This window comes from Mytilus trossulus, chromosome 13 (genome assembly GCF_036588685.1).
Source record: "Mytilus trossulus isolate FHL-02 chromosome 13, PNRI_Mtr1.1.1.hap1, whole genome shotgun sequence".
In the NCBI taxonomy this organism is placed as follows: domain Eukaryota; kingdom Metazoa; phylum Mollusca; class Bivalvia; order Mytilida; family Mytilidae; genus Mytilus; species Mytilus trossulus.
In genome coordinates, this window is record NC_086385.1 from 52,213,255 (window position 1) to 52,357,433 (window position 144,179).

Consider the following 144,179-nt stretch of genomic DNA (forward strand, 5'->3'; position numbering starts at 1 on the left):
ATAAAAATAACACTTTATAAATTTGTTGTGTTTAAGATTCTTCAGATATACAAAATCCCAAAAATTTTAAAATAAAGGATGAATGCATGGAACACTATAGATAAACAAGTATTACCTTTTTTTAAAAAGCATAGTAAATCTAGCCAAGGTTAAGTTTGTTTTAAGGATCTACCTTATAGGTTCGAAATAATATCTGAATAATATACATCAAACATTCAACGTTCATTATCACTGAACTAGTATATATTTGTTTAGGGGCCAGCTGAAGGACGCCTCCTGGTGTGGGAATTTTTGCTACATTGAAGACCTGTTGGTGACCTTCTGCTATTGTTTTTTTCTTTGGTCGAGTTGTTGTCTCTTTGACACATTCCCCATTTCCATTCTCAATTTTAAACAGACAACTGAAAAAAAGTGTGTTATAAATCATGTCAGTACTGAGGCACTTACTTCTGTGTAGATAATATTCTCAGAGACTAGAGCAGAGATGTATCCAACCAGTGCTTGAATACATACAAAAGTAATATATCAATTTGGTGGGTTTTAAGCTTTTTCAGGATTTACCATGTTTTTGAACACTCAAAATCTTACAGTTTGAAAACTAATGATTATGATTTAAAATTGATTTATAAAAAAATAACATTGATACTTAAAGAAAGAAAATAATTCCAAAACTGATCTTTTACTTATTTAACATTTTAATAAAAATGTCTTAAACCAAAAATGTAGTTCAAAATATATTTTCTCTAATTTCAATGTGTCTTGGTTAGTTTGAGTTACTCCCCTTTAATTGTGTATTTGATTATTTAGATTTTTCTGTTCTTTTGTAAGTTTAAGCTTGTAGTTACAATGAAGTAATTATTTACATAGACCACAATGGTATCCAATTTGAATTCAGTGCTTTAACTATAATAAATTTGTTGATAAAACTTAAATTCAGAACACCTTGGATGTAAATGAAACTGTGAAATACATATGGTTTTGCGGTTATTTGATATTTAAGCACAAGGGCTGTATAACCAGTCAGGTCCATAAAAACTTCCATTTGTTGTTGATATATAAGATTGGCATTTGTGAAGGGCATTATATGGATTCTGAATTTTCTAAATAGTATAAATAAAGAACACCTCTTGCATGATTTAATAAATTTGCACAGTAAGTTTTGCTCATCACAAAGAGTTTCCTTAAACTTTCTTCTACCTTAACCATGTTAACAGCTGACATACATTTTACACTTCTTCAACTGTTTTCTCCTTTATAAATTAAATTGTTGGCCATAAAAAAGGCCACCCTAAGAAAATTCTTTGTATGATGTTGCCTATCCAAGTCTTGTAGTGTTCGGTTTACAGGCTCCTGATATAATTTTATTTTTGGCCAAAAACATGAGTTACATGTCGAAGACAAGAAAACAAACTTTGTCATCAATTTTTTTTATATCAATGTCAGAAAAATATTTTCGGCATGAAGCAGTTGGAGGGTTCATTTAATCCTTTACGGGTAGACTTTACATACATAAATTAAGTGGTACAAGAAAAGCAAAATGAGGATGTTACATTTGATATATGCCTTTTTGTGATTCTTCGTTACATTTGTTGTTTTTATAGTGATATTAAGATGATAACACAATATTGACTGCTGTACCCCTATTTTTGACATTTTTACTCTTTGAGTATGTTTGTTTTGTTCATACATCGTTGACAATGTTATGGAATTTGATGTGACTGTCATACAAGTGAGAGGTTTAGCTAGCTATAAAACCAGGTTCAATCCACCATTTTCTACATTAGAAAATGCCTGTACCAAGTCAGGAATATGACAGTTGTTATCCATTCGTTTGATGTGTTTGGACTTTTGATTTTGCCTTTTGCCTTTTGGATTTGGATTTTCCTTTTTAAATTTTCCTCAGAGTTCAGTATTTTTGTGTTTTTACCTTTTAATTCCTTATCCAGTTTCTAGACTTCATACAAAAATGTATGTATTATCCTGGCTTAATAACGAAGTCAATAGATCAGAAATTTAAACTTTAATTAAATAATTTTATCTTTTCTTGTATATAAACAAATTCATCTTTAAGGGGTTATGTTTTAAATAATTATTCTATAGATTTGGTAAAGATTTACACTATATGTCGGGGTTATTAGGGCATGCACAACTGATAGTTGTAATTTCCAATTCATGAAAACGTATTAACTTGTTGAAATGAGACTTTAAATACTTCAATGATACTAAATGCTGTTTGTCTTTTTTTTTCTTTTTTTGTAAGTAAATATAATTTTCAATTCAAGGGACGGGTATGTACTATTCATACATGTCATTGTCAAATTAATTGTCTAGTCAGAAGTCACATATTTATATATTTGCATAACCAGAATTGATTTCAATTGACTTTTGCTTTAACCTGTATCAGCATAACCATGACAAGATGTACTGTGGATTCAATATTATCCATGGGATATCAATTTTAGTTGATTTCTTGCTTAAAGTTTACTTCAAATATAAATGTTCAACAAAGATTTGTATTAGTGTGGTATATATAAAAAAGAAGATGTGGTATGATTGCCAATGAGACAACTATCCACAAAAGACCAAAATGACACAAACATTAACAACTATAGGTCACCGTACTGCCTTCAACAATGAGCAAAGCCCATTCCACATAGTCAGCTATAAAAGGCCCTGATAAGACAATGTAAAACAATTCAAACGAGAAAACTGACAGCCTTATTTAAAAAAATGAACAAAAAACAAATACCGGTATGTACATGATGTTACACATAAACAAACGACAACCACTGAATTACAGGCTCCTGAGTTATGCATACTTTTGCTAAATCCCCAAATCAAATATCAATGAAATCACAATTTTCTCTCAATTTTCTCTCAATCCTTGAAAAATTGGTAACCACGAATATAAATGAATCTACAGTATGCCGTTAAACATTTTCTAAGTCAATAAACTATTATACTGTTCGGCAACAATCTGTTAGTATATTTTGTCCCTCAGACATCTTATTGCCATGATTGTAACACACTAATAAATATTGATATTGATAGAAATTTGGACCAAAGATTATTAATGCTATTAACATTTTAAATTTTGATTGTAGAAAACTGTCAGCTGTAGATTGGAAAACATTTCATGAGGGTCTGGACATGCTGGATGGGAGATTACAGACAAGAAAAATGAACAGAGAAATATAAGACAAAAATAGGAAAGAGAAAAATGGCCCAGAAATACTTGTAAAGTATACAAAACACCTTTCATCAAAACGTCAATTTGAAATAACTGGTATATAAATGTGTTTTAATATGATAATACTAAATTTAAATGGGATTTAAAAGTATCCATATACAAAAATCTTCCCCTCTGAAAATACTTGACTAATAAGAACAAAAGTAGCCACAACCACTCTTTATTATAGACCTACTCCCAATGATCCAGCCTGTCAACCAATGACTGATAATAAACAATTAAGAATGGAATGCTTCTTTTTGTAACTTCTTTGGGGTGTAAAGGCATTGACCAAGGTACTTTTTGTATGAAGTGCGGAAGCACGTTATTGTAGGACCTTGTGTCATCTTCATTGTGTAATGAATTAACCCCAATAATGTCAGTCGTTGAATTCTGCTGATCTCTGTCTAATCTCTGATTGCTACATTGAGGCCGCTAGAGGGCGCAGAATTATTCTAGTTAGTAATGTATGTTTTTTTCAGAATGACATGTAATTGGTGTTTGCCATTCAAAATAACCCTATCACAGTAAAACATACATCTAATGTTATCATATACATAGGTATAAAATGCTAGTAATTGTCTTATATCTTGAAAACTATTTTTGTTTAAAAGAAAAAATCCATGAAAAACACTTTCACTAATTCATGAAAAAAAACATGCTTTGAATCTACAGTATATGACCCTTTATATGACAATGTATTTTAATATACAGCTGAAGGAAGCCTCTGAGTGCAGAAGTTTCTCGCTGCATTGAAGACCTATTGGTGGCCTTCAGCTGTTGTCAGCTATGGTTCAGTTGTTGTCTCTTTGACACATTCCCCATTTTCATTCTCAATTTTATTAAAAGTGAAAATCCATGAAAAGCATTTTTCACCAATTCATGAAAAAAAAAAAATGTCATAGGTACAGTATATGATCCTTACGATCTACCTAACAGATAGAGGTTAGGTTGACTATTGTAACCTCTTATATAACCAGATTCATAATCCACCAACAATGGCCATTCATACATGTAATCTAACAAAAACACACATTTTAACCCTTATCAAAACTCTTCTCAACTAATTCAGTCAATTGTTGTAAGGTCCAGGGTTACGTTAAATAAGGTATGAATTTTAAACTTCAAAACACTCTTTATAAGACTTTATGTAAATAAAAGCTTAATTCTGTTGAAAGCACTACTTCAAAAATATTTCAAGCTCTAATGATTTATAAGAAAGCATAATATTTAGAATAAATTTACATTTTATTATGTTGTAAAATTTTAATTCAGCATGGTATAGTTAAAATAGTTCATAAATGTTTGATTAAATTTCTTAACATTGAAATTGTCAATTTCAGGAATGGAATTTATATATGGTAATGATGACAGAGGAACACTGATAATGAATCAATTGATATATAAAACAGGTACTTGGTAAAAGTTCTGAGAAAGTAAAAGAAAACCCCCCTCCCCACTAAAAAAACCCCAAAAAAAACAACATTGGATGTTTAAATACTTCTATGCATTTAACTATGAGATAGTTTTCATCCTTTTATTATCTTATCTGGCCCAGAGGGTCCACTGTGCTTTTATAATCATATGACATCTTCAATATAAACTTTTTCAAAGATTTTCTTCTCGAAAATGAGTTCACTATAGTTAACGATCCTCATAGTATCTAGTATAAAATTTGTGTTTTTTATTTGTCAAATCAACAAAAATGTTTCATGGTTAAAAAAAAACAATATGGTAAATTGTGTTAACTTAAATGCTCAGAATGTGGAATACTATTTAGTCGTTTTGCGTTTTGACTACCTGTTTACACCCAAAATTTTCAAACAACTAGTGCAGAAGTTATTGCCCTTTAATGACCATTTTTGGCTTCATTCCAACTTTTGTTTTTTAACTTAAAAGCTATAAAATATAGGTAGAATCTTCAAAGCAAAATTGATCAGCAATACAAGATCTTCAAAAAATGCCAAATGACCTAAACCATTTGATGACCTCTGAAGGAATTATTGCCTGTAAAGTATGATTTTTGACTAGTTTATGTTTAATTGCCACTTTAATCTCAAGAAGTCAGAAGATTTAGATAGTGGGTCTCATTGTGGTCTAAGCGTGACACGGGATTGCAGATTTTTTATAGGCGTGACACGTGAAAGTCAAATTATTGTGTCGTGAAAATGGGAAATTAGTGTGACAATATGATAGGCGAAAAATATATATATAAATATATATAAAATATATTTATATTTATATTGATGATTATATATTCTTAAAATGTTTATTAAATTGAACAAAATAAATACAGGGGAATATCTATTAAGAAAATCATGACCTTGTAAAAGGTTGTTCAATTGACCGCTACTGCATATGAAATATTTACATGCAGATCATGAGGTGACATGTAACAATTAGTTAAACACTGGACATACGTGTATTGCATACCATGTGGAGACATGTAGCAATAACAATTAGTTAAAACACTGGACATGCGTGTATTCTTTGATCATTAATTTCCAGGTTGGCCAAAACATGTCAATTAGAGTCAACTTAATAGATATTCATCCCTGTATCTTTTAATTTAAGACTATGATGGTCAAATTAATAGAAACCTTGACACTGTTTATATTCTGTATATATACTTGTGTATTTTACTGTATAGAGGAGACCGTCCGTTATGGACACTGGTCCAGACGGGCTTGAATAAACTACTATTCCAAATAACCATGTGTTGTGTTACATGTGGTTATTTTTGGTTAACCGTGACCAAAGGATAATAAGGTAAAGTGACTTTTTATTTGATACTCTTTACTTAATTTCTCAGAGTGGCTAGACAAGAATTTAATGCAAGGTCTGTTTTTAAAATTTTAAAAACCACTAGTTCAAAGTTTCACTCAAAAGGTATTTAAAAAAGGCATGAATTCGATTGAAAGCTTTGATGGTTCAAAATCAGACAAATTAGGAATAGGTGTATCAGATGTGAGCACATTTGTTAATGATCAAGATGCTGATTATCTCATTAAAAAAAATGTTTATTAGATTATGTTTTTTTTAAGCGAAAATGTAGATATTTTTCTTATAAATCAATGGTGAAGGTTTTATTTTTTATTGATATTTTTTTATGTAATCATTTTCATAAGGGTGAAGGTACTTATGATAGGTATTTGATTGTTTTATGGTCAATATAAAAGACTGGCAACTTTGTAGGTATTTGATAGTATAAGTCAATAAATAAGTTTTGCGTACATATTGTAATGATATAATGAGAAGTTTCTATATGCTGTTTTTTAAAAAGACAGAATAGATATTTAAATAAGAAAAAACAACACTTGATTATTAATATTTAAAAATTAAAACAACAATAGGTAAAAATATTTTAAAGATGTAGGTTATATTTTAAAGATGTTGGTTATATTTTAAAGATGTTGGTTATATTTTAAAGTATTTAAATGCACGAATAATGATGATATCAAAACATTTAATATATCTTGATTTTGAATATAATCATTTAATTTTTGATTCATATTTTGATCTGTTTTCTGAAGAGACAATCTGTAATTCTAAAATATGCGCGCCTATATACATTGGTATAAGAAAGTTTCAAAAGAACACTTTTGGCGACGGATTTAAGGGTATTTCTGCGATGTTATAATCATATGGTTGTTCTAATATGGTTGACGCAGTTTGGTAAGTGCGTAAGCACATTTGTTTAGAGAAACAAAATATTCTATGGTATTTAGAATCCAAACCTTTATTTTCGCACAGTTATTGTGGTATTTTTAAAGAATGACGGACCTATCTTCAGAAAATAGCGCCTAAATGATTAAAATTGATATAAGTGGTAGGTCCACTCTTAGGGAAATGTAGGTTTCTATAAATTTTAAAAGTATTGACAGTTTTTAGCGATAGATGAGACAAAGGATTATTTATAGAGTACATAAATCTATACTAAGGGTTAGAAATGAAAATGTGTTCATAAGAAAACAATTTAGGATTTAAAATATGGAAATAAGTATCATATGATTAATCGTTATAAACAATAACGCGATACGTCTTCCGCAAATATTTTAATGTGATGCTGATTGAATTAAAAGAAAATTAGCAAACCAAGAACAAATGAGAAAACATAAAGGAACATAGGTCATCTATAAATTCCAGTTTAAGGGATATGACAAATGATAATAGTTCTGATAGACATAATTTAGAAAGTAGTCAAAATATATATGTTGATGAAATTATAACACCAAAGAAATCTCAAACATTTCTAGTTATCTTAATAGAATGAACAACTAACACGTCGGAGAAGTAGGCTTCGTGATGATTGTTTTTAAATAAAAATATATGTGTATATAAAATAATTTTGTTTTGATTAATCATTCTAATTCTCGATTCAGATTGCTCGCTGAAAAATTGTTGATTGTTTAGAAATCCTTTAAATATCAGTAATCTCTGAATCACAGTTTTGTTTATGAAAAAGGAAGGAAAGTGTAGGTTGCATGTCAAACCTCAATTAAACAATTGTTCTATCCTAAGACTAGAGAAAAGTTTATCTTATTAGCTTATTGTTTAAGTATTTGAGTTTAATTTTTTTTTGGTTCTTATTTCATATAGATAAAAAGCAGTTAGAACTTGAGAACGACTTTGAACTATCAAATTTAGTAAATGAATTAATTTATTTTTGTTGCTGTATTTATAGGTATTTGTTAATAAAATATTCTTAAGTGTAATAATAGGTGTTTAGCCAAGAGAATTTAGTAATAGAGAGATTCAAATAGTCACACGATACCTTAGTGGCGATCAAATGGTGTCAACTGATGTTGAGGGCGATGGTACTGCCTACAGAGATGTTGAAATAGCTTCAGCACCATTACTAGAACCAGCCACTAAGAACCATTATCCAGTATTGGATATTGGCTTTGATCATTGGACACAACGCAGACGTTTAGATGTACATAAAACTATACGATCACATAATTATATTGGTAGAGGGAATTGTTCTACAGCATCACAGGTAGATTTGCCTGTAATGTTTCAGCCGGTGATAACTGAGCAACCTAGTCAGGGACTCTGAATTAACAGAGTAGGTAAGCTAGGTCAGTTAGGAGTAAATCAACAACGGATGGTGGATCACATGAAGGACGGATGGTGGATCACATGAAGTACGGATGGTGGATCACATGAAGGACGGATGGTGGATCACATGAAGTACGGATGATGAATCACATGAAGGACGGATGGTGGATCACATGAAGTACCGATGGTGGATCACAAGAAGTACGGATGGTGGATCACATGAAGGACGGATGGTGGATCACATGAAGTACGGATGGTGGATCACATGGAGAACGGATGGTGGATCACATGAAGTACGGATGGTGGATCACATGAAGGTCGGATGGTGGATCACATGAAGTACGGATGGTGGATCACATGAAATTGGAATGATTGCAGAACTTCTAAATGACGGGAATTGGTGTCGCAGATAAACAAATGGATTGTTGGAGTTGACAACGACGATCAGAGGAGCAGTTCACTGGAGTCGGGGTTATGAAGACGGTCCGCAGTTGATGGTTGCGCCTTTTTCTAGGAATAAGAAGTTCCAATAGTTGATGTGACGAACTTAGTTATTCACACAAGAATTGTATGAACTATACATTGCTGAACATTCAGATGTTGTTGAACTTTTGAAATGATTTTATTTATGAATATTTTTGTTTTTTTTAGGGAAATTTGCAAGCATTCATATTGTCACCGATTTTAACTAAAATATAAATTATATTTCTTAAGAAAGGGAGGAATGTGACAATATGATAGGCGAAAAATATATATATAAATATATATAAAATATATTTATATTTATATTGATGATTATATATTCTTAAAATGTTTATTAAATTGAACAAAATAAATACAGGGGAATATCTATTAAGAAAATCATGACCTTGTAAAAGGTTGTTAAATTGACCGCTACTGCATATGAAATATTTACATGCAGATCATGAGGTGACATGTAACAATTAGTTAAACACTGGACATACGTGTATTGCATACCATGTGGAGACATGTAGCAATAACAATTAGTTAAAACACTGGACATGCGTGTATTCTTTGATCATTAATTTCCAGGTTGGCCAAAACATGTCAATTAGAGTCAACTTAATAGATATTCATCCCTGTATCTTTTAATTTAAGACTATGATGGTCAAATTAATAGAAACCTTGACACTGTTTATATTCTGTATATATACTTGTGTATTTTACTGTATAGAGGAGACCGTCCGTTATGGACACTGGTCCAGACGGGCTTGAATAAACTACTATTCCAAATAACCATGTGTTGTGTTACATGTGGTCTTGCAGGACCCAGGAAATGCCAAAAAAAATGAGAATTGCTTACATACATAGTGTAAGCGGGATACGGGTATCTGACAAAACAGTAAGCGTGATCCGGGATCGGAACGCCCCAATGAGACCCCCTAGATAAAAAAGCAAAGATGATGATCAGTATGTACAGAATAAACAACAAAAGCCAGTACATGTATAACCAAAACCATTTTATGAGTTTGTAGAAGTTGTTGATTCTAAAACAATTTCCTGACTAACATTTATAGCTTGGCAAATTATCTTGAAAAATACAATCTTGATAATGGAGATAGAAACAGTAGGAAATATACAAGAGCTACCAAAGTGTGTTCATAAGCCTTCCCTTGGATTGATCACAAAATTAACAGCTAATTCATGTCCTCTGGTTATTTACAAGTTATGTAATCCTATTTTTATTTACTCTACGCACAAACCAATACTGTTTTTGCAATGAAAAGTGCATAATTTTCCTTCCGCAATCTAAATAAATGAACCAAATTATACCAGAAGCTATTTGATTTAGAGTTTTATTTTATTCTAACATGATCATGAATATTTTTGTAATCATTTAAGTGCAGTGATACAGACATCACTGTAATTTACCATAGTGGTTACATGTGAGCTTTTCTTGGTTTACTACTTTTAGTGATTCTGCACCATGGCATATTTTAACCTGAAACAGGTAAGGCAAATTGAATATCACCTGTTAAGAGGACTGTCCTATGATTTATAATTAATTGTCATAAGTAACTAATATGAAAAAAAAGATTTGGTATGATAACCAATGAGACAACTCTCCGAAAGAGTCCAAATGACACAGAAATGAACAGCTATAGATCAAAATACAGTCTTCAACAATGAGCAAAGCCCATACCGCATAGTCAGCTATAAATGGCCCATTATCCATGGCTTCTTTTATCTATCTTATATAGGTAGATGTATTTATTTAATCTACAGTGGCTAGCCGCTAAAAGCAAAGAGAAGGGTTGAGACGTGATTTCCCCCTCCCCTCTTCATTAACTGTTGTGCTGACCCCTTTGTGTAACGTTAACTTTAATTTTAAAAGTTAAATTTCATTATTGAATCTATCAAAAACTACTCATTGGAATTGTAGGTATATTTATATATTGTATTGTCATTCAAAACTCTAGTATTTTGTTTTAATGAACACAGCTTGTAGGAAGAACTCAAGAAGTTTTTCAATGGATGAGATTACATAAAATATATTGATTATCATTATTATAAACAGTTAATTATTATTATAGATTTTTATCATTGTTTATTAAATTTCAGTTAAAACCCTGAGGTAATTTTAATTTAATCTCATAACATGAGATATATTTGATATACATCTATAAATTAATATATATTGTTATAGATTGCAAACTGTTTATACCCTACAGGTATAGCCCCTTTAAATTGTATCCTTACACAGTGGTGTTGTCGTTGGCTTTCCATAGTTTTTCACACTAGATTGACCATAACAATTTTAAAGGTAAAACAAAATCATTCACCTGTGACATAAGATTAACTAATCTGATTCTTTTAATTTGTTTGTGCTTTCTCTACCAGAACAGGTGAAAATCTGGTTGATTAAATGAAGAGGGGTCAGGGGAATTGGACATGACTTTTTGGAGTTTTATAAAAAGTGAAATGTGTTAGCATTGATATAAACTAGAATGGATATATAAAGTTTTACAGAAGATTGAAACTAAAGGTAAGTTTTAAAGGTTTTATAAGATATTTGCCTAAATTTCAAAAAAATATTTTATTTATCATTTAAAAACTTTATAAAAATTATTGAAGAAATTTTGCATACAAGTAACGCTATCATTAGATTATTAGTCTTATAAGCAAGGAGACAGCTTTGCTCATGTAGCAACATTTTTGGTCCGATATAAGTACAAATGTACTATTTAACAAAACTATTTTGGAAAATAGAAAATGGAATAAGCAGCAATTATATATAAACAGATTTTGAAAATTTGGTCTCTTTCTTTGCAAACAGCAATTCTTCCTAACCACGCCTGAACTATTTCCCGCTGGACATTAAGCTATAACCTCTTGTCTGACAATGTGTATCTATTTATACATTGTTTCCTTCTGCAACTGATTTTTTTTAAATTTGTTTACAAATTTTCTAAATTTTTTTTGTAAATATCCTAGAAGAAAATTCATGTTAAGAAACTGACTTTAAGAAATTTCCACTAGAATGGACTCGCTGTTCAGCTAGTACATAATAAGCATTCAAAAAATGCTGCTGCATTACTAAAAAAAAGTCTGCATTTGTGTTAGCCTTATTATGGCTAATGGGCTGAATCTACATAGTATAGGAATAATAATGTATGAATGCAAAAACTCGAAAAATAGACATAGCTATGAAAATATGATCTATTTATGATTTATAGGATACCCTTTGTCATCATGGTCCTTGCAGTAATTTTTGTATCTAATTATAGCTTGCTCTATATTTGTCATCAAACTATATACATGAGGGAGTTACTATAAAAATTTGTCATGAAGTTTGTAATCTTGTATTCTGTTTAATACAAAATAACAGGCTTATTACTAAATAAAGGTCATTATGGTAAATTTTCACATGTTTGAAGTTGACATGAATATAAAGCTTACCAATGTAAACTTTTATATTCAATCAGTGCATGAGTCTTGACAGTTTCACATCTTGAATATGTATGAAATACTTGTCACTGGATGTTAAGGAAACAACGATCAATCCTAACTTATGGCAATTTAAAAAATGATAAATAATGTTACAGCTTTGAATACACAATTTAAAAAAAAAATCTAGTTTCTTGCAATTATCATGAAAATGCTTGAAATATTTGCCACTTGATATTAGGCACATAACACAAAATAACTGTTATCTTGATACTTGCCTGTTTTTATTGTTGTTTAGAGGGATGTATTTACATGATATGCTAGATATTGAATTTATTACTGTTTTATTAAAACAGTTTGCTTCCAGCAACTTCATCTAGGATAACCCTAAATTTATCTGAGCAATATTTGTTCTAATAAAATTAAGCATCTCTTTATAACATTCTGATTCAAATAGAACTGATCAGTTGCAAGAAGATAAAAAGAAGCCTGTTAATATTTGGGGGAAAAGGATAACAAAAAATGATTTGTAAGGAACATATATTTATATTAGATATATATATACGTACAAGGAATTTCTTTTAATATTGTTATTTATATAGCAAGCTGCATACAACTAAAAACCAATTGTAGAAGAAAGAAACATTTTGCATAACTTAGTAAAGTGTAATTTTAAACAGCACACTAAATGAGATAATCACATTTTTTTCTGGACTAGAAAACACCAAAAAGTGTGAATCCTTAGATTATTCAGTTAGTATCATAAGATTTTAACTGTAGCTATGGAAAAATACTTCCCTTTACATAATATGGACTGGCATATATACTGTTTATCCATTTTGTTTTGTTGGATACCAATTTTTTATGGGTTTCACAGGTTCATGTGACCCACAAATTAGAATGTTTAAGGAAATGTAAATTTGTATTATACCCCTTGCAACAACCTTGCGGAGTTTATAATGTTTTTGGCCTGTCAGTTGGTCAGTCCTGTTCTTTTCATCACAACTCCTCTGAGTTTAAACCACACAATAGAATTTCATGAAACTTTGTATATAATAAGGACACATTTATATAGATGTGCATATTGACAGGAAATTACAATTAATATTATTTTTATGAGTTATGCCGCTTTGAACTTAGAATGTTGTCCTAAATATACTACTGCAACAGTTTGTCATTGCAACTCCTCTGAAACCACACAACAGAATTTCATGAAACTTTGTAGTTAATGAGGAAATATCATGTAAATGTGCTGCGCATATACACAAGAACAATTTTATCAGTTGACTTTAGTAGAGTTATGAGTCTTTGAACATAGGAATCTGGTGAGATTTTGTTTGTCCAGTGACAATTCGTGGGCTTGGGGTATACAAATAAATTGACTTGTCCAAAATTGTGACAACTCATATTAGAATGGTTCAGTGACTACTTGAAAAAAAGATTTTTTGTAATGTTAAATTCTCATTTTTATAAGAAATAGAATAACTATATTTTGTATGTGTGAACCTTACAAGTCTAATGTCGGTCAGACAGTTTTCACTTGACGTCGACCTCATGTGTACATGTCTAACTGGCAGGTGTCATCTGACCTTGACCTCATTTTCATGGTCCAGTGGTAATAGTTAAGTTTTTGTTTTTTGGTATGTTTCTCTTATACTGTAGCAATAGGTCAACTGTATTGTTGTATGGAAGAATTGTAAGCTGAACATGTCTGCCTGGCATGGTTCATCTGACCGTGACCTCATTTCCATGGTTCCTTGGTGAATGTTTAGTTTTCTTGGTTAATGTTAAGTTTATGTGACAGTTGTAATAAAGCTTTATATTTAGGACTATCAACATAATATCAATGATTAGTAAAGAAGGCGAGACATTTCAGTATGTGTACTAGTACTCTTGTTGATGTTTGGGCCCCTTTATCAAATTGGTCCTCATTGAGTTCTAAAGGGTCCAAAATTTAACTTAATTTGATTTCATCAAAAATTGAAATTATTCATTGTTATTGGGGTTATTTTATTTGATAAGTTGAATCTAACCATGTATTTAGATTTTTGATATTGGACCATAATAGGTAAATGTGCAATTTAATTTTTCAAAGTTTTTACACCACATTCATTTTGTGTCAGAAACCTATTTTTTGTCGACTATTTAATCACAATTCAATTCAGAGCTGTATCAAGCTTGAATGTTGTGTCCATACTTGCCCAAATGTTCAGGGTTTGATCTCTTGGGTCGTGTGAAGCTGCGCCCTGCGTAGCTTCTAGTTCCCAGTTATTTTACACATGTCCTGGCCTCTTTACATTTATTGTGACAGTACCAATGAGTAAAGGATGGATGTCACATGTGAAGCAGTAGAGCTTTAATGACTGTTCTTCTTAGTTAATGAGTTTTCTTTTTATCCATTGTGTTGCCTGTTTATTTGGAATTTGTGCTTTTTTATTGCCAACTTGGTATACCTTAGTCTATGTATTGGAATTCTCAATGTAAATTTTGACCACTGACACTCAGGATTTAATCTCCATATAGGTATTTAGTAGGACCCTTACTAGAAGTATTTATACAAACTGTTTACAGAGGTTCATTCAGAATAGGTCTTTCAATTACCCCATCTACAATAAACTGGCTGTTTTTGTTTATTTTAAAGTTTTATTATTATAACAAAATGACATTCTTTTGTTAAAGATGATAAATAGTTTTATTTTATATTTATGTTGGTAAGTGAACAATGGTGTTTAGAAATACACCAAGTTTGAATTACATGGATTACATGTATTTAGAATTAAATGTGGACATTTTTACAGTTGAAATAACTATTCTGATATAAAGTTTTGTAATGTACATGTAATATATTTATGTACTAAGTCTTGTTATGCTCAACAAAGGCTAAGAAGACAAGGCCAATAAACAGTCCAGTTTTTGGCCTTTAAAGATCTGAATGAATAGTTTTCTCATGGAAAATCATATAACCATATCTCTTTACTTATGTTCTTTTTGGCTATACTCATACAAACATAAAAATTGTCTTAATTATATATCAATATACTAAATAAATAAATGATTGGGAATATGTTAAAGTAATAAAAAGTCAAGAGAATTTCAGAACGCAATTTGGTTCCGAACAATATCTATCACGCTTTGTGCATGCAGACTCCACGCGGCCTTCACGTGATTTTACTATTTTTAGAATAATTGCATAGTAACCAAATGCACTTGATTCAACCTTTACTAATTATGCAACATTTTCGAATACTTCACTAGAAAATATTTCAATAGATTCTAAAATTTATATTGTAAATATACACACTGCAGTTATTAATAGATAAATAAAAAAATAACTTGTACCCTTTAATACATCCAATCACAGCGTTCTTAAGTTGACTTCCTTCGCCCTGTCTTGGGTACACAAAAGGCCAACCTAATGCTGGGAAAATGTAATACTTCCGTTTTCCCTATACATCGAGCATCAAGAAATTGAACATTATGTCCAGAACTATACGAATGAAAATTATAATAGATCCAAATTTTATTCAGATTGTACTATAAAGAAACCGAAGTTTTTTTTCCAATTTATTTACATAAACTTATTAAATCAGCTGAAGCATTACTATTATATGTAGACATTCATTGCATAAAACAATGGAAATAACATTGTATATTGATATAAACGATCAAACTTGTAATACATAAATAAAACAAAAAGCAATTTGGGATGAGGAATTGTACTGATCAGTTTAATAGAAATAAATTGTGACAACTCTGGTCATGTAAATCGTGGTCTCTGGATCTCCGAATAATGGTAGGAAATCTATAAATATAAAATTGTTAAATCAGAAAAAGAGATAACTGCAATTACATATCATGAATGCAAAATATACGTGTCCATCCATCAGTAATTAGCTCACCTGGCCCGAAGGGCCAAGTGAGCTTTTCTCATCACTTGGCGTCCGGCGTCCGGCGTCGTCCGTCGTCGTCCGGCGTCGTCCGTCGTCGTCCGTCGTCGTCCGTCGTCGTCCGTCGTCGTTAACTTTTACAAAAATCTTCTCCTCTGAAACTACTGGGCCAAATCAAACCAAACTTGGCCACAATCATCATTGGGGTATCTAGTTTAAAAAATGTGTGGCGTGACCCGGTCAACCAACCAAGATGGCCGCCACGGCTAAAAATAGAACATAGGGGTAAAATGCAGTTTTTGGCTTATAACTCAAAAACCAAAGCATTTAGAGCAAATCTGACATGGGGTAAAAATGTTTATCAGGTCAAGATCTATCTGCCCTGAAATTTTCAGATGAATCGGTCAATCGGTTGTTGGGTTGCTGCCCCTGAATTGGTAATTTTGAAGAAATTTTGCTGTTTTTGGTTATTATCTTGAATATTATTATAGTTAGAGATAAACTGTAAACAGCAATAATGTTCAGCAAAGTAAGATCTACAAATAAGTCAACATGACCAAAATGGTCAGTTGACCCGTTTAGGAGTTATTGCCCTTTATAGTCAATTTTTAACCATTTTTCGTTAATTAAAGTAATCTTTTACAAAAATCTTCTCCTCTGAAACTACTTGGCCAAATTAATCCAAACTTGGCCACAATCATCTTTGGGGTATCTAGTTTAAAAAATGTGTGGCGTGACCTGGTCAACCAAACAAGATGGCCGCCACGGCTAAAAATAGAACAAAGGGGTAAAATGCAGTTTTTGGCTTATAACTCAAAAACCAAAGCATTTTGAGGAAATCTGACATTGGATAAAAATGTTTATCAGGTCAAGATCTATCTGCTCTAAAATTTTCAGATGAATCGGTCCATCGGTTGTTGGGTTGCTGCCCCTGAATTGGTAATTTTGAGGAAATTTTGCTGTTTTTGGTTATTATCTTGAATATTATTATAGATAGAGATAAACTGTAAACAGCAATAATGTTCAGCAAAGTAAGATCTACAAATAAGTCAACATGACCAAAATGGTCAGTTGACCCGTTTAGGAGTTATTGCCCTTTATAGTCAATTTTTAACCATTTTTTATAAATCTAAGTAATCTTTTACAAAAATCTTCTCCTCTGAAACTACTTGGCCAAATTAATCCAAACTTGGCCACAATCATCTTTGGGGTATCTAGTTTAAAAAATGTGTGGCGTGACCTGGTCAACCAACCAAGATGGCCGCCACCGCTAAAAATAGAACATAGGGGTAAAATGCAGTTTTTGGCTTATAACTCAAAAACCAAAGCATTTTGAGGAAATCTGACAGGGATAAAAATGTTTATCAGGTCAAGAACTATCTGCCCTAAAATTTTCAGATGAATCGGTCAATCGGTTGTTGGGTTGCTGCCCCTGAATTGGTAATTTTGAGGAAATTTTGCTGTTTTTGGTTATTATCTTGAATATTATTATAGATAGAGATAAATTGTAAACAGCAATAATGTTCAGCAAAGTAAGATCTACAAATAAGTCAACATGACCAAAATGGTCAGTTGACCCCTTTAGGAGTTATTGCCCTTTATAGTCAATCTTGAACCATTTTTTATAAATCTAAGTAATCTTTTACAAAATCTCCACTGAAACTACTAGTTCACAATCATCTTTGGGGTATCTAGTTTGAAAAATGTGTCCGATGACCTGGCCATTCAACCAAGATGGCCGCCACGGCTAAAAATAGAACATAGGGGTAAAATGCAGTTTTTTGCTTATAACTATGAAACCAAAGTATCTAGAGCAAATCTGACAAGAAGTTAAATTGTTAATCAAGTCAATATCTATCTGCCCTGAATTTTTCAGATGAATTGGACAACTGGTTGTTGGGTTGCTGCCCTCCAATTGGTAATTTTTAAAGAAATTTTGCCATTTTTGGTTATCTTGAATACTATTATAGATAGCAATAAACTGTAAACAGCAATAATGTTCAGCAAAGTAAGATCTACAAATAAGTCGACATGACCTAAATGGTCAATTGACCCCTTAAGGAGTTATTGCCCTTTATAGTCAATTTTTAACAATTTTCATTAATTTGGTAAATTTATGTAAATGTTTACCAAATATAGTTCTCTGTTACTAATGGGCAAAGTTACATCACCATCACCAAAATACAATTTTGTCATGAATCCATTTGTGTCCTTTGTTTAATATGCACATAGACCAAGGTGAGCGACACAGGCTCTTTAGAGCCTCTAGTTTTTTCTTGACAGAGAAAAGGCGCGAAATATAGATACATGTATATATATGTGTGAAAACCAAATAACTGATTTAAGCGTATGCAAATATTTATACGCCTAATTAAGAAATGAATTTTTATACAGCTTGTAGAAAATTCTTTATATTTGAAAAAATGTTTTTTGCCTGCCCTTTGACATGTTTGATAGATATGTTTTGCAGTCTGTGTGTCTGCTCATTGATTTTGCCCTGTTATAGGTTTAAACTTGAAACTTAAATAGTATTTATTATGATGTTAACATTTTTGTGATATATATATGCCAAATTATAGTGTATCTAAGATGTTGACAACTAAAAAGACAATCACCAAAAAAACACTTACACATTTTTGTCGAGCCTTCGACTTTAGTCAAAAAAGCGAGACTAAGCGATCCTACATTCCGTCGTCCTCGGCGGCGGAGTCAACAAATATTCACTCTGTGGTTAAAGTTTTTGAAATTTTAATAACTTTCTTTAAACTATACTGGATTTCTACCAAACTTTGACAAAAGCTTGTTTATGATCATAAGATAGTATCCAGAAGTTAATTTTGTAAAAATAAAATTCCATTTTTTCCGTATTTTACTATAAATGGACTTAGTTTTTTCTGGGGAGAAACAAAACATTCACTCTGTGGTTAATGTTTTTAGAATAACTTTCTCCAACTATCCTGGGTTTGTACATGTACCAAACTTGGACAGAAGCTTGTTTATGATCATAAGATAGTATCCAGAAGTAAATTTTGTAAATAAATAAATCCATTTTTTCCACATTTTACTTATAAATGGACTTAGTTTTTTTCTGCGGGGAAACATTACATGCACTCTATAGTTAAAGTTTTTTGAGAATTTTAATAACTTTCTCCAACTATCCTGGGTTTGTACCAAACTTGGACAGAAGCTTGTTTATGATCATAAGATAGTATCCAGAAGTAAATTTTGTAAATAAATAAATCCATTTTTTCCATATTTTACTTTTAAATGGACTTAGTTTTTCTAGGGGGAACCATTACATTCACTCTGTGGTTAAAGTTTTTAAAATTTTAATAACTTTCTTAAACTATCCTGGGTTTGTACCAAATTTGGACAGAAGCTTATTTATGATCATAAGATTGTATCCAGAAGTAAAGTTTGTAAAAAGATTACTCTGTTTTTTCTGTAATTTACTTTTAAATGGACTTAGATTTTCTAACAGTCATAAAATAGTAACAAGAGGAATATTTTTATTGATTTTTTTCCTCATTGTTGTTGAGCCTGCGATTTACAGCAAAAATAGGCGAGACACTGGGTTCCGCAGAACCCTTACAAATTTTTTATGGTTTTTATGCAAAATGTTCTGAAATTCTAAACTAGGTGTTGTAGTTGTATTTCCAAATTTTTAATTGTCTTAAAATTTTCTGAAATATTATTTTTTTTACAAAATTGCAGAGTACAAAAATTTGTTTTTTTCTTGGCTGGAAGCAGGCATTCCTCTAAGCCAATGAAGTGTGACCGTGAATACAAACGATTATCCTACTTATCCCTTGGTAGATTGAAATCAAAATATTTAATGTTTAGAAAGGTATTTTAAAAACAGTTTTCCACTATTTAAACTTTTCAACTTGACCTGCTTGATTAATTTGTGGCAATACACATTAAATAATTGGAGGTATTAATTGTCAATTTTTACTGAACATCTTAGAAAATGACCCAAAATAATAATCCATACAAACAGAAATATTCCTTTTAATAGAAAATTTTAATGTCATTGGATTACATTTCTTGTGAGCACTTAAGCCTTTATTGGTATATTGTTAGTAATTTATAAGAAAAAAATCAAGAACAGGATTAAGATTTTTTTATAAATGCCAATATACCAGCTGTCATTTGCAATTGTTTCTGTGAACAGAATAACAAAGGATATGGGGTATCTATCCATGTCACAAAATCAGTACATTCTCAAGAAAATAAACCCAACACAAAATAGCAAAGGAACATACAGTGTTTCTTTTGATTCTCTACATCTCTAAGTCACAGTGAGGCCTTTAACACAGAGCAAAAAAACTCTCATCTCATTACAAGTCTGAGACATAACCTAAAGCACCAGCATAATGGAACAATTTGGATAATTCCTACTTTTTGTGTCTCATCTTCTATAGTTGAGAGGCATTATGTTTCCAGCTTATGGGGCCTCATGTTTACCACCAAGTACAGCCTTCCATTCATCTATTTAAGTCCCTTCGTCCAACTGTTTTAAGTTAAAGTAGTGGTTTAGGATAGTTTGTGGCCAAGTCATACAGTACGTTTTTATAATACGATGAATTGAAGTTTGGCCTTTGGTTTTATAAGGCTTGTCTGTGAAGATTCCTGTAGAAGTTTTAAATTAATAATCAAATACACGGTATCAACTTTGGCGTTTGTACTAACTTTAAATTGAAAAATTAAAATTAAACGTCTTGATCTCGTAAAATATGTCTGAAACTGATGATTGTTCTATTTTGTCTTGTTGTCTCCGAAAATAATGTAAGGTGTTTCAATTAATTTAGTTAAAAGATTGACAAAGACATGCATGACGTAGATTGCACATTCAGATGCATAATACTATATACGATCAAAAATGAAATAAATGAAGTAAATCGTAAAATTTAATTGTATTACTGATTAAAAATTACTGTTAAAAAAACATGAAACTTATTATGTTTCCTTAAGATCTTGCCCCGAGATGAGATACAAGTTCTAATTAATTTTATATTTTTGGATTAACAAACCAATCAATATACTGGACAATTGATCAGTCAAATTAATTACCACGACGACAATTATTAAAGAAAACACAACTATTTAATGATTCCAATACATTTATATCAAATCTATTAAATTGAAAAAAGTCCGGTTAACCGGTTAGCGTTTTTGGTATTCGGTATTCGGTCGTTCTAACGGTTAACCGGTTAACCGGTTAACCGTTAACAACACTACTATAAACAGATTAATCAAAATTCTCTCAACTCGATTGTTTTTCTCTCTATTGCGGTACGGCTAAAGTGAGAAAATTAATCTTGTTGAGATGATCAACGATAATCTATGAGTATGAATATCACAACTACGAAATTTTCGAGGGTTATACTGGCATGACTGGATTTCATCCTTGTTTCAAACTGTCTGTTCCATGATTTTTCTAGTGCTTTTCCCAGAAAATACATATCTTCTCAGCCTCCTGAAACACTGCATTGTTACTCTGTGATACATTATCAAATTCTCTTCTCAAAATATTGCTGTGTAACAAATACTTCGTGGGCTTTGCTCATTGTTGAATGCTGTTTGAGGTTGTTAATTTCTGTGTCATTTTGGTCTCTTGTGGAGATTTGTCTCATTGGCAATCATACCACATCTTCTTTTTTATATTCAAACTCTGACACAGAATAATTGTATTTGAAATTTTTGTCATATCTTTCTAGGGAACTACAACTCTTATGTTTGGAATCAAGCTTCATGTGAGCATTATGTTCTACTGCGTGCTACTCTAAATTTGCCCACCAACTTCCTGTTTATCAAATTGTTATATCAGGAATGACATTTGAGAGAGCAATATTTTTTGCAGATAACAAATTAAGTTTTTGCACTTCAGCACTGCCTGGTATTGGTCAGAATATTGGATTTGGAATTTTATCTTACAAAACTTGCAGAATTTCTCCCGTTTCGACAGTTTATCAAATATTGACAGTGTTAAGCTAATGCATGATGACACTGCTCATAGAAGCATATTTAGTGTTAATCAATGGATAAGCTTAGAAACAAATCCTGGTGGATATTTGTCTTTCTGTCTGAAGATATTCCTATTAGATCACAGACAACTATGGTAATTTTGGTTTCTTGTGTACATTTTGGAAATTGGTCTGGCATTCATTGTCGCTGAACTAGTATATATTTGTTTAGGGGCCAGCTGAAGGACGCCTCCGGGTGCTGGAATTTCTCGCTACATTGAAGACCTGTTGGTGACCTTCTGCTGTTGTTTTTTCTATGATCGGGTTGTTGTCTCTTTGACACATTCCCCATTTCCATTCTCAATTTTAATACATTAAAACAGTGTAATGTCCATCAGCCCCCATAAGTTAACTTTGATATATTTTCTTATATTAGTCACCGACCTTTGAGATTGGAAAAAAAACCAGCAAAATCAAACAAATAGAAGTTTTTAACAACCTTTACTGGCTATACAGCCCTTGCATGGTTGGTAAAAAAACACAAAATTAAATTTTTCAGAGAATTTTTTTTTTTTAACTTTCCTCTCAAAATACATAAACAAAATTAAAACAATTGTTAAAAAATTCTTAAAATCTTGGCTTGGAAGGGTTTAATGCAAAATGATGTAACAACGAAAATAAATAGGTTTACAATAATTGGATATTGACAGTATGTCAGCAACATCTCAATAACTCGTAATTTTTTAATAAATCAAACACAATAATAAGAAGAAAATATGTACTAAGTATCCTGTGGGGATGAAAAATGAGAAATTGATTAGATTTGGACCAAATTGGACCCAGCTTTGATGAAATTAATATGATTTTTACATTGACGTGTAATAGTGTTTATATCCATGTGTCAAATTTGCCTCAAGTCAAATAATGTCAAGATAAATCCAATTTGATACTGTTTTAAAATTAAATTGCTATGAAATGTTAACTTGCCCTTAGAAAATATTGGTTACGCAAATTTAATTATGGATAAGGTCAATATTAGTTTATGTATAGAACATATGGGATATCTGTGACCTTGTTTTGCTTATATTGTAACCAATTCCCCTTTTAATAGGTAAGAATTTATATTTGCATTTAAAATGAAGATAAATTTAAGATTTTTTTTAAAGTTTGCATATAATACAAGTATACAAACATAGATTTCACCACTGAAACATGATATTTTTGTTTACCCCTGTGACAGTCATATTTTTAAACACAGCACTTTCCAGATATTTAGAATTTCACAATTGCCTTGAAAATGTTTTAAATTAAAAAGACTATCCACAAAAGACCAAAATGACAAACATTAATAACTATTGGTCACTGTATCGCCTTCAACAATGAGCAAAGCTGATACACATGTATTGGTTGTAAAATAGATTTTCTATATGCAGGGGACTCAAGGTCTTGAAATAAGTCATGACTATTCAACATGTTACCAAAAATTTGATTTGGTAGCAGCATATTTAACAAGATTTTTTATATCACATGTCTAACAGGAATTATCACAAAACTGTAATAATCTTATTGTGTAAGTCAGGCAGATTGTCTTCCAATAAGCATATTCATAGAAACTGTCTGAGTGAATGTCTGATACACTTATCAGTGAATTAATTTGATATGTGTGGCATAATATACAGCTTATATGTTCATCTTTGGACATCATGTTGGTGTTTTATTGGAAGAAATGCTTGATTTACTGCTAATATGTTCAAATTTGGACATCTTATTGGTGTTTTATTTTAAAGAAAATGATATTTTGGCATGCAAGCCGTATTAATGCCATCGCAATGGTAATTTCAGACAATATCTCAATTACTGTGAGTCAATACTTAAAGCAAGAACAATTAAATTTCGTATGAAAAAAAGGCTTGGAACATCTGAAGACAGGAATCCAACATTACATTGAAACTGAGAAAAGTTTTTTATTTATTATTTAAGTTGTTTTATTGGCATAAAATCCCAGAAAATACATACATGTGGCTGTCAATTTCAAAGTGCTGGTACCATGAATTAATATTTCAAGTTTTTTCACTTCAGGCCAAATAAAATAGTATGTGTGGTTCCAGTTATATCTAAAAAAATAAAAGAGGTTAAGGTAGTAGGTACATGTAGGATTTTTTTTTATTATGTTACTTTACATTGAGTCTAAAAGAACAACATTCTGATCCAATAGTCATTGACAGGGCTTAATGAAAAATGACCAAAATAATGTAAAGGGTAGGCTATTATAACAAATAAAAAGTAGGGTAGGTAGGGTTACTAGAACCACACATATATTTTTATTTGGCCTCCACATTTATGAGTCATATCATAATACTATTTTTAGTCCTCATAAAATTTGTAAGCGATGGGGTTTACCTGATTTCTGATAAAAGCACTTAGTTAGTGCCCAAAACCAAGATGTGTTACAGTCAAATATCAATAAAGGTTTCTTCATCTAATGTTCTCTCTATATACAAATAATAAGATGTTTTATGAGTGCCAGTGAGACAGCATTCCATCCAAGTCACAATTAATAAAAGTAAACCATTATAGGTCAAAGTGTGGTCTTCCAACAGGAAGCATTAGCTCACACTGAACACAAGCTTTTTATGTCCTTAAAAATGGCAAGCATAAAAACATTTAAACAGGAAAACCAAGGTTCTAATCTATATAAAAAAATGACAAATGATAAACACTTATGAACAACATCAACTAACAATAACCACTGAACAACAGGTTCCTGACTAAGGAAAGATAAAAACAAATGCAGTGGGTTAATACTCTTTAACACTCTCCTGCCTTCACCCTATCCTAAAACACCATTACATGTCTTTTAGATTCCATTTATACTGAATGAATGACATGGAAAACCCCTTGAATATTTTGTTAGAGTTGAGACTGGTGTAAAGTTATTATCATTAGGGGAAATTTGGCACATTTCCTGATCCTGGTTTTTCTATTTAACTTGAGTATTTTTCATCAAAAAAGGTAGCAATAAATGTTGAAAAATCAAACAAAGATAAAGATTGAAAACGATCATGACGATAGAAATCCCCCCTTTTTTTCCCTATTTAAATTGTTTCAATAGGCAGTAATCTTTTCAGGAACTATCTCTGATTTAGGGTTTAAAGTTTAAGAAATAAAATATACTGTAAATCTTTAAAACAGATGTGTTTATACAGCAGTGTAAGAGAAATCTGTAGGGACAATAATTCACAATTGTTGAGTATTTATAATTGATTGATTGTTGGTCGTTTTAGTTAGCCCACTACCACAAATCTTGTATACAACTATTGAAACAAACTACATTATGTTACATAGGGATTATAATGACGGAAGACTATTATCTTTGAAGTGGAATTAAAAAAAGGTGAAAAATTGTTGCCTCACTGAATCATCACATGAAAGAAGATATGAAGTGCAATAAGTTTAACTAGGAGTTGCTGCCCTTTCTTATGCAATGTTGATATAAAAGTACATAATGTTTCAAAGTCATAAAGTTGTCATAGTTTCAAATCAAGAAAATAGATACGATTTTCTTTCAATGAGATTAGATGTTGAAAAAAGAGTTATTGCCCTTTGTAATAAACAAATTTTCTTTCAATGAGATTAGATGTTGAAAAAAGAGTTATTGCCCTTTGTAATAAACAAATTTTCTTTCAATGAGATTAGATGTTGAATAAAGAGTTATTGCCCTTTGTTACGAATGTTGATTCAAAAGTACAAAGCATTGTGTTTGAAAGTCATTGGTCATAGTTTCAGTTCAAGAAAAAAATGTTTCTATTCAATGTTGAAGAAAGAGTTATTGCCCTTTGTTGAGGAATTTACTGTTTCTGTTCAATGTTGAAGAAAGAGTTATTGCCCTTTGTTGAGGAATTTACTGTTTCTGTTCAATGTTGAAGAAAGAGTTTTTGCCCTTTGTTGAGGAATTAACAGTTCCTATTCAATGTTAAAAAAAAGAGTTATTGCCCTTTGTTGAGGAATTTACTGTTCTTATTCAATGTTGAAGAAAGAGTTATTGCCCTTTGTTAAGGAATTTCACACCTTTCCCTTGACAAATGACCCAACATTACATGGTCATTTATCAATATATCAGCTGACAAAGAAAAGTAAAGAAATACCAGGTTAATCTTGTTATTGAACTTTTATTATATGATTTATTGATTTAATGTTTCTTCAATTCTTAAGATGATGTACAAGAAATGATGATATAAACCTCCTTCGAAAGGTAACATAAAAGACTGCAACAGATTGGACTGCTATAACAACGAAAGTTATTACTCAGTGTTAAAGATGGAGAAATTTTTACTAGGATTTTAGCTGCTTGAGGTAAATGAATTTTATGACAGTTTACGATGTTTATTGTTGGTATTATGACAGTTGTAAATATATGTTATTTGTAACAGTTGTGGCGGGATTCTGTGCGAGGGTGTTTGCATCTGTTGCAGTTCATTGTCAGATATATATAAGATAACAACCCAATATAGTTGTTCAATTATACACTGCAACTTGATGTTTAGTAAAATATTGATTATATTTTTGAAACATAAACTTTGAATATATGAATACTATATGTGAATTGTTAAAAATAACATTGTCATTTTGGGTCCTTTTATAGCTGACTATGCGGCTATAGTTGTTTATTTCTGTGCAATTTTGTCTCTTGTGGAGAGTTGTCTCATAAACAACCATACCCCATCTTCTTGTTTATATCTGTATTTTAATATTTTAACTTCTTTCATGCTTCTTTTGAATCTTTTTTTGAAGGTTTTAAGATTTGTCATTTGTATACAAATATTGTCAGTTTGCTGCTTGTCTGTTAGTCCTACTAATATTTCTGCTTCTGTATATAAAGGTCACCCGTTATGAAAAACAGAAAACTGATAAGAGGGGGGTGACATAAAAAAATGCATAAAACACAATTAAAACAGCCAGACAAGATGAGGTTGACCTGACGTGACATGTTTTGACTTAATAGAGATGACCTTTACAGTAGTTTGACAGTACTGATGACATATATTACCTCATACAATTAGATTCCCCATTTCCAGAAGGTATTGAGATCCTTTTAGTGCTATCTTTTGTTTAGATATTTCACATTGTTAAGATAGCAATCAGCAATAGACTAGATTTGTTTTTAAGATGAATGGATGAATTTCCTTATGTGTTACTTTGGGTAGAGACACATAATACAAGATAATAACAACTTCATAGCCTTGTAATGGACATATAATTGATTAAAATATGATAATGGATTTCAAATTTTATTTTATAGACCTGTTTAATTGATTGATTGTTGGTATTTTAATGCCACTTTTAAGCATTGCATTAAGACTATTTCGTGGTGGCCAGTTTTTATTGGTAAAGGAAGCCGGTGTGCCCGGAGAAACCATGACCTTCGATAGGAAAACTGACAATCCTAGTAAATTAAGATGGGAGTCGAGTGCACCTTCACGAGTGGCCGGTTTCGATCTCACAACCTCAGTTTTGACTGGCTAGTGACAACAGTAGAAACTACTTTGACCAATGAGGCCCCTATCCCTGTAACTGTATGAGAAAGTGGGACTTAAAAGATGTGTTCAGTGTGTCTGTAACTTCCACATTATCTGTATTAGGTTATATACTTGTACATCTCATATTTAACTTTTGACTAAAAAGACCCCTTTTTATCTAAATAAACAGAAAAAAATGATCAGCAAATCAAGAAATATTTTGAACAGGAGTGAAATTCAGGCCTTTGTTAGCCTCTTCTTTGCATATTAATTTTATCAACTTATTTTGCTTTTACTACTAAATAGAGTTTAATGGCGACTACCCTTGCATGTATTGCGCCAGATTACCTTATATAAAAACATTTCAAGTAAATGTTTTAGAATTATCATTATTTAGGTATAAGCCTATAATATATATTCATATTATAGAAATTTGTAAGTTTTTTTTCCTTTTTTTTCTTAAATTTAATCTTATTTTGCTTCTTCCAACCCTATTTCCTTATGTGTTCTAAATTTGGTAATGATTTGTAACAGTCTTTATATTTTTGACACCTTATTCTCTGTCCAGCCAATTAACTTGATATAATCAATACTTATTAATACTTATGATATAATCCAATTAAGATTTAATTGTTAATTGTCCTCATAAGTAACTTAAAGTGTCAATTAATATACCCACCTGTCAATTAGAATAATAGGTGGAGGGTCATTACTAATACATGTACCTTTTTATAAAGGTAACAATGACTTTAATGAATACTGAATACCAAATCTTTTTTACAAACAGCATTTTTCAGTGGATTAACTAACACTTGTGTGGATTTGTAAGTGGATAAGATTTTGAAGGTAAATGATGGTCAGATTTGCAAATTAATAAATTTTACAATAATTTTAAGTAGATAAAAAAAAATGTTTCCACCTTTTTATGATATTTATATTTTCTCATATGGTAAACTTTATTGTAATTATTGTGATTTAAGTTTTTGTTCAAGCGTCAAATCAAGGGAATTCATGTCTGAGGGACACAAAATCCATCTTGGGATTTTGATTTTGTCAAAGTGACACAATAAACTTAACATTGACATTAACTCCTGGTTTATATCCCTTCTTGTCATAAGCCTACTCATGGTATGCCATGCTTTCTTAAATATTATATTTTTTATAACTCTTAAGACTGTTTTAAATTTCATGTGGAAAAAAAAGCAAAAAAATGTTTAGGTAATCTATTATACAGACATGCTATGCTACAAAATCGATGAAATTGATGATTTGCTTAAATTCCATAGAATAAAATTTCATAGCAATCAACATATATAGAATAACTATACTTAAATGTCTCGAAATATATAATTAATTTGTACAAGGCTGACATAAACAGGTAGTATACAAGACTCTAACAAAGCATTTCTATCATGTTTCAGGCTTATACAAATCAAATTGATATATATTGTGAAATTTTATAAATAACAGTTTCCTTGCATTGAGTAAAAATTGATATTTTCTTGTTTTTATGCCCCACCTACAATAGTAATTTAGAGGGGCATTATGTTTTCTGGTCTGTGCGTTCGTTAGTCCGTCCTTATGCCCCACATACAATAGTAGAGGGGCATTTTCTTTTCTGGTCTGTGCGTCCGTTCGCTTCAGGTTAAAGTTTTTGGTCAAGGTAGTTTTTGAAGAAGTTGAAGTCCAATCAACTTGAAACTTAGTACAAATGTTCCCAATGATATGATCTTTCTAATTTTAATGCCAAATTATAGTTTTGACCCCAATTTCAGGGTCCACTGAACATATAAAATGATAGTGGGAAGTTCAGGTTAAAGTTTTTGGTTAAGGTAGTTTTTGATGAAGTTAAAGTTACATCACCTTGAAACTTAGTACACATGTTCCCTATGATATGATCTTTCTAATTATAATTCCAAATTAAAGTTTTGACCCCAATTTCACGGCCCAATGAACATAGAAAATGATAGTGCGAGTGGGGCATCCGTGTACTATGGACACATTCTTGTTAGATTAAGAATCATTAGAAGTCAAATTCATGTTTACTGAGTTGTCTCAAATTCTCACATTTGATTTATAACATACTCAAATGTATATACATATGTATATCTAAATAACAAAAAGTCTTAACATGAACAATTAACAATACATGGATTTGATAATATATATCAGTATTTCATGTATGCTTCTGTCTAGATGGCAACTTATTAAAACTATCTAACAGACCTCAGAAGACTGCCACAGTCATATAAGCTGATATGAACACAAATACAAATATACTAAATAGAAAGCAGCCACATGCAATTGGATCTTCATTGGTCTGTTTGATTTCATATTGTAGATTGTAAAAAAATGTTACAAGAATTATCTTGGTAATGAGTTTATCATGGTTTTTACCTGTATAAGAATGATTTTTTTGTGGATCAAAAAGGTCAGCCAAATTGTTCATTCTTGTTTCACTTTCAATGTTGACTTTATTTTCCTTTTTATAACTGAATACTATTAGTGACATAGTGTGTTAGTGACCTAATACGGTATATATGGGGTCACCATCTTATGGTGTTTATATATCTCAACTTGTACGATTCGCTCGTGTATGTAACAACGTATTAGATTTTAGCGAGAGAAATTTATGTGTTACTGAAAAATTATTACACCAGGGTTTTCGATATCACAAACTGGTCAAACCATTTACTAAATTTTATCACTGGTATAAGGAAATAATTCGTACATATCACTCAACATGCAGACATCTTATACGTTCAGGTATTTCACATCCAATTTTTTATTGTCGAGCCTGCAACTTTTGTTGCAGAAACCTTGACATAGGGATAGTGATCCGGCGGCGGCGGTGTTAGCTCACTTCTTAAAAGCTTTATATTTTAGTAGGTAGAAGACCTGGATGCTTCATACTGTGTATATAGATGCCTCATGTTAGGAACTTTCCGTGAGTCACATGTCCAATGTCCTTGACCTCATTTTCATGGTTCAGTGACTACTTGAAAAAAAAGTTAAGATTTTTTGTAATGTTAAATTCTCTCTTATTATATGTAATTGGATAACTATTTGGTATGTGCGTACCTTGCAAGGTCCTTATGCCTGTCAGACAGTTTTCACTTGACCTCGACCTCATTTCATGGATCAGTGAACAAGGTTAAGTTTTCGTGGTCAAGTCCATATTTCAGATACTATAAGCAATAGGTCTAGTATATTCGGTGTATGGAAGGACTGTAAGGTGTACATGTCCAACTGGCAGGTGTCATCTGACCTTGACCTCATTTTCATGGTTCAGTGGTTATAGTTAAGTTTTTGTGTTTTGTTATGTTTTTCTTATACTATATGCAATAGGTCTACTATAATTGGTGTATGGAATGATTGTAAGGTGTACATGTCTAGCTGACAGGTGTCATCTGACCTTGACCTCATTTTTATGGTTCAGTGGTCAAAGTTAAGTTTTTTAGTTTTGGTCTATTTTTCTAATACTTTATGCATAAGGTCAACTATATTTGGTGTATGGAAATATTTTATGATCTATATGTAGGTTACGCAGGTTTTAATTGACCTTGACCTCATTTTCACGGTCCATTGCTAAGTTTTAAGTGTTTGTGTTTTGGTCTGTTTTTCTTTATTTATAAGCAATAAGTCAACTATATTTGTTGTATTGAAGAATTGTTAGCTGTACATGTCTGCCTGGCATGGTTCTTCTGACCTTGACCTCATTTTCATGGTTCATTGATCAATATTTCATTTTCTTGGTTAATGTTGAGTTTATGTGGCTTTATATTTAGGTCTATAAAGATAGTATCAAGGATTAGTAAAGAAGGCGAGACATTTCAGTGTGTGCACTCTTGTGGAAATATTCTTTATAAAGCACAAAAATGTCAGTATTCTCCTCAGAAACTAACAAAAACCTTTAAATAGACTTATTAGAAGGGAATATAGTTACGATACTGTTGTCAGGTCATTAAAGATTGCATATTTTGGCTTTAATATTGATTCACTTATAGGGTCTTTGCATCGGAACTAAACACATTTTTTCTAAAAAACAGTTATATATATTTTATGATAGTATGATACTAAACCCCTAACGTGAGGGATTGTGCCTGATATTCATATGATGAAGACATAATCTTTCAATCAGTTTAATTGAGGTCTGAAGCTGGCATGTCAGTTAGCTGCTAGTAGTCTGTTGTTATTTATGTATTATTGTCATTTTATTTATTTTCTTTTGTTACATCTTTTGACATCAGACTCGGACTTCTCTTGAACTGAATTGTAATGTGCTTATTGTTATTCTTTTACTTTTCTACATTGGCTAGAGGTATAGGGGGAGGGTTGAGATCTCATAAACATGTTTAACCCCGCCACAATTTTGCGCCTGTCCCAAGTCAGGAGCCTCTGGCCTTAATTTGTTAGTCTTGTATGATTTTAAATTTTAGTTTCTTGTGTATAATTTGGAGTTTAGTGTGACGTCCATTATCACTGTACTATTATGCATATTTTTAGTGGCCAGCTGAAGGACACCTACGGGTGCGGGAATTCTCGCTACATTGAAGACCCATTGGTTGCCTTCGGCTGTTGTCTGCTCTATGGTCGGGTGGTTGTCGCTTTAACATATTCACCATTTCCTTTCTCAATTTTATCAGCAAATTCCATTTGGGGTGAGAGTGAAGCGGACGCTTTTAACCAATCACATTCCTAGAAATGTATAGGAGGTAAGATAAATGGCCATAACCTATCTCTAGTTAAGGAGGTTAATTGAAGGTCACATGAAAACAGATTCATTTCCGTTGAAATTAAGCCATCAGAATTGAGTGAAACATATTAACCAAACCAGCGTGTCTTTGCTTTTACTCCTTAAGCATGAGTGAATTCTACACAAGTATATAACAGCAAATAGATATTTATACCTTTTAAGTTAACTATTTGTGCTTTGCAGCTAATACTCAATCTCATTCCTTCAATCACACAGTCATGAAATCACTCAAAGGCAGTTTTAACCGTCATTGAAGATTGTAGGTTGAACTGTAGATGATCCTTTGTTCCATTAATAAGTCATTACATCTAATGACTATTAGCTATAGAAATTGTGTCCTGAACAATTAATACAGCTAAATCAATAAGATAAACAGATTTTATTATGTTTAATGACTTCTTCTTATGATTCAGAGATGATTGTGTGCATTCATTATTGTGATTTTTAAACAGTGGACATTATATCCTCTCAATTATGACATTGCTACAGAGAGCCGTGGTGTAGTGGTTAGTGCATTGGACTACTAACACAAAGGTTCCTGGTTCGATTCCCGTTTGGGATGAAAATTTCAGGAGCTCAATTTTCGGCTCTCCCTTGACACCTTTTGCAAGTATGGTCTTGAGGAAACGATGATAGTCCGTCGGAAGGGGACGATAAATGGCTGACCCGTGTTAAGAGAGAGCCATATCTCTTGCACGTTAAAGACACCCATGTAGATTTCTAAAAAGAGTAGGCTAATGCCGCTACAAGGCAGCACTCACACCCGCAAAGTGAAAAGGGATTAATATAAGTTGCAAAACTTGTTTCCCAATCCACTATAAATAAATATGTTTAAACTAATTATGACAAGTCCTGAATTGTCAATACCCTTTAACCCTAATTAGCCCACAAAGTAAAGGACTCCCCCCCCCCCCCCCCCCCCCCGCGAAGAAAAAAATCCTTTTATACATGTTAATAAGGTCAAGTTGTCTAGAGCCATATTTATCAGAAAAATGATGAATGTGCACAGAAATTATGAAATATTATTGATTAATACTGGCAGTGCAGATATTGTTTTAATAATGCTTATCTTGCAAATCTGCTATAATACCAATATATGGATTGAATATATGACATTAAATCTGTGGTATGTTCTTTTCAAGGTCAAATTGGTAGCCATAATCACCAGAACAGCTTGTAATGAGTAGAAATATCAATTAATTGGTCAGTTTTTTTCAAGTTTAAGTAAACTTAAGCAATGCCATGAAACAAATAAACAGTCCCATTGGTCAACTTAAAATCTTCAAAAAATATTTTGATAGTGTCCATTCAGTATGTGAAGATGTAAATCTCGCTCACTGTCTAGACTTGTAAACAGTTTTTAGCTCACCTGGCCCGAAGGGCCAAGTGAGCTATTCTCATCACTTGGCGTCCGGCGTCCGGCGTCGTCGTCGTCGTCCTGCGTTAACTTTTACAAAAATCTTCTCCTCTGAAACTGCTGTGCCAAATTGATCCAAACTTGGCCACAATCATCTTTGGGGTTTCTTGTTTAAAAATTGTGTCCGGTGACCCCGCCAACTAACCAAGATGGCCGCCATGGCTATAAATAGAACATAGGGGTAAAATGCAGTTTTTGGCTTATAACTCAAAAACCAAAGCATTTAGGGCAAATCTGACATGGGGTGATATTGTTAATCAGGTTAAGATCTATCTGCCCTGAAATTTTCAGATGAATCTGACATTCCGTTGTTAGGTTGCTGCCCCTGAATTGGTAATTTTAAGGAAATTTTGTTGTTTTTGGTTATTATCTTGAATATTATTTCAGATAGAGATAAACTGTAAAAGCAATAATGTTCAGCAAAGTAAGATCTACAAATAAGTCAACATGAACAAAATGATCAGTTGACCACTTTAGGAGTTATTGCCCTTTATAGTCAATTTTTAACCATTTTTCGTAAATCTTAGTAATCTTTTAGAAAAATCTTCTCCTCTGAAACTGCTGGGCCAAATTATTTGAAACTTGGCCACAATCATCATTGGGGTATCTAGTTTAAAAATTGTGTCCGGTGACCCCGCCAACTAACCAAGATGACCGCCATGGCTATAAATAGAACATAGGGGTAAAATGCAGTTTTTGGCTTATAACTCAAAAACCAAAGCATTTAGAGCAAATCTGACATTGCGTAAAATTGTTAATCAGGTGAAGATTTATCTGCCCTGAAATTTTCAGATGAATTGGACAACCTGTTTTTGGGTTGCGGCCCCTGAATTGGTAATTTTAAGGAAATTTTGCTGTTTTTGGTTATTATATTGAATATTATTATAGATATAGGTAAACTGTAAACAGCAATAATGTTCAGCAAGGTCAGATTTACAAATAAGTCAACATGACCAAAATGGTCAGTTGACCTCTTTAGGAGTTATTGCCCTTTAAAGTCAATTTTTAACCATTTTCCGTAAATTTTATATATCTTTTACTAAAATCTTCTTCTCTGAAACTGCTGTGCCAAATTGATCCAAACTTGGCCACAATCATCTTTGGGGTTTCTTGTTTAAAAAATGTGTCCAGTGACCTGGCCATCAAACCAAGATGGCCGCCACGGCTAAAAATAGAACATAGGGGTAAAATGCAGTTTTTGGCTTATAACTCAAAAACCAAATAATTTAGAGAAAATCTGACAAGAAAGTAAAATTGTTAATCAGGTCAAGATCTATCTGCCCTGAAATTTTCAGATGAATTGGACAACCTGTTTTTGGGTTGCGGCCCCTGAATTGGTAATTTTAAGGAAATTTTGCTGTTTTTGGTTATTATATTGAATATTATTATAGATATAGGTAAACTGTAAACAGCAATAATGTTCAGCAAAGTAAGATCTACAAATAAGTCAACATGAACGAAATGGTCAATTGACCCCTGTAGGAGTTATTGACCTTTGTAGTCAATTTTCAATCTGCTTCCTTTGTTTAATATTCACATAGACCAAGGTGAGCGACACAGGCTCTTTAGAGCCTCTAGTTTGTTGTTGTCATTGATGATACCACATCTCCTTTTATTGGTCATTTATTGATTGATTCCATAGACATAGAGATCTCTTCCATCTTTCAATCAGTCATAATTTACCTTCAATAAATTTAGCTATTCTTTTTATGCCCCACCTGCGATAGTAGAGGGGCATTATGTTTTCTGGTCTGTGCGTCCGTTCGTCCGTCCGTCTGTTACACTTCAGTTTAAAGTTTTTGGTCAAGGTAGTTTTTGATGAAGTTGAAGTCCAATCAACTTGAAACTTAGTATACATGTTCCCTTTGATGAGATCATTCAAATTTTAATGCCAAATTAGAGAATTTATTCCAATTTCACGGTCCAGTAAACACAGAAAATGATAGTGCGAGTGGGGCATCCGTGTACTGTGGACACATTCTTGTTTGGATTATTTCAGTCATAAAGCCCTTCACATGTTTCAAATGTTTGGGTTAGATGTCTTGATGAGGGTTGATTCATAAGAGTTCTTAAAATACTTACCACTGAAAATTGATAAAAAAGGGACAACTACTGGCAGGTTGCGTATGTGTTGGCAGATTTACATGGACATGCTGGAGGGATTTATATAAACTAGATTTTTGAGTAATTAAATTTTCCAATATTTTATTCTAAAATGTTGATCGACAAGAACTTTAAGAAGTGCAGAGACAGTTTCACAATCAATATTAATTGTGTCTTTTTGGCTGTACCTCAGACTCGAACTTCTCTTGAACTGAATTTTAATGTGCTTATTGTTATACGTTTACTTTTATGCATTGGCTAGAGGTATAGGGGGAGGATTGAGATCTCTCAAACATGTTTAATCCCGCCACATTTTTGCACCAGTCCCAAGTCAGGAGCCTCTGGCCTTTGTTAGTCTTGTATTATTTTAACTTTTAGTTTCTTGTGTACAATTTGGAGTTTAGTATGGCATTCATTATCACTGAACTAGTGTATATATATTTGTTTAGGGGCCAGCTGAAAGACTCCTACAGGTGCAGGAATTTCTCGCTGCATTGAAGACCTGTTGGTGACCTTCTGCTGTTGTCTGCTCTATGGTTGGGTTGTTATCTCTTTGACACATTCCCCATTCTCATTCTCAATTTTATCTAATTTAAATGTTTCTAAATATTTTCAAGATAAAGAGTATATTTGAAATTGGAATGAAGAAACCTGAATGGTTATGTGACAGTGACCTACTTGCAGTGTTCTCAGTTGCATATACTGGGAAGTTTTTATTATAGATTTTGCATCACATCCATGTAAACACTATCTATGAAGAAATCATTTCAAATGGCAACAGGTTGAAACAATTCAGTTTCACATTACTATGATGTTGATAGGCCTTAGGGGGAAAACTGCTGCTTGCTCATGGTTCATATTTAAGGAAGGTAACTTAATTCTATTGCCCCAGGTTGCCTCTTATACCAAAAACAGACCAACAAATGATACTTTTGCCCCAATAATTATACTTTGCAATCCATATTTGCTCTCAAAGTTAAATCTGGACTCCTATCTATAGTTATCATACCCCCGCTTTAAAAAAGGGGGGGTATACTGTTTTACCTCTGTCTGTCCGTCAGTCCGTCCGTCAGTCCCTCTGTCCGTCAGTCAGTCCATCCCATGACACTTTCGTCACATTTTTCTCAGGAACTACAATACAAGGATTTCTGAAATTTGGTTTCAGGGTTTATCTAAGTCAGTTATACCGTGTGATGCATTTTCAGATTGATCACTTGACAACTTCCTGTTTACCGAACACTTGAATGATTTAACACATGATAGCCAAGTTGAAAATTTTTCGTCACATTTTTCTCAGGAACTACAATACAAGGATTTCTGAAATTTGGTTTCAGGGTTTATCTAAGTCAGCTATACCGTGTGATGCGTTTTCAGATTGATCACTTGTCAACTCTCTGTTTACAGAACACTTGTATGATTTTACACATGATAGCCAAGTTGAAAATTTTCGTCACATTTTTCTCAGGAACTACAATGCAAGGATTTCTGAAATTTGGTTTTCAGGATTTATATAAGTCAGCTATACCGTGTGATGCGTTTTCAGATTGATCACTTGACAACTTCCTGTTTACCGAACACTTGCATATTTTTACACTATTAATATTATCCACTTGCGGCGGGGGTATCATCAGTGAGCAGTAGCTCGCAGTTTCACTTGTTTCAATTGCAAAGTGCTGGCCTTCATTAAATGTTCTTTTCAATGGAACAAACCTCAGAAAGCTTGGAGGCACCCAGTAATACGAATGAACAAGGTTAAATTTATTTTTGTTTAAAACGGAAAATTTTGAGAATGGATGAAAAGGAATATGCTAAAAAACAATTAAAACTTTATAATAATATTCATGTGATCTCAGCCTCACGGTATGCATGTCAAACTTATTATGCAGTTTGGAAATTGCTGATTGTTGAAGGTTGTGGCATGTTCTATAGTTGTTAATTTCGGTGTCATTGGTCTCTTGTGAAGAGTTGTCTCATACCTTAGACATCTTCTTGTTTTTATATATCCTAGATTATGCTAATTTCATACAAATACAATACTGCTGAGACCAGCTGTTTACAGGAAAAAATAAATTAATTCTCCTTTTCCCTAATGACAGCAAATTATCTCTAGTTTCATTTGTTATTGATGAGGTTGGCAAAGTTTTGTACTGATCAAATTGGCATCATTTGTTTGAATGACTACATGTAAGAATATAACAGGAAGTTTACAAATGAACGATAATTAGTAACTATTTTTTTTTGGTGGATTTTAAGGTGAAACTGGACCTAAAATGTATGTCTTGAACAACATATGAGGTCTTGTAGGGTTAATTAAAGAACCTGTTAAACCATGAAATGTTTAGTTTTCATGAATTCACATGTTATTTTTGTATCCAAGAAAATTGAGTGGAACATGATATCAAATTGTGTCTCTATATATTATAAATTATGGTAAACAAAAAAAATATGCATGGATATACAAATCAGCTGAAATTTAAGTATCTAGAAAAGTATTTGTGAATTAGTATTACTGATGGAACATATTATCATAAGTAAACTCAACATATTGATAGGTTATAGACCTCCTTTTCAAATTTTTTATTTTACAAAAATTGGGGTTAAATGCAGAAGATGTTTAAAAATTAACTTTTAATCTTTTTTTATTTTACAGGAACAGTTGTGAATAAGAGAAAAATAATGAACTTTTCAAGAAGTGAACTGCAGAATTTTATGTATGGAAAAAGGTAAAAATTCTATTTGAGCAGACTGTCACATACAAGTTTGAGACAAACATTCAAATGATCCAGATTTAGTTGTATGTCATTGGAAATTAAATCTACGACAACTTGTTAGACGAGACAAATCACAATGGAATACTTGGGATGCAGAAAAGAAATAAAAGCACCATTCAAATGAATTATTAATATGATTTCGCTATAATCTGTCACTAATTGATCAACGGAAAATTCATATATTGTCAATTTCACTCGGAATACAAATCCTTCAATTTGACGACTAACGATTGTTGTACATGTGTAATAGAACAACAATATAGATATATTTTGTGACTAATTCCAACTCTTAAGAAAAATCATTATAGAAAATATGCTGTTTGATCGAGCTAATTTGAATGTAAACTGCAAAGATGTCATCAATAAATAAAAAGCAATATTTGCCTTCCATAAAATTTGCGGTTTTTAAGATTGTAATTGCATTGGATTTTAACTCATCTTGAAATTGAATAAAAAAAAAAGGAATTTAAGGCATTCTTTTACTGGAAACTAAAGATTGTTATTGAACACTGAAATTTTTCATTGGATTAAGGTTGTCGTTTTCGTTTTCGTCAACATTAAATTGAATTGGGATTTGAATAAGTGAAAAAATGAATGAAAAGTGAAGATTTATATCGAAAAATAATTGAATTGGGAACAGAAAAAATGAAATAGATGATGTCTGCTACTGCTATTATTCAATAAGACTTGATGAGAAGAAATGAAAATTAAGTTAGAAACTCTTAAAGCAAAAAGATAATTAATCTTTTCTACTGGAAAATAATTTGAAATTTTTATTTGTGGAACCCTTGAGGAACATGCAGAGGAGTTAAACAAATATCAACTTTGATGATAGATAGGTAAAAAAATATTGTAAAATTGCGAATCTTTATTTTTTTTTCCAAAATAATTAAGTAGTGCAACTGTGCTGAAATTTTGCAGTGACTTATAACAGTTGAATTGGAGGTAATTGAGAAATAAACAGGGAGGTCAAGAATTTGAACATATTTTTTATTTGATGGATTTTGTTTCGCTGTTTTATAAAGAAAAACAAAATAATGGAATTTCCTGCCATCTGAAAAGACTTACAGTTTTGGAAATTTTAACCACATTTTAAAGGTAATTTAATATTATATGATGAACTTTTATAATAACATTGTTCAGGTAGGTATTTGACATCTAATTTATTTTGATTTAAGAATTGTCAATTTATTTAAACCTGAAAACATTGTCTGATTGTTGGTCGGGTTGTTCTCTTTGACAAGTTACCCATTTTCATTCTCAATTTTTCATTGAAAATGACTGTTGACCTTATTGAATTTGTTATCTTTGAAAGTATAAATATTTGACAAAATAAAAGTTAGCAAACCTATATAATAGACAAATTCTGCATACAAGTCTGTTTAAAAATTCGAATTTTCTTGAAAACTTTTATTTGGTGGTTCATTTATATCCATGAAATGTCAGAGTCAGATTTAGGGGGAGGGGGGTTGACCAGGGGGCAGGACCCCCCCCCCCCTTTTTGGGAAAATAATTGGTTGCTTATATAGAGAATCACTGAAGCGTGACTGGAGCGGGCACCCTCTTAGGCAGTCAGTGAGCCCCCACTTATGAAAATTTCTCGATCCGCCAGTGAATGTAGTATGCTAAAACTAACAACAATGAAGAGAATCCTTAGCTAAGGGGGGTTCATGGGGTTAAGGTTTGGCAATAGAAGTGATGAATCTGAAGAAAAAAAATATAAAGGTTGTCAGTAAGATGGCTTCAGGTCAGATCACTTTCTGTAAATGAAAATATAAAAGTATGTAATACGTATCACCCTATAATCATAAAATTTCTAAATAATGGCGGGATGGGCTGAGCTCATTGTTGAAAGCTGTACGGTGACCTATAGTTGTTAATGTCCTTGTCATTATGGTCTCTTGTGGACAGTTGTGTCATTGGCAATCATAGATATAGGAAGATGTGGTGTGAGTGCCAATGAGACAACTCTCCATCCAAATAACAATTTAAAAAAAGTAAACCATTATAGGTCAATGTACGGCCTTCAATACACATCTTTTTTATATCTATATAAAAGTAAGGAAATGTGACTTTGCCAAATAGACATTTTCACTATTCACCAAAGTTACAAACGAAGTTGTTGAAAGCAATTATAGTCAACTGTCCAATCTTCAACAATGACAAAAACCCTGTGTGTGTTTACAATTTTTGCCCAATTTAACAACCATGATTATAAATCCCATCAACACAATGTGTGAAATAATCCAATGTTGACCTGAAGTTATTTGAAAAAAGTTTAAATCCTACAATTTGTATACCGAAGAATAAAACTATTATCATGATTAGAAAGATGTCGAAATTATCCCAATACTTGTCATGAATGAATACCTCAACTTTTTTACTCGGATTAATAGCTATTTATTCAGTCTCAATGCCATTTGCATATAACACATCAACATTTTTTCCGTGGATTAATAATAATTTATCCATTCATACGATCAGCGATATACAGTGACATACTTAGTGAGAGTATTGAATCGGAACCGTGAAGTTTTTAACACTACATTTATATCCTTGGTTGAATAACGATCTTTTGAAATCATATGCTGCACTTGTTAAGGTATTTAATAGGAGATAGTTAATCAAGGATAATATTTACACAAAAGAGATGTGCCACTGTTGTATGTTTATGGAAATAGAAAGTGAGGAATTATATGTTTTGTTGTTAAATTGAGAGTGAAATATGTCAATGCTATTTGGCTCCGAGTGTGTTATATAGAGATTACAAGATTTGAATATTTAGATTATTGGACGTGTTAAAAATAACAATAAACAAATTGTGTCAGCTGCTGTTTGTTTAATTTGAAATTATGTATTCTTGGAATTAACAGGATGCAAAGTCAGGTAGATATCTTATAAAATTTGCAATTTTTTAAAGTTTGACGATAATCTTTAAAATTATAGCTCACAGCTAGGATTTAAATATTTTTTACAGTGTTTTTTTTCATATTCATTTTGGCCTGCTACGAAATACATAGCAAATGATATTGCATTATAAAAATGCTTAATTTGAAAAAAAACCTGCATTCTACTTTTCTGCATTGTGTGATGGAAAAAGAGGTCTACAATAAATAGCTAGGTTACCTTATATTTATTTGCCATTCATTTTCAACTGTATATGAACTTTTGAATGATACCAGAACTGATTTCATGTCTGATAGATTTGGCTTGAACTTGACCTTATTTTCTAGTTTAATTGTAGTATTGAATTGTGTACTGATGTCCCGTCGGATAGGATTCATTTGACTTTGACCTCATTTTCAGCTACAAGGACTATTGAATGATGCACAAATGTCTTGTCTGGTATGAGTCATTTTACCTTGACCTTATCTACACTGTAGTTGTACTATTGAATGGTGAAGTGATGTCCTGTCTTATATAATGTATTTGACCTTAACCTAATTTTCAACTACATTGTACCTGGACTGTTGAATAGTGTACTGATGTCTTAGCTCACATTGAATTAATTTGACCTTGACCTCACTTAATTTTCTATCAACTTTGACTCCACACATTTGTTATAAGTAGATAGAAAATTGAAGATTTGGTATGAATGACAATAAGGCAACTCTCCAATAAGGTCAATTTTTCAGTAACTATTAGTAACAAGTCAGCTATATTCAATTTGTCATATCAATGTAAGGTGTTCATGAACACCTGATAGTGTTCATTTGACCTTGAACTCATTTCTAGGGTCAAAGAGAAAAAGGAATAATGTTTCTGAAATTTATAGAATATTTGATGTTCAAATGATGATTTTTTTATATTCTTTAGTCTATGATGCTACATTTCGGATGTGAGTCTGTATAGATAAATTTTAATAGCTTGTCTTATTTTCTTTATTTAAGATGTCTGTAAAGATTTCTCCCATCATGCCTCAGGGTCGTCAAGTCAATATGGGTCAGATGAATGAGGAAGAATTTGAAAAGATATTACAAGTGTTGCAGAAAGATTTTGAACTTCGACAAAAAGAACAAGATAGACTGAGGTATGATAAAAAGTGTGGCTTTGAATACACTGTATATAATTCATTATTCTGCAAACAAAAAAAATCAAAGTTTACGCAGAAGAAAATAAAATACACATCATATTGCTTATTTACAGCAGTATTGAATTCAATGCTGATCTTTTAGTTGGCTGAAAGACCAACTATGTGCTTCCATCAGACCATCACATGTTTCAGGATTGTATGAAAAAACTATTTGCTCTGCCACATATATACATTTGATATATATATATATATATATATATAGTAAATTTATATGAATAATTGATAGAAATATGTCACTACTAATTATCATCCTATTACATGTACGATGTTCATTTATTACAATTATTAAACCAACTTCTTCCTTAATGCAAATGCTAATGACATATAATTGATTTCATGAAATTATTACTGCTTTCATCCTTGAGCTTTCATCTCACTAGAGAATTTCTTCAAAGGATAACATACCCGCCATATATTTTTAATTTGAAGATCTGTTAATATAACAATTGAATAAGCAGAGGTGGATTAAGGGGGGGCATGGGACCCAGGTCCCCATTTTTGGGGAAAAATTTTGTTGCTTATACAGGGAATCACTGAAGCGTGACTGGAGCGGGCCCCCTCTTAGGTCAGTCAATGGGCCCCCACTTATGAAAAATTCTGGATCTGCCACTGATAAGCAATGGAATAAAAGCAAGCTGCAATCACATTTTTAGCTTAATCATTTGGAATTGTACTTAAACATATTAAATTATTTAATTAAATCTGATACGTGCTGCACTACATTCATACCTGAGAAAAGCATATCCTTCAATTATAGATAGTACAATATAACAAGTGAAATAACATTTAATAGAATTTTGTTACATGACTTTTAGAAACACACTTATTCTATTTTCTGTTGATGTCACTCAATGGTTAAATTTAACCTTTCATAAGTAAAACTCTAATCCATTGTTACAAATGATGTAAGCTAAACTTAAACTGATCCCATATTGAGATGATAGAGGGGCTGGAAGAGTGTTGTCTCCACTTTTGTATTCTTTTCAATATTTTGGCTATTTTTGTCCACCTACAATAATTTTATTGTCCATTAACTATAAGCACACCATTATTCTCTTCTTTAAATAAATAATTTTGGCCTATTTTTGTATGTTTTTGTCAATTTATGTGCTCTCAGTCCATCATTCTGTTTTCTGCAGTCTTCAAGTTTAGCCACTAGTACTAGGCCCAAGACTAGTGAAATTTTATTCAGACTTGTAAGTTTTGCAAAACTTTGTTTGGACCATCAAGAAAAATGAAGAATATTGGTCTTCAGACTACTAGTTGAATTTTCTTTTGGTGCAGATTGTGTGGTAAACCCCATTCAGACCCTCAGGATAAGTAAGCAATTTGTACAAATAGGTTTACTTTTTAAGGTCATGCTGAAAAAGCATTCCAATCACCTATTAAGTAGGTCCTTAATATTAGTGTGAAGAATCATTCTTGTTGTACAAATGTATATTGAGTTTGAATTTGAATTTAATGAACCTTTACTAGGAAGCATATTTTAAATTGGTTGCTTTAATTTGAATTTATATTCATCTGATAAAATGTCTGCAACATTGGTTTTGTTGAAAATTTTCAAGTAAATTGAATTTGATTAAATTTGATGATATAAATAGGAATGTCGGGTCAATTTGACATTGGTTCTAATAAGTTTTAAGGTTATAGTTTAAAAAATGAAGACACTCAAGAAATCTTACTTTAAAAACACCATACAAAATCATCAGTTTATCATTGTTATGACATATACAATTGAGAATGGAAATGGTGAATGTGTCAAAGGGACAACAACCTGACCGTAGAACAGACAACAGAAGGTCACCAATAGGTCTTCAATGCTACGAGAATTTCCACCACCTGGAGGCATCCTTCAGCTGGTTCCTTAACAAATATATGTACTATATGAACGCCATACTAAACTCCAAATTATACACAAGAAACCAAAATTAAAAATGATTCAAGACTAACAAAGCTAGGCCAGAGGCTGCTGACTTGGGACAGATGATGTATAGTCCTAAATAAAAAAAAAATCAGCTTATAGATTTTGCAAATTTTACAAAAAATAAGGTTGCAATTCTTCCTGGTAAAAAGTTTATCTTGGATTTTTATGAATAAAAGAAGATATGGGGATTCGTGTCCATGACAGTAGAATCAAATAGGAGCCAGTGTTTGATACTGTGGATAGAGAATACTAATCTTTGCCATATTTTTCTTGCAGTCTACTTTCAAGCATTATTTTTGTTCCCTCAGAAATGTCTCAATTTTTTTCGTCAGTTTATAAAATATCTTAATGGTTCTTTCACAGATTCATATTTACTCTGTTTTATAATGCTTTCTTTAATCTGATATACACTGGTGACAGTTACTGAAAAGCGGAGGTTGATAAAATCGGGACAACTTATTATTGTGTGGGAAGTCAATATGTAGAATTTGTTTATATTTTGACAAGTTTGTATAGAAAATGTATTGTATTACATTTGTCAAATGTCTGAGTGAAAATATGTTCTCTTTCAAATATTAATGACATTTAAAAAGGTGATAAATATACTGAGTGACTTTTAAAACACAACACATCATATACTTGAAAGCACCACTTGATCAACTTTTGAATAACCCTACAAAAGTATAGTTTCAGTGCATTTCTGAAACCTTTTCTACATGGTACTTTCAGGTCATTTGAAGCTAAGTTAACATCATGTACATAGGGGTCATAAGTCACTATTAACAACTTTTCATCCAAATTATTAATCTCCATCACATTTTGAATACCTTTGCTATAGGGTTTTCTTATAGTGGAAATTTGCAATCGTAACTGGAAATTTGATTTTTATTTGAATTAAAAACTATGAATTTGTAAATAAATTAAAATCTGAAATCGAAAACTGTTAAAAACTGCTAGAATTTTCTGTAGGAATATCATAAGAAGTCTACAAATTCTTAGAAACTTTGATTTTAATTTAGTCAAGTTAAAATATCTATTGCTTTAAAAAAGAGTAAGTTCAGTAAGGTCCTAAAATGGCTCTGTTATTAAGCTTTAATTTAGAATAAGGATTTATTAACCAATTTACAATAAATTATAGCTAATACAGTGTCTAGATAGGAAATAAGTCTATTTGTTGACAATTTACCTTCTCGCGTTTTTTTCATGACATCACAAATAGTACTCCTTTTGATTTTCCACGAAAAAATCAATGAACATGTGGCTAAATTTTCGTTGATTATTTGACAAGAAACATAGAGTGCATACGCCGACAAACAAGATCTTTGAAAAACGTGTGTAATTACATTTTACATGTTTAACTTGAATATTAAGTTTGTCGACACCTGCACTATGTTTCCTGGTCCTAAAAATGTTAAAATCAATGCTTTAGAATAAAACTTTGACAAAAATAGTTATATTTGACTTTCTCACATGTCTTATCAGGGCCTTTTATAGCTGACTATATGCGCTATGGGCTTTACTAAGCTCATTGTTGAAGGCCGTACGGTGACCTATAATTGTTAATGTTTGTGTCATTTTGGTCTCTTGAGGACAGTTGTCTATTGGCAATCATACCACATCTTCTTTTTTATATTTAAGTCAACTTAAAACATTTTTTGATCTTGTAACATTGAGCTTTATAATCTGGGCCAATAATCATGATAATGGCCTAATACTGAACATACTCCTTTTCATATATCATTATAAAAAAAACTTTTCTAATGTCACTCAGTATATATATTTAAGATATTCACCCACACATTCTTATTAAAAGATTAAATCAATAATGTTCAATTTAGAATTAACTTAAGTATTGCATTTTTTTTTGGTGAAACCTTGCTGTAAAGTGCATTTAAAATTATTAAGATGAAAGGCTTACTTTAATTTAATAATTTCACACTGAAATCCAATGAGTATTGAAATCATTTCTAGCTGAATGTCGGTTTTGTAAGAATGTGTTATATAACTGACTGCAAATTACTATTGCTTTAGATTAACAGTCAACAAATTATCTCCCAAGAAAGATAAATTTGATGGCCATGATCTTTAATCTGTCAGTAATTTTTTTGATTTCTAGATAGTCTTTTTGGCAATTCATGTTCTTGACTCTGTAATTAGAGATCCATTTTCAGTTGCCTCAGTCTAAGCAGCGACAGGCAGTAGTTATTTTGTTGCCAAAAATGGTTTAAAACACCTGTATATCACTTTCAACTTATGCTTTGCATGGGCAGGGGCCAATTTTATCAGGTTCCATACCTGAGTCTATGATTGTCAAAGGGAAACAATTTGTGTTAAAGTGTGTAGTAACCATGGGAACAGAATCATTAAGCCAGTAATTGGCAATTGAACTACTGTCATTTGACTGTGGATTAATTTATTTTCGTGGATTGCTGAATCGTGCATTTGTGAATATCTGATTTCATGGTTTTGCCAATCTCTGCATATAAAGACTATTTAAATTTAATTATTCGTTGAACATTTGAATTTGTGGTTAACCTGTACCAACAAAACCCACGAAATTGGTATCCAAAGAATAATAATGAATTCACAGTAGAAGAGAATTGTTTGACAAAGACATAACATTACACATTGGCAAGCACAAGAATATATATACAGAGTACAGACTATAACTGTAAAATGGTGATGGCCCTTAAAAAATTGTATTCGTGACCATGACTTAAGTACAGTGCAATCTGCTTAATTCAACACCTGAGTAATCCAACACCCTGCTTAATCTGACATTTTTGTCTGGTCTGCCAGTATGTTGGATACAGGTTATACTGTACTAGTAAGATTAGGAAAGTAAAGAAGGTAGATTCAGATTTTTGCCAACTACAGAAGGAATTAACAGACCACTATGAAGTACAAGAAAATTTAAATGGTCATACAAGTGAGAGGTTTAGCGCTCTGAAACCAGGTTTAATCCACCATTTTATACATTTGAGAATGACTGTACCAAGTCAGGAATATGACAGTTGTCTGTTAGTTTGAAATTTTGTTTTTGTTTTTGATTTTGCCTTTGATAAGACTTCCAGTTTTGAATTTTCCTCAGAAATCAGTATATTTGATATTTTACTTTTTTGTCGAGCCTGCGACTTTTGTCGCAGAAAGCTCGACATAGGGATAGGGATCCAGCGGCGGCAGCGGTGGCGGCGGTGTAAGCTCACTTCTTAAAAGCTTTATATTTTAAAGGGTGGGAGACCTGGATGCTTCATACTTTGTATGTGGATGCCTCATGTAACGAAGTTTCCGTCAGTCACATGTCCAATGTCCTTGACCTCATTTTCATGGTTCAGTGACTACTTGAAAAAAAGTTAAGATTATTTGTAATGTTAAATTCTCTCTTATTATAAGTAATAGGATAAATATATTTGGTATGTGCGTACCTTGCAAGGTCCTCTTGCCTGTCCGACAGTTTTCACTTGACCTCGACCTCATTTCATGGATCAGTGAACAAGGTTAAGTTTTGGTGGTCAAGTCCATATCTGAGATACCATAGGTCTAGTATATTCGGTGTATGGAAGCACTGTTAGGTGTACATGTCCAACTGGCAGGTGTCATCTGACCTTGACCTCATTTTCATGGTTCAGTGGTTATAGTTAAGTTTTTGTGTTTTGGTCTGTTTTTCTTATACTGTATGCAATAGGTCTTCTATATTTTGTGTATGTAATGGTTGTAAGGTGTACAGATCTACCTGGCAGGTGTCATATGACCTTGAACTCATTTTCATGGTTCAGTGGTCAAAGTTAAGTTTTTGAGTTTTGGCCTTTTTTTCTAATACTATATGCGATATGTCAACTATATTTGGTGTATGGAAATATTTAATGATCTACATGACAGTCGAACAGGTTTTATTTGACCTTGACCTCATTTTCAGGGTTCATTGCTCTGTGTTAAGCTTTTGTGTTTTGGTCTGTTTTTCTTAAACTATAAGCAATAAGTCAATTTTATTTGTTGTATGGAAGAATTGTTAGCTGTATATGCCTACCTGGCATGGTTCATCTGACCTTGACCTCATTTTCATGGTTCAAAGTTCAATGTTTAGTTTTCTTGGTTTATGTTAAGTTTATGTGACAGTTGTAATAAAGCTTTATTATTAGGACTATCAACATAATATCAATGATTAGAAAAGAAGGCGAGACATTTCAGTGTGTGCACTCTTGTTCTATAATGCCTTCTTCAGCCTGATGAACTTTGATGTTGAAAGTTACTGAAAACCTGAGGTTGATAAAATCGGTATAACTTAATATTGTGTGGGAAGTCCGTTTTAAAAACTTGTTTATATTAACACGCCTGTATAGAAAAAGTATTGTATTACATTTTCTTGAGTGAAAATTTGTTCTCTTTCTAACAATATTGAATAATGACATTAAAAGTGATATATATTTAAAATAAATTGCACTAAACTGTAATGCATCTGGCATTTTCTGCACATTCTTTCCTAGTTTAAAATCAATAATGTTCAATTTAAAATTGAAATTAATGAAAGTTTTCAGTACGTTAAAACAAATTGCTGTAAAGTGTATTAGAACAATAAGATGAAGGGCTTACTTTAAAGGAATAATTTCACAATGGAATGAATATTAATGTAATTTCTAGGTAAATATTGGTTTTTGAAGAATTGGTTAAATAACTGATTGCAATTCATATTGTTTTAGTTTACCAGTTGACAATTGGCAATATATAGGAAAAGTGTACTGACAGAAGTTGTCTCTAAACACATCTCCAAATGGAGCTTTAGTCAGTAAAAGCCATATTAATTGTACTGAGTACTAAGTTGACAATACTTTTTCCCATTAAAGTGTAAAGTGAGCACTATTTTTTTTCTTCCACTTGTAAAACATTTGGTTTGTAGACATAGCATTACATCATGTTAAGCACTATCAGAAATAGACTAATTGTTAATGGGTTGTGGCCCTTGAAATGTGTTTGGTTTAAATACCAGGTTAATTGTATAAATTTCAAGATCTTCCACTTTTGTTACTTTTTATTGTGAATTCACATTAGATAGATTGATTGTTGGTTGCTTAACGCCCAGTGGCAAAAATTTCTTGCATATTCAGGACGAAATTCATATTAGAGAAATTACATAAAGTTTTAACTTATTTTTTTTATTTAAAGAGAACAAATGTTTCGTCATACTTTATTAAAGATTTTTCAATAAAAATAAAATTAAGAATGGAAATGGGGAATGTTGTCAAAGAGAATAGAGCAGACAACAGCAGAAGGTCAACAACAGGTCTTCAATGCATCGAGAAATTGATGCATTTGGAGGCGTCCTTCAGCTGGCCCCTAAACAAATACTAGTTCAGTGATAATGAACGCCATACTAATATCCAAATTGTACACAAGAAACCAAAATTAAAATAATATAAGACTAACAAAGGCCAGGAGCTCCTGACTTGGGACAGGTGCAAAAATGCTGCAGAGTTAAACATGTTTATGAGATTTAACCCTCTCCCTATACCTCTAGCCAATGCAGAAAAGTAAACCCATAACAATAATATTGTCAAAATGCACAATAAAATTCAGTTCAAGAGAAGTATAATTAAACTAATTAAAAGTTTATGTCTCCATCATATGAATATCAGACACAATCCTTAACTTTAGGGGTTTAGTATCATACCATCATAACATATATGAGAAGAACATAACCCGTGTCATCACAAATGGTTTTTAAATAAATTTTGAGTTCTGATTCAAACCTATTTAAACGAGTATTTAATATGTTGAACTGTCAGTACTAACTACTTCAAGCAGTAAGATACATATAAATATTTTTGCCCCACAATTAAGATAAAGATCCGCATGCAACATGTCCAATTGTCATGCAGTAGTTTGTATTTAAACCATGATTTTAAACCCCTTCACACAGATTACCATAGATGTAATCTAAAAAAGTCTATAACACAATTGAAAGTCCGCACTAAATAAAATTCTCTGTGGAATCATATTAATCAGAACAGTTTACTCTCAAAGAAATAAATTGTTGAATTGTAATTTTCTGCTTAGATTGCATGTATAAATGCTGCAAATGATTGATGGATAAAAATCTGATATTGAGCAAGTAGAAATAAATTCTGTGGGTTTATACTTGTTTTATGGTTATTTTGTGCAGTTGGAGACTATTAAATCAAGTATTAAGCACACAATGGTAGGGTAAAGGTTGATGTGATTCTATGTCAATCTGCTATAAGTTTGTGCAGGAAATCTGGTTAGAAAATAACACTAAACTGATTAAATTTGAAGGTTATAAAACACAAACTCACAATAAACTTTCTGAAAAAAAACCACTAACTGTTAAAAGAGATATGATTATGAAAATTACAAGACATATTCCTGACCTGAAACAGTCCCTTTTATTAATATAAACCAGGTAATATGTTTCCTTTATTATTACAAGATCATTGAAGAAGAAAATCATTGTATGTTTCCATGTCTTCTTTATTATTTTGTAGTAAGCTCCAGGAAGATATTGAAGAAGAGAATCATTGTATGTTTACATGTCTCCTGTATTATTTCGTAGTAAGATCTAGGAAGATATTGAAGAAGAGAATCATTGTATGTTTACATGTCTCCTTTATTATTTTGTAGTAAGATCTGGGAAGATGTTGAAGAAGAGAATCATTGTATGTTTACATGTCTCCTTTATTATTTTGTAGTAAGATCTAGGAAGATGTTGAAGAAGAGAATCATTGTATGTTTACATGTCTCCTTTATTATTAGCTCACCTGGCCCAAAGGGCCAAGTGAGCTTTTCTCATCACTTGGCATCCTGCGTCCGTCGTCGTCCTGCGTCCGGCGTTAACTTTTACAAAAATCTTCTCCTCTGAAACTACTGGGCCAAATTTAACCAAACTTGGCAACAATCATCATTGGGGTATCTAGTTCAAAAATTGTGTCCGGTGACCCTGCCAACCAACCAAGATGGCCGCCATGGCTAAAAATAGAACATAGGGGTAAAATGCAGTTTTTGGCTTATAACTCAAAAACCAAAGCATTTAGAGCAATCTGACATGGGATAAAATTGTTTATCAGGTTAAGATCTATCTGCCCTGAAATTTTAAGATGAATCTGACATTCTGTTGTTAGGTTGCTGCCCCTGAATTGGTAATTTTAAGGAAATTTTGTTGTTTTTGGTTATTATCTTGAATATTATTTTAGATAGAGATAAACTGTAAACAGCAATAATGTTTAGCAAAGTAAGATCTACAAATAAGTCAACATGACCAAAATGGTCAGTTGACCACTTTAGGAGTTATTGCCCTTTATAGCCAATTTTTAACCATTTTTCGTAAATCTTAGTAATCTTTTAGAAAAATCTTCTACTCTGAAACTACTGGGCCAAATTAATTGAAACTTGGCCACAATCATCATTGGGGTATCTAGTTTGAAAATTGTGTCCGATGACCCGGCCAACCAACCAAGATGGCCACCACGTCTAAAAATAGAACATAGGGGTAAAATGCAGTTTTTGGCTTATAACTCAAAAACCAAAGCATTAAGAGTAAATCTGACATGAAGTAAAATTGTTGATCAGGTGAAGATCTATCTGCCCTGGAATTTTCAGATGACTTGGATTATCAGTTGTTAGGTTGCTGCCCATGAATTGGTGATTTGAGGAAATTTTGCTGTTTCTTTTTGTTATTATCTTGAATATTATTATAGATAGTGATAAACTGTAAACAGCAATAATGTACAGCAAAGTAAGAACTAAATATAAGTCAACATGACCAAAATAGTCAATTGACCCCCTAAGGAGTTATTGTCCTTCATAGTAAATTTTTTAATAATTTTCACAAAATTTGTAGATTTTCACTAACATTTTCCACAGAAACTACTGTTATAGATAGAGATAATTGTAAGCAGCAAAAATGTTTAGTAAAGTAAGATCTACAAACACATCACCATCACCATCACCAAAACACAATTTTGTCATGAATCCATCTGTGTACAATGTTTAATATTAACATAGACCAAGGTGAGCGACACAGGCTCTTTAGAGCCTCTAGTTTTGTAGTAAGATCCAGGAAGATGTTGAGGAAGAGTATCATTGTATGTTTACATGTCTCCTTTATTATTTTGTAGTAAAATCTAGGAAGATATTGAGGAAGAGAATCATTGTATGTTTACATGTCTCCTTTATTATTTTATAGTAAGATCCAAGAAGATATTGAAGAAGGGAATCTGTGTATGTTCCCATGCCTCCTTTATGATTTTGTAGTAAGATCCAAGAAGATATTGAAGAAGAGAATCATTGTATGTTTACATGCCTCCTTTATTATTTTGTAGTAAGATCCAGGCAGATATTGAAGATGAGAATCATTGTTTGTTTACATGTCTACTTTATTATTTTATAGTAAGATTCAGGAAGATATTGAAGAGGAGAATCAGAAAGCTACTGTACTATCAAAGAAAACTAAACTGAATGAGAATGTTTGTATTCGTTGTTGTCGATCCTTTGGAATAATCTTCAACAGAAAGCAGACATGCCAACTGTGTAAACTGTACATCTGTAAATCATGCTGCCTCTATGACAGGGAGAATAAAGGTTTCATATGTCATACCTGTGCAGAGGCCAGGTAAGTTTTCTGAATAGTCCTAAAAGTTATGTCTCTTTGTTACTGCTGTGATCCTTCATATAAATCATGCTGCCTCTGTCAGGAAGAACAAAGGTTACTTATGTCATACATGTGCAGAGGCCAGGTAAGTTTTGTAGTTTTGGTTCAGTTATTAGAGTTTTCCTTTTGTTACTGCTGTGATCCTTCATTAAAATCATGGTGCCTCTGTCAGGAAGAACAAAGGTTACTTATGTTATATTTGTGCCAGGTGAGATTTTCCATTTTGTTTAAGGTTTTATTGAGTTATGTCCCTTTGTTCCAGAGTTGATCCTTCATATAAATCCTTCATGTAAATCATGCTGCCTGTATGACAGGGAGAATAAAGGTTTCATCTGTCATACCTGTGATGAGGCCAGGTGAGTTTCTGAACAGTCCTTTCAGATGTGTCCCTTTGTTACATCGTTTTGGCTTAACAATCAGTGATTTAGACAACAGAACAGACCCTAAAAGCCACCTTTTTCTGTGTACTTAATGTCTTAAACTTTAGGGCATTGTATATTTGACTTCAACAATGAGTAAAACCCATAAAGTCAGCTAAAGGCCCTGATATGACAAAAATAAAACAATTCAAATGCTGATTTTACCACACCATTTCCTAATTGAGACAGTTTTTTTTTTTATCTTGAATAATATCTATTTCATTAGTCTGAAATCTTCTCTTAAAACAATGAAGTTATTGCTAAAATCAATTATGGTAATACGATTTTTATATGAGGACATTAAAATTGCCTTGGATGAAATTAGATATTAATTTGAGGTATTGCCATTTATTAGAATGTCATGAAATGGTTTGAATTTATTGATTTTCAGGTAGGTTAACGAGAAACGACAGTTACACCTGTTGCATGCCATGTTGTTTGTTTGATATCACTTATTTTTAATAAAATGATGTAAACTTTAAATTTATACTAAAAATAGAATGAGATATGGTATGATAGCCTTTGAGAAAACTTTCCACTAAAGTGTGATTGTAAGTAATTATATACCACTGTATGACCTTCAACAATGAGTAAACACACAACAGGATAGTACGCTAAAAAAAGTCACTACCGTACATGAAAATGTGAAACAATTCAATTGAGAAAAATGTCCTTATTTATTTATAGCAAAATTATTTATGTAGAACAAATATGACAGACATGAAGCAATCTGAAGCAACAACACTTTGGCTCAGACCAACACCCCCACCAACTTGAAATGGCATGCATACATGTATATCAGACTAAACATATCATGTGATAAACAACCTGTTTAATGTCGCATATCAAGGTCAAAACATTGACAACATAAAAATATTAAAAAAAAACCATTTAATTGAAGTGTATAACAACTTAGTTAAAGTTACTAGCATTAGAAAGATTCAAAGTGTACATAATACAAATAAACTAACACACACACATATCATTCAGCTGAAAAGTGAAGAAATAATTATTAACAGATTACCATAAATTTCATATGATACATGTATAAACATTGAAATTTAGTAAGGTTGCATTTTTTTGTTTCTGTCTCAAATTTGATGCATGCCACATAATTTATTGTAGTTGTACCATGAAAAAAAAAAACACTATGCCAAAAAGTATTAATTATGTAAGTTAAGGTAGTATGGCGTTCATTATCACTGAACTAGTATATATTTGTTTAGGGGCCAGCTGAAGGATGCCTCCGGGTGCGTGAATTTCTCGCTACATTGAAGACCTGTTGGTGACCTTCTGCTGTTATTATTGTTTTTTATATGGTCGTGTTGTTGTCTCTTTGACACATCCCCCATTTCCATTCTCAATTTTATTATATTTCTAGGGAACTTAAGATGAAGTCCTGTGAATGGTTTTATGATAATGTCAGTAAGAAGTTCAAGAGATTTGGCAGTGCTAAAGTTGTTAGAACTCTCTACAAACAGAAAAGAAAAGACTCCGCTAGAAGATACCACAGTATGTATTTATAGCAACATATAACCTTCACCTTACATTCTTGCTTTGCTTATTGTGAAAAAGCAACAAGGGTCCATTGAATATTTTGAACGTACCACTTGAAGATATCTTATGATTGAATCTGTTCTATACCACAATGTACCATGTATACCAAAGTCTGAGACATATTTTTTTGGTAAAAAAAAAAAACTTACAGTCAGTGCTTACGATTCTCAGATATCAATAACTTTCTAACACCCTCATGGTATGTAATGCAACTTAGGATAGAAATTGTTCAAGATCAAGAAGACCATCTCAAGAAAAAAATTTGAAAAGTTTTTTCTAAAAAATTTGCTTCGTTTTGCCAGCAAACATTACTCTCTTACACAGACAGACGTGAGACCGAGTGTTCTGCCGAGAAGCTTTTACTACTTAAACTGACTATAAGGATATTATTATTCCAGATTCATTCTTGTTTCCCAGCTTTCGTACTTTATAAGAATACATAATTTCAGATTTATTTTTGTATCCATGGTTTTCGTAGTTGATAACGAAAGCATTATTTTAGATTAATTCTCATTTCTACAGTTATCATCCTGTATTTGACTTGAATTAAGCATAAAACCATTCGTAATATTGTTTCCTGACAAATCCTGACAAATCAATAAACAACAGCGTCCAAGGTCTTGTTCAGACTGATGAGGATGTTTTCGTTTGACAAATCAGACAATACACAGATAATTGAGTTTACTATCAGATTTAATAAGGTTCAGCCTCTAACTATCAAAGTATTTGTGTTTAGGATTAGATATATTGTTGAATTATAGTATGTGATAGATGAAAGAACATTATATAAATGTGTAATCCTGCAACCCTGGGATTGAATCAAATTAAGGAAATACAGACTATTTAATCCTATAATAAACTGTAGGGATTTAAAATCTGCCATGAATTGCATATTATATCTGTCTTTGATTTCGTCAATCATGAGAGGGGTTTCAAAAAAGTTTTTCCCATTTGATTGGAAAGATATCCGGTTTTAAAGGTTCAGGAAACAATTCTGGTACTAACCCGGTCTTTGAAAAACAGCCTGACTGATGTCTATAGCCCCCCCCCCCCCCCCCCCCCCCGAAGACAGTGCTTGAAACTATCTACTGAAATGACACTTGCAACCACTGTGAAATGACACTTGAAAGGAAACACTAGAAACTACTGACTAGATGACAATTGAAACCCCTAACTGATATAGCTCTACCTGCAACCACTGAAAAACAGCACTTGAAAGGATTTACTAAAACGGACACTTGGAACCACTGAATATAGAAACATGTTAAAATACTGACTGTAGATTACCCTTGAAACCACTGACTGTTGATTACCCTTGAAACCACTGACTGTAGATTACTCCTGAAACCACTGACTAGATTACTCCTGAAACCACTGACTGTAGATTACCCTTTACACCACTGACTAGATTACCCTAATAAACCACTGACTGTAGATTACTCCTGAAACCACTGACTGTTGATTACCCTTGAAACCACTGACTGTAGATTACTCCTGAAACCACTGACTGTAGATTACCCTTGAAACCACTGACTGTTGATTACCCTTGAAACCACTGACTAGATTACTCCTGAAACCACTGACTAGATTACTCCTGAAACCACTGACTGTAGATTACCCTTTAAACCACTGACTAGATTACCCTAATAAACCACTGACTGTAGATTACTCCTGAAACCACTGACTGTTGATTACCCTTGAAACCACTGACTGTAGATTACTCCTGAAACCACTGACTAGATTACTCCTGAAACCACTGACTGTAGATTACCCTTTAAACCACTGACTAGATTACCCTTTAAACCACTGACTAGATTACTCCTGAAACCACTGACTGTAGATTACTCCTGAAACCACTGACTGTAGATAACCCTTTAAACCACTGACTTTAGATGACTCTTGAAACGACTGACTGTAGATTACTCTTGAAACCACTGACTGTAGATGACACTTGAAACCACTGACTAGTGGACACTTGAAACCACTGACTGTAGTGGACACTTGAAACCACTGACTAGTGGACACTTGAAACCATTGACTGTAGATTACTCTTGAAACCACTGAAAACACCAAAAAATTACTACTGAAAATAACTGACTTTAAAGTTCTTTGAATATTTGACTCTGAGAATCACACTCTAAATCTTCAAGTAAAAGAATACAAGTTTGCAACATCTGACTATAGAGAACATTTTTTTATAGTGAAAGAACGAGTTTTGACCACTGCCTTAAAAGATACATACAGCCAATAAGTTAATATCTGGCACTACATATTTTATGGTACTAGTATTTGATATTATCTGGTACCAGTTTTCATGCTTTATTACAATTTTAGGTACAGAGAATTTGCTTGGTAAGGTTTGCTCACAGGTGAAAGTAAAACAAAAAATAACAAGTGTTGACACATCATTATCAAGGTTTTGATTTTTATATAGGAATATTCATCAATCATATAAACTCTAAAGAATGCAAAACCATCATATCATATAGGTTCAAACGGCATAACATAATCATCCTTTTCATATTGATATCATGTGACATAATACCGTCTATTTCATATCAATATCATGTGACATAATACCGTCTATTTCATATATCATTTATTATAATACTAAGTTGTATTTCTTTTTCATATCTCTTAAAATTATAAAAAAAGTAATTTTCTTTTCTTTGCATTCTAAGTATGTTATGTATAGTTTTCCCATGTTATTATGTATAATATATTACCAATATTATTTCTCCATACACAGTACAAGTTTTTCTCATTCTCTGTATGTGTTTTTTTCTAGCCATATTTGGTATGTTTTTCTCCTTATGTCTTGTCTACATTTTAGTATGTGTGTATTTACATATGTGTTTTATCCTACCCCATGTGTATTTATGTATTCCCAGTGTGTGTTTTATCCTCCCCATGTGTATTTCTGCATTCTCTGTGTGTGTTTTATCCTACCTCGTATGTTTTTCTATTTTTCTCAGTATTTGTCTTAGTCTAAAGCATGTGTTTTTTTGCTTTTTCTTTATTTGTTTATTCTACATGGTGTGTTTTTCTGCATTCCAAGTATGTGTTTTCTCCATACCCAGTATGTGTTTTTACTATTTCCCATTATTTGTTCTTATCCATTTTTAGTTTGTTCTTTTCCATGTTTTGTTTTCCATCATAGTTATCAATCTTCTGGCTTAAAATTAAAAAAAACCCAAAAAACCTAATAAGCATACACCACCTTGTAGGGTATTCAAGTTCTAAAATGTTAAAAAAAAAACCATAACAAATGGACAGATTTAAATGGATTGTATCGAAGAATCTTAAAGTTTCCTTTCTATAACTGTCAAACTAACAATAGATATATATATATATGTTTAAAGGTGCAGAAAACTACAATAGTCTGTGAGTAGATCATTCTAATGCAATTTGGATGTAACGATTTTTTTCATTGGCTAAAAGTGGCCGTCAAATCCACAGTTGACCAGGCGTAACTAAGGAGGGACCCGCCATTTTGAATTGATATATCAACAAATGTTCGATTACTACCATATAATCGAAAATAAAACAACACCTACCTCGAATTAGCCGTTTTAATGTAATTTTATCCAAATTTGATGCGTAAAAGTAACGTCATAACCTCCAGCTTGTAAGTTTTCATTTGTATGACGTCATGTTTAGCCATGTTGTCTTTGTGCCAAAATCATTCATGAAGATTCGCGGATTTTTTTTTATTTGACAAATTTAGATATTTTTTCAAGTTTTATCGAATTTTTGCTTTTTGTAATGCATTAGAATCGGAATAACAGTACTGTAGTTGAAGAGTTGCCACCGTCAATTTTGATTTGACGGTCGCAAATCTTCGTTTTACTGTCTGCGCTACGCGTCGCCAGTAAAACTGCATTTGCGACCTTCAAATCTACAATTGACGGTGGCAACTCTTCAATTACAGTACTGTTATTCCTTAATTATAAGTCTGTTTGTTTGAAGTTCTCATCAAATTGGTCTTTCTTTTAATCCTTGCCTTTAGTCATTTCTTATCACTAGGATCAAATTGATTACTCAAAGTCATTAAGCTTTCTGTTGCTTACATTTCATTATCTTGACCGAAATGTGATTTCCGTTTTGTCTATTTGATCTTGTCACAATATCCTGAACTTGTAAATTGAAAGAGAATTTATTATTATATCTACGATGATTTTCTGTACATTGTTCAAGATCCTCCATCATACTTGTCCTGTCTCAATTTGCATGGAATGCTTGCCACTGGACATTTAACAATTTATCATTCATTTATTTTATCAGCTCTTGTAAAGTTGCTACAAAGATTATTTCATTTATTATTTAGAAACACAGGTCATGTATAATTTTTCCAAGGTCATTCTGATTGTCATCCAGAAACACTGTTTTAATCACCATGCATTGTCACCAAACACTTTACTTTTGAGTGAACACACATCAAACATTGCAAATATGTGTGTAAGCATGTTCATGAGTTGGTTGCTTGGTGAACACTCATCAAACATTGCAAATATGTGTGTAAGCATGTTCATGAGTTGGTTGCTTGGTGAACACTCATCAAACATTGCATATATGTGTGTAAGCATGTTCATGAGTTGGTTGCTTGGTGAACACACAGTTTTAATAAGGAACCCACTGTGTGAGACCCTCATGGTTAGTCAAGGTCATTCAATACCCGTTGAGAGTTTGTTGCTTAGTGAACACTCAAATTTTGATGAAGTGTGCAAAAGTTTTGTTGCTTGTTAAATCACAACTTTTGGTGAAGTGTTCATGAGATTTGTTGCTTGGTATATCCACAGTTTTTGGTGAATTGTTGATGAGTTTGTAGGGAGTTGAACATACAATTTTGGCAAACTGTTCATGGTTTGATAAAAAAAAATGGTATGCTGACACATTTTTAATTCTTGTTCGGTTCTGAAATGCTTTTATTATTACAAACGTTTGATGTGATTGCAGCAATTTAAAAAAACACTAAAAAAACTGTAATAATATTTACAAATCACCACTCACCACCACTTATGGACTAAGTGTGACTTATGTATTATGATCTGTATGTTGATTACAACACTGTAATGTTGTTTTTGATGATGTTAATAGATGTCATTGAAGCAGAATAAAACACTGTCATGGCAAATGTTAGGTTACAGTGAAACCTATACAAAGGCCGTACAGTGACCTATAGTTGTTAATGTCTGTGTCATTTTGGTGTTTTGTGGATAGTTGTCTCATTGGCAATCATACCACAACTTCTTTTTTATATTATAAAGCATATAATTTCAGGTCTGAAGTTTTGGTTATCTGTATATCTTAGTCCAAGATTTCAATTTGGACCTGTATCCAGTTTTTTCTTGTGTCTTAATAAAAAAGTGAAGGTGGCAGATTTTACTGTTGTTGTACAAAAGTTATTAGTATTTATTTTTTTCATTTAGAAGTGAACATCTTGAATTTAATCATTTATTAAAAATAAATTTACATATATTTTAAGTGTAGATTTTTTATATCTTTTTTGATGGGTACATTTTGTTTCACACTCCAATGGTGTAAATACTTTGAATTTTATAGGTTTTACAGCTTTATATGGTAAATAACACATTTTTGTGATAAAAGCAAATTTGTCAAGGTCAGACCAATTGTACATTTAGGTATTAGTTATCACATTGTAAGAATTTTTGTTTCTTTTAGTCCGATAGATAGATGCTCTATACGGATTTAAATGTGTTTTTTTTTCACCATTCAAACTAAGGTAAAAGGGGAGTAACTCAAATTGTATAGTTATTTAAACATTATAAAAGTTGAGGCAAATTGCTTACAAAAAATAAGTCTCTGTAAGCTCTCTCTCTCTCTCTGTAGGAAATTAAAAATCTGTTTAAAGAATGAAATAAGTTTTTCGTATATAATTATGTGTTTTATGATTAAACATTTTTTTTAGTTTAAAATAAACCTGAACTTGAATCTTGATTTTTTTTGGATTTTTTTTAATCATTTAACTCTTATTTTACTTGTTTCAGCTGATAATGAGAGTGATAGTGGTTACGATCCTTCACTACTGTCCAGTAAACAATATGGATCCCTACAGTCCTTAGACAGATTACACCAACAAGTAGAGGGTCATGACAGGGACACAGAAGGTAAGACTGAACACTTATAGACATTATAAAGTATGTGAAAATTCCTTGCATTAACAGTTGCCCCCTAAAGGTCCCCAGTAGGGAAAGTGACACAGAAGGTAAGATCCAACACTTAAAGACTCTAGAATGTATGTAAGTACACTTTTCATTCCCTTGACTGTTGTCCCCAAGAGGGCCCCAGCAAGTTTTACAAAGCCATGAAATCAAATGTCCAGGAAAATACAATTTTTACTCCATGAAAAGTCCCAAGGAAGCTAAATAAATCCAGGGTTCAGTTGATAAAGCATAGTAATTACATGTTACCCTTCAGATGGAATGAAAAATTCCTTGGCTATAATTGTCACCAACAGGAACCCAAACTCAAGAAAGTGAGAATAAAGTATGATATACTGTTAACCATCTAACTTTTGCAAAGATTTATTTCTGCAGGCAGAAAAATGAAGTGAATATAAGTTGTTTAACTTCAATCAAATAAATCTACAAAATTGAAACTTCACAAAAAAAAATTGTCATGAGATCTAGAAGATATGGCTAAACGCACAATTGAGTTTCTGTGAAAATAAGTTGGTTATCAATATGCAAGAATTTCTTTATTTTGTATCATATAAAAAAGGTAGACGATCTTGTTATAGTACATTTTTTAATAAGTATGGAGCCTTTTAGACAGACTCTCTTGACAGCACTATTATTAACTGGCCAAGTAATGACAGAGATATAATGTGTTATTTAGACTGTTAATTAGTTAATGGACCAGTGTTCATTATCATTTAGAATCCAATAAAATATACAGTAATTGATTTATTCAAAAGTACAACACAACCTCTTGACAATATAATTACTTAGGCTAGTCTTTAAGTAACTGTAATCTAATAGTAACAGAAAATGGTTTGAAAGCCAAGTCTGATAAATAAATTCTATTATGCTGAATATTGCACCTGCAACCCTTGATTTATTTAAATTACCCAAGTTGCAACTGTCAACAATGAAAAAGAGGTTTACAGTAGAAAAAGATATACTAATAATTTGTATTTTCATAGCGAAAACAAAAATTGGGCTTTTACAGCTTATTTGCATGCTATATCATGTCTCATTTCTTCAAGCATCTGTAGGTGACATTTTGCAAGGCTGATTTTTTTTTTTATAAAGTCTAGTTTTTTATTGCCATTCCAAATTTTCCAACTTTCATCCTAGTCGACACCATTTTGCAGGATCTACAAATATATTTACTGTTGAATATTTTATGTCATTCTTATATCCATGAAATATTTGGCTTTAGGACATTAAACAAACAAGAATCAATCAACCACATTGCTAAATGTTAGCAATCACTGTCCCTACTTTAATTTTATTTGACATTTGAATTTGATGTTTAATGGGAGATAACTGTAAATAAACTTGTTGAAATGATTTAAAATGGGAGACAACTCTTTTGTTCCTAGGTTGAACAATCACCCTCTTCTCGTATGTAATTTATGTCCAATACAATATGTAAGGAACATCAGGAAAATAATTTTACTTGTATTTGTATCCTTTTTCCTGTAATATATACATACTGAAGGATGACGGTGATCTATAGTGGTTAATGTTTGTGTCATTTTGGTCTTTTGTGGATAGTTGTCTCATTGGCAATCATACCACATCTTCTTTTGTTCTTTTACAGTAAACATTAAAATATATTTAATGTTCCTTTTAACTCTATTATCCATGTACAAGATTAAGTCAAATCAGCATAAAATAATGTCATCAATGGCATTTTGGAGGAAATATATTTTCAAACAAAATATGCATTTAATGAAATTAGGACAACAGACTGTAACAAAAATATTGTGTATGTTAAGCTTAAACATCAAAGTGTGTTTACGTCAAAGTGTTTTCTTTAAATTTTGTTGCTGAATGATAATAAGATTAAGAAAACTGTTACACCTCTTTATATTTGTTGTTCTTAAATTTATTTGAAAGTTTCAACCCATTTATAATCCAATTATCACCTGTCACCTGAGGTGTTGAGATTGACACTCTTTTAATGTTGAACTATAGGTTACGTTTATTTCTCACCTGAATGAAATAAGCATATTGAATCTTATGTAATTCTATTTACTCGTTTAATTGTCTGTAAAGCATTGATTGCCTACAGGGAGGTGTCTTTTGATGTGACGTGATTTAAGTTTTACTTTAAAGTTTTATTATTTGAGTTTCAACTGTTTTTCATTTACAAACAATACAAAAGGCTTGATAATGGGGAAAAAGAAATTTAAAAATACTAATCAGTTAGGAGGCAAAATAGAAACACAAGCCAAACAATAACAAGCATGCTGCACTAGTCAGTAAAAATATGAAAACCTGTAAAAAAGCAGAGGGGGATGTAGGAGGGGGTACCACAGAGTGTGTTGGTCACATATAATAAGACCTCCCTGATAATCTCACTGTATGTATAGATTATCAGGTTTTCTACACATTGATATCGTTAAATATCAGATGCGAGCCACAATGTGAACCTTTTTGGTGAGTGAGCGTATTTAACAATATCTATAAGTTAAACCTGATTATCTGTTTATCATTCTATTAAAGGTCTTTTTTCCTCTCCCTAAGACAGTTTTGCGCTCGACGAAAACAATCTTAATAACGTCTCCTCTCGCATTGTGACTTCACTGATAATGCCTGGTCTCGTTTTAAAGTCTTGATACGAGAATTACTGAGCGACAGAGCAGGGTGATATAGGCGTAGGGAAGGACCATAAGGACCCTTATGCCTGACTACCATATGTACTCCTAACACAAAAACAAAACACTAAAGTCACGACTGCCCAACAATCTTACTATATGGATTCCCCCTCACCCCCAGGTGTCACAGGTACTCCTAACAATAAAAAACACCCTATATTATGGTGTCCTATCATCTTTCTTAGTACCCTAATACACCTAGCCTAATCACAGGAGTCTACGACCATATCACGTTGAAAACACCGTCCTGTCCGATCACTGAAGTTAACCAATGTAGAGTCCAGTTAGTACATGGATGGGTGACCGCCTGGGAATACCGGGTGTTGTAGACATTTTTAGAAAAATAATAAAGACAGACCATGCAAGGACTGTATATATAGCCAGTCAAGGTCGTTAAAAACTTCCATTTGTTGCTAGTCACAGGTACTCTTAAAAGAACAATAACACCATATGAGACGCTGTGGTGTCCCATCATCTCACTATATGGACCCTTACACCAGCTGTTATAGGTACTCCTAACACATTAAAAACACCTTGTCTAGGGATACCTCACTGTACAGTCACCCTTACACCTGGCTTTTTCAAGTATTCCCTAACATAATATTACAACAGATGTTTCAGAGCTTTGTTAATATCTTTTTATTATTGATTTTTCTTCCTGTTGCAATATTGTCATAGAACTAAAACATTTATTTCCTTTGGGTTCAATGTTATTGTTTATAGTCTGAGGTAATGTCCCAGAGGATCTCTGTAGGGTCAGATACAGGTATATTCCTTAGCATTGAGGAGCTGGGAACATATAAGAATATAAAGACATCAAGGCCCTACAAATAAGTATACAGGATTTTGTGTTACTGTTGTAAAAGTTTGTACTGCAAGTACTGTGGGAAATGAAAGACCAGGGCTTTGAAAATTTGGGGTACATAAATATAAGATAAATAAATGGTATGACTTCCAATGAGATAACTATTCACAAGAGACCAAATGACACAGAAATTAACAACTCTAGCTCACTGTAAGGCCTTCAACAATTATCAAAGCCCATACAGCATAGTCCGCTATAAAAGACCCGAAATGAAGATTGTAATTACCTCAAATATTCTGACCCCAGATTTTTCAGAGGGTTTCTTTGGCCTAAATCTTAGAAGTGGTATGTGTTAGATTTTGGGAGTTAAGTTTCAGTTTTGGGTCTTTTTCTGCATCAAAATTAGGGAAAATACAAAACTATACAAAAACAAAAATTGAAAGTTTAACAAAATTGGAATTTGAAATTGACTTAAAATCAACAAAAAAAAAACACCCTCAGTGATAGGTTTCAGATGAACATGATCAATTTTGTATAGTCCTATTTAAAAAAAAATACGAAATCAAACTGAAAGTAATTTAACAAAAATCCAGAAATTTTATTATATTTGATTATTAGGAAAGGAGAGTTAAAATTTCACCAAGATAATGTTTCTTTTTGAAATGTCTAAGTAGCAAAAAAAAAAGATAAAATGTTTATGAATATGTCGTAAATTAAAAAGCAATTTATGAAAATATGTTGCCAACTTTTATTATACATTGATTTCAATGATAACACTGATTTTATCTCCATTTTATCTGTTTTACATCCTGTGTTGAGCCCCTCTCAGGTAAATAGTCATTAAAGCATGACACACCTGAGGCCAACTTTGAACTTTAACCTTTTTTTATGATGTTTAAAGAAATAGACAACCATTGATGTGTTCAGAGAAGTGATAATGAGAAATAGACACATGTTGAATTATTATAAAATAGAACACTTAAAACAAAGGACAGGTGGAGAATTTTAATTTCTTACCTTTGTACTGGAAGACAAAATTATGGATTTATCGCTTGGATTAAAAATTTGTCATCATAAAAGTGTCACACCTGGGTTTTATCTGAGGCTGAATTTACTGTCATATTTATAATTGTGGCTATGATGAAGCATATGTTTAATTAGTGAAGGATGAAATCGGGATTTAGATAGATTACAACTTTCGGTATAATGATCCGTGGACGAAAAGAGGGGCAGAATTTTGCCTCTTGGTTCCTTGGATTTGATGGGGGTAAGTGCAAGAAAATTTCTTTTTATTAGTGAAGATTATTATTTTTAAATATAAAAACAATAATGAATATTTTCTATTTTTAACAAATTATTCATTAGAATCTAACCTTGGAAAACCTTAATAAAATATATAACAGTGACATGATTTTTTTTTTTATATCATTTTATTAAATAAGTTTGAATGAAAACAATAAAGAAACTCGATGTTAAGAAGGGAAACCATTCACTATTGGAGGGAGAGGGGGAGGGCCCAAATTTCTTTCCTGCAGTTACTGATCATGGAAAAGAACCAATACTAATATTTGAATTTAAAATTCCAGAAAAATTTTGACAACTGCCCTTTTGCATCTATTTGAATAACAACATACTAAGCGTATTAGTACTAATAGTCTATATGATTTTATGACAAAGGGTGTATTCAATAACAACTATAGCTTGTGGAAAATATAAAAGATGTCATTGATCCCAAAAATTCAAATTTAACCATTGAAAATAAGAATATCAACAATGATTTGATAATCATTTAAATCTTTTCCTTGTCATAAAAAAAATCTTTGGTTTACGGCTTGTATTGAAATACATAAACAGGAAAACATTTTTATTTATTTACACAATTATTGAAATATCATGAATAAAATACGTCCTTGAATATTACAATGGAAAAAATATGTCAAATAATTCAATGAAAAAATGTGTCAAGTAATACAATGAATAAAAACCACAAAAAAGAGATTAATCTCTTGTCTTAATACCTTATTTTATGAGTGTCTTAAATCCTGTCTTTTCATTGTGGAATGAGGAGGGGGTCTGTAGATTAAACTTATCTGTTCTGTTTATGCCTATGGTATATTCTATCTGCTTGGCATTATAAGAAGGAAATGAAATGATATGAACTTGAAATAAGCAACTGAGATTTTCAGAGAATAGTTCAGTCTAAAAAAGGCGATAATAAAAAAATGATATTATTAAAGATAGATAGGATTGTTCATTAAGCGTTCACAGGCAGATATTCCATGCATGTTAAGCATTAGAATGTTTCAAATATTTACATGTACATGAACTAAATGTATATTGCATTTAATTAAGGACTAGAATGTGCGTTGACTTTGATAAATGAGAAATTATGACAACCGCATAAGAAATATGGTGCATTATACATGTATGTGAAGTAATTAAGGAAATGTTAACATCTGTGTAGCACTCGTCACTTAGCCACTACCTTAAACACTAATTGTATTGTAAGGAATTGTAGGTTCTTGCAACCTGTTGAAAAAACCCATAGACTACTACATGGGAAAGGGGACTGTCACCTATATTGGAGCCATGTATACAATAATTGCACATAATTTTTACTAGTATCATTTCAAATATTTGTTTTGCCAGGCTCTTTCTTTTAAATTATACAGGGTCATCCCCCGATAGTCACCCAGATAGGAAAAAAATCCTTCTTGCTCGGAAATGTTTCACTTTTTTTGGTCTTTACTGTTAGAAAATAATATAAAAATCTCAGTTGAAATGAAATTACATGACAAGTCAAAGTCAGTCAGAGTAGAGCATATAATGTAGTTGATAAACTTTCAGATTTTAGAAAACATTTTAACCTCAATCAGTACACATCATTCCATAGACAGACAGACAGCTGTACACATTTTTGTTTTGTCTGATTTTCCCCTCTGTTTACCACTATGTATCATGTATTTAAGATATTGTATTTCTCTTGAGAATAATAGATCTGATTACTCTTGACTAATAAAATCAATTTGGTATTTTATGGTAATTAAATTGATAGCAAATGTCAATATTTATAGTATAGGGATCAATATATCTTAATTAGGTAATGGCCTATGTCTATATCATAGAGGTTAAAAGGAGGCTTATATCCTATAGGTGACCTATTGTAATATGATAAAAAATTGACCAAACTTTTCAATAAGTTCAGCTTTCAATGGCCACAATGACATGGCCCTTGGAAGCTGGATTTATTGAAAAGTGTTCCATTTTTATCATAAGGCAAAATGATCAGTCACCTATCAGGTGCTATTGTAACAGGGATGTTTATGGGCAATTTCATACATCATAAATTATGATACTTTAATATACTCTGCTTTAAAGTTTTACAAAGTTATGTAAGTTGAATTCAAGTATTGAATTTTTACCTCAGTGGCATTATTAAGTCACCTAGTTGAGTTTGAGTTAAAACCTGGAAGGGTGAACCGTTTTTGACTATGTGGTATGGGCTTTGTTCATTGTTGAAGGAAGAACTGTGATCTCTGTTGTGAAGTTCTATGGTTTCATTTAGTCTCTTATGGAGAGTTGTCTCATTGGCAGTCATACGTTGTACCACATCTTCTTATTTTCATATTTGAGGTCTTGATACCTAAGTTACTTTTATATTGGTCTTGTATATAAATGTATGATAAAACTGATATAGAACAATGTAATAAATTTTTAATTGTTTATTATTATTCTGCAGTGGATCTTACTAAAGATGGTAAGTTTTAAAGGGAAAGGGAAGATTTCTTTATAATTTTTAACATCTTCCTATTCCTGGTGGCATGTGTCGCTTTAATCCATATGCAGGTGTATTCTCATTAGCTCTCATTTTATTTTAGAAAAACTTTAAGAATCATGTGCATGAATATACCTCCATTGTATGTTCTATGTTATTGTTTTGTTTTGCAACATGGTTTATATTTTTATGCCCCACCTACGATAGTAGACGGGCATTATGTTTTCTGGTTTGTGCCTCTGTCCGTCCGTGCGTCCGTTCGCTTCAGGTTAAAGTTTTTGGTCAAGGTAGTTTTTGAAGAAGTTGAAGTCCAATCAACTTGAAACTTAGTACACATGTTCCCCATGATATGATTTTTCTAATTTTAATGCCATATTATAGTTTTGACCCCAATTTCAACATCCACTGAACATAGAAAAATGATAGTGCGAAGTTCAGGTTAAAGTTTTTGGTGAAGGTAGTTTTTGATGAAGTTAAAGTTACATCAACTTGAAACTTAGTACACATGTTCCCTATGATATGATCTTTCTAATTTTAATTCCAAATTAAAGTTTTGACCCCAATTTCACAGTCAACTGAACATAGAAAATGAAAGTGCGAGTGGGGCATCCGTATACTATGGTCACATTCTTGTTTACATTTACCCCGCATTGTCATTAAATACATTAGTCTAAAGTTAATTTGCCAATGTACATGATAATGGGATATTTCGGAAGGCTATAGTAAAGTGGGTCTCATCTGCGGTCTAAGCGTGACACGGGATTGCTGATTTTTTTGTAAGCGTGATACATGAAAGTTAAATTATTGTGTCGTGAAAAGGGGGAATGAGGTCTAGCGGGCCCCGGGAAATGACAAAAAAATGAAAATTGCTTACGTATATAGTGTAAGCGGGATGCTGGAATCTGACAAAACAGTAAGCTGGATCCGGGATCGGAACCCCCCAATGAGACCCCCCCAGTAAAGACGGATAGTTCTTGTTTTGTTTATAAGTTTGATAAAAATTGCAGAACATTCCTTTTCTTTCTTTGTTTCCACTGTTTAGATAAACATGTAGTACATGTAGAAATAGTTATGACTGTGTCTCAGAGATGACACGTATTACCATGGACTTATTCCAAAGTGCTTGTAACCAAATTAAGTACATTTATAGTAGCTAAGTACAACTTGTTTATTATTTATTTATGTTAACAGATTTCTTGGCTGTTTTATGGTCTAAATATAACAAGATAATTATATACATGATAATAAAAGGTGGTCAGTTATTACTTTTTATAACCCACTAAAGTGCTTGTCATCTTATTTGATGGTCTGTATTGACTTAAATGTAAGGGAGGTAAGAATTCTCTTTTCTAATGGCAATTGTATTTGTACCATGTATATATATGCATATTCTTATAAAGTTATGTTTGACTTGTGTCTTATAACTTAAAAACATGTTTGGTATCTTCTTAATAAAATGTGAAATTCTGTGTTAGCTTGGATACTAAGTTTTCTCGTTGGAATTGTCATTTAGGGGCCTTTTATAGCAGACTTATGATGCAGTATGGATTTGACTCATTGTTGAAGGTCGTATGGTGATCTAAAGTTTTAAACTTCTGTGTCCTTTGGTCTCTGGTCTCTATTAATAATTGGCAATCATACCACATCTTCTTATTTCTATTAAATTGTTCGGTAGTTTTATTTTTTTTTTTTTTACCATAAAATAATTTTATGCATAATTTAAGCAGCTGACTAAATCACTAGGAGTAGCCTGTTGATGTCCTGCTACGATCGGCAATAAACCCACTTGAAAAGTAAGGCAGTTAATAAACGTCGATTCGTAGGAGTTGTGAAATACTTCAATCATTGTATTTATCAGTGATTACATGTATTTTTGTGTGATGAATCATTCCATGTAGACAGCTGTGAATTTGAATTGTTAATCAATGGAAAATTAATATTTTATCAAAATATTTATGTCATGTCATAAAATTATTGAAAATCAATTCAAATAGTATGATTTTACTTTTTTTGTGATCATTAGGAATTTTTGTCTAGAAAAAATAATAATGATATTTTTAGTAATAAAAATACACTGTGGAGCAAACATCTTGATAATAACTTAAGCTTGACATAGCTTCTTCTTGTGTAGATGACACTGAGGTTGTTGGTTAGAACCTCTCTTGTGATGGTGCGCTCAACTTCAATCTTTATTGACTAGGGTTGTCAGTTTTCCTATCAAAGGTCAGTGGTTTTCTCCAGTTCCCCCACTCTTAAAAACTGACCACCAGGAAATAGCCCACAAGTGGCAATTAAAAGTGCCCTAAAACACTAACAATCAAAATACAAATGTAGATGAACCGTTGAACAACTGAAGACAATTTCTAATTAGCATACAAAATTGAATGTGTCCCCAAAAAGTGTGAGGTGCTCTAAAGTGACAAAATGATATGATACATGTAAGTGAAGATGTCAAACGAGGAAATCTTTTGTGATAACATTTGTTGAAAAAAAAAATCTTTTTATGAAAAGTTTCGGTTTCAATTTCTTATTTTCATAGCCTTTACCTGTAATATGATATACTTATGTAGTTAACTTGAAGTTCCTTTGAAATTGTATAAGGATATTTTATAACACTTTTTTTAGTTATTCATGAAATTTTCTAAATATTTGAATAAATTAAATGTCACATAATGTATATAGGTTGTAATTTTTATATTTACTGATATTTTCATTTTTATATAATGAGGTTTTGAATGACCTTAATTTGAAATATGATATATTATGTTGTTAAGGGAAGCATAATTTTTACCTTAGGAAATCAGAATTCAAATACAGATTGTAATCTATAAGCCCTGGGCTTCAACTGTCTTGCATTTCAAGGTATAAATATGATTTAGGTTTCAGCATTATTTTCTACCAATCATCAAGTATGATCCCAGAATTGGCACTGCACATGGCATATTAAAAATGCTCATTTTAAAATAATTGAAAATATAATTAAAAAAATGAAAAAGAAGATAGATCACCGCAGATTAATAGAATCAGTCGCTCATTTGAATCATTGAAAGATTAGACCTCTCACTTCAAAAATTGTATATGTCCTGCAAAAATTTGAAAGATCATAAGTTGTAATACTATGTTATAGTTATAATATAGAATAGAATATATATTAACTGTGACAGGGGTTCAAATAAGTGCAGGTCCAATGTCCTGAATCTTTTATTTTTCATCAAATGTCAAACTTTAAATATGTCAGATTTATTTATTCAATTGTCTGACTACAATTAAGAAAATCATCTTATATTTTGATTTTATAAACGCGACCTTTATATGGGTATATATCAATATGGAACAATTCAATCAGCTATACAAACATTGATATCAGCATTATTTGATAATCATTGCTGTGTAATTAGTTGATAAGATCTTTGTTGATTTAGAACTAACCTTATCTTAGATTATCTTCCCTTATCTTAGATTATCTCCCCTGAACTAGACAAAATCTCTTCATTTTAAAATATTTCATCAATAACTCTTAAGCAATTAGGAGGAATTAAAGTTATTTGTTTGCTGTGATATTAATTCCACAGTTAACATTAGGGTTTAAGTTACGCCCGCTTGTAACAATTAAAGTCAGACCAGAAGGCTGCTAGTGATATTTTAGGTGTTGGAATTTACTATGGAAAACTGGACCATAGTCATGATAGGGATAAGTCTTAGTCAATTCGGTTTGATTCAATATAGATTGTTAACTACTGACCTGTTATACAAATAAAGAAAGAAAACAAACCCTCACAAATCAAGAAAGAAAATAAAAGCACAAAGTATTTAAATATTATTTAATACCCCTTGAGTATATGGAAATATTGAATGAATATATGAAACAACTTGAATATCCCCAAACGTCTAAATGACGTATAATATTTGTACCCCAAGCAAAATCACCAAATTGTGGTTTTAAAAATAACTCAGAGATTTTCAATAAGATAAGTGGCATGACTTGACCTGGGTTGTCCAAGTTCATATGAAGTACACAAACATATGCTCTGACGATATAGCCTAGGGAAAAGTCAGAGGTTAAACAATATTAAGGTTGAAAAGGAAACATCCCTAAACTGTTCAGCAACTATCAATACAAAGAACAGCAATAGAAATGCTGCTGTTTAATTATCATCCATTCATATTTAGTGTATTTACGCACATGTAAGGCATGTTTCATATTTATTGTAAACCATAACATAGTATGTATTTTAGGCCATTAGTTGTCATATTTAACTTCTATAAGACAATATTACATGTTTATAGGTGTATACATCATCTTAGTCATCATTAGATAATGTCATACAAATTAATACACTGCCATTTTTATTTACTTGTCCAGTTTATCATTTTGTGATTTCAGTAAATGAGTTTGACAAGGGTGGACAAGGTAAATGTCCGTAGGTTGTTTAAACTATGAGGTATCACAAACTTTTCACGGTATTCTATCAGTTTCTGATGTAAAAAAAATATTGTTTAGAAAGAAAAATTGATAATAGAATTAGATACCAATCCTTAACAAAAAAACTGAATTTAAAGTAAAAAGATTTTGCATTTTTTTCCCTGTCTAATTCCTCTTGCCACTTCTATAAAAGATAAAAAAAATATACAATAATTTTGGAATTATTACTTTTATGTTGCAATTCTTGAAAAGATGATATTAAATAATTTTATAAACAATCATAATTACAAATTGAACAATCCGCTGAATTTGCAGAAATGAACATGGTATTTCTTCCAGGGGACACAACTCTAGAGTGTCAAGTTCTAGTTCAAGTAATATATTGTTTTACAATTATACTTCATACTCTTAAGTTAACCCTATCTTACTATTTAAACTATCAATTGATCAAAAAATGACAAATCTGTATAACTGATAGCAGGTCTATACCAAACTGCTGATTGTTATGTTTGAATTAGGTACAATATTTAGGTTGTATATCTAAACTGAACAATCTAAAATGTCAACAAGGATTGTAACAAACTACGTCCATCGGAATGTAAAATACCGCCATTTCTGGGCAGTTGTTTTCACTGCTATGTAAAAGGATTAAGTTAATATAAGCTTGATGGTATGGACCTGATGAGAAACTGTTGCTTGGGTAAATATATGAGTTTATCATTGCCCTGTATCTATTTGAAATGGATCATCATTTGGCTCTGTGCCTGTGAGAAAGTGAAAAGTTTGTATTGAAGTTTGAGAGGTTGTGTTTAAGTACTCATAAATTGTCAATCTGATATACTTCAGCAAGTGAACTCTTAATCCAATCATTAATCTTTATCAACTTTATATTCTAAAATCAGTACATGCTGACCAATATAATGAAGTTTATCAAGTTGAATTGTCAGTGAAGTGATTCTTGTGTAAATAATGTCCTTCAAATTGTAGTCTGTTGGTGACCTTCTGATGTTTTTTTTCTATGGTTGGGTTGTTGCCTCTTTGACACATTCCCCATTTCCATTCTCAATTTTATTGACTATCTTCTTTATTGGTTATAAATCTTTTACAAATAATTGCATGTATAGTCAAGCCTGCTATGGGCGAGCTGAAGCCCACCTCAGGGTGATGAATTTTCTCTCTGTGTTATAGAAGATCCATTGGTGGCCTTTGGCTGTTTTCTGCTTTGGTCAGGCTAACGGTTGTTTCCTCAACATTTCAGATTTCCATTCTCAATTTTATGACAAGTCTGGGTGTCTTATCAAATCACCATATGATTGTCCAGCTGTAGTATTGTACTTACCGGTTTGCATTTTGAACAATTCAAGGTCACTTCACTTTTAAGGTCATTTGTTTCTCTGGTCCAATGGTTGACCTTTTTATACTTATTTAACTGTATTTGAATACACATTCACAGGACATTACATTGTAATTTAAAACCTAAATCTGTATGGATACCACTGATGTGCTTAAGATATGCCAGCAGCGGAAAAACGATTGCCGAAAGTCTCTAAGTATGCCTCAGTTCAGGATCATAATAGAAGGTGGTCATTTTGGGGGATTTAATGTCTGTAGTGTTAGGTACAACACTATTCTTAATAACTTAATGGCGATTTTATGTTTAAAGAAATAACATTTAATTATATGGACATTATGCTGAAGGGTTTTATCGTGGCATGCTTAATTCCCATATTTCAGTATTATAGGCTTAAGTGGTCATCCAGGCATGCTTTATTCACATAAATGATTTTAAGTGTTGAATTTGAAACTGAGTCTTTTTGTTGATGCGACATTTAAAAATATATAATCGTGTCCACGGATGGAATTTAATGGTTTATGACATGCTGTCAGTTGAGCCTATTTTTTTTAAGGCAAACATTTATTACTGAAACCATCTGTTAACAAATCAATATGGTCCTCAGGCTCTTCGTTCTGTAGATACCCAGGCCAAATATTACAGGCTGCACAATGACTCCTGAGCTAAAGATTTTATTTATCTTTTGGTCCCATTATTGTTGGCATGTCTTTGCATTTGAAAGTCTTAATTACTTATAATAGATATAACTAATACAGTTGTGGATTCATAATTTTTAAAAAGGGCTCACATCACTAGACTAGAGACCACACAATTATGAAGTTGGACTCCTCTGTAATTCAAAGGCAGAAACATTGATAATGGAATACATTTACATGCCTTTGAAGAACTAAGCTTACCTGAACTTAAAAAAAAGGATAACTGTGCTGTTGAAAAATGAGAGCAATCAGATACCAATGTGCAATCAAACATAGAACACAACATCAATTGGTCCACTGAAAAAAAACCACAATAGTTCACAAAACACTATAGCATGTGAGAATGTAAACTGATTTTTTCTGCATTGGCTAGAGGTATTGGGGGAGGGTTGAGATCTCATAAACAGGTTTAACCCCGCCACATTTTTGCGCCTGTCCCAAGTCAGGAGCCTCTGGCCTTTGTTTATAGTCTTGTATTATTTTTTAATTTTAGTTTCTTGTGTACAATTTGGAGTTTAGTATAGTGTTCATTATCACTGAACTAGTATATATATTTGTTTATTTGTGAAGGAGCCCTCCGGGTGCTGGAATTTCTCGCTGCATTGAAGGCCTGTTGGTGATCTTCGGCTGTTGTTTACTCTATGGTCGGGTTGTTGTCTCTTTGACACATTCCCCATTTCCATTCTCAATTTAATTAAAGATTGTGCAACAGGAACCTCACCACAAACCCCAAGGTCTGGGAGCAATTGAATAGTTTCTGCTTATCTGTTTAATTATTGTTTACATGAAATGTTATAGGTTTCAATTATGATTAAAATAAACTTATAAAATTGTCAAAAAAGGAGATTTTAACTTGAAATAATTGGTACATGTTTAAAAAAGATCAAAAAAGAAGATTTTAACTTGAAATAATTGTTATGAAACAAAAACTAAATCTCCCAGGATTTCGTCTTGTCAATGCAGACTGTATTTTAAGGTTGATATATCAGAAGGCTGTTATTATGCTTATTAGGTATAATTACTGTTTCAACTTATTTCTTTGTGGTTAAAGAAAGACAGATTAAATCATTCCCATGACTAAGATTTACATCAATCTGTCTCAGGTTATAATGGTGTGCATCTTGTTAAAAAAGATTTATTGTTCGTTTGACTGGTGAGAAATTCTATATTAACCCTTCATGTATGGAAATGCAGCACTTAAAACATATTTTTCCAAGTTTTTGGATTGTTTTGTACGGAATGAAATTCTTTGTTAACTCTTGGAAATGTAGCTCTTAAAACATCTTTTTCAAGATTATTTCGTTTGTTTTTTTCTGGTAGGAAATTCTGTATTAACTCTTCACAGATGCAGTTTTAAGTAATAGACCAAAAATATTGTTTATATATAATTTATAGTTATAAATGACTGATATCTTAAAAGTACTTAAATTGGCCTATATATCATCTGAAAAGATTCCATTTGTTATATTAATAAAGAACCAGTATTTGTGTTATGTGAGTTAATACATTAAATGATTTATTTACATTTAAACTCACGTAAGAGCAATTCAAATGTTTACAGTAAATCAGTTTAACTAAGTTCACGAGAGTTTACATGTGTATTCAGAAATGTTTTCATCAAAAATTCTTTTATGATGCCAGCCAGTATGGGGTCCAAAGTTTAGGGTAGTCAGTGGTAAAATTTAATATTTGTCAACTATCAATTTTAAATTCAATTTCTCTTTTGAAGGAGATTTATCAGGCTTAAGATCTTTAGATATATGATAAGATGACACTATAATATTTCCATATTAAGCAAATACATTGCTCTCTTTACACTAAGCTTAAATTTATGATGGCTCGTAATGTTAATTTATTACGACCAAACATTAATTTATTGCGGCCAAACATTAATTTGACGATTTATCATGGATAGACGTTACATTCATAATTTAAGACAGAGTTGGTTTGAAGGTAGGTTCAATGCACTCACTGTTTACTTATTCTGACTGTGGTCCACAATGATAATTCACTTTCTTCGTGACCTGAATTAAATTTCAGATTACTGTGTCACTAAGTCAACACTATTTATAAATTCCATGGACTAATTATTTATTTCTTTTTAATGACTTGTAAAATAACATTTACTAAGGTCATCATAAACAGATGACTTTAAATAACAGTTGACTATACGCTTCCAAAGTATAACATTCAAGAAAATTCAAGCTAACAGATGAAGCAACAAAAAGAGATTTCTATAACATGACTGCTGCAAATGTCCTTTTCTGTGCACTCTAGTTCATGGCAGATTTTTGTTTGGGGCAGGGGGTGTCAGTTGTTGCTCAATTGTACAACTTCTGTTTCGTCTTTAATGGACTTTGATTTGCCTGTTCATCATTATTTACAACTTCTGGCTTGGACCCCTTTTAAAAAATTATAAAGTTCAGGATTTATATATTATTTATTTTTTTGGATGGGGTAGGGGAGTCTTGTCGTATATACTCAATATTAAGATTATTGTTAGTGAGTTAAGGTCTTGCATATTTGTTTTTTCATCTTCATGTTCGACTTGGGCTTGGGCCACTTTAAAAAATTGTTTATGACATTAAAAAACCAAGGTATTTTATCTGTACAGATAATCATCTTGTCATATATAACCCAGAAGGAGTAATATCTTATACAATATTTGAAGGTTGTTATTTGTTACAGGTAATTACAATAGCCAATATACATCACACAGGTATGCAAACCTTTGATGTTCTTTGATGTTTTACAGGTTTGCAGGTGAGAGTGTGATATACACCTTAAACAATGAAAAAATACATGTAATTATCAGAGAGGGGTTGTTGAAGGAGGGATACATTTTCTACCTTATTTCACATATTGGTAGAGACATCTAATCAATGTATGTGTCTGTGTTGACAATTTAATTCCACCCATTTTCAGTTGTAGGATAGGAAGTGGTCTACTCATACATGTATGTGATCATCATTGGAATGATTAAGATTTCGTCTGATTATGTCGGAGGGATTGGCCATTTGCTTCAGGAGGGGCCACAATTTAATGGTTGTTTAAACTTGCCTCCCAAACATTTGTGGGATGTACATTTATCAGCAGATTTTCTTGTGGGTGTTCTGAAGATGTATAAGGATTGACATTTGTAATGTTATTGAAGAACTTTAAAGTTTAATGCAGTCTTTTGTGATAAAATATTTGTGGTTTTTAGCTCTTCCTTTTGATTTTATTTATAATAAAGCCTTTAATAACCTGAATATTTTAATTTAATGTTTTTTAACTTCAAGGTAATTTTGATTTTTAGTTCAGATGTTTTAAAATTGCATTCCCTTTAAATGTTGAAATCAACATGAAAATAAGTTAAAAGCCTGGTTTACAGTTCAGCACTTTGATAATCTTAATGTATTTTTAATAAATCTCAAATATTTTTTTGAAGTTTACTGTGTAAGTCACAATAACCAGTCAACTGTTAATTCCAATCAAAACTAGTTAAAAGTAAAATCACAAAAACACTGAACTCCAAGTAAAATTCAAAACGGGAAGTCCCTTTAATCAAATGATAAAACATGATCAAACGAAAGGATAAGAACTGTCATATTCCTGACTTGGTACAGACATTTTCAAATGTAGAAAATTTGGTAATATAGGGTTATTGCATGAATATTGGGGAATATTGTCCCGAGTAGAATTTTATATTGCACGAGCTTGCGAGTGCAATATATGTTCTACGAGGGACAATATTCCCCAATATTCATGCAATAACCCTTTTATTGTATAGCAATATAATATTTGAAAGTAAAAATTGGTTTAAACTATGATTTTGACGTTGATGACGTCATGAATTTTTAAGATTTATTGCACTAGTGCAATATTAGAATTTATTGCACGCTAACTTTTGGTTACGTTCTGTGGGAAATATTATATTGCTATACAATAATATAGGTTACAATTGAAAATAGCAGTATAATAAAATCTTTCATATAATTCATAAGAAATGCTGCATAGAACATATAATATCCAAAACAATCACAGGCCCACAACCACCAACACCCTGGTTGGACCTGTTTTACTGGTTCACAGACTTCCCCTTTTACTATTCCGACAGTATTATGTCACAGTCTTGAAAAATGAAAAAAAAACAGTCATGACAATGCACATGTTAATTTTAAGGAGTTAAAAAGTTTCCCATAAAATATTGTACAGGAAATGCATTTGTGATTCATCAATTGTCAGTTGTCAATTAAAATCACAATAACAAATAGTCATGCATCTAAAATTTTAAATATGCCATTTGTTTAATGTTTTTGTTTGTAAGATTATTTTAAGATGATATTATGAAAATTAAATCAATAGTTGAAATCTTAACTAGATGAACAAAGAATTTGGAACAGGTAATGATCAGAAAACAAACATCATGGCTTTTTTTTTTTATCTTCCATTGGTTTACATTTTATATATTGGATACTTGTGTATACATGTACATGTATATGTAATGCTCTTGACCTAATTCATACACATGTTTAGAAATTATCAAAATTAATTAAAACGAATGAAATAAACGAGGACAATCAGATTAAAAGATGAACAATTGACGAAATCTCATGGTAAACAATCGGTATACTCTAGCGGTCACCGAAGCGAAGTTCAGTTGTGATACATGATCTTCCATCTATGATCCACCCCTGAAGCTATCTACATAGATCTTGTAACTAGATACCCTTTAACAAATATGTATGTTTGGAATGAAAAGATATTTTTTTGTAGATATATATCTCTTTTATTGTTTTCTAGTATGAAAAAATGTATGATGACATTGGAGTAAAAAATTTGATTCCCAAGGGCATTTGCAAAAGGTTACTATTGGTCTTGTTATTACTTGACGAAGTATGTATACTGTTTTGTTGCATGTTCTACATTCTGATACATAAGTCAACAATGAAAATGTATAGGTCTAAACCCCCTGCAGTCTGTTCCCTCTTTCCCTTTTAATCTGTTCTCACTCCCTGATTTTCAACTTCAGCCATTCATGTTGTTTTGAATCTCCTTTGGCTCTTAATTCTACTGGTCTTTGCCAACTTCAACTGCATTCGGTTTTTCTTTCCTTAATTATAAACATGTTCTGGTCATTGCATCATTTGCTCTTATTTTGTTCTGGTCTCCCCCTTGTTTACTTGAATAAAACACTGATATAAAACTGAGTGGATCTGTACTGGAAATTATTTCTGGGTTGCATGTCAGATAACGTGACATGTACAGTTCATTCCATCATAATATGTCAAATGGAGTCAGGAGACTCATATTTAATCTGGTATTATAAAAAGATCAGCTTATACGAGAACCTAAATTCCAGGTTGCTTATATTAGTTGTGATTATAGGACCACAAATTCTATTTGACGTACCTAACCCAGATTACCAATTAAGTGTTTCGAAAAATGAGTTGGATCACCATATACTAACATTGAACCTGTCACAATGAACATAGATAATATCATATTTTTATTCAGATAAACTTGAGTAGGCCAAGACACAAATTGAAATTAAATCTTAAAAAAAACCTCATAAATTAATTACAGAATTTCTCGTGATATAATATGATGTTTTCTTAGGTAAACGGACAGAAAGTCACAGGACAAAAAGTCACAGGACATAAAGTCACAAATTAGATAGGACAAAAAGTCACAGGACAAAAAGTCACAATTAATCCTTCGACAATTGTTTGAATATATAAAAGAAAGATCTTGAAATATTATCTTTTTATTACATCTATTCATTTTGAAGTGTAGGACATTGTTCATAAGCTTTGTTAAATAAAAAAAATAGTAAATTTTAATCATTCAAAAATGATATTTCTTGGCACCATGAAGCCATTTAAGTACCATGTCATGATGACATCTTGTTTTCATAACAATTATTTGATCATTATTGATATTTATTGAATAATTTTTAATTACAAAGTTGCTTTAAGTTTAACACTTCAAGAAAAAAACAAAACTTTTATTTTTTAAATTATTTTTTCTTGCTTAAAGAAAAATATTCTAAAAACTAAATTGTGACTTTTTGTCCTGTGACTTTTTGTCCGTGACTTTTTGTCTGTGACTTTTTGTCCTGTGACTTTCTGTCCTACATTCTTTTCTTATACCTATTTGTTATCTTTCAAAATGATTGTCATAGATTTGGCAGAAAACGACCCCCACCTCCGATAATATGACACCTTTATATTAACAACTTATTACCTGTAATCTAAGTCTATAGACAATTTGTATGAGATGTCATTTTACTTGTCAACGGTCGTGTAATAGGGGGTTGTATAACATAGAATTAACATCAGTTGAGGGAACCCTATATTCTTATGTTTATATATAGATCACTTGGTGAGATCTCATGTGAACTTAACAAAATTCTACTTCTACTTATTTTTACTTAATAATTATATACTGATTAAAAAAAAATGAAATATAAATGATCAATTTGTGTGTCAAAATTTAGTGCAATGTGTAACTAGCAATCATAAAGAAAAAGATTTTTTAATGAAAATGTATACTGTTAATACATTTATGTGGGTACTTGAATAATATATTTAAGTATTGAAAAATTGTATTTGATCTGTATTCTAAATTTGTGGTTCCGAGTCTACCCAGGAAAATGGGTATATCACGGGTATTAGCAAATCCACAGTATATATATTTGACTTATATTGGTGCAATGTTTACTTGAACTTAAATTCTCTCTATTGAAATGTTTCAATTGTCCTTAAAATTAAAGCCTAATTTTGCCACAAGAAACAATAAATCCAGAAGCTGTGTATTCAACGATTTATTTAGACATGTAACGTCAGCAATTTAGTGACGGATTTTCTAAGCCATTTACAAATACTGTTACGCCCCTGGTATAATTGGTAAATATTGACTTTCAGTGATTTGTTACATTCAGAATAGAGTTATTGGCCTTTTCAAAACGTTTTGATGACTTGAAATGAATAGTGTTAAATGTTTGCGTTAGTGATTATTTGTTAGAAAAGTGTCGTATTGAACAAAACCTAAAGCTGTTTTTTTTACGATTATACACATGGTTATAAAAATAACACTATGTCAAGTGTAAGATAGGTGAATAATGACTGAAATGCTCCGGTATTTTAAACTGTTTGTTACGGGGTTGACTTAGGGGGAGGTGGTCTATTTGTTAGTGTCTTAATGTTATTATACTCTCAGCTAAGTGTTAGTTTAGTGTTGATATACTTCCAATAACTGGAATTTTTAAAACTGTTACTCATAATGTACTGTGTTCCCTTTCAATGTTTATATTGCTTACTCTTTTGAGACTAATATAGGGTTTTATGACATTCAGAACTTAAACCAATGTTGCAAAACAGGCCTAAGAAGGGACACAGTACGATCTGAATTAAAGTAAACAATATTTTTTGTAACAAACAACATTTTTTTATAGCAGTTTGGGTTTAACTAAAACTTAATAGTTCTTTTATACAATTCTGTTTCTTTTGTTATTAAATACATTTTCAGGCACAGTAAAGATTGATTTTGCGCCATCTTATATTTTCGTCTCCCTTGGAAACTCACAGAAATATAATTTATTCTTGAACCCACGGATTCTGAAATTAAATTAAATGCAACCAACTATTCAATGTCCATGAAGACCATTGAAAATATATGTTAAATTATCTGTTTTATTTCAGGTTTTGATCCAGTAATTCCTGCTCCTATACAGTTTGGTCCATCAGTGAAACCCCCTCTAAACAAAGATATAAATAGCAACCATAATGAAAGTAGACAAGGAAGTCATGATGAAAAAGAAAACTCCACAAAAGGGGTTTCAGGTATGTATATAACAATGGAAAGATAATTTACAAAAAAGATTTAGTGTGATTGCCATTATGAGACATTAAAAGAGGAAAATTTTTATTGATTTTTTTCCTCATTTTTGTTGAGCCCGCGATTTACAGCAAAAGTAGGCGAGACACTGGGTTCCGTGGAACCCTTACACATTGTTTTGTTTCAAAATGTTATGAAACCTGAAAAGATTCCAGAAGCATGTCTCTTTTACCAATTGATGTCACTCAAGAAACGGGATAACAAATTCTGAAATCATACTCTGTTATGGATGGTCTTGTCACCATATAAACTGATTGTCTACATTATTTTTTTAATCAATTGTGAAATATAAATGTCTATAATTACTCCTTTTCAGATATATACAAGGAGGCATTTGAGAATGCTAAGACTACAGAGGAAAGGAAGTTCCACGGACGTTTCGATATGTTTAAGTCAGAACTACAGAAATCGTTGGAGAATCTGTTGTCCAGCGGTGTAAATCACAGTTACAGCAATAACTCTTGTAAGGGGATTTTTAGATGTATATTTATGTTATTTAATGTAGATATATTGCAGCTATTTGTCTGCCATATCTGGGCATCACAAAAGTTTCTTAAAAATTTGACATACTTATAGATAATGTCTAACGCCACAAAGGAAAAATGATTGTTGTATGACATCAATAGTTCATAGTTCAAATTGTGTCACAGATTCACAAAAAGGGATAATTGAAAATCTATTGAATACACAAATTTAAAATTTTGATAAGGTCAATGCTGAGTTAACTAACTTCTATTGGAAGTTAAGAAGCCTGAACAGCTATTTTAAATGAAAAGCAAGATTAACAAAAGAGAACCAAAAATTTATGAAAGGAAATTATTAGAGAAGTTACAGTTATTAAAGGATCACCTTATAATATTTCATAGAAAAAATCCTCTCATTAAAACATGCAGCACAAAATTTAGGATTACTGTTGCATTGATTTTTGATGGCTTCTGTGTTTAATTGTTTTGAATTGTTATGAATTTTATTTTACAGATAGTGATGTTTTAGTGAATTACAGAGGAAAACTCAAAGATCTCATCGTCAGTCTTTCTCAAAGATTAGAAATTGTTATAGAAAGTAAGTGTATATATGTTAGGACCTTCTTTTGGCATGGAGTTATTTCCCCTTGAAGTTGGAATTTACCTGTCTTTGATTAAAACAGAAACATTCATTTGAAAGTTTCTTAAGTCTTTCGAAAATAAAATAAATGAATATAAAACATTGAGTTTATGCTATGTGACATATTTATGTAAACTGATCTTGGCTTAAAACAACAGGTAGATATATCCTTTGAAAGGCAAGCTTCAAAATATTAATACTTAATTTTTTTAGAGTTATGACATTTTTATAAAAAAAAAAATAGGGGTCACAGAATTGAATTCACATGAAGAAACTGTATAGGTAAAATATGCATCCTTCTTTTATTGACAGGTTTCGATAGTACTTCAGATGACCCTTTAGAAACCTCACAGAAAGTTCGTCAGCTGGTATCCAGACTGGTTACTGAAAGTGTTGGTGAACAACTTGATCTGGTTTGTTTTTACTGTAATTTGTTTAATTAAGAAATGAAGGCATAAACAATAAAATTCTAAAATAATTAGTTAGTCTGCCAAATTCTATAAACACATAAACAAGCAACAACAGACAACATATTTTCCAAACAGCCTAAATTGATACAGGCATAAAGTATGGGGTTAAATCAGTTATAAGAGTACAAAACCATTACCATTTGTGTTTTCCAAACCATATGTTAAAAAAGTCAAACACATTATAAAAAATGAAAATTTTATGCAAAATATAATTCAGACTTTGTAAATATTTCTTTTGTAAACCATGTCAAAAAACTTGAACACGATAAAAAAACAAAAAATTCATGTAAAATATCATTTAAACTTTGTAAATATTTGTTTATTAGGGCTAAATCATTTGCTCCAATACACTTGTGCGTTTAAAATCATCTGTTGTCATCTATTGAACAATAAGACTTGTATATTAAGTTCTGTCGCAGTATTGATGTATATTTTATGGCTCGTATTAACGTGTCATATGAAGAGAAATGGGTTAAAATTGCATCGATCGATATTAAAATAAGCCTGATTTGAATACAGAGCAGACATATAAGAAAAAAGTGAAATGAAAAAAATATATATTTATTTTTAGTTGTGAATGAGATTTAAACGTGTCATATGAAGAGAAATGGGTCTAAATTGCATCGATCGATATTAAAATAAGCCTGATTTGAATATAGAGCAGACATATAAGAAAAAAGTGAAATGAAAAAAATATATATTTATTTTTAGTTGTGAATGAGATTTTAACGTGTCATATGAAGAGAAATGGGTTTAAATTGCATCGATCGTTATTAAAGTAAGCCTGATTTGAATATAGAGCAGACATATAAGAAAAAAGTGAAATGAAAAAAATATATATTTATTTTAGTTGTGAATGAGATTTTAACGTGTCATATGAAGAGAAATGGGTCTAAATTGCATTGATCGTTATTAAAATGGTCCTGATTTGAATACAGAGCAGACATATAAGAAAAAAGTGAAATGAAAAAAATATATATTTATTTTTAGTTGTGAATGAGATTTAAAGTGTACATGCATACGTTCAAAGACATTTTGATTTACGATGATAAAATTTATATGTCAGCACAAACATTTGAAAAAAGGTTGCATTGTTGGAAAAGATAGACTTGATATATACAAAAGATGTTTATGTTAAAATTTAAATTGCCTCCTTAATTTTTAACGCTGCAATTTGATTTTGAAAGACTTCACTAGGTCGAGTCAAGTAAATATTCATATGACATCTGACATATAAATTATAAATACATCTTTTGTTCTTTTTTATTGGATTTGGGAAATTCACCATAAATAATCTGTAACAAATGAGTTTTCTTTGAATTCTATAGAATATATGTATTATAAAACTTAAAATATGTCAGAAATTATTCAGGTTCATTTGAAAAATTAGAAAAAAAAATACAAATTGGGTCATTTAACACAGCGTTATTGATGTGGTATTAAGTCAGAGTTTTTATTATAGATATACCTTAAGAAATCTAAGCCAACATGATATACTTGTAAGAGGGATAAACTCTTGATTTTATCTGTTACAATGTCTATGTGTTTGAGTAGCTTTGTCTCTTTATTTCAAATATGAAGTGGATTATTCTCATTGTTGAAGACTATGTTGCTTACATCCATATTATATGGACTTTGGTTGATAGTTTTTGGTCATTTAGCCACACTATATCTCCTAATTTATATACATGTATTACTCAAAGTGTAATTAAAAAAAAATGAAAAAAAAACTTAGCCAAAGATTCAATGCATTGCTTTGGAAAAAAACATTGTGCTGACAAACTAAGAAAAAATAAAAAATTGTGAGTTGAAGTATTAGAACAATTTTGATTTTCTTTAAAGATTTATACTTTTTATAAAGTATTTCATGCATTCCACAAATTATTTAACAAGTTTGAAGATGATCATTTGATATTTTCAAGGACTTTTGGTATCTTTCGATTCGTCAAACTATTTTTAGATTTAAATATCTGTATATTTACATTGGAAACGTTTACTGTATGAAATTAGTTTTGATGTATCATGATAAAAACTAGGTCTGTAGGGTATAGAAACTAAATCGCACGAAAAATGGGGCCACATTTTTTAATTGTCATACCTTGATCTGACGAGGATTACTGTCGTGACATATTTATACGTGAGAGTAGGTGAATCGTTGACGTTTCTACCACGGAGAGATTAATTAAATCTCTATTATAGTATCATACTATCCTACACACTGATAAGGGATACATAGGGGGCTTTAGTACTTTAATAAAGTATCGTGAAGACTTGTTACTTTTGTTTTAGTGACATTAACAGTACCAATTTTTCTGCCCCAGATGCACATTTTGATATCTCTTCAGTGATGTGCAAGGCCAAAATATTTGAAAATTCAAAACACCCGAAAAATTGTAAACCAAAAATAAATGTGGTTGGGAAAGATCTGTTTGTTAGTCCTCAACTTCTATCTTGGACAGTGGCTTAACTGCACAACATAGGAACAAACAATAAAATCAATTGGATTTGGCCTGACTCAGTCGATAGGGATTTTTATACCAACCACATACTATTTTGCAGCTTAATATGAACAAAAATTAATGAAAATTACAAATTTATTGCTTTCTCATCCCTGATGTAAATTCTCTTTCTAAAGTTTCATGAATAAATTTATGAAATATTACATATTACATTTTAACATATGTATGTAGTATATATTAAAACTAACTTCATGCAAGAATTTTAATATTTCTCGGTCCAGTGAGTATTTTCTATGGAGCCTGGGTGTTCTTTGAACCTTATAATGATACCAGCTTATGCTCAAGTCTTACAGATGAAAAGATAGTTCATGGATTAAAAAATCTTAAGTTTCTCTATCAATAGAATATGTTTGTCATCATCATCCTCGGTAAAATCTTGTTTACAAATTTGAATTTTGTGAATGAAACTTATTCCCTAAGAATGCAATCTATACACTGTAGGAGAAGTTTGAATGACAAAATGAAATCTCATACTGGTTTCATTCAGTTTTTCTGAGTGTTTATTTTTGAAATTTTGTCAACTTGGGGGTAATTGATTTTAAACATTCTGAAAGGATAGTAAAATAGTTTTGACATGCATATTTTTGAATTGATTTTATGTTTTGTTAAAGAAAAATATTAAATTTAATAACCGCTATCATTATCATGATTATATCTGATTTAAACATCGGAGTCATGGCCTTGCACTGGGAAAAAGTATTAAAACAACCTATAAAATAATTATGATTATATTTTAATTATATGGGATCTTTACACTAGGAGAAGTTTCAATGGATGCATAAAATCACAAACTGTCATTTACGTTTTCTTGAGTATTTATTTTTTAAATGTGTTCAACTTGGGGGTAATTGATTCTAAAATATTTTGAAAGGATAGTAAAACAGTTTTGACATGCTAAATTTTGAATTAATTTTATATTTTGTTGAAGAAAAATTAATTATGACTGTCGTTATTATAATAGCCCATTTAGACCCCTTATGTCAAGGCCTAATACACAGTCTGGGGGAAAATATTATAAAAATCATTTGAAATTGGTATAAAGGTACATGTAACATATTAAAACCGAATGCAACATTTATAATGACATTTTGCTGCACAATACCTCATTCTGTTTTGTAGTTATAGCAAAGTCTAACTACAGAATCTTTTGCCTGTCAACACTGATGTAATGAGTTTAAATTTAGCACATGGCATGTGGGCACTGCTTCAATCTTAATTGACTAGGATAGTCAGTTTTCCTACCTATGGTCAGCAGTTCTTGCTGGTCGTTAAGACTTCCTCTAAAAATAAAAAATGACAGCCGCAAAATAGCAAATAGTGCTGAATGTGGCATTAAACACCAATTAAACACCAATTAAACACCAATTAAACACCAATTTAACACCAATTAAACACCAATTAATCACCAATTAAACACCAATTAATCACCAATTAATCACCAATTAAACACCAATTAAACACCAATTTAACACAAATTAAACACCAATTAAACACCAATTAATCACCAATTAATCACCAATTTATCACCAATTAATCACCAATTAAACCCCAATTAATCACCAATTAAACACCAATTTAGATAATTATTGTTAATTTTTCAGGGTTCTGATGAAGCTGTTTCCGATCTCTCGTCTTTGTCTGAGGAATCATCAGATCCTGTTAAGTCTTTCGAAGATCAGCTAGCTCATGCTGTTGTTACTAAGGTTAGTATGGAATTCTGGGATACCTTGTGCTGTTGATAACAAGGTGAGTATTGAAGCATAGTAATCCTGGGATACCATGTGCTGTTGTTTCTGAGATCACTTTTGAATTCTGGGATACCTCATGGTGTTGTTACTGAGGTAAGTATTGAAGCCCTAGCTTATGCTGTTATAAAAGTAACTCTTGGATGATATTTTTAGGTAAACAAAACATAGTATTAAGGTGATGCCCAACACCTTCCCTAAAATTAATTTGGCTTGTTTAATTTTCATAAATTTTTTACAAAGTATTTACTTTGACCCTTTGACAAAAATATAAAAAATTCAAAAAATTTGCACCAAACATTTTATCAGAAAAAATACACTGGTTATATAGCAGTTTGACAAACACTTATTTTGATCATCATGATCATTGAGAAGCTAAATATTCTGTTAACAATGCATCATAATTAAAACGTTTAGCTAATTTTACAGAGTTTTCTCCCTGTAGTGTTAGGTACAACCTTAATTAATTAGTTAGAATCTGTCAAGTTTACTAAACAGATTGTTAAATGTTGCCTTGGTCCTGTGTTAAATAAAACTTTAAAAAAAACTCATAAAAATATAAATTAGCTTACATTTAGTGAGTTATGTCCCTCGTTTGATGGTTTACTGTACATTCTATACAACTTGTATCAACTAGAGAAATGGAAATGATAACATCAGCAGTTAATAGGTCATGTTTTAAATTCAGTTTAACGGACTTCAAGATTTACAAGTACTGTGGATTCATTTATTTTCGTGGGTACCAATTTTCGTGGATTACGGAAAACTTGCATGTTCGTGGATATCTAATTTCGTGGTTTTGCCAAAGTCTGCATATAAGCCTATGGAAATTTTGTTATTCGTTGAACATTTAATTTCCTGGTTCACTTGTAACCACTAAAGCCACGAAAATTGGTATCCAACGAATAATAATGAATCCACAGTAGTTATGTAGAAAGCTTTCCTCAATTATGGGTTGCTTTTTGGCCCCTTATATTTCTGCCATTTTGATAGTTATGTAAAAGTTGCTTCTTGCTTCATTGAATCTGTAAACTATAAAAGTAGTACAATGTAAATTGACATATATCTATGATCATGATGATATGTCTCATTAAACCTTAAACTTTTAAATGCCTAAAAACATATAATGATCAAAAAGGTTTAAATTTTCCTTTGTATTAAAGCTCTAATTAATCTGCATTAAAATAGTTCATTCATGATTTTGGAACTTGATATACATATAAACATATTTAAGGTGAAAGTTTTTCTTTGTTGAATTGGTGTGAAAAAGTTTAGAAACTGAATGATTCAAGAGGAATTATTGCAACCATATGGCAAGACTTTGAATTTGTTCTTGTGAATAGTGGAATTTCAATCTCGACAGTGAATTTGGATATTTGTGAAGTGGCCAGAATGTGTTTACATTGTTTTATTGTGTGGCTTTCTAGTAGCCTGAAGGAACCAATGGTCACCAATTCCTTCATTCAGGTTGTAGTTTTATTTAAAATAATCTCTCTTAATTTAGAATTTTGGCAAATAATTTTCAGTAAAAAAAATTTTTTTTCTCGAGATTTTGTTAGAATAAAAGTCAGTCATTTCTTTGTATATTTATATATCTGAATCATTAAAGTTCAAATCACAGTATGTCACATTTTTTGGAGCAATTAATATGTGGAGAGAAATGGTGCTTTTAGCATGTTTTTTTTATATCAATGATGATATTTGAAGTCAGTCTATGGTTCTCTCTGGCCACAACTAATCTTCCCCCACCACTGAATAAATACTGACTATAATGAAATAGTACAAAATGTTGAAAGTGGCATTAAACACCAATCAAACAATTATTTTAAGGCAAAAAATCAAGCTCATGTCTGTGTGTCTGATTTGTATTTCATCCAAAATAAAGTGAGCCAAAGTTTTTTGTTGAAGACCGTACCTTGACCTGTAATGGTTTACTTTTATAAATTGTGACTTGGATGGAGAGTTGTCTCATTGGCACTTATACCACATCTTCCTATATCTATATCCATATTCAAACCTTGAAGATAAAACGATTCAATATTTCAATAATACTCTTTGTTTAATTGTACAATGGTAATTCATGTCAACAGTATTCATCCCTACTCTTTAACAATTAGTATACAATATTCTTCTGTTTACCTGAAGATTTACCTTTGTTTTCCTACATTTGCTTCAATAAGTGTGACAAACAAGAAGTTTGGTAGCAATAGAACAATGATCTTTATCCTTAAAAGTTAAGAAGATTAACTTTATAAATATGAAAGAATTTTTATATTTGGTAATCATCTAAATAGTAAAAGACCCTAAGTCTTGGACTTTCTAATGGGATATCATTACAATGTTTCATCTTGGATTTTTTTATCAGGTGAGTTTTGACTTAGTTCAACGTTCCATTGTAGTTTTTATGATGAGTTTAGTTTAGACTGAGTTCTCAGTGGTATCAATTTATTTACCCTCGGGTATCCACTTTATGGACTCTACCTTACTATAGACTCACCAGGCGTTGGTTCACTTTCGTTTGTAATTTTTTAAAATGATTACATGCACATGATATGTCATGATGTCAACGTATATTTGTTCCACTTAACAGAAGTTCCACTGGAAACGTTGTTATAAACAATGTCATAATACCTGTACCTGTTCGAAAAAATATTCTATACTATTTATTTTGTTAGGAACATTATACTGTAATATTTATTCCTGAGGAAATAATATTCCAGAACATTTTTTCCTTTTGGAACTTATATTATGAAGGAACTTATATTCAGTGACAAAAGGGAAATAACTCAAATATTTAAAAAGTTCAATTTTCTTATTCATTGTAAGGGAGGCAACTCAGTTTAATAAATGTAATGTAATTTCAGGTGCTAGAAAATCACAGGAGAGATCATCATCTGGACTTTTGTCTTGATGAGTTGGATGGTCGTAAAGATGAAGTTGACCAGGCACGTAACTCTTCAATGTCGGAGGAGAAAAGTGACAATGAACGACAGTTTGATAGTGAGTCGATGCCTAGTGATAATGAAAAATGTGATACTGTTTATAGTAATTCCACTGTCAAAAGTCATGTGACAAACAATGGCAAAGGTCATGTGACTAATAATGTGAATCAAAAAATAACTCTGCAAGATAGTTCAATGCAGTGTGAACCTTATGAAAACCAAAAAGAAAGCAGTTTTCGAGAAAGGCCCAAATCAGTAAATGAAATGGTTCAATGTGAATTGTATGAAAACCAAAAAGACACTATATTAAGGGAAAGACCAAAATCTGTGAATGAAATGGTGCAATGTGAATTGTATGAAAGCCAAAAAGACAGAAGAAAGCCAGAAAGGCCAAATTCTGTGAATGAAATTGTTCAATGTGATATACGTAGTGATGTAGATAGCCTAGGACATAGTGATTTAGAAAATGATTTATGTGAATCAGAACAAATAGAAAAATGTGAATCCGTAAAAAGTTTCAGTAGTTCTAGTACAAATGTTGAAAATGAATTTGAAAAATTACGCAGTTTTGCTATGGACTTGTCCTCGAGGAGCCAACCTCAGGTTCGTCAGGTTGAGGAGTATTTAGATGAATTACCAATGGAGGTAGAGAAAGTGGATAGAACAGAAGGACAACAAGAATTTTCTTCACGATATGACACTTATGATCGTGTACATGATGATACTCGGATTTCACTCCCAAGTCTTGACGATTACGATTACGATTATGGAACAAGTGAAGTAGATCCAGATTTGTTATCAATGAATCTTGCTCCTATTATTGAGGAGGATGAAGAGGGGGCTGAGGATGAGGAGGACGACCTTGATGACGAAGAAAAAGAAAATAAAGGTCAAGGACATAGTTGGAAGGGCAACTGGATATTTAAAAGTCCAGCTGGAATCACTCCGTACAAAAATGTTGGTCAGACAAAAAAAGTGGAAGGACTTTCACAAGTGTATATGACAATTCCTCAACCGAAAGAATATATGTCACCAAAAATAGGTCAAAGGTAAGTTCAAATAATAGTGACTTCAGTGACCTATAGAACACACACAGCCATTCAGTTAAAATTCAATCTCTCTAGTGTTATTGAGTAAAAATTGTTGTTTATTCACACCTAAGTTTTTCTGTTTTTATAAATATTACATAACAGGGTTAAAACTTGAATTATTGCTTACATGCCGAAAATATTTAGGTACAGCAGGGTAGATAAATATTTTTTTTTATAATTTTTTTTTAAAAAAGTTTTTCACAGTTTTAAGGGAAACTCTGCATTTATAAACTGGTGGTATTGGACTGTTGTCTGCTCTTTGGTCAGTTTGTTTTCTCTTTGATACATTTGACAATTTCTAATCTCAATTTTATTGATAATGATAAACCAAAACTTAGTAGGATATGAAGGCTTATACTTTTTGTTATGCCTTTTTAAACTCAGTAACATAAAGGTGATTTTAACAGAATTCCTTGTATGTACTCTATGGTTGACAAATCCATATAGTTCTACAATTTATCATGCTTACCAAGTCTAGGAAAATTTGGAATATAATTTTGTATTAATAAATCTAGGAAAATTTAGAGTTTAATTTTCTATAATCATTGATAATCAACCAATCATATGTCAGCATAGTCTATACTAAATTCATAAAGGTCAAATACAAAATGTAAAAAGATCTAGTATTATGTACTCTGTCATTGTCCAACATATAATGACAGGACTTTCACCCACTGAAAGGTTCCAGATTCAGGACAGGTACTCTAAAAAACAATTCACTGATAAACCACCTTGTTGAACATATCCAAGGGTACACACAGAAATGTGAGGAATGAATTATGTAAGAATGATTCAAGTATTTACATCATGTACATTATACCTTGTCGTTGCCTCACGATATAAGGAATTTTTTTGCATGTAATCAGTTACAGGTTAACAACAAAGTCATTTGACGAACTTGAGACATTTTTACCGAATGTAATACGTTTAAAACTAAACATAAAAGTGTCAACATGTAATTTGACATGCAGAGGTTATTTTCAATACTTGGAACATTAAGTTTTATTGAATTACAAGAGTTCTTAAAGTTTTTGTTTTGAAATCTGATATAAACAAAAATATGACATGTGAAAGATGATACCGTATTTTTGGACTTGTTCAAAAATGATATTTGATTGAAATTCATGATCTGATATATCTACTTACTAATGGACATTTGTTTCTGGTGAAAATGTGTATATACTGTTATATAGCGTCATTTTTTAGCAGGTGGGAAGATAAACCTAAGGGGTAAGATTTTTTTAGTTGAAAGATAAATTGTTTGAAAAACAAAATATTTTGTGTGGCTATGACATTAGAATAAAAATTTGCTAGATAAATATTTAGAATTTTTCATTGAAAATATTTTATATATATTATTTTTTATCAAAAAAATTGTCCCTTCCTAATACCTAAAAGGATGGTAATTGGTAAACTAGATTTTATATTGGTGTTTGGATAATTTTTTGATTCATTTAAAAGCTAGATTTACTAATAAATATGCTGGTAATTTAATGTAGATCTACAAAATGTATTAGTAGCTAATGTTTAAAATTAAATTTACTAGCTTTGGGGTTGAAAATTACCGCTCCACGTTTTAAAGTAGATGATTTTTCAAAAATATTAAAAATTTTGATGATAATTATGTCCAAATAGAACCTGAAAATACCCACTCTGATCCAACAACATCCTGTTTTACAGTCCAATCAACTCCAAAGAACACAGACATGACAGATAGTTTCCTCTTCACTTACAGACACTCATTTCCCACACAGTAGTTATTTATATAAGACACAAATGTATGAGCTAGTCTGAAGCAATATCACAATTATTTTGAAATTTTGTATTATTTTCAACTGAAAAAAATATTTTGAAAATGTAGATAACAGAATGGGGAACACATTTTTTAAGTAAAATGTACTAAGGATTCCTATGGTATAAATTTGGATACAACATGTACAAAGAGAGATAATTCAACCTTTATACTCATTTACAGCAGCCAAGTCTGAAGTATTACCTAGGCTACATGCATCATTCCATCATGCTAAAATGTGTTTTCTTTCCTTTTCTTTCTACATTTTGCTCTATTGACCAGTCAATTTTGGGGCTTTTAAGAATGTTGTTTTTATCACCCAGGGGAGCTATTCCAGTCTGAATTTAATATACTGATGCAAAAAAAAAAACCAACTAACAAGGATTACTTTGATCACAATGTCCTTTTTATTGCATTTTTAACTTTATTTCTAAAGGTGTTTTTTTAACTAAATAAAACATTTTGTAAATGTTGTAGTGCAATTTAAAGGTTACAATGCATTAAAACATAAGTTGTATGCAACTGTCATGACTGTAAGAAACTTGAAACTTTCTATAATGGGCTCCTACGACGTTAGATTAAAATTTAAACTATATGAAACTTGAGCCATGATGATCCGCTCTTACATTACGACAACGTTAGATAAAGGATTATATAATTTAGTAGTATGTATTTTACATATAAAGTAAACATTGTAAAAACTTCTTATCAAAGACTTTGTTTGCATTTTAGTCACAAAGTTTTGTTGCTTACCTATATAAAGATTTGACCTCATTTTGACCTGAATTATAAGCCTTTTTTAGCAATAAACTTATACTGAAGTGTTTAGGTTATTTATGTGTTTAAATTGCATTCAAAATTTGAAGCTAAAATGGAGTTCATCTTGTCAATCTTAGCAATTTGTTTTGTATATTTTATTCAGAGACTGATCCGCAGGTACTGTTGAAAATTAATATTAACATATTTTTTAATTTTAAGTATTTTTTTTTATGTGACAACTCTAGTCCATTGTCAATATTTGTATTTTTTGAAATTTTTCAGTACATTTTTTTCTTTTAGCTTGATTTTTGCCTCAAGTCAAGCATCACCAGTGGCAGTTCTCTCACACAAGGTTTTACATGTTTAACATTGATACTTTTTAAAAAGAAATACTATTGTTGTGAAAAGGTTTAACAATATTATAATTTAAATTTTTCTTGCTTTCAGAGATGTTGATCAAATGTCAGACTTATCTGATGCGGAAAGTAACCTTAGCGATGAAGAATCTTCCTTTTATGCAAATACCTCAGCCGAAATTTCAAGAATCAGTAAGAAGCATGGAAAGAACAGAATGCGATCATCTTCAGTTCAGACAGATGAATCTGATGTTGATGATGTCCGAGAACGTTCTTCATCTATGTCAAAATCTCATATTGAAAGTAGTGCAGATGAAAGTGTCTCGTCAAAAAAGAAAAAGTTGTTAGAAGAATATGTGCCAGCAGACGGCGAAGATCCAAAATTTGAAATCCCACCAGAAAGTTTAGAGGTCCCAGAAGGGGAACCGGCTAAATTTTCATTGCGTTTTGCAGGCACAGAGCCAATAAGTAAGTGATTTGTACTTTTGTTACTGTTCATTGTAAAAAATATTGTGGCTGGATACATACAATGTAGGTCTAGAAAAAATAATGGCTTTTTGAATATTAAAATCGTGGTTTTTGTATGCAGTATTTTGCCTGGGATAACATTATTCTCATTTTTTTGTGTACATTAGGAACAGAGTGACACAATTTAAAGAATAACTGTAGGCAAACTTTTCTGAATTAACAGTATACTATAAGTATATGTTCAAATCATCATCAGTATTTAATACAAGTCAACAAAATTTTCTTTGCCAAAATTAAAGTTATATTCAGTCAATATTGGTCAAAAACCAGTCAATATCGATCAAACAAATTTTTACTTGCATAAGAAGTCAATATGAGTTCCTCAGAAATATCTGGGGGATAATGTTTTTGAATGAGTAGGAAAAGGAAATCAACCTTACCAACAAAATAACTCAAATATATACAGTCATCTTTTGTTAACTCATAACTGACAGGACATGGTTAACATTTCTAGTGACACTCAAGTTTTTAATACAATGAATTTAATCAAGGGGAGATAACTCAAATCTGCATGAAGCTTATTTAATGATTTTATAATCAGGCTTTGCACATCATTCTCATTCAATTTCTCATTTTCTGGTTTTCAAATGGAAAATTATAGTATAGTGTATTCTCTTGACCCAAGCTTAACGTTATGCACATGACCTTTCAATTTTAAAGTCATTTTAAGTACTGTATTTTTACATTTGGACCACAAAAATATTGAGCATCTTGCTGAATTTTTAGTTAACCGTTAAAGAGGCAACACTAGTCGTCTTTATATGTGATTCTTTGAAAAAAAAATCAATTGAAATTAGTTGCAATCTTCTTTTGACAACAACATTCTTGGGAAATTCACATATATTATTGTACTAGTACACAGTAATCATTATTGTTTATTGTAGATGTGTTTTGGTATAAAGTTGAAGAAGATCTTGTAGAGTTAATGGATTCTGAACAATACACTACCAGCCGTGATGGCAACCATTGTTATCTTACAATCTACAATCCTGTGAAAGCTGATGGAGGACAATACATGGCCATAGCTATCAATGAGAAAGGACAGTGCTGCCAGTATATGATTCTGTCTATTAAAAGTAAGTTAAAAATGGAAAATTCTGTGATTACTGCAGAGGTCCTAAGTACATAATTATCTGGTGATCCATGAAATTATAGGCACCTGACTTTGGAAGTTGCCTGTTTAAACATGTTTGAGGGTGCCCAACCCTCCCTAACTTTGTCAGTGATGTAACAGTACAACATAAGAACAAACTATAGAAATAAGTTTTAAAAACCCAACAGGTATCAGAAACATAGACCAGAAGTGGCAAGGTATTTATAAATACCCAGAAAAAAAAGACACAAAGTTGTTTGTATTTAATGCATGCATGTGAAGTTTAACAGAGTCCAAAAGCTGAAATATAGAAAACAGACTGAGTGTGCTTAAAAATATAAAAGATATAAATGTTAGACATAAAATGTTTTTATGAAAGCATTGCATACTTGAAATAAGATAAAGGACATAACGAAAAAGGGATTTTTATTCCACATGTAACAGTTAATTAATTTCCCTTTCAGAAAACAAGCAAGAATTGAAGAAGCCAGAGTTCCTTAAAGAAATACAAGATGTTGATGCCACTGAAGGTCAAACTGTCAAGTTCAGATGTAAGGTCAAAGGTTATCCACAACCTAGAATATGTTGGTATAAAGATGGAAAACTTCTGGCGAATGATGATTGTTATAAGATAGGTAAGGTTTTTACTTTTATTTTATTATAGACCAAATCTTGAAGAGGGCATAATATTGTAATCGCTTTGTCCCCCATTTTTTCTGTTTGTACATCCATAACATTTATATTCATCGCATTTTTCTCAGAAAGGGCTTAGCAGAATGACTTTTTGTTTGGCAGCTTGATAATGATATAAAAGTAAAGTATTCATGCATTTTAGATCTGTTAGATACTTTAAATTTCTATATGCTGAATGAATTTGTTTTTAATTTTCCCCTTTTTTTCAGACACTGATGACATATTGTAAAAAGATTTTTGTTTTAAATTTTTCAAAATAATTCAATAATTTGTTGACATTTTATCATGTTATTGTATGATTGATGACCATGAGGATTCATTTGCCTCCATAAATGTTTAACATGTCAAAATCAAAAATTAAATAAAGGGGCACTCTATGGGGAAAAGATTATAATATTGGAAAAATTAGTTATTTCAAATGTTTTGCATTGAAAAGTTCAAATAAAAAATATTTAAGTTAATATAGAGCAAAAAACAATTAAAAAGCACTATACTGCATTAAATTTGCGCTTTGAGAATTTTGCAAGGTCAGCTAAATGCCAAAGTCAGAAAAGTGATGCTGTCCAAGAGCTGAATTTACCCCACAGTAGCAGGGAATTATGAAATAGCATTTTTCCCCCCACAAACTTATGGCATCAAATCCATAACACAATCTTTAAGAAAAATCTTATCACCCAGCTTCAAGTAATATATAATCTTGTTACTATAGTAGTGATAAAAACCCTGGCCCAGAACACTGCCTTTATAGGCATTGACATCATATTAAATAAAGGGCTAAAAACTTAACTCTGCAAATAGTGTTTCTGTTCATCATAGTTAAATGCTAAAGCCCTGGCAGAGAACACTTGTAGGCAGACACCATATGGAATATAAGGGTAAAATATTTAACTCCTCCCATGCTCTGTCCGTCATTGTTTTCCCTATATATGGAGCCCCAGATTATGTCATTCACTGCTCATTAATTTAGAATACACACAAGGCCATGGGATATATTTGTCAGGATTTTCTCATCTATTTCAAATTGTTTCTGTCATGGAATGTAAACTCCTATACAGTTTTCATTATAAAAATATTTATTTTTCTGAATGTTTGTTTTGTTGTGACATCAGATTAGTTTAAATCTTGTTATGTATGACAGCTGTTAGGACATTTTTCACAAGGTATTACATTTTTTGTACTGTAATAGTTTCACATTATACATTCAGGTTAATGATTTAGATAATGAGGTTCTGACGGTGTACATTCTAGGTAATGATTTGAAGGTTCTGACTCTGTACATTCATATTAATATTAATGATTTGGAGGTTAAATTTTGACAGTGTACATTTTTGTGAATGATTTGCAGGATTTGACTGAATTTAGTTTGGTTTAAAAGAGAAAAAAATCACAGAAGACTGTTTTCCTACGAACAATAAAAAAGAATAGATTTGTTTTTTGGCTGTCAAATTTAGAACCGTGTTAAAATTTTGCCTAAATGAACGATGATTTATGGTTTGACATTTTTCTGAAGGGATTAATGGATTTACATTGTACACTCAGGTTAATGAATTAGAAGTTTTGACTGTGAACCTTCTAGTTGATAGTTTGGAGGTGTTTATCGTGTATATTATAGTTAACAATTTGCGATTAGTTTTTAAGACTTTTTTATATGGCATCATAAAGATTCGATTTTTTTTATTTTCAGAAAAGTTTGGAAACCGTGATTACATTTTGACAATAGATTTTGCCTCAATGAATGATGATGCAGAATACACCGTTGTGGCCAAAAACATCGCAGGAGAAACTAAATCTGTGGCACAACTAATTGTTGATACAGGTAAGGGTGTAGCATATAATGAAAACAAATTTTTTCTGAAATGATGAAAATATTACTATAATTTCTTTAGTGTTTGCTTAATTTTATTGTAATATATTTGAACAATTCATGCAAATGCAAAATTTATTATGATTACTATTTAAGGAAATGCTGTATACAAATAGTTATAATGAAATTTAGGTGGAAAAAACAATAGGTTAAGGAATTGCCTTCAACAATGAGCAACACATAATGTAAACCAGATGCTCCGCAGGGCGCAGCTTCATACGACCGCAGAGGTTGAACACTGAACGGTTGGGGCAAGTACGGACACAACATTCAAGCTGGATTCAGCTCTAAATTTGGATTATGATTAAATAGTTGACACAGCATAGGTTTCTGACACAGAATGAATGTGGTCTAATAAACTTAAAAATTTTTGTTTTGCCTTTGAGCAGCTCACTATGCTGTTGAATATTGATCCTCTCAAATTGAAGAAATTTTCTTTTTATTTATGAAATTTCAAATGAGAAAAATTGAACAACACCTGGACAAAGAAAGATAACTCCAATTGAAATTGTGCAATTAGATATTTCTTGCTATTGCGCAATACTGTGCAATTTAAAATACTTGCTATTGCACAGTTCTGTGCAATTGAAGATTTCTTGCTATTGCGCAATACTGTGGAATTGAAAATTTCTTGCTATTGCACAATACTGTGCAATTGAAAATTTCTTGTTATTGCGGAGTACTGTGCAATTGAAATTTCTTGCTATTACACAATACTTAATATAATAATTTTGGATCCTGATTTGGACCAACTTGAAAACTGGGCCCATAATCAAAAATCTAGGTACATGTTTGGATTCAGCATATCAAAGAACCTCAAGAAATCAATTTTTGTTAAAATCAAACGTAAGTTTAATTTTGGACCCTTTGGACTTTAATGTATACAAATTTGAAAACAGGGCCAAAAATTAAGGATCTACATACACAGTTAGATTTGTCATATTAAAGAACCCCATTTATTCAATTTTTTCCTAAGTTAATTCCTAAACTGTGGGGACCTCAACTCCCAAAATCAATACCAACCTTCCTTTTGTGGTCATAAACCTTGTGTTTAAATGTCATTGATTTCTATTTACTTAAACTAAAGTTATTGTGCGAAAACCAAGAAAATGATTATTTGGGCCCTTTTTGTCCCCTAATTCCTAAAATGTTGAGATCAAAACTCCCAAAATCAATCCCAACCTTACTTTTGTGGTCATGAACCTTGTCTCAAAATTTCATAGATTTCTATTCACTTTTACTAAAGTTAGAGTGCGAAAACTAAAAGTATTCGGACGATGACGACGCCAACGTGATAGCAATAAACGACGAAAAAATTTTGCGGTCGTATAAAAATAATGACAAAATCTGAAAGAATTCAAATGATCAAGAAAACAAAAGGCCTGATTTATGACTAAACAATTCACATATGATAAATAATTCAGAAAACAAATGCTCTTTTTCCTAAAAAATATAGTAAATTCAAGAATTGGTATTTGGTGGAAATGCATGAAATGCTGTGATCCATAAGCCTACAAAGTAACAACACTATTGTGAATCTCTGATAAGCTGATGAGCATTTTGCAAAATACCATTTGTTCATCACATTTGAATGTTTTGTATAAAGAATTTGTAACATTTTTTAATAATACCATGATGATCTTAAAATGTACTGACATTTTTATGACAGATGAGGTCAAACCTAGCCAGCCTGTCAGACTACCAACATCATCACAGCGTAAAGATGACCAACAACTGACCAATCTGAACAGGAAGTTATACGAGACAAAAACAGATGTCACTGATGCTGCCGAGGACTTACTCAATACGGCCAATGAAGTAAGGTTTACTGAACTTTTTTAGGTTACCACACAATACAAATTTGAAAAGAAGTTCTTACTTCAAATAGTTATGATTTTTTTTTTAAATAAATACGTTGATATGATTTTTTTTTTAAATAAATACGTTGATATGATTTTTTTTTAAAATAAATACGTTGATATGATTTTTTTTTAAAATAAATACGTTGATATGTCCTATCTGGGTTTGCCTATTTTTGAAAATAAGTTAGTACATGTACTATATATACATGATATACTTGTATATTCTATTTGTTTCATGACATTATAATTTATAAAATATGTTATCATAAAATTATTTTCCTGTATATTATATAGAACCACTATACATATATATTCTATTATACATTAGTATAACCAAGTAGTCACATTCACTGCATGTTATAATCTATAACCAGAAAATCATGACAAAGCCATTCTAATTCTGGGTAGATTCAAGTAAAAAGGTATATCTTTTTTACACATTACTTGAAATTAGATTTACCCAGAGTTAAATGGCATTGCCACTAAAATGAAACATGCTGTATTATATATTAATTTTATTTCTATCACACATTTTGGTTCAAACCAAAATTTGACACTCATTTACTGAAAACAGTTGAATTCCAAAAAAAATAACCGATACTTTTACTTTTAATGATTTTACAGCATGAATCACTAAAGCAAACAGCAGAAAATATTTTGAAAGATTTCTATTGGACAAAATATAATTTATTACTTAAATGGAACATTTCAAAATTAAAATGATCCAAATTTTCTGCTGTTTTAAATGTATATTCACCTAACTGTTTAATTATACTAACAGTTGAATGACATCCACAAGAGCTTAGATGAAGTTGATCACATGCTTTCATCCTTTGAACATGACCTTGACCCAGCTTCTGATGTAACCAATAACAACTGGGCTGACACGGTTCTATCCCATAATTTAGGACATAGTACTTTATTGAATTATCAAAAGATGGTGAGTGGTGCAGAATTTTGACAATCCACTAGATGTTTCAACATTACCTTATGTTACTCCTTTCCTCCATCATAAAGCCTACTGTGGCCTCCCTCTTTTCGCCATTAAAATGCATTTTGACTCTGGGTCTTTTACTTTATTCCATATTGGCATTTTTATATGGTACCCCTTTTGAAATGATTTGCCAAAAAATAAAATTGTTTAAGTTTTTTTTTATTTAAGTAAAGTAATTTTTTTTTATTGAAGATCCTATGGTTATTTGCATTTGTCTAATTGTCATCTTTCAGCAATTATGAGGCAGCAAAATTAAAAGTTGAAACATTTTTACTTACAATTTGAGAAAAATAATGCATCAATCTGCATTTCTGTGGTGAAAAAAGCAACAGTCAGTAAATCTGTAAAATTTAAGGCTTAATTGTTATGTTTAAATAAGAATGCTAACATTTAATTCCTAACCTGTTTTGGTGCACAATTCTAATGGACACTATTGCAATGAGTTTACCATTGCATGCATTAGGCTTATATTATAAACACCTCCAGAATTATGTATAGCCAAGTAGTCAGCAAGGGCTTTGATTACTTTTCCTATACAACACAATAAACTCTTTGAAAATAGCATCAATGTTTTACCACCAGAAAGAGGAGGATTCCCTTTTTTAAATATTTGTTGCTAGTGTTTTTTCTTGAGATCTACTATATTTTAAAATGCCCATAAATTTAAATTTTAAATACATTTTGTGGAAAGAGGTATTGCTTATAATATAACAAAAACCTTTTCACATTTATTCAAGTTTTTAGGTGATTTATCAAAAATGTATTATTAAATTTATTCTTGTTAACCTCATGTAGAAGGTTTTTCTATCTTGCTGAAGTTTATGCCAAATCTTTCATCTAGAAATCTTCAGTTTAAACTTTTATCAATTGTAGAAAACAGCAGCTGAAAATGTGAGAAAAACCAGTAGGGCTATTGACCTTGTGGAATCTACAGACAATTTAATTGACAATAATAGAATGGACTGCTTAGCAACTAGCACACCAAGGTCATCAGAGGAATCGATTCATACACCAAGGTCAAAGAAAGACATTCCAGAAAACAAACCAAAATGGTTACAGTTTGTTAAAGAGGACGGTGACATTCCAACACATTCATTGCTTTTATCAAAACAAAGTAATAAGACAAATGATTCATATTTTAATCAGCCAATCAAAACAACAGAAGCTGGACATGTGCCTTTATCTGTTGACACTTCTGATCATGTGACTACAAAGTCCGATGATTTTATTTCAAACACTTCTTTTACACCAGAAACTGTTCATTGTTCAAATGTTGATCAGATTCATCTGACGGTTTCCAAGGACGATACTGATCATGTGACTACAAATACTCAACCATTAGATACATCTCTAGACTCATCAAATATATCAAGTGATCTGAATGACAATGTCCTAGATTCTGAACCACAGACTGTTAATTTTGGTGCCAAGCCAGTTCAGGCTGAATTCTACAGTAGAGACTATATTATAAATAATAGAAATACTCCGTCTAAACCTCCACGGAAAAAGTGGGAGGTCAAAACTGATCATTATTCTCCTGGTGCTGAAATTGTAAATAAACAGAAAGATCTGGATAACGTGGAAGAAAAGGTAAGAAAGCATTTAAATTAGACCAATCTTGAGTTGTTTTTTTAAATTAGTCAAGGTTGACACAAGGTCATTTGGGATAAATGATGCCATTGAACAAGCCGTTCTTTAACTTTGATGTCATAACATAAACATTGTGTCGTAAGAAATGTATGGGGAAAATGCAAACATATGATAGCAGTAATACCAACTTTTATGATTTTAAATGTTACAGATTTAGATTGGAAAGAAACATTCTTATTAAGGGGGGGAATACAGGTAGTCTAAACATAATAGATGTCATTCCTTTTTACCAAAGAAAATTCAGTTTATATTAGGAATAAATCGTTTAAAAAAAAGAAATTACAGATTAGCAAAAAATTTCGAATTTCTATATTATAAGGCTATATCACTTATTTCAGATTTACATGTCTGCCAGCAAGTTATCAAACCTTGAATCAAAACTTAATCACCTCCAACAGGAAGTTAACAGCACTCATTCTGGGGATAAAAGAAAGATTTCATATCTGGAAGAAGACATTGCTCAAACTGTTGCAGAGACTTGCCGTTCTGATCATGATGTAAGTCACTAAAAAGGGTCAACTTAAAGACATTAGCCAAAAATAAACTGACAATGGGGTGGCAAAAAACAAAAAAGATCTAAAAACAAACAGCAATATTCAAAACAGAAAAGAGAACACTAAACAGATCATAACAAGCACCACCAAAAACCAGTAATGTAAAAAGAAATAAATATTACCTTTAAACAATTTAATTAATTTGACTACTTTGAAATAATCTTCATGAAAACCCATAAACTTACTCTTGTAAAGTATCTATATTGAAATTGAAATTGTTCTCATCTTATTTAAATTTATGATTGGACTTTTTCAAATAAACTTTTATCTATTTAAAGGTTGGTGCTATAGAAAGATCGGTTGAAGCTCTCCAAGTGTCCTGTCCAGCTTCACCTAGGTCAGCTGACGATGACAATTCCAACATGTCTTCCCCGAGTCTGTCTATCGACTCTGGATTCTCATCAATACGAGAGCGACCTCAGCCTACCATCATTATTGGTACCACTGTAGAGGATGAACTACCTGAAAGTAGGACAGAATTAAACGAAGAGACAGGGGTGGAGTTACCATCGGTAAACAGATTAAAGCAGTTGTTTGCACACTCACAAGAGGAAGAGGCGGCATTCAAGAGGGTTAGCATTGACTCACTATTCCAGCAGTTGTTAGAATTTTGAAAATATGAAATATGGTGTTGGCCTTTTCTTCTTTTGTTGGCAGGATATTTATTATAAATACAAATACATTCTAGTAGAATGCATGAACAAATATACATGGACATCTTTACCTAACAAAAATTATCTTGGAGTATTTTGATTGCTTCAGAAATGCATGAATGCTTCCAATCAGTTTAACTTTTCTTTTATTATTAATTTGACACTTAGTTGATACTGTCCATAGACACTTTCTGGTCAAGGATTTTCCAAATGGACTAGTTTAAAAATCTTTGTTTCAATACCCTTGGTTAAAGTTTTCTTAAACAGAACCTAAATCTTATTCATTTAAAATAAACCTTGAATGACCAAATTTATTTAAGTAAAAAACTAGATTTAAGGGTATCTAAAACTATTTGAATTTCGAATCTTGAGATAAAAATTATAGTTAAAAAAGAAGATATATATGTAATTGAATAAAAAAATACTAAAATTGATGAAAGTTTAAAAACAACAATTTGAACATTAAAAATTTTAAGAAGCTTTTTATCCATAGATCTGATTATATTAAATAATTCACAAGGATGTTTGGACGGTAAATGTCAACTAAGTGTGAATATACCCTAAAGCTTTTGCTGAATATTGTCTGCTATCAAGCTTAATTAGACAGAACATATTTGTAAGGATTTTTTTTAATTTCGTCCTGTAGAATCATGCACTTATTTTTTGAAGAAATTTAAAATCTTATAGAATTTATCAAATAAGGCAAAATATTGTAAAGTAAAAGTGCATTTTAAAAACAACATACACAATATTGTATTAAATTTCACAAACGCACACACGATTGGACTTACACATGCACGGTAAGTCACATAACTAGTTGTCACGGTAACAACAGACATGTTTAGTGTGAAGTCCATTTTTGTTTTGTATTCTTGTGTGTTGTGAGTTTGTCTTTTCTTTTTAAACCTCATTGTTAATTTATTTGTTATTCATTTTCTGCATATTGCTGCCATTCTTAGCAAATGCTCTCTTTATATTTCTTTTCCAAATCAATATTAATAATTGAAGGCTGTTCCCATTTTAATTATTAGACCAATAGGATAAATATAGATTTTACCACTCTATCAGGTTTGATATGATATTTATTCACTTGAAACAGTTACATATTTCAAATTTGAAAAATGAGGCTCACGTAGCGATGAGCATTTTAGATATTTAAAATTTAACTGTTGAGAGAGGATAAAAAATTTTGGGGTAACTTTTCAATGTTTAAATCCAATTGTTCTTCTGGAAAAAATGATATAATCACTTTATAGTTAACTCTGCAAGTTAGTCCAAAGAACTTAGAAAAAGTTTCGTTTAGTTAAATAATCATTTGACACTTCTACAAAAATAAAACGAAAAGTCCATTTCTTGAAAAATGTGTAAGGATTCCGCAGAACCCAGTGTCGCGCCTACTTTTGCTTTTGCAGGCTCAACAAAAATGAGGAAAACAATCAATAAAATCATTCCTCTTGATACTATCTATTGATTGTAAGAAGCTTCTGTCCAAGTTTGGTAAAAAATTCAGAATAGTTTATGAATCGAATAAATGTTTTAAAAACTTTAACTGCAGACTGTATTTAATGTTAACTGGAAGAAAAACTAAGTCCATTTATAAGTAAAATGCAGATACACAGGTACCAAATATTAACAAAAATTTCCTTTCTATATACTATCTTTTGATCATAAACAAGCTTCTGTCCAAGTTTGGTACAAATTTAAAATAGTATAAGAAAGTTATTAATTTTTTTTTAAATTTAACCACCATTGACCACAGAGTGAATGTGTTGTTTCCTGGCAGAAAACCTAAGTCCGTTTAAAAGTATAATACGGAAAAAAATGGATTTATTTTTTTAGAAAAATTTACTTCTGGATACTAACTATGATCATAAACAAGGGTATGTCCAAGTTTGGTACAAACCCAGGATAGTTAAAGAAAGTTATTAAAATTTTAAAAACTTTAACCACAGAGTGAATGTAATGTAAGTCCATTTATAAATAAAATACAGAAAAAATAGAATTTTATTTTTACAAAATTTACTTCTGGATACTATCTTATGATCATAAACAAGCTTCTGTCAAAGTTTGGTAGAAATCCAGTATAGTTTAAGAAAGTTATTAAATTTTCAAAAACTTTAACCTCAGAGTGAATATTTGTGGACGCCAACGACGACACTGACGACAACTTGTAGGATTGCTTAGTCTCGCTTTTTCGACTAAAGTTGAAGGCTCAACAAAAATTAAAGAATACATCCATAATTGTCTCTTGGAAATGCAATACTATTTCACTCAATACTGTAGATGTGCATGCATAAGGTTTAAACCAACACAAAATGTAGTAAAGTTAACTCACTTCTTTTAAGTATAAATTGGAAATAGGGCATACTTAACTAACCCTATTTGAATTCTAAACTTAGCATCTAGAAAACATAATGAATTGGGAGAACAAGGAAATCCATATGTAGAAATTCTTTAATACCTAAACCCTTATAAACAAGAAAATGGAACAGCCTTTGCATGTGTTGTGTGTATAGCATGTTATTGTATGTTTGTGTAATTTCCAGAGATCTAGTTTAGACGGACCGGTAAGTAAAGAGTTAACTCCCATTATAGACGTGATATATTATTACTGCTTACGTATTAACTTTGATTTTGTTTATAGTTTAGAGCATAACACTTTTTCAGCCATTTTCTGAAGCTTAGTAAAGTGATGGTTACCATGGTAACAAGTTTGACCTTGAAATAACCTTCACTCTTTTTTGGTAAAAGGGTGGGATTAAAAATTCGGCCAAATGTTGTTTTGTTTCTACCAAAAAAAATCAGCTGATTCCAAGAATGGTCTACTTTGAAAATATTTTAAAGTTTAATGATTCTAAAGTATATAAAAAAGATATAGATTTGATTAGGAAAATTTGTTTAGATAATCTGGAATAAGAATATTCTTTAAACAGATGCATGGTATGAAATTTGAAGGTAGCTTTTGTGTGGCTGAAAAAGTAGAGTACATGCTCTTAGTTTAACAGGAAAAATATTTCTACTCTTTTTTTTCTTTCTTATATTCTATATTTTTAAGACGTAGCTACAACATTTATATGGAAAACATATGTATTATCATATATTTGTTTATTTTATTTACAGAATGAAACTTTTAAATGCAACGTTATAACTATTTTGTTCAGTTTTTCACTCATTGGACAATCTTACTGAGGATGTTTTAAATCAGGGTTACTTAGGTGTTTGTAGTAGTCTGTGTTTTTGGATAGGTTGACATTAGAAATATTTTTCTGCTTCTTGACAGATCTTTATGTTGTTATTATAATTATAATTTAAGAGGTTACGTTTTACAAAGTTATCATTTACTTATAGCATGAATGTCTAGTAGCTGTTTTTAAGAATCGATGTGGGGCTATTCAGGTCATAATTGTTAATCAAGATCAGAAGATTTTTGCCATTTCTGTACATAAATGTGTCTTAGCTAGAGAAAGGAGCAAACGCTTTCATGAAAATGCATGTCATGCCTTTTGGGGAGAAAAAAAGTGATAACTATGCATGTGAAAAAAAAAAGGATTTGAGTTAAATAAGGAAATTACTCTGACAATACAAAGATAACCATTAATATGTATTTGTATTGTTAAATTCATTAATAAAAGTTTTTTTCATCACACACAAAAAAAAAGATGATTTAAGGATTTCATATTTTACTTATAAATTCATTCATTAACATCAAACCATTGTTGATGGTTACATTTATACTAATGTAAACAAATGTCAGAAAAACAGTTACTGAAGAAACTTTAATTCTGCACTCTAACAGGTATCATCTGTATGTTCATTAATTCAATAATAACAAGATCATCAAATAGAACACAAAGAAAACTAATTTCACTGGTTTATACTAATTGAAATGCTTTTATACAACAACACTTTACTAACCTTGAATACAACATTACCAAGTAATGGATGCAAACTCAAAATCATTAGAACAATTAAGAATTTTATACTCGATGGGTAACGATTGATCCAAGGTCCCTATTGTTAGACCATATGACATTACGCAGATTTAAATAGTCTTTTGAAAGTAGTTTTAGGACTCTTGGACTACTCAGAAGGTTTATGTCTGTTAATATAAGTTTAAGGAATGATAAAAAGTTTAGAAATGTATAAATGATAAAGAAATCAAATGAATAAATTCTGCAAACCTTAAAACAATTCAGTATTTTCAACTGACTTTGCAAGCACTTAAAAACGCCAGTTATTTTGAGAGAATATATTTACATACAACACAAAGACATTCAGTTCCATATTTTGTCTGAACACCTTAAAAAAAATGTTTATCATTAGCGATTACTTGTGATAAATCCCAGTTTATTTGTCCTAATTACGTATATTATATTCCATATAACACAAACAATTTTATTATAACCCACCGGTATAAATAAATGTATATAAAGTTGCATGTGTTTATAATTAAAGTAGTAAAAGATATGTCAATTTTAAGCCAATGATGTTTAAGCACCATCTGCTCTCAGATCTAATATGTACTATTGAAGTTTCCATCTAAACATTATTTTGAAACTCTGTATTTTATTGTAAAAAAAAACATTTGGATAAACAAAATAACATATGGAGGGGAGGGCCTCAACAGTGGAATGCTCATGAAAATAAAATATATTTGGAAGAAGCTTTGTGTGAATGTGTAAAAAAGTATGATTATGGATTTTTTGTAAGTCTTTACATTCCAACATAACCCTAAAGCTAAATATTTGCCACTGTTATATTGAGGCAAACTGTTCACAATAATTAAAAAAAATCCACTTTGACGAGATTTAGGCTACACCACTCAAACCATAGAAACATAACTTAAAAGTTTGTAAAATGAATATTATTTCTTTTCACAGGTTCATAGTATCACAGCCAGAACATTAGGGAAAGACAAAGTAGAAAAGATAAGATCCATGGCAAGAACAGTCAATCATCCATCCCCATTGGCTGCTGAATCATCCAATCAGAGCAAAGCTGGAAAAAGTCAAATAACTGTAACATTAGCTCCTGTTAGTCAAACAATAAGTTATCAACCTAAGGCCAGTCAGATATTCCCAAAAGAGAAAGGAACATATTTCCCTCCTGATCAACCAATCAAAAGGGACAATGCAAACAAAATAGAATCTCAACCAATCAGCAAAGCTAACACAAGTTCAAAAAGTGTCAGAGCTCCTCCTCCACCATGTCAATCAAACCAAAGCCAAACTCCTTCAAAAAATGAAACCAGTGATGGAACATCATCAGAGAAAAAGAAAAATTCCAGAATACGTGCTGGATGTATAAATGCCAGAGCTAAGTTTTGGGAGAAGAAGATACAGGGTGATTCCAGCGGAACTGAAGAGGAATATCCATCAATGTTGGAGCAAGTCCCAGATTGAGTAACTTTGGAAAGGTACACACTACTTTTACTCATTTGATGGAGTTTAAAAATGTTTTTATTTCAAAATATTGCACAACTTTTACTTTTTTAAATGTGTCGGTTTACATTTTTAAATGTGTTTGTTTTTGTTAATTTTCGTATTTTAAATTTATTTTAGGATTAAAAAAAACTGTAAATGTTAACAAAATTTCAGGAAACTGTTTTCACAACTGGATCATTTTATTGTTTAAAACCAAAAATGTGATAGTTGACCAGGTGGCAATTACAATGATTATAAACATAAGGTTTTGTTGTATAAATGCCAATGAGACAAATATCCACCAAAGATCAAATGAAGTGGATGTAAGCAATTACTCAACTGTACGAGAAAAATCCGTATTGTATCATGAGCTATAAAAGGCATCTATGAAAAAATTTAACTGAGAAAACTAATGTTTACAACAAAACAATTTGCATGAAAAAATATGACTGAAATGAACCTAAAGGGGGGGGGGGTGAGGATTATGAGCAAAAAATTCTCAACCCACAGAAATTAAAAGCTAAGAGAATAGATTTATAATATATGATAAATGTTTATTTTAATTTTAATTGATTTAAATTCTCTATTTTCAGAAACTAAAAGAGTCTTCCACAGAATGAACAGATCTGTTGCAACACCAGCCAAAGATAGTCTCATCATTACAAACTGTCTAATTATCTCCCTTATATAAGATGGTCTCATTTTCAGGTTCAAGATTGTCTCCCCTTAATGTATTCACTCAAACATATGTTTTTTTCTTGTTTTAAGGAAAGTAGTGATATGTTTAATGTTAATTTGTTTTAAGAAACAATACTAATAAAAATCTGATTATTTTTAACCAAGAAATATGAATCGGCATACTGGATAAATATTGTTCAATTATGAGATAAAGTTTACAAAAAGCATTTTTTTTTTTTTATTTAATATGAATTTTATGATCAGATAAGACAGTTCAATTATGGTCTGCCCTTTTTATGAAATGTATCAATAATTGATAATTTCTTGATATAGATTTTATTCCTTAAAATCTGTTAATGCATAATTTATGTCTAATTTAGAGCATTCTAAAACATTTACATGTACATTATTTAATGTCTATGTGAAGATTCCTTTTGTTTTGATCCATTTGAAATTTCATATGTGATTCAGTTGTCTTTCTCATCTCCTTGCAAATAAATGAAAAATCCTTGATTATCATCAAGAGTCAATGTCATTGTAATCTTTGAACTATTAGACAAAGAAAAAAGAAGTTCAAGGCCAAATCAGTCGACAATTTCATCATTTGGGTTCCAATTTTATTGTTTTATACAAAAAAAATTGAACAAAAAAACTTTTGTCTTTTCTGACTTGTCAATTATAGCTCAGTATTGAAATAACATTATAATACATTTTCAAATCAGTGTAGATTTTGGGTCATATTAAAACATGTCCCCCTATGATTGAATTAGTAATACTTAAAACTTTGAATGAACTGGAATCCATATTAGAAAATTAATTTTGAGAGTAGTAATTCTGTTATCCCAAAAAAGAATAAATTTTATTCCTGGATATACCCAATTTAAGATAACACTTGACTGTCTAGTTCCAATGTATTACCAGCTTGCCCTTTCCATGAAACGGCAAATAAGGTATATAGAAATGTATTTTATATAACTAGTATTGTTCTTGGAAGAACTTGCATATATCTGAAAAGTATTTGTAAGAGTAGTAGTTCCGTCAGGGAATGAAATATTTTTCAAAGATTTTCCATCCCAAAAAATTTAAATTCACAGTTTACCCGAGAGTAAATTTATCTAGTTCCTTTGTACCTGTAACCAGATCTATCCCATTGAAGTACATACATTATATAGATTTAGATTTGATATAACTAGCATTTGTATATATATATGAATTGTTACAACTGGCTGAGCCAGATATGATATTAAAAATAATAATGCAATATATAATATGGGTAATAATTATCATACTGTTGTAATACTGTTATTGTTGTCATTGTTTGATATAAATATTCATAAAGTATCTCATGAATATTCATTGGATATCTCATCAAAACTTTCTATATGATATGATATATAGAATGTGCAATATTTTATTTAAATAAAAAATAACTAAACAATTATATATCTGTCATTTGTTTTATTGTCTTACCTGCACCAAAAGGAAGTCTTCACAACTCACTAGCATAATAAGTATGTTTTAAAGCGTAAAAGATCTGGAAACATCATATGTTTCCTTTTTGACATCATTATCATGGATCAGTAACTGCCTGAAAAACAGTTTTGTTGTCGAGCCTGCAACTTTTGTTGCAGAAAGCTCGACATAGGGAAAGTGATCCGGCGGCGGCGGCGGTGTTAGCTCACTTCTAAAAAGCTTTATATTTTAGAAGGTAGAAGACTTGGATGCTCCATAATTTGTATATAGATGCCTCATGTTACGAACTTTCCGTCAGTCACAAGTCCAATGTCCTTGACCTCTTTTTCATGGTTCAGTGACTACTTGAAAAAAAAGTTAAGATTTTTTGTAATGTTAAATTCTCTCTTATTATAAGTAATTGGATAACTATATTTGGTATGTGCCTACCTTGCAAGGTCCTCATGCCTGTCAGACAGTTTTCACTTGACCTCGACCTCATTTCATGGATCAGTGAACAAGGTTAAGTTTACGTGGTCAAGTCCATATCTCAGATACTATAAGCAATAGGTCTAGTATATTTGGTGTATGGAAGGACTGTAAGGTGTACATGTCCAACTGGCAGGTGTCATCTGACCTTGACCTCATTTTCATGGTTTAGTGGTTATAGTTAAGTTTTTGTGTTTTGGTCTGTTTTTCTTATACTATATGCAATAGGTTTACTATACTTGGTGTATGGAATGATTGTAAGGTGTACATGTTAGCCGACAGGTGTCATCTGACCTTGACCTCATTTTCATGGTTCAGTGGTCAAAGTTAAGTTTTTTAGTTTTGGTTTATTTTTCTAATACTTTATGCATTAGGTCAACTATATTTGGTGTATGGACATATTTTATGATCTTTATGTCGGTTATGCTGGTTTTATTTGACTTTGACCTCATTTTCACGGTCCATTGCTAAGTTTTTAAGTGTTTGTTTGTTTTGGTCTGTTTTTCTTTATTTATAAGCCATTAGTCAACTATATTGTTGTATTGAAGAATTGTTAGCTGTACATGATTACCTGGCATGGTTCATCTGACCTTGACCTCATTTTCATGGTTGATTGATAAATGTTTCCTTTTCTTGGTTAATGTTGAGTTTATGTGACAGTTGTAATAAAGCTTTATATTTAGGTCTGTCAAGATAGTATCAAGGATTAGTAAAGAAGGTGAGACATTTCAGTGTGTGCACACTTGTTGATGAAGTTGAAATCAGAACCACTTGAAACTTAGTACACATGTTCCCCATGATATGATCTTTCTTATTTCAATGCCAATTAAGAGTTTGTATTCCATGCAATTTCACGGTCGGCTGAACATAGGAAATGATAGTGCGAGTAAGAAACCATGTAACATGGACACAGTTTGAAATGGGTTTATAGCTAGCTTAACCTCTCTCTTGTGTGACAATCGTATAAAATTCCATTATTTTAACAACGATGTGTGAACAAAACAAACGGACGAAATTTATTATTTGTATAAAACTTTGAGGAGGCTTCATACTTTGTATACATATACCTTATTTAATGAATTTTCCCTCTGTCATATGTCCGTTTGACGTCATTAGCAGTGACTGCTTGAAAAATCATTTCATATTTTTTTGTCATGAGAATTTCTCACTTATGAGTATTATGAAAATAATTGGTATATGGGTTCCTTGCAAGAGCTGCATGTCTGTCTGAAAGGTATGCTTTATACTAGATTGAATTCCATGGATCAGTGACCAATGCATGTTGAGTGACTTTGTCTGTTTCTCAAATACTGGAAGCATTAGGCCAACTATATTTGATATATATGGAATAATTACATTATATACATAAAGTATATGTCAGTCTAGCAAGTTTCATGTGACCTTGACCTCATTTTACTGTTCTATGCTTAATTTTGAAGTTGGTTTTTTTGGTGTTTTTCTATTGCTACAAACAACACATCAACTCTTTTTGGTGTATTGTCTGGAAGGTTTCTTTTGACCTTGACCTCATTTTGCAGTTTTATAGAATAATGTTTTAATTTTTGTGTTGTTTATCTTTCTTATGTTATAAAAAGTTGAACTATATTTTTCGCTTGGAAGATTGCAAGGTGTGTATATCTGTCTCACCGTTTTCATATGACCTTGGACTCATTCTCATGGTTCAATGTGAAGTTTTCTTTGTTTGTATTTCAAAGGAGATGTGATATAATCGCTAGTTTGGCAACTATTTACAGGTTATAGGTCACTGTATGGACTTCAAAAATGAGCAAAGCCTTAACCGCATAACCAACTATAAAATGACAAATTTGAAACAATTCAAACAAGAAAACTGAAAGATTAATTAATTTACCATCAAATTTACGAAATACTGATATGTATAAGTCAGCAACAAACGACATCCACTGTATTACAGGCTCCTACCTTGGGACAGGTACATACGTAGAGAATGTGGCGGGTTAACATGTAAGCGGGATCAGAATCCTTCACCTAACCTGGGACATTAATTTAAAAAAAAAATAGGGGTCTATGCACTCGTTTTCAAAATAAATGAGTTTGAATAATAAAAATCAGTCGAAAATGCATCTTTTCCCGATATGTCACAGTTTGATAACGCGAAAATAACATTTTACGTTGGCAACGTCATTACCTCCACTGTAACTGTATCGTATGCCCTTAATTTATCAGATGGATACACATAATAATACATCCAACAAAACCATAGAATGAACGTGGTCTGATTCTTATATACTATTAGCAATATGTACATTATATTTGATGCATGGAATAATTGTTAGATGTACATCTGTCTGCCTTGTTTAATCTGACATTGAATTTATTTTCATGGGTCATTAGTCAATGTTAAATTTTATGTCCTTTCCTTTGTTTTTCATATATCATTAGTAATAAACCAACTCGATGTGTTGCATATATACTGAGCCAAAAAAGTTTAGCAACATTTTTTTTTTCAATTTTTCTTTTTTTTTGTTTCTGCAATTTTTTTTTAAACATCATTGATATAATTCTTAGTTTTACCTGTAATTTTTAACAGTCTTACTTTTTTTCTGGATGATTGAGTTCGCGCCATTTTAGCTTTCCACGTGTAATTGATGTTTTACCTTGTGTATCTGTACTTTAAATACAAAATTTAATTTTTTGTTTCACTAACGTTCAAAAACACACCAAAGGTAAGAAAAACACAAAAAAGTTTGAAAAAATTGCATGGGGCGTCAACCTGGCCTCCCCGAAAATGACCGTCAGAAGGCTATTGCAATGGTTGATGCCAGAATGAGTGTTTCTGATGTCGTGGCTTGATTAAATGTGCATAAGTCAACAGTTTAGTGACTAACAAATAGATATCGACAAATTGCAACTGCACGGGATAGGTCGATATTTCGTAGACCAAGACAAACTATCGTCAAGGGAGGAGCGCCACTTTCGCTTTTCATCAACACGTGCTAAGTTTTTTGCGGCCACAAGAGTAGTTCATTGACTAAGGTCAGCTGCTGGTGTGCCTGCCAATCCTTCAGTGATGCACTTAGGGCATTGCCAAGAAATTGAGTTTGAATAACACTACACTCATTTTCGCATTTTGACCCACCCGCGCTCCATACAAAGAAAATCCCAATGAATGTGAGTGATAAACATTCATGTTGCTTCTGATATGCCATAATTTCATTTTTTTATTATTAAAATCATATGTTGTTACAATTTTGTAATAAAAATAAAATTTCATATTTTTGTTGCTAAACTTTTTTGGCTCAGTATACTATCTAGATTAAGTTAATTATTTGTTGCAGAAACCTCGACATAGGGATAGTGATCCGGCGGCGGCGGCGGTGTTAGCTCACTTCTAAAAAGCTTTATATTTTAGAAGGTAGAAGACTTGGATGCTCCATAATTTGTATATAGATGCCTCATGTTACGAACTTTCCGTCAGTCACAAGTCCAATGTCCTTGACCTCTTTTTCATGGTTCAGTGACTACTTGAAAAAAAAGTTAAGATTTTTTGTAATGTTAAATTCTCTCTTATTATAAGTAATTGGATAACTATATTTGGTATGTGCGTACCTTGCAAGGTCCTCATGCCTGTCAGACAGTTTTCACTTGACCTCGACCTCATTTCATGGATTAGTGAACAAGGTTAAGTTTTCGTGGTCAAGTCCATATCTCAGATACTATAAGCAATAGGTCTAGTATATTCGGTGTATGGAAGGACTATAAGGTGTACATGTCCAACTGGCAGGTGTCATCTGACCTTGACCTCATTTTCATGGTTCAGTGGTTATAATTAAGTTTTTGTGTTTTGTTTTGTTTTTCTTATACTATATGCAATAGGTCTACTATAATTGGTGTATGGAATGATTGTAAGGTGTACATGCCTAGCTGACAGGTGTCATCTGACCTTGACCTCATTTTCATGGTTTAGGGGGCCAAGTTAAGTTTTTTTAGTTTGATCTATTTTTCTAATACTTTATGCATTAGGTCAACTATATTTGGTGTATGGAAATATTTTATGATCTATATGTCGGTTACACAGGCTTTTTTTGACCTTGACCTCATTTTCACGGTCCATTGCTAAGCTTTAAAGGGAAACTTCGCAAAAAAATCAAAAATTGATATTATGTTCATTCTGTATAAAAATGCTCAAATTCATGAATATTAAAGTTTTATTCTGCTAGATAAGAGATCACCATCGATTTTAAATTTAGAGTATCAATTCTCTCCGGTCGACCATTTTGTTACCTTTTCCGAATTGCACCCACGATATGTCTAAGAACCAAAACCACAGTAACCCGATGTAGTCGTAATTGCGTGTCGATATCTTGTCAATCGTACGGTTGTTTTATCGGTGTGTTCCCATTTCGCCTTAGTTGTGAATTCCAAGTAAAAAAGGTAAAAAAATACTAAGGCGAGATGGGAATTGTACTAAGGCGAAATGTGAATTTAGATGAAAAAATTAAATAAACAAATTAAAGCTCTGTGTTTTTATAACAATATAAACATTAAGTAATTGGGGATTTGTGTCTCTTGGATTATTATTTTAACATTTATTTATAAAAAGACACTTTATGATTTAAAAAATTGTGATTTTAGAAGAAAACAAATCTATAATTAAACATTATTTAGTTTGACATGTACGAAGCTTAGAAAACAGTGGAGTCAGCGCAAAGTACATCGATTGTACTGAAATGACAAAAAAGCCCGTACAATTCAAACTAGAACCCTTGTAATTAATAAAGAAGTAGAATGCCCCGTTTTTTAAAAATAAGTAATAGTTTCATTAATTTATTATTTTTTTAATTTTTTTTTTACTCTATCTATACAATTTGGATTTTCAGGAGGGGAGGGGGGTATATCATGAAACAGTTATTGCATTTTGGGAGTTGGAAATGGGCTTGTTCTCTGCCTGACTGATCATCAGTCAGAGCACACGACGATGCCTTGTTCCAGGATGCAATTAATCTACACTATCATGGTTTGTATCTTCCGTGAGATAGTGCGTATACACGATTCTCACGGGACCACTGGCTGGGGCAACTGATCAAACATAGTCTACTTATAGTATTCAAGAAATACGACAAAGCAACTGACTATCATTATTAAAACAAACATAATTAAGTGACACAATACGTTATTTATAACAATAACACTAACAACCACAGATGGAGAAAAAAAAACAAAAACAAAAACAAAAACAAAAAACATACATATACAGGAGTGTGCTCCTTACGCAGAAACTGCTCCAACAAAGTTATGAGGAGGATAGATTAAAATTGATACTCCGTAAATTTTATGGACACCATCACGAATTGGTGGATCCATATGATGTCTCTTTAACCAAACTAGCAAAAGACATTTTTACCACATGGTAGATTGTGGTTTGTCATTATGTCGTCTAATCTTTTAATTACCAAACGTGACTTATTCCCGATTGTGACTGTTTTGCTGAATGTTAATTCGTATTACTATAAGACGTGTTTCTGTACTTGTTTATCCCAAATTTATGTATTTAGTTTATATGTTTAATGTTATATTTGTAATTCTCATCTTCTCATTTTGTCAAATGTGTTGACGTCTTTTTATTATATTTAGGTGTTACGGATAGAAAAATTAATCACCGCCTTTACTAATTATATTTAATTTTGTACGATTAATTACGTTTGAAGTTGGATTCATAACAAACTGGACATATATATATTACAGTTAATTGCTATTAATAAGTATTGCAATATACATTTTGTTTTAATGAATTATCAGTATTTAGTTCTAATATAATCTTAAAGCAATCCTAATTCTAGCTCACTTTTAAATTATAGTTTTTCATGTGTGACGTCATGCTGTTTCTAAATTTCATAAATTCAAATGTGGCATAACGTTTGCCTTTTCGCCATCGTATGTGACTTCATTTTTTTTTAATTGCGTTGACGCCTGGACTGATTCTGGTGTGTCTATGCTGTATTGAACTTGGCATCATGTTTTCGGGTTTTTTTTCTGTAATAAGTTAATACTTCAGTTTCATTATGAATATATCTTTCACATTCATTTGTTAAAATTTACTGTTTGCAATAGCATGAATCGTTCTATATAATAGTGTTCTTATCCCGGGCATAAAAACAATGTTTTTATGCCCGTATTTGGCAAAACCTTTTGGACTTTTGATCTTCAGTGCTGTACAACTTTGTACTTTTTTCACTTTCGATCTTGTATATCTGGGCGTTATGTATTCGGGTTTAGTTTTCTGTAATTAGTTAATACTTCAGTTTCATTATGTATATCTCTTTCATATTCATTTGATAACATTTACTGTTTGCAAAGCATGAATTGTTCTATATAATAAGAATGTTCTTATCCCGGCTATACAAACAATGCCGTATTTGGCAAAACCTTTTCAACTTTTGATCTTCAGTGCTGTACAACTTTGTACTTTTTTCACTTTCGATCTTTTATATCTGGGCGTCACTGGTGAGTCTTGTGTGGACAAGACGCGTTTTTGGCGTATTGAATTTTAAACCTGATGCTTTTTGTTATCTATTAATCATGCTTTTCTTTGTCTAATATGTTCTCCATTTTATTTGTATTGTAGTCCTGTAATATTATGTTGTCATTTCAATGTTATATTTAACTTTGCCATTAAAGTGCGAGGTTTGGCATGCCATAAAACCAGGTTCAACCCACCACTTTTATTCCCCTTTAAAAGTGTCCTGTACCAAGTCAGGAAGATGGCCATTGTTATAATATTGTTCGTTTCTGTGTGTGTTGCATTTTAACGTTGAGTCGTTTGTGTTTTCTCTTATTTTTGAGATATTGAGATAAGACGTGGCACGGTACTTGTCTATCTCAAATTCATGTATTTGGTTTTGATGTTATATTTGTTATTCTCGTGGTGTTTTGTCTATTGCTTGTTGCGTTTCGGTTTTGTGTCGTTGTTCTCCTCTTATATTTAATGCGTTTCCCTCGGTTTTAGTTTGTTACCCCGATTTTGTTTTTTGTCCATGGATTTATGAGTTTTGAACAGCGGTATACTACTGTTGCCTTTATACAGCATTTTTCTTCTAGTTAAAACATAGATGTAAAAGTATAGGGCAAAACCCGAAGTCTCAAAAAACAAATTTCTTAACCCCTTATAAAAGTTTAAAAAAAACATTCATTTGTTTTATAAGTTTTATTTCTATTTAAATTTAATAAAATAAGTTTAAACTAGTACAGGTTAATAAGGCGCACCACCTGTAAACAAAGAGGGTCGCCTTGAATATATATTTATTTTCTTTAATTTTTATTTAAATGGAATTATCTCCAAAGTAAAATATTACTATAATGGACTAATTCCAAATTTAGTTACCAGGGCGCAATTACCAATTGGTAAGTCGTCCACCAAAAACATATAACCGTAACCGTAATTGACCATGGCAGGAGCAATGCTACATGTTGAGTTCCTAGAGACCAGTAGAGGAGGAAGGCATTTGATATGGAATGGCTACACACACCGCCAGAACAACAAAAGATATACTTGGATCTCTTGGAAGTGCATAGACAGAAATTGCAGGGCTACACTATGCACAAGAAATTATGTCCCTTCAAAGATTGGCCAACCACACAACCACCTACCAGACCATGCATCAGTCAAAAGTAGAAAGATATTAGAATCTGTTAGATCTAGATGCAGATCAGAAACTACACCTATACCATCAATTTATGATGAAGAAATTACAAAACTCAGAGATGCACCATGGGATGCCCAGACCCTTGAGACAGCACAAAAACTGCCTACCTTCGAAAGTAAGAGGTCATCACTCTATCGTACCAGAAACAAGCTGTACCCAGGCATACCAAATACTAGACCAAGAATCCAACTTGAAGGAAAATTTCGCCACACCACAAGGGCTGGCATAACAAGTTAAAAAAGAGAGTAAAAACTGCACATCCAAATATATTCGAAATCATCAATGTGTTAAAGAAAGAACAAGCAGCTAACGAGGTAAAGAAGGTACAATATGCAGCAGGTGGCAAGATGAGGGGAAAAGCACAGGGAACTAGAAGAAAGATTCGCAACTTTGAAGGAATCACACAATGGTACGAAAGACTATATTCAGTATGGTGATGCAGCATCATACATCCTCAAACTTGGAAACTAGATGAACTTTGACATTCAAATGTGTAAATTAGTGTCTTGTATTTCACAATATAAACTTTATGGAAATACTCATGTTTTTATGTATTAGTGCTATTTCTTATGCTATTATAATGACACTGTGCTTTGAATTCAGTGCTGACTGAAATAAAATATTTGTTATGATAGTTTGATATTTGACTTTATTTTTTCATTAAAATATGAAATATCCTTATCCAATTTGTCATCTCTACTAAGACTTTGTTTAAAAATATTATACATGAGTAAAAAAAAATACAATTTCAGAAAAAGAAGAACTAAAAATAACACATTTTTAAAAAGTGGGACACAAAATAGTAAACAAAATATAAAAAAATATATCTTCTTTTAAATAGTATTTCATGGTAATATTTGACATCAAAATAACAAATATCAACTAATTGCAATACAAACAAAGCATAACTTAATTACAATGTTTACAGAAGATCCCTTTCGCCTTAGTGAATTCTTGTTTACCTGAAAATATGTACTAAGGCAAACTGGGATTAATTTTATATATAAATTTTGACAGTTAAGGCGAAATGAGAATAAACCGTTTTATCCGACTAGTTAACAATAAGTAAGTTGATACGGAAAATTTTCTTATCTTTTTTTTTTTTAATAACGATGATCTGTTATTTTTAACAATAATGATAATATTGGAACTAGTTAAAAAAGTAAAAGTTTCAAATCATAAATAAGTGTTCCGTGAAACTTGAATTGTTTTCGGAAATCTAATTAGTTCATAATTCTTTTATGTAATAAACTTTATTCAAATAAATTAGGATCTTCGCTCCACTGATCACCTGCATGGCTAAAGGTATTACTTCCAAAGGTATTGCAAGGGGGGGGGGGGGTGACACGTCCAGGTATTCAAGCGATTTCCTGTCGAGCTTGCATATTCATGCATCGTTTCACTTCTTAGGGTATTGATCAGTGTACACGGCCGATAACTTATAACTTTCCATTTTGAACTATTAGGTGTATAATATGCCTCTCTATCTTGCTTGTCCGAAAGTGATATTATATACTAGTCATTACTAAACTCATACCAAGGATTTGTATAGTTAGTCTAACTATACAAATCCTTGCTCATACGCTTGTTTATGAATAAAATTTCTGATGTAAAGAAAATTATTAATAAAAATATAGATAATACCTAAAAATAAACAACAGATTTGATGAAATAAAAATCTATATACATATTATTTGTCAATGGTGGAGGACAGATCGGACCATACCAGAAATTTTGATTTAAAAAAAATGTATGCACTTGTCGACCATTCGTATATACGCCAGTATAAAAAGTTACGGAACTATAGCGCAAATTCAAATACATACATGTTTACATTGTACATAAGAAAGACACATACATTTTGTGTAAATTGTGGTAAAAGTTTTGTTAGTGGACTAGTCCACGTATGCCAACATTATGTAATCATCAAATTTCGAAAGACTATTGTTTACCAAAAGAAGAAGAAGAAGAGATTTAAATACAGGTCGATATATAACTTTCTTTGTCTCATCGAAGTTATGGACATTTATATATCAATTAGATTGTTCTCAATTAAAAGAAGAAATTCGTCATCATCACAATTGTTCCGACATGCATGTTATATGTACGCAACTTCACGTACACTAATAATCCCTTAGGGATGTGAATATTTCCCAGGATAGAGTATCAAAGTTCCAAATCAATTTTGCGATTTATTTTCTTTCTTGATATTCAATGACAGCAATTTAAAGAACAAACTGCTTGTCCGCTTTATGGGTATTCTTGCCAGTTGAAACAGGTTTATAATAACATTAAACAATAGGGAAAGATGACATTAAATTCGTTCTGGTTTTTTTTATACATTGTTGGTCAAATAGCTAAAGTATTATATATAATTGGGCCCGATATAGTTACGGTGTGAGACGAAGACTATTTTGTCAAGGACATTCCTGATTATGTAAAAATTTTGTTGATGTTTTTCACACTTGAAAAGCATATATGTTCGTAAATTTCGATTCCATTCCAAAAAGATTCTTAAATTTTCTGTCAATTTTTTAAAAAAATTATCAAATATCTGAAGTATTCGTTCGTTGTGAGATTTCAAATATTTTGATGAAAACATTAATTCCTAAATAGGTACTTAAAGATAACTTTGGATGGACTAAATTATGTATTGCAATTATTAATGATCTGTTTGAAATATTTAAGGCTGCCGATCCTAATCTAAAATAGTACAATTTTTGGTTCATACACTCGTAATTAGAAGGCTATTTTTATTTATGAATTTATACTTCAATTAAAATAATAAAGTATTTTATCGTTACTGAATTAATCAAAAGTCATAATTTATTTAAAAGTGATCTTATCATGCTTATGCAAAATATAAAAATATACAACAGCTATCCAGTTATTGTGCGACCTTATTATTCCCGTTAATTATTATTTTTTTTTTACATTTCTGCAGGGACGTCTATATAAGTCCTTGATTTCTGTGTCTAAAACTTTGACTGACTCCCGTTTTCAATTCATACGAAATGTTGTTCACACCTTCAAGCCAATAAACCGTGACGCCTAGATTTCACTGAATGAGGATCAAAGGATTAGAATTACATAATGCTAATCCTTTAATTACCTTGAGTTAACCGACGCACTCAACATTTTTTAGGTGTCACAAAACAATACACATTTTATTTCCACCGTACAAACAAGTGAAAATGTTTGCTGGAATGAAGCAAAAAGGTCAGAATACAAACGTGTATTTTTATTACACTATTGATCATGTCAATTTCATATGTTTGTTTAAAGTATTTGTAGAAAAAAATCATAAAAATGTTCTCTTGTATGAATTAATTTTATTATTAAAATTCGTTTTAAAATATCCACACGATCTTATTTTAAAAGTTGCATGGCTATCACTTACTTTTCGTTGGTTAATAGCTACACCAAAAGTCGTCGATGCGCTTTAAATGGCGTTATTAGATGGTTAACGAACAAGACTTAAATGAGATATTTTCACTCTCGGTATGCATCAAAGACTTAAACTACGTCACATAAGTCAAGGAGTTTCTAGAAATAAAATTAATAATTCCCAATTTTCTCCTTTATTAGATTTCATATCAAAATAAAACTTGGTGAATATGTTTTTTATGGTATTATGAACATAATAAGATGAAAAGTGAAAATTCGCTAATTATCCCTATGTTTGTGTTTTAGTCTGTTTTTCTTTATTTATAAGCAATAAGTCAACTATATTTGTAATATTGAAGAATTGTATGCTATACATGTCTGCATGGCATGGTTCATCTGACCTTGACCTCATTTTCATGGTTCATTGATCAATGTTTCAATTTCTTGGTTTAATGTTGAGTTTATGTGACAGTTGTAATAAAGCTTTATATTTAGGTCTATCAAGATAGTATCAATGATTAGTAAAGAAGGCGAGACATTTCAGTGTGTGCACTCTTGTGGTTAATACACCATGCAAGACATTTCAAGTGGTGCACATTGTATACAATTATTCATCTACAAATATGTATGTTCATCTGAAAGAATATTATTTTGTCCTTTTGGCTGCCATTAAAACTTGTGAACCAAAATTCGCTGCTTTTATTATGGTCTGGGAGGTTTGTTTTGCAGTTTATAAAAAAGAAGATGTGGTATGATTACCAATGAGACAACTCATAAGAGACCCTGACTACACAGACATTAACAACTATAGGTCACCAACAATGAGCAAAACCTGTACTGCATAGTCAGTTATAAAAGGCCCGAAATGACAATGTTAAACAATTCAAACGAGAAAACTAACAAACTCATTTATATAAAAAAAAAAGGAACGAAAAACAAATATCTAACACATAAACAAACGACAACCACTGACTCGTCCTTTTTTATATTATATCAATAAGTGTCCAAACGTTGACGTCCAGTGACCTTTAGGTCCCTAATATATCCACGTAGCTTGGTCGGTGGTCAATAGTCTAATTAAATGGCAATTATAGCACACGTGTTATTAATAAAACTATATTTTCAAACGAACATGGGTGTATTCGTTGTCGTGTTGAGAAACGACCAGTCTAAACTCAAGTACATATATTGAAATCGGAAGAAAGTGATTTGCGACTTTTAATCGCTTGTAAACGATAAATTCAGCATTCCCAAGCTGCTGATAAAATTTGAACTACAGACTGGTCAGTAGGACTAAAGAAATGTATAACAAAAATAGTAAAATCATTCAAAGTATTGGAACATGTAAAGTATCGACAAACAATAGATATTCAATTTATCTTAAAGGTGTCAATACGTTACAGCTCATATAGCGGGCTGCTGACCAACTAATGAATAATTCTCGTCAGTAGCATATGATTCAAATAGCGTTTGACAAACGGACTGATGGTCGGATTGAATACAAATAACCTTCAATCCAAAATTTAGAGTATAATTGACACAAACAAGAACATTGCAATGACATTTATTAACAATTCGTTTGATGTGTTTGAGATTTTGATTTTGCCATTTGATTAGGGACTTTCTGTTCTGAATTTTCCTCGTAGTTCATATTTTTTTTATGACAGAAAGACTAAAAATGTAACTTTGGTTCGATGATAAATAGAATATGCAATCTAGCATTTACTGAATTATTCGTCATTGGATTTTCATAAACAATATATTGAAAGCGATAACAATAAGAGTGTATTACAACCAAATTAAAGAATATTATTAAAGTATATGTATCAAACATAATCGTGATAGGCTGTTACTTTATATAGTACACACTGTATATACCATTCGAAGGTTTAATGTTGTTTCAGCTTTATGCTTAGAATTATTTTATTCCCCTGTATAAAATGTAGAGATCTGGTAAATAATATACCACCTGTTGTTTCAACTAACGAAATCTCCAACTAAGGTATCAGCAATTAAGAAAAATGTTTTGTTATTTATTCAAAAAGTCAATTTTACATATACTAATTATATTTCAAACTATCATTATTTATCTGTAGTTGACATCTATATGATCTACATGTATAAGTAATTGATGTTATTATGATACATTGAAATTTGTTAATTTTTTTTTTCAATTCAGACGTTGATCACTATGTCAAAACCAGGTAGACAAAATATGGCATACTCATGTCTTAGAATATGACTGATTTTCAGACAACTGTTTTTGCTATATGGAATAAGATATAGGCTAACTTGTTTGTCTGGAAGGCTTCATCTGATCATGCTGTTATTTACATAGATCATTGACAAAGTTAAGATGACAGAAAATATTTAGTAATAACTATATACTACAGAAAAGCCACCTTAAATCAATCATGCTCAGAAAAGCATGCTTGAGAAACTAGCATATGAACTATGCCAGCTGATGCCATCGTCTGCTCGTAATTGCTGATCAGCAAAATCATCGTTCGTAGTCTGTTGTCTGTTTGCAAATTTTCGTTTTATCCTTGCTTTTATATTGCATACTGTTGACCATGGATATGAGTTCAAAAAATATTCATAGATGGTGTTATCACTGCATTTAGCGCACACATACAATATTTCATTGGGTAATGGTTTGAAGAAAGATGATAACATAACGACCAAATCACCATCACCTTGTTCAAGATGGCATTTTAAAACATAGAGTACTTCCTTTCTGAACCATTTTTTATATTTCTGTTTCATAGTTGTACCCTTTTTTATTTTGGGACCATGCTTCATAATTTCGCATACTAGTGCTTGTCTTGGGGGTTTATGCATTATAGCAAGATACAATATACTTTCAACCCCCTTTTCCCTTCCTTGCCATTTAATGTATTGTCTACAATTTTTTAGTTTGAGCACGAATGCAGTTACAAAATTTGCATCTTCCATTGCTTCACTTCTAACAATATCCTTCACTAAACCGTTTTTTAATTCTATTAGATATCGATCAGTCAAAGTATCGAAATTGCGCGGATTGATGACAAATTCGTCATTTCTTGCTTGAGTGACAGTTGTATACTTGAGTAAAACAGAAAATTCAAGCTTGTTTATAAGACAATTTATATATTTTTCACCAACAATATGTATCATTACTCCTAAGATAGCGTCCGATATGAAATATATACGATTATTATCATCAAAAATGTAAATATTATTCAATTCTCGTAATTTACTATCAATTTGTCCTAAGAGATTTTGATAAGAATTTTTGATATCAAATACATCTGCCACTTCTGTCAATAAAGATTTAGAAGTTTCACTTGTCATTGGTAATTGTAAATATTGGTCAGGTGAAAAAAGAATAAGACTAAGAACAAAAAAGGCGAAGATATCATTCATACAGATATTTCGGAATTCGGACAGTATAACCTTTAATGGATTTGAAAAAAAATCGATACTTTTATTGGTGTTATATTTCTCTACATATTTTGCGCAGCATAATGGGAACGCAAATAGCCTTGGAATTTTCAGGATTTCCCGGACAAATATTTCAGATTCAGAAGATAAATGCTTTATAAAGATTTCGTTTTCGTCTTTTAAATTAAGTGATTCAGGATATAGATACGATCTGCACATTTTGTATTTGTCTTCGTTATCAAGTGTTAACTTAACCACCATCTTATCTATGTCGTTGAAAAGATCATAGCAACTCAGAACATTCTTAATCTGTCTAAAAATATTGTCCCTTATGGTGATTATGACATGAACAGAGGAGCTGTTACTATTTATGCACGTATGTATATCTGGAAACAGAGTTCCCCATTGTTCAAGTTTTTCTTGATCGACTGTATATTTTCCAAATATATCATCCAACAAGATTATTACATCATCTTTAGGACTAACTGACATCTTCCATTCACTCGGAAATCTTAAGATCATAGGATTCAATTTAAACTTTTCTTCTTTTTTTGCATAATTCAGTAATAGTTCCTTTGCAAGAAAAGTTTTTCCACACCCGTGTTCGGATGATAACACAACTTTTCGATGATAACATAGTTTAGATTCTGCTTCAGTCCAACCCTTTGTTTTGACAAGTACTTTTGTCTTGTCTTGTTGATGCTGAATCAGACATTCATCAGTGGTTTCTAAAAATGAAAAAGAAATTACAGTAGAAATAGAAATAGAAGATCTGCTTAGTTGTAGATGAGGGAATTTCGCTACGCAGTTTCAGAATAACACTTGTATATATTGATTAGTAAAGGAATAAAAAGGCCAAAACAATATATAGGTCCAGGTGCTTTTTTTTCGAAATATCAGAGATTGAAAGTTTGGCGGGACAATATTCTCTCTTGATTTTTCATAGCTTTATCATTAAAAAGTATAAAGTTTTAAAACTTTTTAAAACATAACAAAGATTTATTCGACTTTTACAAATAGCTTATGATTATACATGAATAAGATTTATTGTAAGGAAAAATGGTTGTGAATTGGTAAACTATTGTAAGGCATTAAAATTGATAAAAACAAAAGGATAACGAAAATCTGACAACAATTCAAAAAACATGACAGGCGAACATCCTTAAACCGACATTGAATGATATAATATACAATTATGGCCCGTTGAAAAGGTGAATATTCAAAATTGTCAACACGAGAAGGTTATTTCTTTGAGAGCGCAGCCCGAAGTCAAATCATTTTTAAGGGTTGACACTTTTGAATATTAATCGATTCTAAGGGTCCACAATTGTTTTATTATAACGAACTAACAGTGAAAGGCTATTTATTGCTATAGCGTTTATGGGCGTTTTTCAATAAAAACTTATTTTCTTGTCCCAGCCACTTTAAAAAAAAATTGTTTGATCTTTGCAAGTAATTTTTTGTGCAGTCAGTACATTGAATTAGATTTAACATTGTTAAGCAAAGAAACAGATCATTTTTTAGAGGAATTGTTAAGATATTGACTCCTGAATGGTCCAAAACAAGTAAAAAGGCATGTCCCTAGACCGCCTGTTCAACATTCATACTCTAAAATATCGTAAAAAAATGAAGAAATAAATGTTATTTTTACCTTACATAAGTTCTTTAATAATTCAAGAGTATGTTCAGAGCCAGCATATTTTAATAAACAGCTTTCAATATAGGATTTTTAATTTCAGAAGGTATGTCCCTCACAAAATGTCCACTACGAAACGAAGTCATTAAAATTTGCCAATAAATAGTTTTATAAAATCAATGTTATTTTTGTTTGCAAGAGATATAAACATTAGGGTCTTACATAAGAAGTGATGCTTCTATAACGGCAATACAATTGTTGGTAAGAAAAATTGTGCACATCAAATGGACCAGAGTGATACCGTATTTTTGTTAATGTCCACTACGAAACGGGTCAAATCTCCTTCAGTATCTGTTTTTAAAATTATGAAAAAAATATCGAGTACAGCTTAATAAATGCTTTGATGAATACAATCAGTCTTGTTATTATTGCAATATAGGGATTGTGGGAAAAAAATAAAACATGCGAATACGTCCCCTACGAAACGGTCCCCTACGAAACAAGTATGGGAGAAAAACGTTTCGTAGTGGACACTACTACTACCATGCAGTCTTGTTTTACTCTTTTTTCAATTATATTCGTGCAAAACAAATAACAAGGGTTAGTTTCATATAATTTTTATTATGTTTTATTAACATATAATATGGTTGATGTCACCTACGAAACGTTTTGTCCACTATGAAACGGTTTTGTCCACTACGAAACGCATCAAAATGTCCACTACGTAACATGAGTTGTACCTTCATATGTGAAGTACTGTCTAATCTTTATCGATAAAAATGTTTTTCCAATTCAGAAAAAAATGATATTTGTCTAGTATTTAAAGTAAACAAGCTGGAATGTCTATAGGAAATATTTAAAATTGCAACACATATGTGTGTTGAGAAGAAGTTTCGTAGGGGACTTTTACGAAACAGTACACAAATTATGAAAATAATATCATTTTAAAGAATATTTAAGATTGCACTTTTTGTTTACAAACAGGTCTATAATAGAGGTATTCAAAATAACTCTTGAAATTAAATTTTAGACAAGTTGATTTTCTAGTTTTTTTAGGACTGAAAATTACGCTTTTTATTGAAAAACGCCCTTATATTTTTAACATAACACGCAGACTGATGTTTGAAAAAATACATTTGTGTTCGAATTTCTAGCATTTACAACAAAAGTAGAATCTTTTTGTAAAATATTGACGGCCCTGAAAAGGACCATTTGTAAGAGATATTATCGGCTGCTGGCGCTCTTAACTGTATACATATCCAATGCCTTATTTCGTCGTCTGTCGATGGACTTCCAGTGTAACATGATGGCCATGGACGCTGCCATTTTGTTTATGTACGTCTGTGACGTCATTTTCATGGGAGGTAACTCAAGTACAAAGCAACAAACTCAAAAGATTATTCACCGCTGGTGTTAATTTTAAGGGTTATTCGTCCTTCCTTGCAATTGAATGAAAATTAACTGAATTATTCCATGTCACGTGATAACGTTTTACCCAATAGAATTGTTTGACATGTATGTTAGGTATAATAAAATTCCTTGTAACAAGTGCTGTGTTTGAAAACAAAACGTGACTTATGGTGTCGAATCAGTTATGTGCTGTTCTCGTCTCGTCAATTTTAATCACTAAACTATAATTATGTTTCATTTGTACCTAACCGATATATACCTTGTCCTTCTTAGACCTTTCAATTTTCGTATTAGAGCGTCACGAATTAATTCTTTGTAGACAAAACGCACGTCTTGCGTACACCAGTGAACGCCTGGCACCTTTGATGATATTTTGTAGAATATATTAAATAAGGGAATAATACTTTAAATATAACATATTTTTGTGTTAACAAATTGCAAGCTATTGCTAACCGTAACTTACCAACCTATTTGTAACGTGACTATCATGAAACATAATCGAGATTCTTCCGGTGTTTGATTTTTGAAAAGAACTCTATAGGCTATTTACCGGCTTTGAAACAACGTGAGCACGACGGATGTTCTCTTCTTATATTTAATGCGTTTTCCTCAGTTTTAGTTTGTTACAACGATTTTGTTTTTTGTCCATCGATTTACGAGTTTTGAACATCGATATACTACTGTTGCCTTTATGTGACACATGAAATTATTCCTACTTTTTGTATCCTTTTTTGTGACATTTTTTTAAGCATCATTGTCAATATAATGAAAATTGATGCGACTGTCGTGCATATGATAGGGTTAGCGCTATAAAACCACCAGGTTTAATATACAATTTACTACATTTGAAAATGCCTGTATCAAGTGGGGAATATGACAGTTGTCCATTTGTTTGATTTGTCTTGTCACTTGATATTCATGATATTGCCATTTGATTACGGACTTTCTGATTGGGTTTTCCTCGGAGTTCAGTATTTTTGTGATTTTACATTTTACGTAAAAATTTATCAGTTAAAAACTTTGATTCCGAGCTAATATATTACGCTTAATCTTTAATTACCAGTTATATTTGATCTACATTTGGTATCAAGCTGCGATAAATGGCCTAAAATATATAAATCATTCTACTTATAATAAACACCGATTTAAGCAGAATACATTTTATTTGATAATTAATTACTAATTGATTAATCAGACAAGTGTCTGCATTGATGAAACTGAAAGATATTAAAGTAGCTTTTTTTTATGCCGATATGCATTGTCTGTTTACCAAACTTACAAACATATTTTTTCAATGTAATTTGAAACCTACATGCAAATGGTTCTTTTGTCATTGTTCATTAAAATAATTGCGTTTGTTACATCTTAATGTGATGTTTTGGTTGCGCGTATAGTTCTCTTTTACTTGATGTGTTTCCCGTAGTTTTAGTTTGTTACCTGGATTTGTTTTTTTCTCAATCGATTGATGAATTTCTAACACCGCTATACTACTGTTGTCTTTATTGTTTAGATTGTTTCCTCTGGATTGTCAATCAATAAATATTGAATTTCGTCACAAACGGTCAGACTGATACATAGCGGCCAATTTAGTATTGTTCATACAATCAGCGAATTAGGCATGCTGTTGATGAGTACAGATAAAGACAACTTCTGATTAGTCCGATTACTTAAAGTAGATTCACACTATACCGCCATCTTAGATTTACGAATATGTGTAACAGTACACAATGGGTTTTGTTCTTTGCCTAAATCTTCAAATTTGAGACAGATTTGCTTTCTATGTTTAAGACTGTTTTTGGTGTATAAAAGAATAAGCAATGTATTAAATTATCATAAATATTCAACGAAATAACACATATTTGTGTTTTTTGGAATATTTATTTTTAGTTTTTTGATAACTTACACTCATTTGAACCTAGTAAGTTAAGTATAAATAATGCCCTTTTAACTATTTGCTTATTATATACTTTTAAGTGTTCTTGATATTTTGTTTGTATAATAGATTTGCTCAGCGTTGTTTTACTTTCATTAGGAGGAAATGAAAACTGGAGTTTATACTTACTATGCATATGATGTCCACCTACATATGTGTCTGTACCGCTGTTAATACTCAATGCCACTAAAAAGGTAAATCACATAAAAATTGAACTCCAAGGAAAATTAAAAACAGTGCATTAGGTCACCAAAACAAATCAATACAAACAAAAATATAGCAGTAAACACACACAAAAGTAAAAGAAACAATGCTTCAGTTGAAAACAATCGTTAAAAAAATTACCAGTATATAAATCTCAAAAATCTTTTTCTAACTGAGCTTCGCAATTTAACAAATAAGTTCAATATCCAAGTAAATCGTTAATGTCGATCTGGTGAATGTAAATTATTAAAAGTCTGACGCTAAAACTAAAAAAAAACGTGTTGTAGTATAGAACAGTCATAACTAATAAAATGCATACGACAGAGCCTTATGATAATGCAATGAATTTCGCTAAAATTATAACACAAGAGAATAATTGTCAGATACATGTAACATTAGTCCAGATAAAACAATATGCACTGTTTTGTTTACATTCGTTATGACAAAACTAACATATATACATTGATTGAAGACGTTTAAAGAAAGACAACTGCACATATGTATAAATTCCGTATAGGAAAAGGGTTGCCTCAAATTTCAATGAACTTGTTATTGCCATTTGAATGTGCGTTGACTATTTTATTTCAGCAACATAAATGACTGTATCTTTCTCCGATTATATACTTTATTATGTAATAATGATGTTGAAAAACGTAACAACTCTGAATTATAAGTTATCTGACATAAATCACAGATGAAAAGTCACAAAGAAATATCGAATAAATAGTGCTATTTAAAATCTGGAATATTAAGGACCAAAATATCAACTTATATATTTGTGAGTCAAAAGTAGGTTTTTAAAAAAGAAAGAATTTAAATATCAAATATCATGCCTATTGAAGAAAAAGAATTCCATACTGTACACATAACTAGTTGTAATCATATGTACAAACACTCACTAGAATGTCGTTTATTTTCAACTGCCACAGTTCCAGCATTATCTTCAGTCTGCACATAATCTACTGGTATATCTAAATCAGTTATGTCCTCATCATGTATGTGTGATGGAAATTCACACCTTCTCTCGATATCATCTGTAAATGTGTTTATAACTTGAAAGTTCCATATACTTTTCTGAATTATAACTTATAACTAGCCATTAATAAATTAAAACGAAAAATGGTTTATTCCATTGTTCCCAAGATAATTTATCATAATTTGTCTTTCCACTTTTTCGTTTGCCATTACTTTGTGTTGCAAGATTTCATTAAGATGAATGTTTTATATGATATCGATCAGTTTGTACACTTATGATTTTGACATTGCTTAACCGACTCTTTCCCCCGCTAGGATTGTATCTCATACCGATATTTTCCTTGAGATTCCTACTCCTTTAAACCGTTAGAAAAGGCAATATAATTATAACGCTGTTCGAAAGTCATAAATCGATTGAGAGAAAAACAAATCTGAGTTTCAAACTTCAAACTGAGATAAACATATAAACTATAAGAGGAAAACAATGAAACAACAGAAACACTGAGGTCTACATCTTCTTTTGTTATATATAAGACATACCATTAAAAGACAACATTACACGACAGGACTACAGCACAAATAAAAGCAAGATCATTGCGGACAGAGACATACACAAATAAGCCTTACAATAGGACATTTCGACATGCTTATGATTAACAAAGGTACCAATCTTATAATTCAATACACCATACGTACGTCTCGTATGAAAATAACCCTTCGTGACCTTTAGGGTCGATAGTTAAATTATCAAAAACACAAAATATATGACAAGACTGAGATTTCCCCCTGTTCAAATCTAGACGACATGCATCATAAGATGCATAAAATTGATTCATTTGGATTTGCAGGTTAAAAGAAATACGAATTATCAGTAGTTTTTGTACACGTACACGGTGCTGAAATGGTGACAACAGTAGGTTTTCAACCTTTACATGCTTTAAGTATACATTGTCTTACTATTAGATTTCACAACATGTGTAAACTGTTTAATTACAATGCTATTTAGCTTTGTATTTCTGTGTTCTTACTGCTGATTAGATTGCATGTCTGGTGTCCTAAATTCTAAGCCCGGTATCGCTGATGAGCTTTTATAAAAAACATAAAGCAGATATTTGGAAAATTCTTTTGTTTCCAAGATTTGAAATAAAGTTTTAGAAGACATTGTAAAGTTTCTCGTAATGAAAAAAAGACTCTGATAATTCAAATTTAAACCGTTGTATACACGATTGGTTATATCATATATAATGTGATTTAAAAGTTTCAGTTGTTGTCAATCCTTTGATTTTTGTTGTCAATATATATGAAATACCTTCTCTAACTGGTAAAATATCGTCCCCTCTGTATCTTCGGATTTGATGTTCTGTATTGATTTGCACAGATTTGTTAGATATGTTAGACTTATTTGAATCAGATCTTTTGAGATTTGAGACTGTTGATGCTGAAATTTTCCGTCTGCTTGTCGAATTTACTCTGTTCGGAGTTGTAGGTTCTGGATTGTGAAAAAAGCAGACATGCAATGATAAGCGATATTACAAGAACAAAAAAATGTGCTGGATGAGACGCAAATCAATTCAATAGTTAAAACCATTATTATTTAAGACGAAGCTGTTGTAGTTAACTACACCGGAGTTTTCTTTTGTTTCACAAATAAACCCAGCTTGAACAATCACAGCAGCTAATATAAATTGGTTTTGTTTTGGATATACGAACTGTTGAAATTAACAGCATAATTCGTCAACATAAAAGGGATCTACAGGAAAAATAACGAAATCGACAGGCATTATACGTCATTAAGACATCCTATTTGACTAGTCAATGAGTCGTCAGCATTTAAAAAAAGCGAAAAACGAATTAAAAATGAAAGGCGAATCGATTAGTTTAAAAAGTCCTTAGCAAACGTGCTTGTTTTCCAGCTATAACATGCAAAAGTCTTAACTTTGCTAAAAAAAATAAAAAAAATAAATATTAATCTTGAAGTGACATCGCCATACCTTGTATCCTATATAAGTAACACTATTACACTTAAACGTTTGAACAGCATGAATGTGTATCATACATTTTTTATATGCTTTAGCGTATTTAATAAACGGAAAATAACTTAACTAATTTCATAAATAAAGTAAACCGCAAACAGTTTTAAATATTTACCGCGCAATTTTGTTAAACGGGTGATGTCCTATTTTTTACGAACTAAATGTCAAGTAACAGACCTAGCTGAATGTAACTTGAGTAATACATCTGCATTTTTATCAGTTATTATATTTTCAAAATTGTTCAAATACAAAACTGTTTCAACATTTAATTGTTATTGCTGCATGTAAGTCACAAAACATCGTTTACATTAACAATTGCTTCCCGAATAATTCAAAATTCATAATAATTGTGACGTGTTTGAAGGCTATTTTAAATTTTTGCTGTCTATGTAACCCGTAAAAAACTAAAGAATAGCCTTTTAAGATGTGATAATTATTTGTAATAAGAAACTCATGCTCTATCATATCGTGTTCCATGTATAAAAAATCACAAGCTCTATTGCACCGTATCCAATTAAAAAGAATCACAAGCTCTATCATATCCTGCCCTTTAAAAAAGAATCACAAGCTCTATCAAATCGTGTCCCATTTAAAATAAACACAAGCTCTTTTATATCGGATCCCAATTTTAGAAACACAAGCTCTATCATATCGTGTTCCATTTGAAAAAAAATCATAAGCTCTTTCATATCGCATCCATGTTAAAAGAAACTCATGCTCTTTCATATCGTGTCTTTTAAAATGAACCACAAGCTCTATCATATCGTGTCCAATTTAAAAGAATCACAAGCTCTATCATACTATGTCCCATTTTAAGAAACACAAGCTCTATCATATCGTGTCCTATTTAAAACAATCACAAGCTCTATCATATGGTGGACCATTTTTAGAAACACAAGCTCTATCATACTATGTTCCATTTTAAGAAACACAAGCTCTATCATATCGTGTCCTATTTAAAACAATCACAAGCTCTTTCATATCGTGTCCCATTTTAATAAACATAGGCTCTATCATACCATGTCCAATTTTTAGAAACACAAGCTCTATCATATCGTGTCCTGATCAAAATAATCACAAGCTCTATCTCATAGTGACCCATTAATAAGAATCACAAGCTATATCTTTAAGTGTCTGATTAACAAGAATAACTAGCTCTATCATATCGTTTTCTATTTGTTATAATGGGAAACCTCTATCATATCGTGTCCACTTTCAAAGAGTCACAAGCTATATCATATCGTTTCCCATTTTGACAAATACGGGCTTCATCATATCGTGTCCCATTTAAGGAATCACAAGCTCTATCGTATTGTTTCCCATTTAAAAGAATCAAAGTTCTATTTTTGTTGCCCCATTTAACAGAAGCACGTTCTTTATCATAAAGTGTCTTATAAACTGTATCGTGTCCCATATTAAGAAGAAATCATATTTAGCGCAAAAATAATGAATAACTTTTTCTTATATTTATAACTAGGGTTAATTTATTATGATGGTTTGAAATATAACTTAAACTAAAATGTATCCAAGTAATTAATTAGAATCGCTTGTTATTTTAAAACGGTATACCTGAATAGCTGGAACCGGCTTTTGCAAAGTCAAATCTTGATATATTTCTGTCGGAATGTCTTAGTGGTGTAGAAGGCGCTCTTCTAGATTTCGGCGAGGGAGTTTTACTTCCCATGGATTTGGCTGAAATCATATGTACATAAAGATAGTTTTATGATTTATATATATATTCTAAAAGACTATATGTCACCAATGATAAACAGGTTAAGCGGGAATTTCTTGCTACATTGAAGACCTGTTGGTGACCTTCTGCTGTTGTTTTTTTATTTGGTCGGGTTGTTGTCTCTTTGACACATTCCCCATTTCCATTCTCAATTTTATAATTGGATATTATCCGTCGTAATACATAATTTATCAAGAAAATAAATCAAGCCCCACGAATTATTTCTATTCTAAGAGGACAAAGAAGGCAATTGTTTTCAAAGCACTGTTAATAAAGGCTAACACACTATAATAATTTAGACGATAAAATTACTAAAACTTAATAGACGACATGCTTTAACGATTTTGGAATGCGTATGAGAAGACGAAATAGACATAAGGAGATTATGTTTTGATAAATTGAACTGATAAAACTTAACTTAAGTTCTAATACTGATATTTCAACTAATCAAATTTCATATCTATTAATAAACACAATGACATAAAAAAGTAGAACATATGGAATTTACATTCTTTGTTAATCTTTTTATCCATAGATGAAATAAGGTCATAACAAAAATGAAATCAGAAGTTTATATAACCATTTAAACGTATGACTTTTAAGTGTCACAATTTAACGATTATGTTTTGCAATATTTCAAAATATAAATTAATTCAAACACTAATATTGTGTGTAACTTCTTTTAGTAGTTTATTTTACAAAATTTATGGGATTTGCTATTTGTTTTGTTTTCAATGTTCTGCAACTCCGTATTGCATCCACCCTTCTGTTTTAACATGATTCGCATGTAGAAGTAGCGCATATCTGCCATAGAAAATCGGCAATCGAAATGAAATGAGAAGAAGTTATATAACTACTAAAAGTAAATAACAAGTACCGAACTCAGAGCAAAATCCTTGATGTAAAGGACCTGAGCAACCTCAATAAAGGCAAGAGTAGTATACCATAAAATTGAGAATGGAAATGGGGAATGTGTCAATGAGACAACAACCCGACCAAATAAAAAAACAACAGCAGAAGGTCACCAACAGGTCTTCAATGTAGCGAGAAATCCCCGCACCCGGAGGCGTCCTTCAGCTGGGCCCTAAACAAATATATACTAGTTCAGTGACCATAACACATAAATCCATGGACAAAAAACAAAATCGGGGTAACAAAGTAAAACCGAGGGAAACGCATCAAATACAAGAGAAGAACAACGACACAACACTAAAATGTTACACCGATAGAAACGGACCAAACATCAGAAAAAATCCCACGAGAATAACAAATATAACATCAAAACCAAATACATGAATTTGAGATAGACAAGTACCGTGACACGTCTTATCGCAATGTGAATTTTCACTCAAAAATAAGAGAAAACAAACGACGCAACGTTATAATGTAATTTATTATGTAACACACACAGAAACGATCAATAATATAACAATGGCCATATTCCTGACTTGGCACAGGACAACGTTTTATAACATTCATCAGAACCATGAATACACTGGAAACGTTTTGTATAGTCTAAAAAGCAGTAACAATCTTTGTGTAGGGTATAGTCCAGTCAAACAAAGATTTAACCTCAAACTAATTGCAACAGAAAATGTTTTAGCTCTAATCTATAGCATTATGCACTTTACATTCACAGAAAAAAGTCCCATAAAATCTAACTTGAGGAAAACTCAAAATCAGCATTTTTAATTTCCTATGGAAATTAACATTGGAAGGGGAGATAACTCTTGCTAAAATTAGTCTTTTTGGTCAGTTTGTTGTTGTTTTTCTTGAAATTTATGTAAAGTATGATACTTTGATGGGATTATAAGTTTGTATTTGACTAAATCATATAATCTTCTGCTCATGAAATGTACAAAACCTAAGTGTTATGGGTAGTTTTATATTTTGCGTGCATTTTTCATTAAAGAAATTAAAAGCTTTGTGACCATTTTGAAAAAAATAATGTGAAAATTTGGTATTGTTTATATCAATATATTATAGTTTTTCAGAAACTTACTTATCTTAAGAAATTTTAAACCACAAAAAGAAGAATACATGCTTATTTATTTTGATTAAGTTTGAGATTCTTTACCTTGACATGTTGTAAATTAAATAAATGGTCAACTAATGAATGAAATCTAGATTATAGCTTGATAAAAGATAGGAAAACACCTTTATAATTGTTTGTTATACTACAAAGACCGCTAAAAATCAAGAATTAATACATTATGAAGAATAAAAGCTGTAAAGTTATAATTTTGTATACATTTTTATTGATATTTCTGCCTTTTTTGCAAGAGTTATCTCCCTTTTCAATGCAAATCTCCGTATGCATTTTAAATGGTGATTATCTTAGTCTTCCTCGAGTTAGATTTTATGGGACTTTTTTCTGTGTATATTTGGGGTATAATGCTAAAGATTAAAACTTTAAAATCTTTTGCTATTACTTTCAGGGTCATATTTATGCTAGATTGACTGGTAGTAATATTTACTCCATATGCATTTGAAGTTTTTGTATTTTTACTAAGGTGGGGGAATTGATTATGTCAAAAAAAACAATCGTCTCGTTTTTCATTGATTCTGCTACTTGGATGACCCACTAAGTAATTCGAGAAATGAGTCTTAATATAAAACAGAAGAAGCCATGTGTGTTGTTTCTTTAATTTCTACACTTGTATGATATATTAATAGAACCAAGTCAGAAAAGGTTTGGATTGTTAATGGAATGAATATAATCAATATATCTGAATGTAAAATTAAATGATCTTGTTTATTTGTATTGATACACTTGATTTAAAAATGACTGTAGAAAACTAGATGCATAAGAAAATAAGAAGAGGCCTACTTTCCAAAACTGTCGGCAATTACGCAAAAATAAAACTACAGCATACTGATTAGTTGTTCATCTGTTTGGCATGTTTTAAAAGTTATAAAAGGCCCCGACATTAATGATACAACACAATTCACGAGGAAAATATAAGGGTTTAGTTTAATGTGCATAACAAGACAGACTGTTTTATTTTAAAATACCACAATAAAGAGAAACACTGGTGTACAAGTTACTGACTTTGGATATACATAGAAATGTGCCGAGCGTAAACATGTTAGATGATTCTCAATCATATCGTTAACGGAGACATTGTTACAGGAAATTAGAGAACTATTATAACTTCCGTTTAAAAAATAACTGATTTTCTTAAATTAACACATATTACTCGATCTCAGGGTACTTATTATTTCTGAAAGCGAGCGCATACCAATAAAAACCAACAACATAGCGGTGTATGAGAGTTACAGTACTTGCAACCTTAGGCGTTACTATTTCAACGATCAATCAGCGGTCATCGATCAGTCACCGATCAGTCAAGTTCGCGTCAAACTCACGTCAGCAATCCGTCAGACTTATAGTAAAAGTAATTGACTGATCGGACTGATCGGACGGATAGAACCGATCGACCTTGATGACGGATTAACCTGTAATACGTCACATGAAAAACTAATACAAATTACGGAACCTTAGTTTCGTTTAGTTTAATTAAAATGGCGACTAGTGAAAATTGAACGTTGAATTATCTTGCCCTATTTACGAGGATTACAACTTGCCCACCCAGTTACGCAGGACGAAAAGTTTAATATTTCGCTTCTCGTTGGAGCAGATTACTACTGGTCTTTAGTACAAGATGAAATTATTCGAGGTGACGGACCAACAGCTGTAAAATCCAAAATAGGCTATTTGCTATCAGGACCGCTGAACACAGATACTGATAATACACAATAGAACTCTACAAGGATGAATGTTTTAGTGGTGCACAAACCCGAGGAGTGCAATTTACAGAAATTTCGGGAAATTGAGTAGAGCGGATTAGAGACGAATTCTGATGAAACCATACAAAATGTACAAAACCTAATGCTTGAGTATCAAAACTGTAGCATAATTTTTAAGGAAAATAAATATGTCGCAAAACTACCTTGGGAACCACCACCACTACCAAAGGATCGAGTTAAAGACACCCTACCATTTTGCACATCTGGGATAGATTTTACCGGACCTCTACACATCAAGGATACATCTCATCTTTACATGGGAGGATTATTACGACAACAGAGATGCACAACGACAAACACAACGCGAATATTCAACAACTTGATACGATCACAGCAAACAAACTATTTGAGCAGCAAAAGTATGGACTTCTAGAGGACTAATTACCACACGACCAATTGTGAAGTTATATCCATTAGAACTATAGTAACTGTTAAAGGATTGTTAATGTAACGTAACGTTATCGTTACGTATATCTATCATCTTACGATCATAAAGCATCTAAACTAGCAAGACGTTATTATTCCTCCACAACAAAAGAGAATAACCCTCAAGATAATGATATATATTTTGGAGCAGAAGCCATTGAACAGCTCATCCACAAGGCAATGATTTCTCTATTCCTTAGAATTTCAAAAGATACAAATTCCATTGAATACAAAATAGGAATCAGACAATTAGCAACAAAAGATGATAACTCCAACAGGTATATCAAAGTGGATCATATTCTCAAGGCATATGGATTGCCCTCTGCGCATGAGATAGTCTTAAATCCAAACAAAAACTGGAAAAGATTGACCCACGATATGATAGACATGGAAACATGGAAAACAAAATGGTCTGATATAGCTAAAACAAAATCATCATTAAATCATATGGAAATAAGCAAATGAAATTTCCGAAATTCTTATAAGTGTTGGAGCAGTGTCAGAGACAACAAGAGAGATGTTGCTAAAGGCATAATTAAATCCAGAATACTCACTGGAACGTATAAAACTCAAAGTATAAACAACCGCTTTGATTCAACAAAATCTCCACAGTGCAAACTTTGTACAGAAGAAACAGAAGACTATAAACATTTTCTTATGAACTGCAAAAGCCTTAACTCAGTCAGGAAAATTCACCATATTAGACTCAAAAATTTGTTGATAGAAAATCAAATCAACTACAATAACATCATTAAATCTGATGACGATCTACTCCAATGGTTAATTGACAGTTCCACTAACCTTTGGATACCAAAAGCTCAATTAGGAGATATAGAAAGAATCTGCAGAGACTGGGTATTTGCATTACACACCAAGAAAGCTGAATTATTGTGAAATATAGATAACAATTACACTCTGCATATTATGTAAGAGTTCTGGAATTCAGTGATGGATAATGAACAATAGTACTCGACTCCCTACTGATGAACATCACATCATCTAAAATTTAGCTAGTATCGGTCATGAGAATGGGTATAAATATTGACTTATCGTCATGATTATTAATGACATATATGATTGTTCCATTCCAACCATATAAAAATTCAATAAACAGAGAATTAAATCTGTTGCTAGACGATAATGTTAAATTTTAAATCTAATATGAGCCTCAACGTTATAAGTATAACAAAATTATAATACATGTTAAAATAAATCTACAACATGAATTAATGATTTTTTTAGATTTTATATAAACATATAATGAGGAACCTCGTTTGATAAACTTTTTATCATCACTGCCATAGATGAACCATAAACATATTTTTATCTTTTAATAAGTGGACTCCTATATTCTTATTAACTTTAGGTTTTATCCATTTTTTAAATTTTAAATCTAAATAGTGTATTAATCTTGTGACAGTATGCTATGTACAGTGTCAATACAAGTTTTTACCTTTGATCCTTATTATTTTGTTTTACTAAAACTAAGTACATATTAAAGCCTAACATATCATTAATATGGCGATTAATAAATTGTATCAAAATAAAGTAATATCTGCATTCCTATTCACAAAAATAAAAGTTAAAGATTCTAAAACTATTGTATCTTAATTCTAATTAAAAGACTTTGGATATTTTAAATAATGCAAATAAATTTTGTATGATTTCTCTGACATTCTTTAAATTTTATGAACAAACCATAGTACCAACAAAAAGTTTTCTCATTCTTGTGCAGTGCTATCTAGAAAAGGACACAGCCATTGATAATA

At 31.4% G+C, this 144,179-nt stretch overlaps 1 protein-coding gene and 1 pseudogene across 7 annotated transcripts; both read left to right on the forward strand.

Annotated features, from left to right (window-relative positions):
• Nucleotides 1-11,089: 11,089 nt before the first annotated feature.
• On the forward strand, nt 11,090-111,133 carry LOC134695542 (titin homolog). Of its 7 annotated transcripts, XM_063556831.1 has the most exons (25): nt 11,090-11,297; nt 26,265-26,405; nt 38,495-38,567; nt 39,537-39,713; nt 42,506-42,645; nt 53,031-53,252; nt 55,092-55,222; nt 61,276-61,395; nt 82,853-82,993; nt 83,365-83,511; nt 84,027-84,110; nt 84,465-84,565; nt 88,743-88,844; nt 91,751-92,877; nt 95,918-96,294; nt 97,239-97,430; nt 97,912-98,082; nt 99,825-99,956; nt 101,674-101,822; nt 102,648-102,806; nt 103,734-104,450; nt 104,849-105,007; nt 105,343-105,636; nt 108,264-108,284; nt 110,598-111,133. In XM_063556831.1, the coding sequence occupies exons 5-25, from the start codon at nt 42,506-42,508 to the stop codon at nt 111,117-111,119; spliced, it is 5,208 nt and encodes a 1,735-aa protein (XP_063412901.1). In that variant the 5' UTR covers nt 11,090-11,297; nt 26,265-26,405; nt 38,495-38,567; nt 39,537-39,713; the 3' UTR covers nt 111,120-111,133. The 7 variants fall into 7 exon arrangements, with proteins under 7 accessions (XP_063412901.1, XP_063412902.1, XP_063412903.1 ...); XM_063556832.1 differs by lacking the exon at nt 39,537-39,713; XM_063556833.1 differs by lacking the exons at nt 38,495-38,567; nt 39,537-39,713.
• LOC134695543 (5S ribosomal RNA) lies at nt 64,331-64,447 on the forward strand (annotated as a pseudogene).
• Nucleotides 111,134-144,179: the final 33,046 nt, after the last annotated feature.

Coding starts and splice junctions, on each gene's coding strand:
- LOC134695542 (XM_063556829.1), top strand. Junction 53,253..55,091: donor CATACCTGTGCAGAGGCCAG/GTAAGTTTTCTG, acceptor TTATATTTCTAG/GGAACTTAAGATGAAGTCCT. Junction 105,637..108,263: donor AAGAGGCGGCATTCAAGAGG/GTTAGCATTGAC, acceptor TGTAATTTCCAG/AGATCTAGTTTAGACGGACC.